The sequence below is a fragment of the Arachis hypogaea genome, chromosome 3 (assembly GCF_003086295.3).
Source record: "Arachis hypogaea cultivar Tifrunner chromosome 3, arahy.Tifrunner.gnm2.J5K5, whole genome shotgun sequence".
Taxonomy (NCBI): domain Eukaryota; kingdom Viridiplantae; phylum Streptophyta; class Magnoliopsida; order Fabales; family Fabaceae; genus Arachis; species Arachis hypogaea.
In genome coordinates this window covers 29,805,808-29,949,986 of record NC_092038.1, presented here as the reverse complement: position 1 = coordinate 29,949,986, position 144,179 = coordinate 29,805,808, and the positions used below count along the sequence as shown (strand labels likewise).

General features: G+C 35.3%; 4 protein-coding genes across 7 annotated transcripts; 1 reads left to right on the top strand and 3 right to left on the bottom strand.

Moving 5' to 3' along the window:
- Positions 1 to 45,140: 45,140 nt before the first annotated feature.
- On the bottom strand, positions 45,141 to 60,499 carry LOC112790086 (phosphatase IMPL1, chloroplastic). The gene is made up of 10 exons (XM_025832315.3): positions 60,093 to 60,499; positions 58,326 to 58,393; positions 57,937 to 58,070; positions 55,959 to 56,047; positions 53,996 to 54,053; positions 53,839 to 53,891; positions 51,218 to 51,316; positions 51,023 to 51,136; positions 50,253 to 50,354; positions 45,141 to 45,475 (listed from the first exon to the last, which is right to left on the bottom strand). The coding sequence occupies exons 1-10, from the start codon at positions 60,372 to 60,374 to the stop codon at positions 45,377 to 45,379; spliced, it is 1,098 nt and encodes a 365-aa protein (XP_025688100.1). The 5' UTR covers positions 60,375 to 60,499; the 3' UTR covers positions 45,141 to 45,376.
- A 1,575-nt stretch (positions 60,500 to 62,074) lies between these two features.
- On the top strand, positions 62,075 to 63,540 carry LOC140183363 (serine/threonine-protein phosphatase 7 long form homolog). Its single transcript, XM_072231775.1, has 4 exons — positions 62,075 to 62,080; positions 62,136 to 62,851; positions 62,926 to 63,016; positions 63,097 to 63,540. The coding sequence occupies exons 1-4, from the start codon at positions 62,075 to 62,077 to the stop codon at positions 63,538 to 63,540; spliced, it is 1,257 nt and encodes a 418-aa protein (XP_072087876.1).
- Positions 63,541 to 95,878: 32,338 nt separating this feature from the next.
- On the bottom strand, positions 95,879 to 107,752 carry LOC112790085 (DNA repair protein recA homolog 1, chloroplastic). Of its 4 annotated transcripts, none has more exons than XM_025832313.3 (14): positions 107,373 to 107,701; positions 105,750 to 105,841; positions 105,492 to 105,567; positions 104,790 to 104,852; positions 104,580 to 104,709; positions 104,373 to 104,458; positions 104,150 to 104,275; positions 103,876 to 103,980; positions 103,531 to 103,587; positions 99,920 to 99,982; positions 99,769 to 99,845; positions 99,000 to 99,072; positions 97,095 to 97,194; positions 95,879 to 96,257 (listed from the first exon to the last, which is right to left on the bottom strand). In XM_025832313.3, the coding sequence occupies exons 1-14, from the start codon at positions 107,574 to 107,576 to the stop codon at positions 96,109 to 96,111; spliced, it is 1,401 nt and encodes a 466-aa protein (XP_025688098.1). In that variant the 5' UTR covers positions 107,577 to 107,701; the 3' UTR covers positions 95,879 to 96,108. The 4 variants fall into 4 exon arrangements, with proteins under 4 accessions (XP_025688098.1, XP_072088794.1, XP_029152618.1 ...); XM_072232693.1 differs by having other exon boundaries at positions 95,879 to 96,254; XM_029296785.2 differs by having other exon boundaries at positions 95,879 to 96,230.
- Positions 107,753 to 140,735: 32,983 nt separating this feature from the next.
- LOC140183757 (uncharacterized) lies at positions 140,736 to 142,816 on the bottom strand. The gene is made up of 2 exons (XM_072232692.1): positions 141,330 to 142,816; positions 140,736 to 141,240 (listed from the first exon to the last, which is right to left on the bottom strand). Exons 1-2 carry the CDS (start codon positions 141,498 to 141,500, stop codon positions 141,070 to 141,072), a joined length of 342 nt encoding a protein of 113 aa, XP_072088793.1. The 5' UTR covers positions 141,501 to 142,816; the 3' UTR covers positions 140,736 to 141,069.
- Positions 142,817 to 144,179: the final 1,363 nt, after the last annotated feature.

The following is a 144,179-nucleotide window of genomic DNA, read 5'->3' as shown; positions in this document are numbered from 1 at the left end:
CCACTTCCGTTCTACAAGCAAACAAGGCTTGAATGTTTATCTCTTGGATTTCTTAATCAGAATCTTCGTGGTATAAGCTAGAATTGATGGCGGCATTCAAGAGAATCCGGAAGCTCTAAACCTTGTCTGTGGTATTCTGAGTAGGATTCGAGGATTGAATGACTGTGACGAGCTTCAAACTCGCAATTGTGGGGCGTTAGTGACAGACGCAAAAGAATCACTGGATTCTATTCCGACATGATCGATAACCAACAGCTGAATAGCCGTGCTGTGACAGAGCGCGTTGAACATTTTCACTGAGAGGACGGGACTGTAGCCATTGACAACGGTGATGCCCAACATACAGCTTGCCATGGAAAGGAGTAAGAAGGATTGGATGAAGACAGTAGGAAAGCAGAGAGACAGAAGGGACAAAGCATCTCCATACGCTTATCTGAAATTCTCACCAATAAATTGCGTAAGTATCTCTATCTTTACTTCATATTTTATTATTCCTCCATAACCATTTGAATCCGCCTGATTGAGATTTACAAGATGACCATAGCTTGCTTCATACCAACAATCTCCGTGGGATCGATCCTTACTCACGTAAGGTTTATTACTTGGACGACCCAATGCACTTGCTGGTTAGTTGTGCGAAGTTGTGATAAAGAGTTGAGATTGTAATTGAGCGTACCATGTTGATGGCGCCATTAATGATCACAATTTCATGCACCAAGTGCCCTACCACCTTCTCCTTTCAGAGGAGAATATTCCAACGAAGTGTACCCCACCACCTTCCTCTGGTTGTCGCATGATTCTGTGGGTTAGTGCCCTACCACCTTGCAATTAGAGAGAAACCCATGCTCAGGAGGAAAATTCTGAGGGAGAGTGCCCTACCACCTTCTCTTTTCAGAGGGGAATATTTCGAGGGAGCGTGCCCTACCACCTTCCTTTGGAGCAACTAAGAATGAATGAGAAGCTCTTCATCAAGCCTCACATCCGAGCGTAAGCGGGATACTGCCACAGACCCCACGACAGATAACAACACTTATCATAATTACATAATCAAACTCAGATGCCACTTCTCATAGCACACTTCCACGCATTCTCATTCCATCAATCGTAATCATTCATTTCCAAACTTTCCAACTCATCACAACCGTCATCCATCCATGACTTTCTATTCCGAACTCACTAGTTCGTCAGAATCTCGGATTCATACATCTTTCTCCCTTCACAGTCTACCAAACCCATCCTCAGTACACCAGAAACCTAAGCCTCCGTCCTCTAAACCTTTCAAATAATTCCAACTCAAACTCTCATAGGATCATCCCCATATTTATTACCCAAAATAAGCCCCAAAAGCCTTAAAATGGTGTTATAGAAGCTTACAACCTTGTTGGAAAGGTAAAATAGTTGAAAACAAATTTTAAATTATGAAACAGGTCGTGTGCGTCCACACAGGGGTGTGTGCGCACACAGAAAGATTTTGAAAGTGTGCGTACGCACAGGGGTGTGCATGCGCACAGGTACTAAAATTTATAGAGTCTTTTCACTCGCACAAGCTGTGCAAGCGCCCTAACAGACGTCCCTTCTCGACTTGTGCGTGCGCACAAGGCTGTGTGACCACACAGGTCGTAATTCATCATTGATGTGCGTGCGCACAACCTGTGCTAGCACTGCTACCAGAGCCCTTTCCCCTGCCTATAAGTACGCACAGGTCTATGCGTCTGCACAGAATATAATTTTTACAGGGTTGTGCGTGCGCACAAGGCTGTGCGTTTGCACATATCAGAGAATCCTGAAATTCTACAACTTTGCAGAATTTCAGATTTTTAACACCAACTATGAATGATCATAACTACCTCTACAAAATTCTAAATTTCACAAACTTTATATCGATTTAAAGGATTTTCAAAGATCTTTAATTCTAGACAAGTTTCATCAGATTTTGAAAAAACACAATTTCCTCAATTCTTTGAAAAACACAACCAAAACCAAACCAAACCATTCCAAACTCCAATTCTCATCAAAATCAACACCTTATGACCTATTACACCAAGCCTACCACATATTTCTTCAACTTTCCCCATCCACAACATCGACATCAATATTTCATATAAATCAACTCTCATCAATAATTTTCCAACTACATTACCAATTCATCAACATCAATATCATATATATATATATATATATATATATATATATATATATATATATATATATATATATATATATATATATATATATATCAACACAAATCACTTCTCAACTTCACCCATCATTCATCCTCATCATAACCTTATTAGTCATTATAATTAAACTCAATAATCATCAAATCATCAACAATTCATCACATACCATCATTCAAATACAAGCCTATCTTATGGGTCACTAGCCTAAGTGTCCATGAATATTATATACTACATAGAGGAAACCGAAACCATACCTTGGCCGATTTCCAATATGCCTTTAACCCACAAATGAGCACAACCAAGCTCTCAACTCCAAACCAAGCTTTCAATTCCACTCCAACAAGCACCAATAAGCTCCAAAAGCTCCTAATTACACAATAATCAAACTATACACATATAAATCACCACAAATCAACTTAGGGCTTAGCATAAATCAAATTTCACAAGGGTTTAGTATCTCTTACCTCTCCCAACAGATTTGATGACCAAAATTCAAGGCTAAGCAAGGATTAGAGCAAACCTAAACATCCAAAATCACAAAATCTCACTTAACCCAAAATCCTAGATTTTCGAAACTTTGAGGAGAATAACTGAGAAGGATTCAAGCTTTCCTTACTAGTTTCTTGGGTAGGTTCTGTAGAGCTCTTCACAAGGAACGCATAGCCGCTGACGGCACGCAAATCGGAGCACTGTAGCTCAAGATATGAGCTTGGGAAGAAGAAGAAGAATAGTGTTCATGGGGGTTTCTTCTCTTTCTCCCCTTTCAGCTGGTGTGGGTGTGTTTGTGATTGTGTTGTGCTGAGTTGGTTCATTAATGAACCCTTTTATATGTTGGATTTGGGCCCAACTTAGACTTGGTCCAACCCGTTAGTGTTTTTAACCTGTTTGGACCAACTTTGGGCCAAACCTTTAACACTAACGCCCGGTTTCCTATTTCTAATGTTATTATAAGGTTTTTGACTGTTTTCACTTTTTCTCATGCGATACTGGGCAGACTTGAACTGGTTCAATCGGTTCGACTACCAATTCGCAATTTTTCATGGTTTTTCAAAAAAAACACATTTTCTGACTCAGAAGGACTACTGAGTTCAAAAATCATATTTAAATCCCCAAATTCTCATCCTAACTCTCCGGAATTTAATTTGGGTATTTAAATGATTTTATTCGTAAAAACACTGGTTCTTACAGACAATCATAGGCGATTATTATGTGGGTAACGGGATGTGGCTACTGAATTCTAAAAAGGGCATAAAATGTTTAAACCTGTTACACAAAGTGAATGAAAATGTTACAAGACTGGTCAGCATATAGTTCTGATTCTGCTTAAAATATTCATCATGCTGTCATGATATGTTTAAAATCTAGTAACTTTATTCTTCAATTAGACACATATGGAATAGGATATATAATTATGCCAAGTTGATATCATTAACAAATTCAGAAACACAAGCACATAATCATTTAGGTATAGCAACATGATTTTTCAAAGTAAGCTATGAGAATACTGCCAAAAGCACATGTCATTCTAAACTGGTACTAAGCATAACAATTGCTAACACAACCTGCGTGCCTAAGTTAAATGAAATAATAAAAAATCCCTAAATACACTAAACAATCGGCTATGCACAAGACCAAGAACCCCAACACCACTACCACGAGCATAAATCAAGTCCACAACATGGGTTTAACATGATGCGACTGTGTTATGTCAACCATACAAAAAAAAGGAAGTGTACAGACAACACAGCCTCCACTAACCCAACGATTCACGATTTAAAATGAAACAAATCCAATAAGTCTAAATCTGAAACTGTTGATACCCTATAGATAGTCTCAGCAATTGAACTATGCAGACAAAAATCAATTGGATAAGAACTTGAAATGTCGGTTGACTGAAGCACAAAATTAGTTCCTATAAAATTTGAGCCTGGCCATGTGTCTGCTACAGTTTGTCAGGTCCCCCTTGACTAAAGTTGCAAAACATACATGCATAATAAGAAAATAGGAAGAAGAGTAAATAACTAGTCTAGCACAACAAGAATAAAGGATCATCAGAAATAAAAAGTTGCCACAACAATATCGGCGGCATGGGTAGCACCTTATGTAAAGTTTGACGATGTTTATCGTCAACAAGTATTACATGCTTTTATCAAAATAATCTATTAAAGAGATCTAATAATTAAAATACGTTACAGTGCCACAAATACCAACGAATCATCGTACGCGTATACATCCGCTTAGTAGCCCATCAAAATGTTCGGTTCTAAAAAACTCATCATACAATAATTGAGATTGATGCATTGAAGCACACTATGATGGCTATGTTCCCCATTTCTTGGTCGGCTATGACCGCCACGGACGACTCGAAACGATGTTGTTGTAGGGAGCACCGAATTCGCCTTGGTCAGGACCACACTGGAAAACAATTAAAGTTATCATTCAGTTACTATACTAGCCAAAACATAAAAACAACTGAGTCAGAAACTTCATTGATAACTTACCTGCTCAATGTTCATCACCGATATATTTTTTCATCGCTTCCTGACATTGTTACACCTCTGATTGTCGAAATTAGAGTCTACACGCATCTTTAGTAAATGCTTCTTGCATTTTGCATATTCACGTTCAAATGTCAAAATATTTCTATTTTTCAAAGGGCGGCCCTTCTGTTTAACCATCACGGGACTATGGATGCTTAGATTGGCGTCGGTTTCAACTCTTCCACACTCGCTTACTCCTTTTCCACCATGATTAAAGGATGCACCGCAATTGCTGCAAGAAATGTTTTGAGAAAGACTGGCACGAAACTCCTTACGCAAGTTGTGCAGGAGGCCGCTGTACTGCTCAGAGTGTACAACTGCTTCTGCAACCTTGTTGAAATGGTCTTGAAGGCGATTATAACGCTTCACGTGCAGCTGTCTATAGTCCACTGTGTAACAACTCATGATAGTGGAATGCCTTCTGAAAATCCTCTTGCTCCACCACAAAAGAAAATATTGATTAGGGACAGCCAAAACTCTCTCCCATTGAAGTATAACTAGTGAATGACAAAATATAATGCCCTTGAACTCAAATAGCAGGCAAACCGTACATACCCCCATCCCTCTCGAACTTAACTCAGGGCCTCACTTCTCGTCATCAGCCTACTATCTTCACATCATGGACCACCTCATGGACTTGGATACCATATTAATCCCGGATTAACGATACAATGCAGTTCATTTTCTCTCAAAAGTCACGATACACCTTCTAAAAGATGTCATTGGTGTATTCAAACTGAAATTGCACTTCAATTTCGTTGTTAGAGTAACATGGCACAACCTTGTTTAGAGAGTCAAAATCCTTGGCGGCCTTTTTTTTCACCCTAGACATTAGAGCATTGTTGTACATGGTTAGGAATTCGGTCAAGATTGTCTGCGGGTTCAGATACTTGTCGAACAAAAAAGGACACTCTTGCTTCTCTGAGTGGATGATATTCCAGCATAGAAGTCACCCTTCAGATACACTAGAACCCAACATCTGCGATCATTCCATAGCCCTTGCAACTATTCGTTATCCTAGAGACAGTAGGCATTCACAAAACCAGTACAATTATCTTTAAACTCTTCTATAGTCAAACTTTAAAAGATGACTTCACTCATTGTAACCTGAATATTTTTGTATCAACCATATTCTTTTAACTTCTCATGAACCTTTTTCAATTTGTGTCACAAGAACCACCTATGCCTACTATGTAGCAGGGACTTCCTAATAGCAGCTCTTGTAGAGGGATATTAGTTAGTGACAATAGTTGCTGGCGGCTGTTCGGACATACAATTCACTGAGGAATTAAATAACCACACAAATGAAGCCTCATCTTCGGAGTTAAGTAACCCACATACAACAAGTACAAATTGTCCGTGAGGGTTGACTCTGACAAAGGCAGCAAACGACATGTCGTACTTGTCTGTGCATGTCGTATCAAAACTGACAACATCCCTAAAGTACTCGTACGAGGCAATGCTCCGAGGATCATCAAAAAATATTCGAATAATTTGACATTCTTCATCGTAATCAACATCATAGTAAAAATGGTTATCTCGCTCCTTCATCAGTTCGAAATAGTCCATCACTACTTTACCATCGCCTCCTTTCCCAATTGACCTTGTATCCAAATCAATGAAATTCCTCACATCTTTTTTCCAAAACTAAGGCTATCAGGCACGCCGACATGATTAAGCAGCTTCTGAAATATTTTACATACTCGAATGCCGGGTTGAGAATCAATTTGGCAAGTCCTTTTAACTTCATAGAAATAACCTTATTTTGTCTCAATAACCTCGAATTAGTGCAGTTTAGATCGTGACAGTGTTCGAGTTCAACCACCTAATAATCCAACTACCGCTGACATTGGAAGAGGCAATCATCCTGGCTTTACACCCTGTAGGTCCTTTTGGATAGACCTTTCTCGTTTCATCAACCTTTGATTCGGCTCTGTCCTCCCAATTACAGACAAGCATAACATAGTATACAACCCCATCGGCATTCTATTTCGAATTCTTATTCCTCAATTCAAAGCCAACTCTTCTCGCGTAGGTGTTGTAAAATTAGATTACTACATCTATAGACTCAAATTCCATGCCAACAATGGAAACATCATCACTAATTTCTGATTCCATGATGACACCTCAATTGAAAACACACTTCCAAAAGTTCTTTGGAAAAAAAATCACCAAGGGGTCAACAAAGTTAATATCTAACCACAAATGCCTAAACCAACAACACAAACACGATCAAAGAAAATGTATGGAATCAAATAAATACACTTAAATGCAACCAGAAAAATTTATGTCAAATAAATACACTTAAACAACCATGTTCTGGTCTAGGTAATAATCAAAAACTCTGCCTCCAAACTAACCAATGATTAATAACTACAAAACAATTCAAAGCCATTGTATTGGTTGCAACTACCCTAAGAAATTTTGACAAGCGGTTTCTTAATTTTGTTAATTGAATACTGAAACTAAAAAACAACTCTAATCTCTCAACACAGGCCGTATGACATCAGTCTAATTTTTCACATGGGCCATGTCACAGTCCTCTCCCGTCTGATCTCTCACACGAGGTGTGTAACAGTCCTCTAACCTCTCACACGAGTCATGTGATAGCCATCTAATCTCTCGCACGGTCTGTGTTAAAGCGAGTTGCTTTATCACACGGGTCGTACGATATCCATTTGATCTCTTGCACGGAACATGTCAAAGCAAGCCGCTTTCTCACATAGGTCGTGTTACAACCATCTGACCTCTCGCACTGGCCGTGTCAAAGAAAACCACTTTCTCGCACGGGCAGTGTGAAAGCCCACGGAACCATCTGGGTGTCACGTCCAATGGAACTAACATCAAATACGAATTAAATTGATGAAACCCTAAATCAAACGCAAACTAGATGGATGAAAGTAAAAAATTGGCTGTGTAAAACTGCTCCGTGTTTTTCCTACCAAACTCCATTAAAAATTCAACTGAAACTCCAAAATCGTCAAAATCATAGGTATTGATATAATTATCTAATCAATTTTTGAATATCAAAATTGATTTCATCCAGGTAAAACAACAAGTAACATAAAATAGCAAAGTGTCAGAGATTACATACCTCAAAGGTAGTAACGTAATTGTCGAGAGAGTCAACTATTACACCCCGATTTTATTGTGGCGCCATGATTTTTTTGTGGTGTTGAGGAGGATAAACAATGTACATAGCTTTATATTTCCTAGAGAAGGAAAAAAGAAGATATATTCTTTGGGACAGATCAAACGGACGGAATTTAAGTTTTAGAAAAACGAGTTGGGAGAGAGGTGAGAGAGATCATATGTGATTATGTCAGAATGGAAAAAATCCATCAAGAATAATTCGATAAAACAGCAATTACGATCAACTATGTATTCGTAGTTCGCAGTTGCCAACTACGTTTTCTGTTGGTGAAATAGCATAGGTAAAAAAAATATGTGAAGTTACAATAATAAATTTGTTAGTCTCTAATAATTAATAAAAAGTAAATTATGTCCAGCATTGTAATTTTATATAAATTTATAAATTTAGTATTTCAAATTTTTAAAATTTGCTATTTTTTATTCTCAAAGACCTAATTCTTTTATTTTTTTTAATTTTATAAAAATTTTTAAAGACATGCTTGAGCAATTACTCTTAAATATTGTTATCAAAATTGGACAAGAACAACTGATTTGATTGAAAAATTAGTAATTCGATAATTTAGTCAATTCGATTTAAAAATCGATAAAAAACAATCAAACTTATTAAAATTGTCTGGTTCATGCAAACTACGTAAAAAAACCGAGTATTCCTCTGTGCACTTGCACATTCATGGGAGGAGAGTTGCTGCGTCAGCACTCCACACACGTGATGTATGACTTGGGACTTCAAAGAGATTTTTGGAATGGACTTGGAATATAGAATTTTTTGAATTAATTCCAAAACTTGGTTAAAAGTTTGTTTGGACCTATTATGTTAGAAAAGATTTAGTTTTTGCCATCAATCTATATTATATTAGGTTAATTTTTTTAGTTATAAAAATTCAGAATGTGTTATGCTTAATTATAAAGAAGTGGTATATTTTTTATGGATATAGAAATATTTTTTTAATTAAAATTCATAAATTGGAGACTCAGTTTTATCTTGAAAACAAAACTTAAGATCCCATTTGCAAAAATCTGAACCTCAGATTTTTGTGATTTGAAATATTTTTTAAGTGATAAGTAAATTAATGGGTCCGTTTTGTGAAAAAAAATTATAAATAAAAAATCTAACCTTCAGATTTACATGTTAAACAAAAAAGTTTAAAAACTATGGATCTAACCTTAGATTTGTGATATCCCAAAAAAAAAATCAAGAATCCATATTATTAAAAAAATACTACTTGCACCATAACACTAAAATTAAAAATCGCATTTATATGTCTTCATATGTTAGTTAATTTATATACTTATAATATTTTTAATTAAACTATTTTAGGTTTATTTTATTTATATTTTTTGTTTACTCTCAAATTATTCTTTTTTTAATGGTATATAATTATTAAATAAATATTAAATTTTATTAAAAATTTGTAAAGTAAAAAATAAAAATATCTTTTATTTATAGTATTTTTTATCAAAATCTTAAAATAATAGTTAATTTAATAAAAAAATAAAATTTAAAATATACATATTATAAAAAATAAAAGATTTAATTGTTCTATTGGTCCATATAGTTTTATGAAAATATCAATTAGATTTCTATATTTTTTTCTTTTTAATTGAGTTCTTATATTAAAAATTTTTTTCAATTAAGTCCTTCTTAGTAGTAATTGGCTTAATTATATGGGGACCAAACTAAAAAAAAAATTGGTATAAGAACCTAAATAAAAGGGAAAAAAAGTGTAGAGACCCAATTAAAAAAAAAATTGGTGCAAGGATTCAATTAAAAAGAAAAAAAAAGTATAAGAAGTGGATTGAAAATTTTGCAAAACTATAAAATTAACAGAATAATTAAACCAAAATAAATATAATTATATATAAATTATTTAATTACAAAATTACAATCGAATCGAGTCATAGCTTGCGAAGTCTGAGGCAGAAATATCGAGAAACCCGGACCAAGGTTCCATGTGGTCTACAACTAAGTCATGATAACGAACCCCCGGAACACATGCTGGCTCTAACAGTATAAACGGCACCTATACTTTATTTATTTAAACAACCCCACAAAAACTCCTTCAAAATTTCATATTATTGTTATATTTTGTTTTTTTTTTTAATTAAAGAAAAAAAACAAAAAGTGGTCGGCGCAAACACGTTGTGATCACCAAATCGGCCCATTAATAACAAGTTAAATAACGCATTAAGCGATAGCAACCAAGGAAGGAAACCAGTGCGAAAGGCAATATATTTTTTTCCTTCCTGGTTTGGGTGCTGTTTGGCATGGCCTCCGGCGCCGCAGCAGATGGTCTTTTCCGCCCGATCTTCGAGGGCAGCATCTCTGGCTATGACCACTGCGTGGAACGCCGGCCTTACCACCGCAATTGCAGCTGCGCGCTGCATAGCAAGTCCCGTAACGGAGGTGGCGCGTGCACCCACAAGCAGCCCTGGGGTAACAATATCTCGTATCCGATGAGGAGGGCGTGGAGTGAAGGGAGCTTGATCATGGTTGCTTCTTCGGTTCATTCATCTCCTTCTTCCTCTCCTGTTGCTGCTGCTTCCGCCTCCGTTGGACTCAGAAATTATCAACTGGGTGCCGTTTCCGTAGATCTAGAAACTGGGGAACAACATTACTAAGATTATTCTTATAGGTTTAATTAATCTCAGGTTTCATTTGACAACATACTATTCTTTTTGTTTCCTTTCTTGCTTTTAATTCTAACATTGTTGAATGCTAATAAAAAAATTACTCTTATTTGTTTATTTATTTGGTATCTGATCGATCTGGTTGATTATGAGACAACTCAATTGTTTGTGATATTACAATAATTTTAATTTATTTTTTTATGCATAATCATGTTCTATCTGTAACTGGTTTCCATTTTTTAATTATATTCTATTTTTTTAACTTACGAATCGCAATTTGAAGGATAACTGGATAGCTAACGATTCCGATTCCGATTCCTGTGGCAGTCATATTGTTCGATTGAAACTTATCATGGAGTTAAGAGTTTTGGTTTCAATTCTAGTTTAATAGTTGAATTGAATTTGATGCTAAAAATTTAAAATAACAATTTGGAAAAGCGGACATGAAAATTGTTCTCAAATCGATTTGAATTTCATCTACAACCTGGAAGGCTGGAACTGTGCCTGAATTCGTAACCCTAATAATTCTAGAAGGCAAGCTATTATATCTTGATCTATTTTGTTCGATTAAGATAGCAAGTCTGGTAGTAGAAAGATATCTTTTTCCGATTGTTATAATTATTTGATTTTGAAAAGAAAAAAGACTCTTTCGTAGCTTACAAAAAGGAGGGTCTGTTATTGGATGGAAGACCAAAATTAAATCCAACCAAATCGTTATAACATCTTTTATATACATGCTTGCCAGTTATACGGTAATTAATCTAAATAATTTCTCATTTTTAACGTAAATTGCGAATAATTTTTTCTTTCTTCTTTTATTGTTGATGCCCCATTTTTTTCTTTTTCTTTTTTCTTATCCTTCTCTTTCGCATAATCGTCACTCACCAACACCACCATTATCACCACTCACCAACACCGCCATTATCAGTACCACTTTCTCCTTTTCTCATTTAAATTTGTTTTTCTCATTTCTTATACATATATTATTGTCTAATTTTTATCGTACTAATATTTTTATCCATAATAATATTACGAAAATATAATTTTTTTAAAATTATGGTCTATTTTCTTAAAGTCTCTGATTAAGAAAATTAAGGTATCTGAAAATAAAAAATTAAATAATAAAACTTTTAATTAATATTTTTATATAAAAAAGTCTAATATTTTATTAATAATTAATTTTAATATTCGTTATCTAAAATTTAAAATAATTTAACGTGTATAATTTTATATTTAATTAGGTGTTAAATCTATTACACAAATAAAAATAATTAATTTTTATATTTGTTATTTTTTTTTTGGTGACTACTTGTTATTTAAAAATAATATTTTTTTCTCTCTATATATAAAAATATAATTAGATATTAGCATAAAAAATTATACTGATAATTATAAAATTAACTCAAAATTAATTTTTTTAAAACAATTGAATCTTGATTCTAACTTTTAATTATAACATTAGTATTCTTTTCAAATTATATGTAATAAATATTTGAAAGAAGAAAAATAAAAATATAAATTAAAAAGATAAGCGGTGAAAATTTAAAACTAAATAAAAAACTAAAAAACTATGTACATAATAATAATAATATTCTTTATTTAAATTATATTATTTTATTAATTTTATTTTTTGTAGAACAGAAAGATAGAAAAAATAGAGAATGAGAAAAAAGAGAAAGAAATATAAAGATAAAGATGAAGAATGAGAGTGAGAGTGAGAAATTGTTAATTTTAAAAGTAAAAATTTTACTTTAATTGTAAAAAAATATCGGATGACATATTTTGATTTGTCAAATTACTAATATAAAATATAAATTATATATAGAGTAAAAATAGTAGGAAGAAATAGAAAAATGGAGAGAGGTAGATGAGAGAATTTAAGAAGAGAGTTAATTAATTTAAAAAAATAATTTCTCTCAATTTTAATAAGAGAGTGTCATGTGACACATTTGATTATTAAATTAGATAGTAATATATGATACATAATATAGGTATATTTCAATTTTAATTTTAATTTTAATGCAATTAAAGAATATCATGTGGTACATTTTGATTGTCAAATTAGTAATTAGTCATTGATATTGATAATGATATATAAAATAGATAGAGTGGTTGAAAGAATGAAAGAAATAGAGAAATGAAGAGGGAGGAGGGAAGAATTCTTTAATTTTGGAGGGAAAGATTTGATTTCAATTGTAATGAAAGAGTGTCATGTGACACATTTTTGTTGTAAAATTAGTAGGGAAAGGGAAGAATTCTTTAATTTTGGAAGAAAATATTTGATTTCAATTACAATGAGGGAGTGACATGGGGCACATTAAAATTAGTAAGGAAGAGGGGAGAATTCTTTAATTTTGGAGGAAAAGATTTGATTTCAATTGCAATGAAAACATGACATGTGACAAGGAAATGGATCATCTCCAGATTTTTTAACACTTGAGAAAATGAAGTGTGATTTCTCACCATTAACTTTATAAGTAGGACCAAAATTAAATATGAGAGAGAGAGTAATGAAGGGTGAGAGATCACAATTGACACCATCCGGTTTTTTCTTCACTGGAGAGAATCCACTCTACATGTGACACATTTTGGTTGTAAAATTAGTAATATATGATAGATATAATAGATTTATCATATTGTTGATGTTGCACTAAAAAAAACGTTGAGTACCGTCGGATTTACCGTGATAAACAATTGGATAGTATAAACCTCGCCGGTAAATATTTACCGTCAGATTTATTCCGTCTGATGGTAATTACAAATTTTTTCAATGGTAATGTTGGTGCCAAAAACTGTGTTCTACGCTATATTATCATTATTCCAACAGTAATTTTGACGGTAATCTCATTTTTTTAAAATTCAAAATAAATTGTCTATTTTAATTTTAAATTTAATTTTTTTTCACACGATTAATGATCAGTTCATAAATAATGAAATTTTTTATTTAAACTAAATAATACAATGTTTAAATAAATTAAAAATCAAGTACATAAAATAAATATCATAAAATAATAAAACAGAAAACTAATATCTATAAATTCAGGTAGTCGTCGTCACCATCGTCGGTACCGTGGCTCTGAGTCGGCAACGCAGAAGGCAATAATGATGTTTGTATGTCACCAACAGGACCGCTATCACCAGCTGCAATGTTGCCACCAGCAGAATTGATGTCATCAGCAGCGTGCATTTTGGCGTGCATTTAGAGTTGGTACACCTCCATCTGAATTTCTATATACTGCATCCGCTCTGATGACTTCCTAAACTTTAGCCTGAACTTATCCATAGATGTCATGTGGGTAAAAATCTCCTAATACCTCTCTCGATAGCAAATTATTAGTCACTTATGATGCTAATACAACAACAACATCAATTAAAAAAGTACTTCAAAGATTTGTTAGAAACTAAATACAAAAGCCCTTCACTGGCTGAGCGGTGACTAGGATTGGATACACCACCAATTCAAGAACCTTAGATGTCCTAATGATATTCTTAGACAAGACTCAGATTGAATATTCCACCAATCTAAAAATTTAAATATTCTTTCTTTATGCCTTTTCAGATTTAGAAGTCACTATTGGATAAATTTACAAAGATATATGTGAATTACAAAAAGTCATAGTAATTACGTAAGAGTCTTGAGAAGCTTGTAAACTTAACAACTCAATTTAAAAACTTTTTTGATTCTGATTAGTTCAAAGAAGTTATTAAGTGAACACAAACTACTTAAATTTACAAGTATGTAATATGGATTAAGATATTAAATATAAATTGACAAGAGTCAAAAATAGATCCTCCTTCAGAAACAATATTGCTCTTATCTTCAAGTTTGAGCCTGTCCATATTTCTAAAGTTCTCAAGGAACAAGATTGGGTTAAAACAATGGAAGAAAAACTTGAGCTTTTTAAGAAGAATCCATTTTGGCACCTAGTTCCTAGACTGAAAGGAAAAACCATCATTAGAACGAGGTGGGTGTTCAAGAACAAGTTTGATGAAACTGGAAAAATTGTCCAAAATAAGGCAAGATAGTCCAATGATATATGAATTGAAAGAATTAAGTGATTGATTTTGAAGAAATATTTTTTGACCAGTTTCAAGGTCTAAAGCAATCAGAATCTAGCTTGCTTTTGATACTTCTCAGAAGATCATATTGTAACAAATGGATGTAAAGTCGGCTTTCTTAAATGGCTTCATATTTAAAGAGGTATATGTGAGATAGCTACTTAGATTTAAAGATAAGAAGTGATTGTATCATGTGTTAAACCTGAAAACTCATTATTATTCTATGGTCTCAAACAAGCTCCAAGGACTTGGTTTGACTGTTTGACTTCTTTCTTAACTCAAAACGACCGTCAAGAGATACATTCACAACAGAACACTGTTCACTCTTCATCAAATAAGGAGGTTCTAGTTTTTCAAATTTACGTAGATGGTATCATCTTCAAAGCAACTCATAATTCATTATGCAAGCAATTTGCTTATTTGATGTATAGTAAATTCGAGATATGCATGATAGGAAATTTGAAATTCCTTCTAAGATTTTGGATCAAGCAAAGTAAGAAAGGCATTTACATTCGTCAGTTAAAGTATGGCAAGGAGCTTTTGATGAAGTTCAATATGGAAAATGCTAAACCTATTCAATATGGAGAAAGTGCCTTTAAGGCCACATATAAATGAATGATGATATGACTTCTATACCTCACTTCTATTCAAGATTTCAATCTAATCCTAGGCAGTCCCATCTTACAGCTATAAAAAGGATTTTGAGCTACTTGGGGTACTACAATCTTGGTCTGGGGTATGAGAAAGACTCATGAACTGAAGCAGTTCATTATATTAACGCTAACTTCGTCGGAGATCAAGATGATAGAAAGAGCACAAGTAGAAGCTATTGTTTCTCTAGAAAGTGTCTTATCACTTGGTGAAGCAGCAACCAAAATCTTGTGGCTCTATCAACTACTAAAGTAGAGTACTTAGCTGCCACCAATTGTTGTAAAAAGTTTCTTAGATCAGAAATCAATTGGAGGACTATCTACTGATCTATATTTTGTGATAATACAAGTTCCACAAGCATTACTAAAAATCATGTTCATCATTATAGAACAAAACATATAGAGGCTAAGCATCACTATATTAGAGACAACGCTCAAAAAGAGAAAATAGAACTCAAATTTACAAAAACAAAACTTCAAATAGCTGATGTATTTACAAAACCTCTTATTGTGGATAGATTTGAGTTTTTTAAGCCTCTTATTAACACGAGGGAAGTTTAGGTCATGCATTTCTTTGCATATGTGCTCCTTGAGCACTTAAAAAGTAATTTTAAAAAGTCAGCGACTTGACTAGTAGTGCTTCTAAGATATTCGAGTGGGTCTGAGATTGGTGGAGATCTCAGGAAACATGTTTTCTATCTCAAGAGTCAAATAGTGTTAACCTTTCTTTTCTTGAAAAATCATGAAATAAATGTGGGTTTTCAAGAATTACTACATTTTTTCCAAATGGTTGAACGGGTCAATAGTAAAATGTGATTTATGAAAACTCCAGGGAGTACGTTGGAAAATAACGTGTGTTTTGTATAGTTTGTGCTGGTGGGAAGAATAAACAAAAAGGACCGTTTTGAAATTGAAGATTTTAATCTAGGCGTATAGCAGGTATAGTTTGTATAATGCAGATGATAAGTGTGTGGATCTTCTATTCCTTTACTATAGATTTGCAAGGAAGGTATGTTGAGAATGGCTTAAGAAGCTACAAACTGATTGAGTGATCTATTATTAAAGACCGTTTCACTAGCTAGACAGGAATAAGAAGAAAAGAGTTGAGTGTGAGATGAGCTAAAGTGTTTCTTGCTATTTGAGCTCTATGGTGTATCGTGAACAATTCAATCTTCTAACACACTAAGGTATTTCAGTGATATAATAATGGCAAAGAGTGAATATAATTTGTGCGATTGGACATAAAGGTAGATGTTCCTGTTTAGAATCGAGCTCCGAGGTATAGGTCGATCGCAGCTGGGAGAGCACTCGAGGCGTTCTTCTCCTATGTACTGCGCCTTGACTTCTTCCTCGTCGGGGCGGCGTGGAGAACCTACAAAAAGAACTTCGACACTCAAATCAGTCCACGTTCAATAATAATATTAATATTAATGATGCTTAATCCGAGCTTTTGTGTATCTTTTGTGTGCCTACCTTTAGGTTGTCTAAGCAGGGCTATTTATGTTTGAAAATTACGTCCGTTACTGATCCGAGATTCTCGCTACCTAATCCGAGGTGCGTCGCGGAATTTTCTCTTAGTACGGCGTTATCTGATTTTGACCTAGTAGTTGGTCTGCTTATATGGATATGGGCCAGCTGAGGCGTAAGTCGATTCAATTATAACGAGTATAGATCACAGTCCCCAAATTTGAATTGCTAATGTCGGAAGTAAGTTGAGCTTTTGTTTGACATTATACCTGTTTCACTTGCACTCAAGCCCCCAAGCTCAACGTGGTGCCGACCTTTCTTTTTCTTAATGTTATCCGCGTAAAACATGGCACATTTATTGGTCTTGGGGTCATTGAGGGATGCTTGTAATAAATGCTAGTGGGGTCTATTATCGAGGCAATCGTGGGTAGGAAGCTGTTTGGTAATGCAAAGAGTTTTTGTGATCCAACAGTTAGGGATTAACTTAAAATTTGGTCGTGTGATAGTGTTTATTGCATTTCAAAATCTCTTCACTTTGGGAGACTTTTTCTTTGTACTAATTCAAAAAAGGGATGACAACGAAAGGTTAGTGTCCTTCACTATTTTTTTGTTTCTCTGTTTTTCACCGTCTTAGTCATGAAAAAACCAGAGGATAAAGTAGTGGAGGTCAAAGATGACTGGTATGAATGGTCCACATGGACGTCAAGTGTCGCGTGTCGCTTTTTCAAAATCCTAAGATGTTAGCTTCGCTGAATGCTGTGAGATGGGTTCGGGAGGGTGCTGGTTGTGGGGTCGAACTGCTCTCCTGTAATGGAGAGGAGAGGATTTGTGAAAAAAGAGGGGATTGGACGTACTTCTATATGTATACTTGTATCTTTTCTGAGTTGAATGTGAGGTTTCCGTTTTCCAATTTTGAATGCAAGGTTTTGACACAGTTAAATTGTGCTCCATTCATACTCCATCCCAACTCTTGGGCTTTCCTTCGAGCCTTCGACTGTTTGATGAGTTTCCTGGAATATGAACCTTTTCTGGAAGTGTTCTTTTTGTTATTTCAAGCAAAAGGTGTCTGGAAAGGTCTCTGGATTAATTTAAGTAGTTACCCAGGTCATTCTATGTTTGTGTTGTACAAATTTTCGTTTAAAAACTTTAAGAAAATGTTCGTAAAGGTTCGCTCCTGTGAGAAGGAGTATCCTTTTTTCTTAGATAATGAATTGGGCAAGAATGTTCCCTCTCTTCTGGTGTCCTGAACCCATGCAGGTTCTAGATGCTTTTACGAGATGTGAGGAAGAGGACTTGCTTTTAGATTATCTTATCGACTACTTTTCTGTCGGGAAATTGTTGTCTATTTCTGAGGTTCTGAAATTTGAAAATGACTTTAATGGGTTGAGCAGTTATATTGGTGAGAGTTCTGTGAAGACCTGTATATATTTCTTTGTCCTGCTTCTAAATATTGATGGAGTAATGTATATATTTTGTTGTGTAAGTGGGAGAGTACCGAGTTTATCTTCGGCAAGGATGAGAAGTTTTCTTGATCAGAAAAAGAAAGGGGATAGGGATGTTTCAGCTGGGAAGGTTGAGAAGGACGCGACTGCTAACGTTGCACAATCTAGTGCACACCCATGAGGGAAAAAAGGGAAGAATTTGGAATTCGACTGATCGTTAGAGATCTTGTCAGGCGTAAACCTGGCATTTGAATCCAGGGTTAGAAGTGTAGTGAAGAAGCAATCTTGTGTTCATGGTTTCATGACTGATGGTGCTGTGGAATCGATCTAGCGCAATCGCTTCCCCTTCGGTGCTCTTGCTGACAAGGTTGCTCAGAATCCCAATGACATTGAGCTTTTGAGAGACGTGGGGAAAAAAGTGGTAGGACAGTATATGCAGGTACATGTGGTAGTATTTGTTTTTATATTATATTTGGGTTGGGTCTCTTTGCTGATGAATCGTGTATGTGTGTAAGGTCCTTGGTACAAGATTGCTGTGTGTTGGCCGAACTAAAGAATTGCTCGATGCTGAAGAAAAAATTGAAAAAGAAAAAAATTGTAAAACTGGAGAAGTCAGTTGCTGAAAGAGAAGGAGTGGTCGTTAATCTGACCAAAAAGATGAAGGAAATGGAGGTGGAAATCGGGAGTTTGCAGGATCAAATCCGTGCTCTTCAGGGTCAGCTAAAGGAGGGTGAGGTCAAGAAGGGCAAGTTGACATCTCAGATTCATGAGCTGGAAGATGAAGGACTGGAAATGTTTGCTAGTGGATTTGATCATGCTGTGAGCCAAGTTTCTGTTTTTGCTCCAGCCTCCAGGGTGTGAGATTAGTCAATTTGATTTGACTAAAATTGTTGTTGATGGTAAATTGGTGGATGATGAGCCTGGGGTAGAAGTCCAGGATGAGACTACAGACATAGGTGATAAGTAGGATTGATTGTTAGTATGAAAAAGTTTGTAATTATGACTGCTTTTGTTTGTTTTGGATATTTGGCACTTGCGCTTATGCTATATTGACACTGCAACATTTGTTGTTGCTTATTTTGATAGAATTTGATGCTTGTTTATTGCATACTGTTATGAAAATGGACTTTGATATATAATATATGCATTTGTATGTATATCGGGAGATTTTGAAGTGGCCAGCCTCGACGAAACCTCCCCGAGTAAAACCCTTTTAGGAAAAAACCTTGGTGGTAGGAAAAAGAGTACCTTCCAAGCTTCAAATCGTTACAAATAGTTAAATGTAGTATAATCGCAATAACGAGTTTGCCTTGTCCTGGAAGTCTTCAAACATCTTCAAGACGTCTCAAGATGAGGTCACCTTGTTGTTAGGGGCAAGGTCTGACTTTCTTGGTGTACTTGCGTTGAACTATGAGTTGCATTGCTTCTTGGCGTATTCGTGCATCTTGTCTTTCTTCCTCTATAGTATCCAGCTCGGCATTTCTCATTTGATCATTTGCATCTTCATCAAAATGTTCGGTTCTTATCGATCCTTAAGCTATTTCTACTGGGATCATGGCATCGGCTCCAAACACCAATTTGAAAGGTGTTTCCTTAGTCGAGCTTTGTTCGATAGTGTTGTATCCCCAGAGTATCTCTCGTATTAGCTCAGCCTACTGAGTTTTGGCTAAAGTTAACTTTTTCCTTATTGCATGCAAAATGACTTGTTAGTTGCTTCGGCGAGCCTGTTGTTTTGAGGGTGCTCGACCGATGAAAAATGGTGTTTGATGTTTAAGTTTTTTAAGAAAGATGCTATTTTTTATCAGTAAACTATCTACCATTATCAGTAACAATGTCCATAGGCAATCCATATGGACATATTATAAACTTCTAAAGGAAACTTTGTACTTTTTCAACTGTTATTCTGGCGAGTAGTTAAGCTTTTATCCATTTGGTAAAGTAGTCAATTGCTACAAGTAGAAATTTTACCTGGCCTTGTGATATTGGAAAAGGACAGTGGAATGGCTAGCCGTTCTCTGATGTGTGTAACATCTCGATTGGGTTGTGTATTACTGGGGCGCATTTTTGGTAGTTCTCACATCGTTTTACTTTTGTCATGGAATCTTTCTTTAGGGATGGCCAATAACACCCTATTCTTAGTAATTTTGCTCCCAGGCTTCGGCCTCCTATGTGTGTGCCGCATATTCCTTCGTGAGCTTCCGACATTGCTAAGGTGGCATCTTCATCCCTTAAGCATTTCAGCAAGGGCCGAGAGAACCCTCGATTATAGAGGTCGTCTCCAATGATTGTGAAGAAACTAGCTTTTTTTCTAAAGACTTTAGGATTTCCTTCAGTTGTTGGTATTATACCATTTTTCAAGAAGTTGACATATGGGGTCCTCCAATATTCTACCTGTGATATACTCAGGACAAAGTCGTTGTATATACTTGGTTATTCTAATGTTATTTGTGATAAATTTAATAGTTTTTCCGAGCTCCTTGTTGTAGCTAATTTAGTTAATATATTAGCCCTATTATTCTCATTTCAATTGACATGTGTTATTTGGAAATTTCTAAACTGTTGAATTAGATGCCTTACCTGCATTAAATATTGCTCTAACAAAGGCTCGCATTCCTGAAATATGCCATTTACCTACTGGAATACAAGCAGGGAGTCAGAATAGACCTTGATGTGTTGGATTCCGCTTTCTTTGGCCAGATGTAGACCAATGAGAAGTGCCTCATACTCGGATTGGTTGTTACTAACTAGGAACATGTATTCTATTGACTGCTCGGTAGAGACTGATGAGCGGATATTTTATACGCTTTTTGGGGGTAATTTCATGTAGTTTTTAGTATGTTTTAGTTAGTTTTTAGTATGTTTCTACTAGTTTTTAGGCAAAATTCATATTTCTGGATTTTATTATGAGTTTGTGTGTTTTTCTGTAATTTCAGGTATTTTCTAGCTGAAATTGAGGGATCTGAGCAAAAATCTTATTCAGGCTGAAAAAGGACTGCTGATGCTGTTGGATTATGACTTCCCTGCACTCGAAATGAATTTTATGGAGCTACAAGAGTTCAATTGGCGCGCACTCAATTGCGTTGAAAAGTAGACATCTAGGGCTTTCCAGAAATATATAATAGTTCATACTTTGCTCGAATATAAATGACGTAAACTGGCGTTTAACGCCAGTTCCATGTTCCATTTTGGTGTTAAACGCCATAAACAGGTTACAAGTTGGAGTTAAATGCTCAAAACAGGTTACAACCTAGCGTTTAACTCCAGAAACAGCCCAGGCACGTGAAAAGCACAAGTCTCAGCCCCAGCACACACCAAGTGGGTCCCAGAAGTGGATTTCTGCACTATCTATCTCAGTTTACTCATTTTCTGTAAACCTAGGTTACTAGTTTAGTATTTAAACAATTTTTAGAGATTTATTTTGTACCTCATGACATTTTTTAGATTTGAACTTTGTACTCTTTGACGGCATGAGTCTCTAAACTCCATTGTTGGGGTGAGGAGCTCTACTGTGTCTCGATGAATTAATACAATTATTTCTGTTTTTTATTCAAACATGCTTGTTTCTATCTAAGATATTCATTCACACTTCAATATGATGAATGTGATGATCCGTGACACTCATCACCATTCTCAACCTATGAACGCGTGCCTGACAACCACCTCCGTTCTACATTAGATTGAATGAGTATCTCTTGGATTCCTTAATCAGAGTCTTCGTGGTATAAGCTAGAATCTATTGGCAGCATTCTTGAGAATCCGAAAAGTCTAAACCTTGTCTGTGGTATTCCGAATAGGATTCAGGGATTGAATGACTGTGACGAGCTTCAAACTCACAAGGGTTGGGCGTAGTGACAGGCGCAAAAGGATCAATGGATCCTATTCCAGCATGAGTGAGAACCGACAGATGATTAGCCGTGCGGTGACAGCGCACCTGGACCATTTTCACCGAGAGGACGGATGGTAGCCATTGACAACGATATTACTTGGACGACCCAATGTACTTGCTGGTTAGTGGTACGAGTTGTGAAAAGTGTGATTAACAATTTCGTGCACCAAGTTTTTGGCACCGTTGCTGGAGATTGTTCGAGTTTGGACAACTAACGGTTTATTTTATTGCTTAGATTAGGAACAATTTATTTTGTTGTGTTTAGAGTCAATAGGTTTGAGTCTAGTTTCTTGATTTAAGTTTGGTGTCAATTGCATGCTTTTTGTGTTCCTTCAATTTTTCAAAAATAGTTTCTCTCCATTTAATTCATGCATTTTTTGAATGTGTCTATTTTCTTGTGAAAGGTTGCTCCTTTGAGTCTTTCTTTCTAAAATCTTTTCAAAAATAATTTTTCTTTGTTTAATTCTTGTTCTAATTTTTTTAGTTTAGTATTTTCTTGTTATTTTCTTTGTGAGTTTTCGAAAATTTGTTTTGGTTTTCAAAAAAAATTTTAAGTTTGGTGTTCTTTTTATGTTCTTGAGTCCTTTGAGTCTTTGAGTTTTTGTTCTTCGTGTTCTTATGAATCTTCAAAGTGTTCTTGAGTCTTTCTTGTGTTTTGATCTTAAAATTTTTAAGTTTGGTGTTTCTTGGTGTTTTCCCCCAAATTTTCGAAAATAAGGAGTATTAGATCTAAAAATTTTAAGTCTTGTGTCTTTTTATTGTTTTTCTCTTTCCTCATTAAATTCAAAAAAATAAAAAAATATCTTTTCCTCATTCCACTCATAATTTTCAAAAATTTAGCATTAAATTAGTCATCAATTTTAAAAATCACATCTTTTTCTAATCAAATCCTTTCAATCATATCTTTTTTCAAAACTTCCTAACCACTTTTTCTCTCTCTTCATTTATCGAAAATCTTCACCCATTTTTCATTTATTTTATTTTAATTTATTTTATTTTCGAAAATAAATAAATAAATAAAAATATATTTTTTAATAATACTATTTCAATCTCTATTACACAACACCTCCCTTTCTCCATCATGGACTTAAGTGGAGGTGAACAGTCCAAAAGGACTCTGGGGTCATATGCTAACCCCTCGACTGCTTCATATGGGAGTAGTATATGTATACCTCCCATAAGAGCTAGTACCTTTGAGTTGAATCCTCAGCTCATTATCATGGTGCAGCAAAATTGCCAGTATTCCGGTCTTCTACAGGAAGAACCTACTGAGTTTCTAGCACATTTCTTACAAATTACTGACACAGTACATGATAAGAAAGTAGATCAGGATATCTACAGACTGTTACTATTCCCATTTGCTGTGAGAGATCAAGCTAAGAGGTGGTTAAATAACCAACTCAAGGCCAGCATAAGGACATGGAAACAGCTGTCAGAAAAATTTCTAAATCAATATTTTCCTCCAAAAAGGATGACACAGCTGAGACTGGCTATCCAAGGCTTCAAACAAGGAGATAATGAATCCCTTTATGATGCTTGGGAGAGGTACAGAGAGATGCTAAGGAAATACCCATCTGAAATGTTTTTAGAGTGGGTGCAGTTAGACATCTACTATGGGCTTACAGAGAAAGCTCAAATGTCTTTAGACCACTCAGCTGGTGGATCTATACACATGAGAAAGACAATTGAAGAAGCTCAAGAGCTCATTGATACAGTTTCTAGAAATCAGCATCTGTACTTAAGTAGTGAGTCTTCCATGAAAGAAGAGGCTAAAACAGTAACTGTTGAACTCAGTCCTACAGAACAAGTTACTGAATTCAATCAGCAATTAGATTTTCTAACAAAATAGATAGTCGAATTCATGGAAATGCTACAAGACACAAGAATTGCTAATGTGAATATGGAAGCACAATTGAATCAAACAAAATAGCAATTATCAAAACAGATAACAGAAGAGTGCCAAGTAGTTCAATTAAGAAGTGAGAGAACATTAAATACCTCACTTCAAAGCAGCAGGAAGCTAAGAAAAGAACAACTGACAGAAGATGAACAAACTGCTACCCAAAATCCCTCTGAAGACAGTAAGAGCCCAGAGAGGAATAATTCTGGCGTTCAAACGCCAGAAAAAGGTGAAAAGCTGGCGTTAAACGCCCAATGGGAGCTCAGTTCTGGCGTTCAAACGCTAGAAACAGGTAGGAATTGGGCGTTAAATGCCAATTTAGCTTCTGATCCTGGCGTTCAAACGCCAGTGAGGGATCAGACACATACAAGTGATGATAGCAACCCCTCTAAGAAGGCTTTTCCGACCACCTCTGTAGGAAATAAACCTGCAGCAACTAAGGTTGAGGAATACAAGGCCAAGATGCCTTATCCTCAGAAACTCCACCAAGCGGAGCAGGATAAGCAATTTACCTGCTTTACAGACTATCTCATGACTCTTGAAATAAAGATTCTGTTTGCAGAGGCACTTGAGCAAATACCCTCTTATGCTAAGTTCATGAAATAGATCTTGAGTCATAAGAAGGACTGGAGAGAAATTGAAAAAGTTTTTCTCACTGAAGAATGCAGTGCAGTCATTCTAAAAAGCTTACCAGAAAAGCTTAAAGATTTCGGAAGTTTCATGATACCATGCACATTGGAGGGTACTTGTACCAAGAAAGCTCTATGTGATCTTGGAGCAAGTATCAACCTAATACCTGCATCCGCTATCAAAAAGCTTGGTTTGACTGAAGAAGTCAAACCAACCCGGATATGTCTCCAACTTGCTAATAGCTCCATTAAATACCCATCAGGCTTGATTGAAGACATGATTGTCAAGGTTGGACCATTTGCCTTTCCCACTAACTTTGTGGTGCTGAAAATGGAGGAGCACAAGAGTGCAACTCTCATTCTAGGAAGACCTTTCCTGGCAACTGGACGAATCCTCATTGACGTCTAAAAAGGGGAATTAACCCTGAGAGTCAATGAGGACAAGTTTAAGTTGAATGTTGTCAAAGCTATGCAGCATCTAGACACCCCAAACGACTGCATGAGCATTGATATTATTGACTCTCTGGTGGAAGAGGTCAATATGACTGAGAGTCTCGAATCAGAGCTAAAGAATATCTTTAAAGATGTTCAGCCTGATCTGGAGAAACCAGAGAGAATAATAGAACCTCTGAAAATCCCTCAAGAATAGGAAAAACCTCTTAAACCCAAGCTCAAACCATTACCACCATCCCTGAAATATGCATTTCTGTGAGAAGGTGACACTTTTCCTGTAATTATAAGCTCTACCTTAGAGCCACAGGAAGATGAAGCACTAATTCAAGTGCTGAGGACACACAAGACAGCTCTTGGGTGGTCCATCAGTGATCTTAAGGGCATTAGCCCAGCCAGATGCATGCACAAGATCCTATTGGAGGATGACGCTAAGCCAGTGGTTCAACTACAGAGGCGGCTGAATCCAGCCATGAAGGAGGTGGTGCAGAAGGAGGTCACTAAATTACTAGAGGTTGGGATTATTTATCCTATTTCTGATAGCCCCTAGGTGAGCCCTGTCCAAGTCGTCCCTAAGAAGGGTGGCATGACATTGGTTCATAATGAAAAAAATGAACTGGTTCCTACAAGAACAGTTACAGGGTGGCGTATGTGTATTGATTACAAAAGGCTCAATACAGCTACCAGAAAGGATCATTTTTCTTTACCATTCATAGACCAGATGCTAGAAAGACTAGCAGGTCATGATTACTACTACTTTTTGGATGGATATTTAGGTTATAATCAAATTATAGTAGATCCCCAGGATCAAGAGAAAACAACATTCACATATCCATCTGGAGTATTTGCATACAGAAGGATGTCATTTGGTCTGTGCAATGCACCTGCAACCTTTCAAAGGTGCATACTCTCTATTTTCTCTGATATGGTGAAAAAATTTCTGGACGTCTTTATGGATAACTTTTTAGTATTTGGAGACTCATTCAGCTCCTGTCTTGACCATCTAGCACTTGTTCTAAAGAGGTGCCAACAGACTAACCTGGTTTTAAACTGGAAGAAATGTCACTTTATGGTGATTGAAGGAATTGTCCTTGGGCACAAAATTTTGAACAAGGGAATAGAGGTGGATCAAGCTAAGGTAGAGGTAATTGAAAAATTATCACCACCTACCAATGTTAAGGCAATCATAAGCTTTCTGGGGCATGCAGGATTCTATAGGAGGTTTATAAAGATTTTTCAAAAATTGCAAAACCTCTGAGTAATATGCTAGCTGCTAACACGCCATTTATCTTTGATAAGGAGTGTCTGCAGGCATTTGAGACTCTGAAAGCTAAGCTGGTCACAGCACTAGTCATCTCTGCACCAGACTGGACATTACCATTTGAACTAATGTGTGATGCCAGTGACAATGCCATTAGTGCAGTGTTGGGACAAAGGCATGACAAGCTTTTGCACGTTATTTATTATGCCAGTCGTGTTTTAAATGACACACAGAAGAACTACACAACTACAGAAAAAGAGTTACTTGCAATGGTTTACGCCATTGATAAGTTCAGATCTTATTTAGTAGGATCAAAAGTGATTGTGTACACTGACCATGCTGCTCTTAAATATCTACTCACAAAGCAGGATTCAAAACCAAGGTGTTGCTTCTGCAAGAGTTTGATATAGAAATAAGAGACAGAAAAGGGACAGAGAACTAAGTAGTAGATCACCTGTCCCGAATAGAACCAATAGAAGGGACGTCCCTCCCTCTTATTGAGATCTCTAAAAACTTTTCGGATGAGCAACTCTTTGCCATCCAGGAAGTACCATGGTTTGAAGACATTGCAAACTACAAGGCTGTGAGATTCATACCCAAAGAGTATAGTAGGCAGCAATCAAAGAAGTTGATCTCTTCAAGAGATGTGCAGACGGAGTAATCCGTAGATGTGTGCCTAAAGAAGAAGCACAGAAGATCATCTGGCATTGCCATGGATCACAGTATGGAGGACATTTTGGAAGTGAGCGAACAGCCACAAGAGTCCTCCAATGTGGCTTCTACTGGCCTACTCTCTATAAAGACTCCCGAGAGTTTGTACGTAATTATGACAGTTGTCAAAGATCTAGAAATCTGTCTCACGGTTATGCCATCCCTCAACAAGGGATCTAGGAGATTGAGTTGTTTGATGTATGGGTATTGACTTCATGGGGCCTTTCCCACCATCATACTCAAACACTTATATTCTGGTGGCAGTGGATTATGTATCCAAATGGGTGGAGGCTATTGCAACACCCACTAATGATACTAAGACAGTGCTGAAATTCTTCCAGAAACATATCTTCAGCAGATTTGGTGTCCCTAGAGTACTAATCAGTGATGGGGACGCTCATTTCTGCAATAAACAGCTTTACTATGCTATGGTTCGATATGGAGTTAGCCACAGGGTGGCAACTCCATATCATCCACAGACAAATGGGCAAGCTGAAGTCTCTAATAGAGAACTTAAAAGAATCTTGGAACGGACTGTGATTAACCGTAGAAGGGATTGGGCAAGAAGCTTGGATGATGCTCTGTGGGCATGCAGAACAGCATTCAAGACTCCTATAGGGACCTTTCCATACCAGCTTGTGTATGGAAAAGCCTATCACTTGCCAGTGGAATTGGAACACAAGGCCTACTGGGCAACCAGCTTCCTAAACCTTGATGCCAAGTTAGCTGGAGAAAAACGATTGCTCCAGTTAAATGAGCTAGAGGAATTCAGACTAAATGCTTTCGAAAATGCAAAAATTTACAAAGAGAAAGCAAAACGATGGCATGATAAGAAGCTGTCATCCAGAGTCTTTGAGCCAAGGCAGAAAGTTCTGCTGTTCAACTCTAGGCTCAGATTATTCCCCAGAAAGTTGAAATCCCAGTGTAGAGGACCATATGTGATTACAGGTGTGTCACCATATGGATATGTAGAGCTTTAGGATAATGACTCTAACAAAAAATTTATTGTTAATGGACAGATAGTCAAACATTATCTTGAAAGCAATTTTGAGCAAGAATGCTCAAAACTGAGACTTGATTAAAGCTCAGTAATAGTCAAGCTAAAGACAATAAAGAAGCGCTTACTGGGAGGCAATCCAGCCATTAACAAAGATTATTTGTTAATTAAATGATAATTTTACGGGTTCATATTAATTATCTTCAAGGTAAAGTATCAATTACATGAGTTCACAGAGTTACAGAAGGATTCAGAGGATAAAACAGCAAAAAGAAGCTCACTGGTGCGAAAACGCCAGTAAAAGCTGTTTTGGACGTTAAACGCTCAAAAGAAGCATCTACTGGGCATTTAACGCCAGTAGGGATAGCCATTTGGGCGTTAAACGCCAGAATGGATACCATTCTGGGCATTTAACGCCAGATTTGTAGCATCCTGGGCGTTTAGAAAAACGCCCAGTGATAAGGGATTTTCTGGCATTTAACGCCAGCCAGAAGCTATAGCTGGGCGTTAAACGCCCAGGAGAAGCTACAGACGGGCGTTAAACGCCCAAAACATGCAGCAGTTGGGCGTTTAATGCCAGGATTGTGGGGAGAAGGTAACTTCGTTTTCACTTCAAATTTTTTCCATTTTTCATGTTTCAATTCATGATTTCTTGCATAAACATGTTACAAACTCTCATCTTTTAACTTCAATTTCGAAAAATTTTTAATCATAAACATATTTCTTAATTTTTCTTCAATTTCTTTTCAAACCTTTTTCAAAACTCATTTATCTTTTTGAATTCTTTTCAAATCTTTTTAAATTCTTCTTAAATCTTTTCACACTCATCATATCTTCTTTTCAAAATTCAGATTTATCTTTTTCAAATATCTTTCATATCTTTTCAATTTTAAATTTCATCTTTTTCCTATCATACTTATCTTTTACAAATCATATCTTCTATCCTATCTTCTTCAAAAATTTTCGAAAACCCACCCCCTTCCCTTTAAATCCGCGTTCGGCCTCCCTCCTCTACTCCATAATTCGAACTTGGCTCTCCCTGTATCCCTCTCCTTTCCTTTCTTTTGCTTGAGGACAAGCAAACCTCTAAGTTTGGTGTGTTTATCCGTGATCACTAAGTCAATACCCACTAAGATCATGGCTCCTAAGGGAAAATAAACCACTCCAAGAGGCAAGAAAGAGAATATTCCAAAACCACTTTAGAATCAAGGGAAGTTCTTAACCAAAGAACATTCAGACCATTACTACAAAATAATGGGACTAAGGTCAGTGATCCCAGAAGTTAAATTTGATCTGAAAGAAGACGAATATCCGGAGATCCAAGAGCAAATTCGAAACAGGAGCTGGGAAATCCTAGCTAATCTTGAAACAAAGGTGGGAAGAAACATGGTTCAAGAATTTTACTCTAATCTGTGGCAAACAGACAGGCAAAGAATAACTGGAACCGCCTTCTATGACTATCGAACTCTGGTCAGAAGGAAGATTGTTCACCTCCACCCTGACAAAATAAGAGAGATCTTCAAGTTGCCTCAACTGCAAGGTGACCCAGACTCCTTTAATAGGAGAATGATGAGAACAAATAAGAGTTTGGACAAAATTCTAGAGGACATATGCCTCCCTGGAACCAAGTGGACAACCAACACAAAGGGTGTCCCAAACCAACTCAAGAGAGGAGATCTCAAACCAATCGCCAGAGGCTGGCTGGACTTCATTGGGCATTCTATACTGCCCACTAGCAACCACTCTGAAGTCAGCATCAAAAGAGCAGTAATGATCCATTGCATTATGTTGGAAAAAGAAGTGGAAGTTCATCAGCTGATTTCTTGTGAACTTTACACAATTGCAAACAAGAACTCCAAAGATGCCAAATTGGCTTATCCAAGCTTAATCTCTATGCTATGTAAAGATGCTGGGGTAAAGATGGGAGTAAATGAGTATATCTCAGTTGAGCAACCAATCACCAAAAAGTCAATGGAAGGACAACAAGTGCAGGAGTTCCTCTCGAAAATCCCTCAAATTGAATACTGGGAGCGTCTTGAAGCATCTGTTACCAAGTTGCAAGAAGCTATGGACCAACTAAAGGAAGAACAGAAAAATCAAAATAGCATGCTTTGCAAACTGCTTGGGGAACAAGAAGAGCAAGGGCGTGAAATGAAGGAACTGAAGCGTCAGAAGCTATCTCTTAAAGGGCCAAGCACCCCACAGACTAAAGGAGCATCCACTTCCCAAAATAAAAGTTGTTGAGTCCTAATCTTAGCCTTAACTCTGTGATAATTGTTCTTATTAGGAATTTACCTTAGAAGTTATATATGAGTAGTAGTAATTAGTATCTTTATTTTGATTTTATCTCTAATTAAGCTATAATTTATTTTTTTCATCATCATCAAACATGAATAAAATAGCAGAATTTTAGAATAAGGAGGCAATATTTTTTCGAGTTTTTAATAAGAAAAATTCAAATTATTTATATGTGGTGGCAATACTTTTTGTCTTTTGAATGAATGCCTGAATAGTGCATAATTTTGATAGTGGAGTTTATGAATGTTAAATCTGTTGGCTCTTGAAGGAATGATGAACAAGAAAAATGTTATTGATGATCTGAAAAATCATGAAATTGATTCTTGAAGCAAGAAAAAGCAGTGAAAAATAAAGCTTGCAAAAAAAAAGAGAGAAGCAGAAAAAGCCAATAGCCCTTTAAACCAAAAGGCAAGGGCAAAAAGGATCCAAGGCTTTGAGCATCAATGGAAAGGAGGGCCTAAAAGGAATAAAATCCTGGCCTAAACGGCTAAATCAAGCTGTCCCTAACCATGTGCTTGTGTCATGAAGGTCCAGGTGAAAAGCTTGAGATTGAGTGGTTAAAGTCGTGATCCAAAGTAAAAGAGTGTGCCTAAGAATTCTGGACACCTCTAACTGGGGACTTTAGCAGAGCTGAGTCACAATCTGAAAAGGTTCACCCAGTTAGGTGTCTATGGCATTTATGTATATGGTGGTAATACTGGAAAACAAAATGCTTAGGGTCACAGCCAAGACTCATAAGTAACTGTGTTCAAGAATAAACATACTGAAATAGGAGAACCAATAACATCATCGGAATTCTGAGTTCCTATAGATGCCAATCATTCTGAATTTTAAAGGATAAAGCGAGATGCCAAAACTGTTCGGAAGCAAAAAGCTACTAGCCCCACTCATCTAATTAGAATCTGAGCTTCACTTAAAACTCTGAGATATTATTGCTTCTTTATTTCTCTTTATCCTATTTTATTTATCTAGTTGTTTGGGGACAAGCAATAGTTTAAGTTTGGTGTTGTGATGAGCGGATATTTTATATGCTTTTTGGGGGTAATTTCATGTAGTTTTTAGTATGTTTTAATTAGTTTTTAGTATGTTTATATTAATTTTTTGGCAAAATTCATATTTTTGGACTTTACGATGAGTTCGTGTGTTTTTCTGTGATTTTAGGTATTTTCTGGCTGAAATTGAGGGATTTGAGCAAAAATCTGATTCAGGCTGAAAAAGGACTGCTGATGCTGTTGGATTCTGACATCCCTGCACTCGAAATAAATTTTCTAGAGCTATAGGAGTTTAATTGGTGCGCTCTCAATTGCGTTGGAAAGTAGACATCTAGGGCTTTCCAGCAATATATAATAGTCTATACTTTGCTCGAAGATAAACAATGTAAACTGGCGTTTAACTCCAGTTCCATGTTCCATTCTGGCGTTAAACGCCAGAAACAGGTTACAAGTTGGAGTTAAACGCTCAAAACAGGTTACAACCTGGCATTTAACTCCAGAAATAGCCCAGGCACATAAAAAGCACAAGTCTCAACCCCAGCACACACTAAGTGGGCCCCAGAAGTGGATTTCTGCACTATCTATCTCAGTTACTCATTTTCTATAAACCTAGGTTACTAGTTTAGTATTTAAACAACTTTTAGAGATTTATTTTGTACCTCATGACATTTTTTAGATCTGAACTTTGTACTCTTTGATGGCATGAGTCTCTAAACTCCATTGTTGGGGGTGAGGAGCTCTGCTGTGTCTTGATGAATTAATGCAATTATTTCTGTTTTTTATTCAAACATGCTTGTTTCTATCTAAGATATTCATTCGCACTTCAATATGATGAATGTGATGATCCGTGACATTCATCACCATTCTCAACCTATGAACGCGTGCCTGACAACCACCTCCGTTCTACATTAGATTGAATGAGTATCTCTTGATTTCCTTAATCAGAGTCTTCGTGGTATAAGCTAGAATCCATTGGCAGCATTCTTGAGAATCCGAAAAGTCTAAACCTTGTCTGTGGTATTCCGAGTAGGATTCAGGGATTGAATGACTGTGACGAGCTTCAAACTCACAAGGGTTGGGCGTAGTGACAGACGCAAAAGGATCAATGGTTCCTATTCCAGCATGAGTGAGAACTGACAGATGATTAGTCGTGCAGTGACAGCGCATCTGGACCATTTTCACTGAGAGGACGGATGGTAGCCATTGACAACGGTGATCCACCAACACACAGCCTGCCATAGGAGGAACCTTGCGTGCGTGAAGAAGAAGATAGGGGAAAGCAGAGATTCAGAAGACAAAGCATCTCCAAAATTCCAACATATTCTCCATTACTGCATAACAAATATTATTTAATCCATGCTTTTTATTTACTACCAATCAAAACTGAGAATTATTATTATCCTGACTAAGAGTTACAAGATAACCATAGCTTGCTTCAAGCCAACAATCTCAGTGGGATTCAACCCTTACTCACGTAAGGTATTACTTGGACGACCCAGTGCACTTGCTGGTTAGTGGTATGAGTTGTAAAAAGTGTGATTTATAATTTCGTGCACCAGAGACTCATTCTTTATCTTTAAGGACAATTTTAGCTCCCCCGCCATCTTTGTTAGATGCACCATCCACGTATAGTTCCCACTCTGGATAAATATCGTCTGTTGAGGTAAATTCCTCTGTGAAGTTTTCCAGTACTTGGGATTTTAGGGAGCCCTAAGCTTGGTAGCTAATTTCGTACTCTAACAGTTCGATCGACCACTTTGTTAGTCTTCCTGCCAGATCCGGTCTGGCGAGTACTTATCTCAATGGATGATTAGTTCGGACTATGATCTCATAATTCTGGAAGTAGTGTCGTAGACGTTGTGCTATAACCACCAAAGCATAGGCTAGTTTCTCGATGGTTGTGTACCGAGTTTCTGCATTTTGTAGGACTTTACTGATAAAGTAGATTGGGTGTTGCTCCCGCCCTGTTTCTGTACAAGGATGGATGAAATTGAGTTAGTAGAAATTGAAAGATACAAATAGAGTGGATTACCACGTGTTGGTTTTCTCAGTATGGGAGGTGATGAAAGGATTTGCTTGAACTCGGTAAAGGCTATTTCACATTTGTCTGACCATACAAACTTGTTTGATTTCCGTAGTGTGTTAAAGAAGTGGGTTGATCTTGCTGCCATCGTTGGTAGGAATCTTGACAAGGTTGCCAGCCTTCTTGTCAGTTGTTATACTTCTTTGATTGTTGTTGGTGACTTCATCTGTATAACTGCGTTACACTTGTCGAGGTTTGTTTCGATTCTTCTATGGTTAACATAAATCCAAGAAATTTTCCCCCTTGTACTCCGAGTGTGCACTTTTCAGGTTTAGGCGCATGTTATACCTTTTCAATTGCTTGAACACCTCTTTGAGATCGAAAAGGTGAATTTCTTCATTTTCTGATTTGATGACCATGTCATCTACGTACACTTCCATATTTCTTACGATTTGGTCTCAGAAAATCTTGTCCATCAGGCGTTCGTATGTGGCTCCTGCATTTTTGAAGCCAAAAGGCATGGCTTTGTAACAGAAATTCCCATGCTCGGTTATGAAGAATGTTTTGTCTTCATCTAAAGGGTGCATTAGTATTTGGTTATATCCTAAGTACGCGTCCATAAAGCTTAATATTTTGTAACCAGAAGTGTTGTCAACCGGTTTATCAATACACGGCAATGGATAGGAATCCTTTAGGCAGGCCTTGTTCAGATCAGTAAAATCTACACACATTCGCCATTTTTCTGAGTTCTTTTTCACCATTACTACATTTGCTAGCCAGGATGTGAAACGAATTTCTCGAATGAAACCCGTGCTTAACAATTTCTGTGTTTCCTTGATGGTCGCATCTGTTTTTTCCTGTCCTAGATGTCTTTTTTTCTGCGTTTTTGGGTGAGCTTTAAGATCCAGAGCAAGTTTGTGGCTTATGAATTCTGGTTCTATTCCCGGTATGTCAGCCGAGGTCCATGCGAATAGGTCGGCATTTGCCTGAAGTCGGTCGGCATTTGCTTGGAGCAGATCGGTGATTTGTTTCAAGTACCGTGCAGACAAAGCGTTACCAACATTAGTTTCCTGATTTTGATTGCCAGAGATGCTTACCTTTTTTAGGTCATCTATTGGGATAGGTCAGTGGTCATGATCAGTCTGAGGATCGAGCTCGGCTAACGCCGTTATATCGTCGGTGTTGTATACCGAGTTTATTCTCGGTGCCAGTGTTTGTCTTATTTTGAGCCCGTCATTATAACATTGCCTTGCTTCCTTTTTGTCGGAATGCACTGTTGCTATGGTTATGTCCTGCAAACAAAACTTGACACACAAATGAATTGTGGAGACTATGGCTCCAAAAGCATTTAAAGATGGTCTTCCTAGGATGATATTATAGGGACTGAAGCAGTCGACAATTAAATATTGGATATCCAAAGTTTTTTAGTGAGGGTACTCCCCTAAGGTCGTCCTCACCCAGACATAACCTGTTACGGGGACTCTTTCCCCTGAAAATCCGACTAACTCGCCGAAGGAAGGTTGTAGCACCTTGTCGTTTAGTTGCATCTTTCCGAATCAAAAGGTCTCTTGTCGTCACATGGATTACTACCGAGTCATCGAGGTTAGGAGTTTTGGATTCAAAATCCTTTTTTGCGAATGTGATCTCCGAAATGTGGAAAGTGGATGCTTTTTTCGGTGTGTTATCTTGTAATGTCAACATAGTCTGGTAATTTATTTTCCTGGTCGAGCTTGTATCTCCACCACATGTGAATCCCCCTGATATGTAGTTGATGATCTTCTTAGGTGGGCAGGGTTGATTATGCTGCCATTGGTCCTTTCAATGTTTGTTGTCTGATGTTCTGCAACTGTTGAGGTTGATGAGTCTCGTTGTATCCTGCTGTTGATATATTTGTCCAATAGTCCTTGTCGTGCTAGTCTTTCAAGCAAGTATTTGGCCACCATGCATTTGTCAGTGGTGTGACCGTACTTCTGATGAAAAGCGTAGTGTTTGGTTTTGTCCACATATTTTTTGTCTTGGTAAGTACCTGCTTTGCTTGGCGGTTTTATGAGCTTGTTGTGGAGGATCTCCTTGATTATGTCCTCCCTTTTCATGTTAAATTTAGTGTAGGAGTCGAACTTTGGGGTTAGCTTAAAAGGCTTTTTGAGCTCCTTGTTGGTATGTGACCTCAGTTGTCTTTCTTCATCTCGGCGAGGTTGATGCTTATCCATCCGCTGAGCTTCACGGAGTTCTTCGATCTCCATTTGACTTGCAGCTTTCTCCCGAAATTCTTCTAATGTTTTCGGCTTGGTTACGGCAATGGTTTCTTGGAACTTATCAAGGCAAAGGCCGCTCTTTAGTGCATGTAGGTGCACCTCAAAACTGAGATCAGGTATTTTTTAGTTGCTTCAGCAAATCACGTCATATAATCCTTCAAGCTCTCATACGGACCTTGCTTAATAGTACTAAGGCAGTCGGATCCGTCTACGTATATTCTTTAAGCTGCGAAATAGTCGATGAAAGACCTTTCCAATTCTTCGAAACAAGATATAGAACCTACAGGGATTTTAGAAAACCAAAGTAAAACAGCACCATCTAAAAAGGTTGGAAAAGAACGACAAAGTATAGGGTCAGAGGCACTGTTAAAGAACATCATGGACTGGAATTTCTTAATATGGACACGGGGGTCTCCAAATCCTACATATGGTTTGAGTGTTGTAGGTAAAGAAAAGTTCTTTGGCATCTGGAATTTAACAATGTCCTCTGAAAAAGGATTGTCTATTGTCAGTTTTTCCATGGCGGTGTGACCTCTTGAGAACCCGAGTCTAGAGGTCAAGTGCCATTCGAGGTCGCACTCTTAGGGTCCTCCATGTTGGACTTCCCATTGTGAGAGGCTTCCAAAAGATCGGCCATCCTCTTAACCTCAGCCAGAAGGGTAGCATTCATGGCCACCAGCTCATCATTGGTGGGGGGAGTAGTCTGAGACACGCCTTTATCGGCCATGATCCTGCAAAAAAGTAAAATAAAGTCATCGTGGGGTTAATTAAATTCTGGCCCCACGGTATAGGTCGGTCGCAGCTGGGAGAGCACTGGAGGTGTTCTTCTCCTATGTTCTGCACCTTAACTTCTTCCTCATTGAGGTGGCATGGAGAACCTTGAAAAAAGACTTCAACGCTCAAGTCAATACACGTTCAATAATAATATCAATATTAATGATGCTTAATTCGAGCTTTTGTGTATCTTTTGTGTGCTTCCCTTTAGGTCGTCTAAGCAGGGCTATTTATGTTTGAAAAGTACATCCGTTACTGATCCGAGGTGCGTCGCGGAATTTTCTCTTAGTGCATCTTTATCTGATTTTGACTTAGTAGTTGGTTTGCTTATATGGATATGAGCCAACTAAGGTGTAACATCAGATCGATTATAATGGGTACGGATCAATAGATAAGGTTATCTAACATGGTGCTTGATATAGGAAAATTATGTCTGCTACAAGGATGGAAAATGTCAACTATGAATTAGAATGAAATTGCAAATGATAAATAGGTGAAGTATGAAGAGATGAATTTGGTGATGAAGGAATACCAGGAAAACAAACATGTTATTGATGCGGTAATTTACAACCTACAAACTAACTAGCAAGTGCACCAGGTCGTACCAAGTAATACCTTATGTGAGTAAGGATCGATTGATGAGCGGATAATTTATACGCTTTTTGGCATTGTTTTTATATAGTTTTTAGTATGATTTAGTTAGTTTTTAGTATATTTTTATTAGTTTTTGAGAAAAATTCACATTTCTGGACTTTACTATGAGTTTGTGTGTTTTTCTATGATTTCAGGTATTTTCTGGCTGAAATTGAGGGACCTGAGCAAAAATCTAATTCAGAGGCTGATAAAGGACTGCAGATGCTGTTGGATTCTGACCTCCCTGCACTCGAAGTAGATTTTCTGGAGCTACAGAACTTCAAATGGTGCACTCTCAATTGCGTTGGAAAGTAGACATCCAGGTCTTTCCAAAAATATATAATAGTTTATACTTTGCTCGAGTTTTAACGACGTAAAAAGGGGTCAAAACGCCAGCTCTCTGCCCTTTTCTAGTGTCAAAACGCCAAAACTGCATAAAAGTTGGAGTTAAATGCCCAAACTAGCATAAAAGCTGGCGTTTAACTCCAGGAATAGCCTATGCATGTGAAAGCTCTAATGCTCAGTCCAAGCACACACCAAGTGGGCCCCAGAAGTGGATTTCTGCACTACCTATCTTAGTTTACTCATTTTCTGTAAACCTAGGTTACTAGTTGAGTATAAAAACTACTTTTAGAGACTTATTTTGTACCTTATGACATTTTCATGTTTTACATTGTATCTCTACGGCATGAGTCTCTAAACTCCGTTGTTGGGGGTAAGGAGCTCTGCTGTGTCTCGATGGATTAATACAATTACCACTGTTTTCTATTCAATCACGTTTGCTTCCGTTCTAAGATATTCATTCGCACTCAAACATGATGAATGTGATGATCCGTGACACTCATCACCATTCTCAACTTATGAACGCGTGCCTGACAACCACCTCCGTTCTCTTAGATTGAATGTGTATCTCTTAGCCTCCATTCCGAAAGATCGGAGTCTTCGTGGTATAAGCTAGGATTATTGGCGGCCATTCCTGGGATCTGAAAAGTCTAAACCTTGTCTGTGGTATTCCGAGTAGGATCTGAGAAGGAATGACTGTGACAACCTTCAAACTCGCGAGTGTTAGGCGTAGTGACAAACGCAAAAGGATCATTGGATTCTATTCCAACATGATTGAAAACCGACAGATGATTAGCCGTGCAGTGACAGCGCACATGGACCATTTTCACTGAGAGGATGGGAAGTAGCCATTGACAACGGTGACACCCTACACACAGCTTGCCATGGAAGGAGCCTTGTGTGCATGAAGAAGAAGACAGTAGAAAAGCAGAGATTCAGATGACAGAGCATCACCAAAACTCCAACCTGTTCTCCATTATTGAATCACAAGTATCTTTTATTTCATGCTCTTTTATTTTATTGCAAACAAAACCTTTTTCATTGATAATCTCCTGACTAAGAGTTACAAGGTAACCATAGCTTGCTTCAGGCCAAAAATCTCCGTGGAATCGACCCTTACTCACGTAAGGTATTACTTGGACGATCCAGTGCACTTGCTGGTTAGTTGTGCGAAATTGCATGTGTGATTGCAATTTCGTGCACCATCGATCCCACGAGGATTGATGGACTAAGCAACAATGGTTAAGTGATTAGCTTAGTTAGAAAAACAGAAAAGAGTGTTTTGGTATCCAAAGAGCATTAAACAGTAAATTAAGAATTTCAGAAAGCAAGCAACGATGAGTTGGGAATAAAATATGGAGAAAACAATTAAGGTTTCAGAGTTATCTATTTTCTGGATTGATTTTTCTTACTAACGATTTTAATCATGCAAGATTTAATTCATGGCAAACTATATGTGACTAGACCCTAATTCCTTAGATCTTCCTAGTCTCCTCTAAAATTCATTAACTGCCAATTCCTTAGTCAATTAATTCCAATTAGAGGGTGATGATCAAATTCCAATTTATATGCCACAAGAATCCTAATTATCCAAAACTAAGGGGATTAAATGTCACGTATCCCGTTAAATACAAACAATTAGAAATTCAGGATAATATGTTTTCAAGCTGTTGTTCAAGTAAAGAGTTTTTCCAAGTTTTACAAGAACTCAATTAGAACATGGGTCATACTTCCGTTCCACCCAAATTCATAAAATAAAGAACGAAAACAATTATTGAAATATAAATCAAAACATGAATTAAATTAGAAAGAGCAAACGAATCAATCCATATAAATAGACAGAGCTCCTAACCTTAACAATGGAGGATTAGTTGCTCATGGAATGTGGAATGTAAATTTGTATAGAATTCCCTAATGGAATCCCCCTAATGAAATCTGCCTAATAGAAGAGAAGTCTCTCCTTTTTATAACTAATCCTAATTAATTTAAAATTTAATTTCTAAAATTAAAATAATATCTTTTCCTATTTTCAAATTCAAATTTGAATTTAAATCAGAATTAACTAACTACTCTGCGTCTTGTAACGTGGGGACCACTTGACTTCACTGGATGCCTAACTTGGGTGCTAAAATAGGGCCCAAAAATCAACCACAGCGTTTTCTGCATTTTCTGCACGTGGCGCATGTCACGCGTACGCGTCGATGGTCTTTTTTGCAAGTCACGTGCACATGTCGGTCACGCGCACGCGTCGCTGTGCAATTCTTCAAATCACACGTACGCGTCAGTCACGCGCACGCGTCACCATGAAAAGCTCCAAATCACGCGTACGTGTCAGTCACGCGTAAACGTTGCTCTTCGCTGCTATCTCCTTTAATTCTTGAGCTGCAGAAACTCCATCAAATCCAGTCGAATGCTACCTAAAATAAACAAAATTGCAAAAGACTCAAAGTAACATCCATATTGGCTAAAAGATAATTAATTCTTTATTAAACTCAATAAATTAGATGCAAATTTACTAGGAAAAGATAGGAAAGATGCTCACGCATCAGTTATAAAAATGGAAGTAGGTGCAAAGAACCAACACAAAATATGAATAGATTTTCTGGATTGGTGTTTGCTTGGTTTTTGCCTAAAAATTTGCATTTTGTTTAAGCCTAATGTCACGGCCTTGGACACACTCCAACGCTACTGTGCCGGCACTCGGACTTACTCAACCTCTTGAGTTAAGACCAAGTCAACCTAACCCTCAATACTTAGCAAGAAAGCTAAGAACACAAGAGAATGGAAGCTTGGTGGAAAGAACACTTTATTACTCAAGTGTTTGATACAAATGATTCACACACAATTCACACTAACTCTCACCTTCTATTTATAGCCATCCACCTCCTCAATGGATGGTTAGGATTAAATCTAATCAATGGCCTAGATTAATCATCTAGAACCTTCTTTACAAATATCCATCATACCACAACTTTCTAAATATTTCTAGATTCTTACAAACTACTCTTTATACTCCTATATACATTCATACTCTTCTAGAATACTCTATGGCCTTCCAGAGTATTCTAGAACCTCTAGAGTATTCCGGGACCTTCTAGGACATTCTAAAACGTTTCGGAACCATCTAGAACATTCTCAAATACTCTAGAAAACTCTACAAACACTATTAAATTTAACCTTCTAAAATTTACCGTGACATTCTCCCCCACCTAATTCGCAGACGTCCTCGTCACGTTCTGTTCTTGATAGCGCTCTAGGTGTTCTTGGAATTGCCCCAGATCTTCACGAGCTTCCCAACTAGCTTCAGTTATCGGGAGTCCTTTCCACTTGATCAAGTATTGGATACTTGGTGGTACCCCTCTTCGTCGCACGACGCGATTAGCTAAGATCTCTTTGATTTCTTTATCAAAGGATCTAATCACCACAGGCGGAGAACGACTAGAGTCACCTCTACTCGGTTCATCTTGGTCTTCGTGATATGGTTTAAGCATACTCACATGGAAGACTGGGTGAATCTTCATAGAGGGAGAAAATTGTACTTTGTAAGCAACCTCCCCAACACATCTAATAATCTCAAATGGCCCTTCGTATTTGCGGACTAAGCCCTTATGAACCTTGCGAAAGGCTTTAAATTGTTCTAGAAGAAGTTTAATCATAACCTTATCTCCCACTTAATAGCTTGCATGCCTCCTCTTCTTATCTGCCCATTACTTCATCCTCTTTGCAGCTTTGTCGAGGTAAGAACGAGTAACATCTTCTTGTTCTTCCGATGACTTAATCATATGATAAGCTCCAGGACTCTTTCCCGAGTAAGAATAAGAAAGAGAGTGAGGTGTAAGCGGCTGTTGTCCAGTCACAATCTCGAATGGGCTCTTCCCTGTAGACTCGCTCCTTTGCAAATTGTATGAGAACTAAGCAATGTCGAGGAATTTTGTCCAATCCTTCTGATTAGCGCTTACAAAATGCCTCAAGTAACACTCGAATAAGGCATTCACTCTCTCAGTCTGTCCATCGGTTTGAGGATGGAAGCTTGTTGAGAAATGAAGCTCCGACCTAAGGAGTTTGAACAGCTCTGTCCATAGTCGTCCTGTGAAGCGTGGATCTCGATCACTAATGATGCTCTTAGGCAATCCCCAATATTTCGCCACATTCTTGAAGAATAGTCGTGCTGCCTCCTCTGCAGTGCAGTCAGTAAGGGCGGGTATAAAGGTAGCATACTTCGAAAATCGATCCACTACCACAAGAATAGATCCAAACTCCTCAGATTTCAGTAAGGCAGAGATGAAATCTAGAGAGACACTTTCCCACAGTCGTCCTGATGGAGGCAGAGACCAACAACCCACTTGGTGTCTTGTTTTCAATCTTATCTTGTTGGCACACAAGACAAGTCTTCACATAACTCTCCACTTCATCTCTTATTTGAAGCCAATAATAAGAAGATTCAATGAGTTCTAAGGTCCTTCGCTGACCTTGGTGACCAGCTCACTTGGTGTCGTGGCATTTTCTTACCAACTTCCTTCTCAGATTTTTCCATTTAGGAACGTATAGTCTTCTCCATTTTGTGTAGAGGTCGTTTTCTAAGCAAAATCTTTTGGTCTTACCTTCTCTAGCCAACTCCACCAACTTCTTGACTAGTGGATCGTGATGCAACCCTTCCTTGATGGTATGCAAAATATCTCCTTCAACCATAGAAATGGCCACCAACTCAGCCTTGCGACTCAGCGCATCTGCTACCACATTAGTCTTGCCTGACTTGTATTCAAATTCGAAATCAAACTCAACCAAAAAATCTTGCCACCTAGCTTGTTTTGGCAACTCGGGAGGTATCACATCCTTATTTTCTTCAAAGACTTTCTTGATTTTAGGGGGAACAACTTCTCCTTTGAACGTTGACTCCTCTTGTAGCAAAGACATCATCTTCCCCTTCTTGAAATCTTTCTTGAGTTGCATGGTCGAGAGCATCGGGATTCCTCCAACTTTTGAGATTGTAGGGACCATGCATGGAGACCCTTTCTCCATGACGCATACTATGTTGTAGTATGGCATAGGTATTATATTTGCCTTTCTTTGCAAATCGAGTTCGATGACTATTTTAAAATCATACATGGGTGCTACAGAGAAATCCACAAGGCCCTTCCAAGAACCAATAGTCATCTCAACCCCTTTTGCTACTCCCTTAAGAGGTTTACCCTTGGTATTCACGGGTTTGAACCAGCCATTCTTTTCGGTGATCTTCAACCCAAGCCTCCTTACTTCATCAGACGTGATGAAGTTGTGTGTAGCACCAGTATCAATCATAGCCATGACAGGTTTTTCATTGATAAAGGTTTTGACATTCATCAAGCCTTTCTTTTCTACAGAGTTTGTCTCCTTTCCCTTCACAACATTCATGAGTTGGACATATCCAACATATTCAGTCACTTGTGATTAAGCCTTTCGTTCCTCGACGATAGATGCCAAAGTCCCTAGTTTGGGACAATCCTTCATTTGGTGTGGTCCCTTGCACACGAAGCATCCTCCTTTGGGCATGAAAGCCTTCTTCTTTTCTTCATATTCTTTCTTTGAAGAGTATTTTCCTTCCTTCTTGATTGAGAAACTCTTCCCCTTGTCTCTCCCACTTTTAGTAGAACTTGGCTTGAAGGAAGACTTGGGTTTAGAGTCTCCCTATGATACTCAATGATTGATTCGGCCACCACGATTGCCTAATCGACATCCTTAACATTCCTCATTTGTAGTTCTTGCTTTGCCCAAGGTTGGAGTCCATCAATGAAGAAGAACAACGAATCCTCTGATGCTAAGTTGGGGATTTGAAGCGTGAGAGTAGTGAACTCCTTTACGTAGTCGTTAATCGTACTCTTGTGCTTTAACTCCCTCAACTTCTTCCTTACTTCATAAACCACATTCTCAGGAAAGAATTGTCTTTTTAACTCTCTTTTGAAATCTTCCCATGTGGCTATGTTGCAAGTACCATTTTCCATATCTACGCACTTTCTCTTCCACCACAAAGTAGCATTATCAGAAAGGTAAAGAGCTATAATACGTACCTTTATTGATTCTTCTTATCACCCCTTGACCTTCAAAGTACCTCTCTATTTGCCATAGGAAGTTCTCCACTTCTCGAGCGTCCCTCACGCCCTTGAACGCCTTTGGCTTTGGGAGATCAATCTTTGTCGTCTCCCTTATAATGGTTGGTCGAGATTTTGCCTCCTCGAACCAAACTCGAACTTCCTCAAATAGCTTCAAGAAATTCTCAAACTTCTCTTCGATTTGGAGCATGCTTTCTTTGAAAGTATCTAGTTCTCCCAACACGTGAGCCTCAAAGGTCTCCTTGTCATGTTATATCCTTTGGAAGCGCTCATCCATAGAGGGTAGAATATTTTCCAACATAGAAACTCTTTCTTCTAAGAAGTTAGAGTCCTTACCTCTACGCTCACTTGAAGAACGGACCTTCTTGCCTCCCCATTGAGAAGGAATAACATTCCTTTTTCTTTGAGACTCAACATGCTCCATGGTGATATTAGAAGCCATACCCACAAACTACTTGTGCTCCCTCTCGAACCTTGCTCTAATACCAAATTGTCACGGCCTTGGACACACTCCAACACTACCGTGCCGGCACTCAAACTTACTCAACCTCTTGAGCTAAGACCAAGTCAGCCTAACCCTCAATACTTAGCAAGAAAGCTAAGAACACAAGAGAACACAAGAGAAAAGAAGCTTGGTGGAAAGAACACTTTATTACTCAAGTGTTTAATACAAATGATTCACACACAATTCACACTAACTCTCACCTTCTATTTATAGCCATCCACGTCCTCAATGGATGGTTAAGATTAAATCTAATCAATGGCCTAGATTAATCATCTAGAACCTTCTTTACAAATATCCATCATACCACAACTTTCTAAATATTTCTAGATTTTTCCATACTACTCTTTATATTCCTATATACATCCACACTCTTCTAGAATACTCTATGACCTTCCAGAGTATTCTAGAACCTTCTAAAGTATTCCAGAACCTTCTAGGACATTCTAGAACGTTCCAGAACCATCTAGAGCATTCTCAAATACTCTAGAAAACTCTACAAACACTGTTAAATTTAACCTTCTAAAATTTATCGTGACACTAAACCTAGATATGATTTACAAGTATCGTGTTTGTGCTTTTGTTTTTCTTATTTTATTCAGGTGTGTTTATTTCAAATACGGAGATGGTCTTCAGCAGCTGCTGTACTATGTTCAAGCTTCAGACCGGACCAACAATTGACCCAGTCAAAAAACCGAGTCACTAGGTCAATAATTCAACCTGTAGATCATTAATCCAACGGTTCAAATAAAAAATATATACTATTTAATATATATATATATATATATCTAATAAGAATCAATATATTCTCAAGGTCCCGTCTTCAAATTTAAGAGGACATAATCAATTTAAGAGGACATAATCGATACACATGTCAATTGGTTCAGTCGCTACACGGTTCGGTCACTGCACAGTTCACACCAATTCTAACCGGTTTTACTGGGTTTAACCAATTTAAATGCATTAATTAGAACATCAAACTAGATTAGTTCATCAATTTTTCAATCGAACCGGATAATTCGGTCTGAATTTGATAACTATGCTGATAACCATAAAATAAGATGAAAAAAAAAATAATGCTACACATCCAAGTCTTTTTATGAAACAAATCTAAATTAAATAACAAGACTTTGAGTAATGCTAAGTATAATTGATTTGTGTTGATATTGGACAAACTTAATTAAATTTGGTTAACAAAAACACTTGGATGTATAGCATTAATCTAAAAGAAAAAAAGACTCATGGCATGAAAAGATAAATAGTGATAGATCAGGTCACATGATAATTCAATTTCAGAAGATAAATCCCCCAATAAATATCACGTGGGTGTAGCCGTGTAGATATACAAACGAATCATGACTATTTTTAAACACATTTTTGAAAATTCAGCTGGCGTAAAAGTTATCCTTGCAGTTTAATGTCCAAAATGTTTGGTTTTCATAAATATCGAACTATGAGCAGAAACTAATATAACAATGGAATTTAATTTTTGTATTAGTGTCCACGAATCATCCGACCTTAGACGTCAGCCGCGTAATTCTCTGGTTTATACCACAATGAGAAATCAATTCCCTTGCTTTTCAATTTCTCTGTTGCAGGTCCAATTCGATCTAGAAGCTGTAAAGATAAATATAAATATAAATATAAAAAAGGTTAAGAGCTTGTTCCATTGAGGTCAGGTTCAGTGAACCACCAAAAAACTCCATTAGTTATATTAAATACCAGCAGAATCAAGAATATTGCTTAAGTTACAATAGTAAGCCTCAAGTTCTTAGAGCGAAATAGTAGTGTTTAGAACACAATTTATGGAAATGAACTGATTTACAATTGAAATAGGATTCCCCGTTTATTAAGTTTTCCCGCATTTCCATCACATTCAAAAAATTATATCAAGCAAGTAATAAACCAAAGTTCCGAAAACAAGCTATTCCCTTGATGGAAATGAGATCAAGAACTGGGATTTTGTTAAACCAAAGGTAGTATTTAGGTACAACAGTTCAGTGAGTGATTGATTCATAACAATGAGTTGGCAAATTATTAAACACAAGGCCAATTTAAATTTGGGAGGGTACCATGGAAACCACCTAATTTTTAATTCTAGTTTTCTGTAAGGGGAAAGAAATAGAATAAAGAAAGAATTATTAGAGGAAAATTAGAGAAGAATCAATTCAAATTAGAGGAAGAGATGGAGAAGATAATTCCATTGAAGGATTCCAAAGAAGGAAATATATCAATTCACTAATTTCATGCTTCTTTCATTCATCACAACTATCCATATTTATAGTAAATCCGACTACTAATGAGAAATACCTAATTGGACTATTGGCTCCACTTTTATTCATTACATTTTATTTTAATTTGCCTCTGCAAAGTCAAAAGTATCAAAAGAAACTACGATCATGCTCCTTGACTGGGGGTATAGAAAATAGTAACTACTCATTAATATCATGCAAAGTGCCGTGAACCTTACCCAATAAGCAAATATAGGATTATCAAACATCTAGGGGGCAGCAACACGAGACTTGACAAATCCTGTCTGGAACACAAAGGCTTGGAATGGAATTGATTTGAAATTGATTAGGATCATAGCATAGAAAACCTTTTTGGTGGGGAGACTATCCAAGAAAAGCATATTTAATAGATTGAACCGTATGTTAGGTGCAATCTGTGGGAGAAGATGTACATACAAACACATCCAAAGGTTCAGCGATTAGAATAAGTGGGTGAGTGATCAAACAACATTAAGGAAGGAAAACCATTGTTTAGTGAAGGAGAGAACTCGCAGTTAATAAAAAAGACTCCAAAAACGAGGTGCCACAAAAGATTCCAACATAAGGGTGCGCACAACATCAAAAAGATAGTTTTCTTTTTCTTTCAGCTACTCCATTTTGTTGGGATGTGGCAGAGACATGATTTTTGAAATGAGATCTCATTGGTTTGCAAGAAATCTTGTAAGAAATAAGATGTGCACTCCACTGTAACAACTGGTACCCTAGAAAATCGAAAGAAAACAATAGAACTAGAAGAGCTGAGGAAGTAATGAATTACTGTGAAATCGCCCCTTCTTCAATTATGGATTATACGGGAAATGGAGGAAATTATAGAACAGAAAATAATACTTTGGTAGTGTTTGAGAGCCTACCACTCTCCTACCTTCTCATTATTCCTTTTCTCCTCTATATAACAGAATCCCTCTCTCTTCCCTAACAGAATCAGCCTAGGATCACACACCCATCCAGGCATCCACTAATTCTGCCACGTGGCCTAAGTAGTTACACAAGTGATTCCCCACCATTTTCTCTTTTCCCTCTCCTATTCCTCCTACTGTAAATGAAGGGCAAAAGAGGAATTCTCTTAGACCCTATTGCAGCCTCAGGAAAATCATCTTTTTTGCTCCCACCTTTCTTAGTTATTTAATTTTATTATTATCCGGTCAAACAGTTTGTTTAACCAATGACCCACCGATTGAACCACTAACCTGGTGACCAATACTTAAATTGGCAGTTCAGGTTTGATAATTATGCTATAAAGACCTTATCCTTGAGAGATGTCGAACTTGTAATAGTACTTCAGCTTTTGGTCGCAAAAAATAAATCCATGTGAAACGACTATAATCGTCAATAAATTACTTATAGTGAGCATGAGATACCATAGGTGACGTCCCCCATAAATCACTGAATATTTGTTTTCAATAAAAAAAAGAATTTCATTAAAATGAGAAGGATAATACAAATTGGGGATAAGGTTTCCCTTATACAAAAGCAAAACAAAACAAAAGATTTATTTATCTATAAAGCATAGCTTTCCGATTTCTCAAAACGTAGATTTACGAGCCTTTCCTATGAGAATTTAGATTTGCCTATAGCAGTTCTCAAAGGTACACGCTCCCCCAAAAATCCTCATCCTATTTATAACTTTTTGAGTTATCATCGATTATCTTGGTCTTACTCCACCTTTGTACCTTCTATCTCTCCTATTTCAATACACAAAAGAGTTCAAGTCATGATTGATGAAATAAAAGCTTCAGAGCATAGTGGCAATTGGAGGCTGGTTCCTCTTCCTTTGGGCAAAACCACACTTGGATGTTGTTGGGTGTACGCAATCAAAGTCAGTCCAAATGGACAATTGACGCCTAAGCAAGGCTTGTTGCAAAAGGATACACTCAAATTTATGGTCTTGACTATGGGGATACCTTATCTCATGTAGCCGAAATCACTTAGGTTTGTGTTTTCTCAGCTATGACTGCTATTCGTCATTGGTAATCACATCAATTGGATATCAAGAATGCCTGCCTTCATGGTGATCTAGAGAAAGAGGTTTTACATGAAGCAACTGCCTAGCTTTGTTGCTTGAGGGGGTTGTGGATTGGTTTGCAAGCTATGACATTCAATCTATGGATTGAAACAATCCCCCATAAAAAAAAGGGCAACCCGGTGCACAAGCGTCCCGCGTTTAACGCAGGGTCCGGGAAAGGGCCGCAACCAAGGTTGTAATGTACGCAGCCTAACCTGATGGTTAAATTCAGCTCCGTTGTTGATTGGGATAAAACGGAGTGAGGCAGATCATTCAGTTTTCTACTATCATAATTCCCAAAGGAAAAGTGTTTACTTGATATTGTACGTGGATGATATTGTTATCACAGATGATAAGCATCAAGGGATTAATCGTTCGAAAGAAAATCTCTTCAGTTACTTTCAAACCAAGGATTTGGGAAAGCTACTAAATACTTTCTTGGAATTGAAGTTGCCCAATCAATTAATCGTGTTGTTATCTCTCAAAAGAGGTATGCTCTAGATATATTCAAGGGGATGATGAATTATAGATCAACTAATAGTCTGATGGATCCAAATCTTGAGTGTCTAAACAGGGGGAGCCAATTTCAGATCTTGAAAGGTATAGAAGATTAGTTGGAAAACTTCTCTATCTCACTATTACTAGACCTAACATTTGTCTTGCAGTTTCTGCAATCTCCTTGCTTGGATCCTTGGAATGCAATAATGTGAATGAGACATAGAATAAATTACCATTTGTACCCATAAAAGATACAGACGCTGACAAATATACCCATATAAGAATAAAACGACAAGTGTAACCACGGAAGATGGCCTCCATGTGCCAAGAGTACCCAGACATTGGGTACGTAATTGGTCCGTTAGGGTACTCTTGGCACACGGAAGTCATCTTCCGTGGTTACAATTGTCGTTTTATTTTTATATGGGTACATTTGTCAGCTTCTGTATCTTTTATGGGTACAAATGGTAATTTATTCATGAGATATATTAAAGGATCTCCTGAGATGAGATAATTTATGATGATAAAGGGAATTCTCAGATTATTGGTTTCAGTGATGTAGAGAGCAGGTTGTTCCACTGATAGACGATCTACTACGGGATATTGTCTTTCTCGGAGGAAATCGTGTCTCTTGGAAAAGTAAAAAGAAAAAAAAAAAGAAAAATGTTGTATCTCACTCCAATGTTGAAGCAGAATTTCGTGCTGTGGCCAAATTACTTTTTAACTCATTTAGATCAAACAGCTTTGTTGAAAGTTAAGATTAGGTGACTTCAAAGAAATGAAATTATTTTGTGATAATTAGGCAGCCCTTCATATAGCTTCTAATCTAGTATTTCGTGAAAGAACAAAACATATTGAAGTTGAGTAGTTGACTGTCATGTTTGAGAAAACATTCTCTCAGAAAATAATCATTGAATCAATAAGCTCTAGTGAACAGCTAGCAGATATTTTCAGTGTCGCAGAGGACCTCAGATTCAATATCTGTGTAGCAAGCTTGGATCATTTAACATATATGCTCCAGCTTGAGGTAGGATGTAGGAAAGAAACATTGACAACATAGAAACTAGGCAGACCTAGGAATTTAGTTGTATAGAAACTAGGCACTCCTAGAAAATTATCTCTCATATTCCTTGTAATTTCTGACTATAGTCTTTTAGGATATATGCACTAATTTCTGACCATAGTCTTTACTCAGTCTTTTCAACTGACACCGAACACACTCTTAAAGTAGCCAAGTATGAACACTTGATTACTGAGAGAGCTTTAGGCTTGCTCTAAGATAAGTGCAAAAAATTCTCATGAGCGAAAAGATTATCTTCGACTACAAACAAATTTTGCTATTAATAACATTGCAGCTACACATGAACTTGCTCCCCTATTGATTTTGTGTTAATATGCTACAGACTGACAAGGACTAGTGGTACTGTGGTAGATATAGCAAACTAAAACTACATCATAGGAAATATTCGCATTAAAAAGCATATAGAAAGCCTAAACAATTGTCAAAATTAAATGAGCTGAAAAGCTATTGACCCAATTTTACGATTCACATGACAACTAAAATTATTTCCAGATATTTGAAGCAAAATCAGAAAAGGCTAACCTTTTCATGGAGCACACCATTTGAAACCAAAACCGATCTATCAAAAACACAAAATTTCCCGCCATCCATCCGAGAAACAGCGCCCCCTGCTTCTTCCACCATCTACAAGTGAATAGAAATAAAAAAATCTATAAAAATTATTTTCATAATGAATCGACCTGCAAAAGAAAAGAAATAGGTTTCTTAGAGTACTTAGGACTATTTTCATTCCTATTTCTTTTTCTAGTTTCAGTTTGGATTACAAAGATGTCAACATATTTTCTAACTATTTTCCTGTTCCTAAAATTCATGATAAAAATATTTCAAACAGAAAACATCAGGGCTTCCCTAGTTTCTATACTTTCAAAATTAAGTCAAAAAAGGTGAAACAATAAGTAGGATTTTCCGTTTTCACTGTTTCCTCCACGACATCCTACAAATCGAAAACACAAACGACAATGAGAAGCATACAGGCGTTGAATCTCAGGGAGGACCTGTCATGACCACATTGTCTTTATTGATATGTTCTCACACTTTACATGTGTTTGTTCCATCAAAACTAAATCAGATGTGTTTTCTACTTCTTCTATTTACCTTTAAAATTAATGTTGGACTTCAAATACTTCTACTACTTAAAACTATTCAATTTGACCAGTAGGTGAGTTTAGATCCACTTTGTAATTCTTTCAATCTCATGGCATTACACATCTGTCACTCGCCTTTACACATAAAGCATATCAATGATACTGTCAGACTGTCAGAGCAAAAGTGACAATGATATAGAACTTTACCAAAACACCTGCAGCCATATCCCATGGCTTTAGACGATATTCCCAATAAGCTTCTACAATTCCCAAAGCTACATGACACATGTCCAGTGCAGCCGCACCAAGTCGTCTTACACCCTAATAATCAAAGTCAGGCAAATGAAAAGTGGAAGGCAAATAAATGAGACAAGGTTTAAATAGACTTTAGTAGATGATTACCCTGCTGACATCTGTAAACTCTCTAAATAAGTCAATGTTAGTGGCCCATGCATCATCATGATCATACCCGAAGCCAGTCACTAGAAGAGATCGTTCCACCTAAAAATGCAGATCACATACAACATACATCAGTCATCAAGTGCCATATAAATCAGATAGTTCCGTAAAATAATAATGATGACAACCAGAAAAATAAACAACAGAATTATAGCCTGCATTTGAAAGAGAGACTGAGATTGAGAGACAGAGATTGGGTGATAGACTAAATTAAGTCTCTGTATTGTGTTTAGTGTAAAGTGTACAGAACTGAGTTATGTCTCAATATCCTGTTTGGTTTAAGATAAAACTGGAGACTTAAATAAGTGAAATTACTAAACTACCCTTACTAATTAAAACCCTAACCCTACCCACTCAGCCATCCCCTAACCTTTTCCCCTTTACCCTTTCCCCTCCTCTCTGTTTTCTCGCTCTCTCATCTTTGTCCTCTTCTCTCTCCGGCGAACCAGCGGCAGCGGCGGTTTCCCTCCGTGGCGCCGCAGCAGAGACGACAGCATCCACCACCGTCGTATCTGCCATCGTGTTCATTTCGTCTTGTGTCCCTGTTTGTTGCCGTCATGTCTGCACTTAGTCGCGTCACTGCTAGTCCGTTGCGCTGCCTCTGTTCCCTGTGCTCACCGTATCGCCTCTGTTCCAGTTCTGGGCTGAAAACAGTTCGAGTTCCGGATCTGTGCTCCCTCCGATTCGGAATCTCAGATACCCAATTCAGCCCCCTGTTCTTTTCTTTTCCTTTTTGATTTTGAAATCCTCTTGTTTATGAGATTGTTGAATCTGATTTTGACATATGTTTATGAGATTGTTGTTGTTCTCGGGATTGTTGTTGTTGGTGGTGTTGGAATTCAGTGATGGCAGAGGTGTGGTGGTGGGGTTGGGTTGGGAGTGAGAGGTGAGCGCTATGAAGTGTTGGCAGTGGGGTGGCAGTAGACTGACTGTGAGGGGTAGACTTGGAATATAAAATTTTGAATGAGGGTATTTTAGGAAAGAAATATCAATAAAGTTTCAGTCTGAGTATCCACAAATTTCAATCCGTCTCTAGTTTCTGGAGATATTTAAGAGATTGAAATTTTGTGTTTCGAGGCTGAAATTTTAGTTCCAATCTTTGATCACCAAACATGACACTAAGACAGTGTTTGGTTATTGTCTCAAAAAAAAATAGAGACACAGACACAAAGACACAAATACACATGCACACAAAGATACACAAATTTTATAACATGTTTTGGTGATAATACACAAGACACATCTATTTAATTCAAAAGCAAATTTTACCCCCAAACCAAAACAACCTCAAAAATGTTAACACCACTACCACCACCTCTGATTCTCTATGGTCACCACTCTCATCATTTTTAATTTTCAATCTCATCTTAGATAATTAAAATTAACTACCTTAATTCAAATATCAGTTACAAAATTCAAATTTTAAAAAGTTGAAATAATTAAAAAAATAAACAGAAACAGATCTAACAAAAATATATCTGAGAGGATGAGGGTTTGTTGAAATTGTGGATGACAAAGAAAGAGGGCAGCAGCGACACGATGACGGGGATGACGACAGTGATGGCAAAGAGCGATGCAGTGAAGAGGGCAGCGGTGAGATGAGGGAGGCGTTGGCGCGCGCAAACAAAGGTGGAAGAGAGGCTGCCGAAGACACAACGATAATAGCGATGACAACAACGTTGGGAGGGAGACGGTGAAGGGAGAGAAAGAGAAAAGGCATAAGAGAGGAGGATAGGAAGGAGGGAGGTGGTAACGCCGGTAGTGACGGCAGCGACAATGGTGGAACTAACAAAGGGAGAAGGAGAGGCGTGTTATGAAGGTTAGGGTAAAGGACAATGATTGGAATTTTTAAAAATAATCAAGGATAGAATTAGAAAAATCTGTATCTCATGGGTTGTGTCTTAGTGTCACAACTTGAAAAAGATACACTAAACACATTGTTTATGTGCATCTGTATGTAACCGTGTCCATTAAAATTTTGTGTCTCACCAAACAAACAGTGTACACGTACCACTGTGTCCATGTCTCTAAGACTACGTTTGTTGCTGAGAACAGGACAAGACAAGACATTAACTTAAAGGACAGAGACACAGAATTTAGTGTTCTTGTATTCTGTTTGGTAATAAAGTAGAACAAATTATGAAAATCTAATTTATTCTAATTTTTTTTTCATTAAAAAAATTTGAGAAGAAAAATATAATAATAAAAAATATAATTATGAAAAATTAGCAAGAATAATTAAAGAAAAAATAGAAAATAAATTGTATCCTTGTTAGTGTCTCTGTGTCCTTCCTGTCAAGATGGACACAAAATACACTAAATCAGTGTCTCTGGACATAATGTCTATGTCCATGTCTCATCTGTCAAACACGATTTTGTGTCTCAGTATCCCGTCCCTGTAAACAAACGCAGCCTAATGGACATGGACATGAACCAAATGGGGCCTAAGTCTCAATCCCCCAGTCTCAGTACCTCAACAAACACAGCCTAAATGAAGAAAAAACAAATTGTGAAGATCACTGTTCTTTAACTTTATGTTGAGGTATTGTTTTGTTGTAAATCACCTGATTAGTTTCACTGACTCGAATCCTCTGCCCATTGCAGAAAGCTCCACCACCTAGAAGGTCAGAGAGCTAAATTTATTGTAGAAACACAAATTTATTTAAGTCAGTTTTATTTCTTCAAGACACAGATGGGAGACAAGATAGTATTTTCTTTCACCAGTAGTTGCAGAGAAAGTGCGAGTATTCCAACACATAGGACCTCCAACAAATTCAACCTGAAACATATAAAGGGCCCAGTTCATTAAGATTCTAGGAGAAGCAAAAGCAGAAATAGAAACAAAAGTAGAAAAATATTTCATCTTGTAAAATAACAAGAGAGGGATAGTGAGAACATAAGTGGAAAGAGAGAGAAATTCTTTAAAATGGTATATGCATAAAGAGCTGGAAAAAGTAGTGGTTGCAGTTTTCTATGAGCCAGTTTAGGCTTATTACCATTAAAGTTGATAATATTTGAGCCAATTAGCTGACACTAAAAACTTTTAACCCATGGACACTCCGACAGATTTTCGGGCTCAAAGGTCATTGCTGAACTGCAGATGTACACGTAGGTTCCGGAGGCTATAATGAGAAATGATGCAAATAGCACTTGCCACATAGTAAAAAGGCATTGAAAAATAAACCAGCAAAAGGAAACATAGTAGTCTGAAGGGGAAAATACTGCCGAAAAATGAGATGCTAGTGATGTACATGATTCACGAGTTAGAAAAGAAGTGAATAGGAAAGATGAAGCTGATCGAATAAATGTAGGATTCTCACAGAAATCTGTGCCTTACAAATCGAATCAAGTTCAAATTTCAGGAAGTTAGTGGCAGAATATTGATGTAGCAGGTCATAGAGAATGTAACTCCTCTCTAATCTCATGCTGAATTTTCAGATAATACTGGAGAAGGTGAAGTGAGAAAATCCTGAGCAATAAATAATTTTTTTCAAAAAATAAATAAATAAAAAATAAAAAATTCATTAAGATGATCCTCTATACAAAAGAAAAAATAGAAAAACAAAAGATTTATCTATAAAGCATAGCTTTCTAAACTCTCAACATGTTCAATAGGGAAAGTCTCTGGTAAAGATTATGAGCTTTACACCAAGTGTTGGGCATCTAATTCTATCTCATAAAACATGATTATCAAAAAATATGTCATTAAAGGTGCTTGCATTACGCTCCAAGCAAATAGTCCAAAGAGTGGCAAAAATTGCACATTGCTACAAAAATGTTACCTCTTTTCTACTGCCAAACCCAACAAACCTAGTCAATAGAAATTGGTCTAGGATTACAGCGTACACTGAACATTCATCAAAGATGCTAAACAAATTATTCCATAAGAAAACAGTCATTGGGCAATGCAAAAACAGATGTGAATTTGACTCTAAATTAGCCCCACACGTAACACACAGATCATGGGAGATAGCCTTATCTTATCTAGCCTTCAAACCTGCATAAGTCATTGGTATTAATTCTGTTAACCACAACTGTCCATAAAAAAGAGTTGACTTTAAAGGGAGCTTTGGACTTCCAATGGGTTTGTCTAGATGAAAGGATGTTGTGTTAGAGGAGTGAGTAAGGAAATGGAAGAAGGATTTACAGCTAAAACTACCAGAGGAGACAAGAGACCATATCCATTTATCAGGGTTTGAAGACAAAGAAAAATCATCAACGAGAAGTTCAGAGAACCAAAAGTTCAGAGGATTCTCTATCATGAAGGTTACGAAAGAAAACGAAGTCCCAAGAGAAAGAGGAACCTTGTCTAATTTAAAAGGACCGAAAGATGAGAAATGGCTAAGTTTAATTTAGATTCAATAATTCAATAGTTTTAGTTCTTAGATGTTATGGTATAAAAACATAACTATATGTACAAAATAGGAAATAATGCAGCATATTCTTTCAGTAACAAGAAGAAAGATTATTCATATTGGTCCAATGCAGTAACTTCATTTATTTAAAATGTCATAATCCCTCATCATTCCAATTACCATACTAATTACATGGCAAAACACATTAATCTAATGCATCAATTGTACTAGGTATATATCCTTATATTGAATTGATTAGGACTGACATACTTATTCATAAAAAGCTATGCAAACAGTAGGAAATAGAACAAAAAGATATGGCTATTCACCACTGCAGCAGCAGCTGGCCTCCCCCGATATAGAACTCCAACAGAAACAGCAAAACTGGGATAGCCATGTGCAAAGTTTGTCGTCCCATCTACACAAATATCCAAGATTTGTAATTAAGTCATCCAAATAATACCCAGCATAAAGGGGAGTTTTAGAATATGTAATTACTAATTAGAGAAATAATATATTTGTATTTACAAGAATTTATTTCATATTCGTCTATACTCTGTAGTTGAAACACAAGAAATTCCATGTCTTTCTCTCCTTTATTTTCTCTCAATAGTGCCAAACTAAAAGCACGTGCAGTTTCCAAGTGTATCAAGGACAGTATACAGGCCATGGAGTGCCAACAGAAAGCATTTTAACTGATCCTAGAAATATTGAGGCAGTGTTGATTGGCCCCAACCAAAGACCTAAAGGCTTCAAATGGATTTCTCGGTCTCTCTGGGGGTTATAGGTTTCAACATGGTCTGAAGTTGATGAGAAGCTTCTGACAAACTTATAAAAGATGAAAACTTTTTTTTAAATCTCCAAGTGCAATTTGCATTTGAGAAATTGAGTTAAGCCATTACTGCACTTCTTGCAAGGGCATTGAAGCAGTTTTATTTTAAGAAACAAAATTAGTGGCTTTTCATACCCAAGTCTTACAACCTTGGGGCATAGGCTAAATCACATTATAAAGGAGATCTCAGGGACATTGTCTTGGTGATGCAAAAGTGAAGACACGTTTCATAATGATCAATAAACCAAGTCTGAGAACAAGTAGATAAGAGGTTCAGCAAGACTCAAGAATCAAGATTGAAAAGGATCAAGAAGAAAATAGTGCCACAATGATTCAACCCACCTATGTATTTGATTCACAAGAACATGGTGTACAGAAGGTGTAGAATTTGCGGTGCTAAGAAACACAATTTTGAACCTTATATTGCCAGCAGAATTCATGATTCAACTTTGAAGACACTATAAGTCCCTCAGAACTTGTAAAAGTGTTGCTAGTATTGGAAACATAAGAAAAAGGCCGTCAAGGATTATATGACCACTTATAAAGTATTTCAAAAGGACAGATATGCGTTGGCGCCAAGGGGTTATTGCAGTTTACTCGTCCTTCAAAATGGATGTAGTTTGCTAACTGACCAAATAAGCTCATTTTGAAGCTCTCGGCCACACATTTACAGCTAAGGATTTTATTGCGTATGTTGTGCCTCGCATGGTTTCCCCACAACAATTGTGTAAAATATAGATCAAATCTTTTTGAGCCAATTCACATCTTATCTCTTCAAATATTGTACAAACTACCATCCATAAGAAAATGATCAAATAACAGAAGTGAATGTGTGGAGGCATATTTGTGATGCTTTTTGAGTCCCAAGCCAGAATATTGGGTGGTTGGGGAAAAAAGGCACACTTATGAGAGAAGAAAAACACTAATAATAGTGGACAAGCAACTAGAGAACATACCAAAACAGCTTGAAAGAAGGGTGTAATGAAAGATAAACAGTATCAGATATTCATCAGGAACTAAGCAGTTTGGTAGTGAGAGCATAGTGCCCTCTAATGCCATTTCGAAATTACGGGGTTTTTTAAACAGTAATACTGAAAAGAGAAAATAAGATGCAATGTTTCGATGTGATGAAATTTCATACAAAATACAACGCACTCATCCCTGTTTATAATGATCATAAACTAGTCATCTTAATCAAAAATAAGGTAACAATCATGAAATATAATGAAATATAGCAACCACTTATAAAAGAACATCTAAGATACTTGATCATATTTTAAGATAAAAAGGACAACAGCAGCTTTTTAACTGATATCTACCAAATTCTGTGCCTTTCTTTAAAAGAAGATGCAAATTACAAAAACAATATTTCTTGAAGGCCATGAAGTAGTATAGCTTTTCCTGATTCTGATTTATAAAAAGGTTAATGTGCTTAAATTGAGAAAATAAGATTGACGGAAATCCCAATCCCAAACCTAACGGATCAATGCACCAAAGATAATCTGATGCTGCATCCCCTATAATTCCTCCTTCTTCCCCGAGAATAAGATGGTCTTCAAAATTCTTGTTCACGATCTCTAATATGGCAGCTTCGCTCATTTTATCTGTCCTGTAAATAGTTTGAAAATTAAGTGCAACCTAAAGTTAGTTCCCTAGTTAAGCAAACAAAAAGGAAACCTTTAGTACAATATGTTGAAGAAGAAGAAGAATACAAGCTATGAATCCAATGACTACTGTAGGTCAAAGACAGCATGTAATTGAACTGGATGAGATCAAGGAAGGCACAGAGGAAAGGCCAATCTGTGTCAATTATTTGATTTGAACATTGAATAAGATAAGCATCAGAGATTCAATAAGACCTTACTCAGTCACCAAGTCAGTTAATCCTTTATATGTAATATTTCGTGGCTTATTTACAGCATCCATTACAACCTGTAAATAACAGAGAAAAGTAAACATCCATCTTTTGATAATATATGCCAAAACCTTATTTAACTAGAAAAGGACCAAATTTAAAGAGCTATAACAGGAAAAATATAGTGGGTTCACAACAATAGTAAAAGTTCCTACCTTAAAATATCACCCTGATCAACAGAAAAAGTGCAGATGACTACGCAGAGATAAAGAATTCGTTGAAGTATAATCACTAATTACCGTATTATAAGCCCATGTCATTCAGATCTAACGTGAAATGGAACTTAAAAGAGATATTACATATTAGATCCTTCTGAATTCAATTTCTCATTTTTTTTTTGGGTTACGGTGACATTTTTGCTTTCTATACTCACTAATCACTAATGGCTAGTAATTGCGGGTATTCTTTCCTCCACTAAAATGAAATCCAATTTGTAGATCTAAAGAGTTTGTTATTTAGTTACAAACAATAAATTCTGACACTTCTATCAAATTTGGTCTAACAGTACAACCACAAATTGATTATTCAAAGACCATGAAAATGCAAAAGTTCTAAAATGGTACCCAACTTGGAAATCTAAAATAGAAGATTTAGCACAATAACAATTTTTCCCTAAGCACCCAAATGCAAGATAGGACACAAACGTGCTCTGTCCCTTTCTTATAATAATGATAACTCTTCAATATACCAAATGAAGCAGCAAAACACAATATCTGTTTTACAATAGCTTGTAATCCAATAATCCATTTGTTCAGCAACTACCAACTGAAATTTGGCCAAAATGTCTACTTTGGATGTTGAAATAATAATGAGTACTTTAGAATCTCTAATGATGTAAAACAAGATCTTTTTAATCAAGTATCTTTAGACCACCTCAAAAGAAGATAGCAGCATCTTTCCCACTGGATCTTACAAAATGCTTTAACTTCACCAAATTTCTATTGAATAAAAGTTTGGCCCAATGGACCCCCCGTATTTTCAGTTTTAGCAGGCATGATACATCTCTGTTTCCCATTTCCTTCTTCCTCTCCACTTTACTAACAACAGCAAATGAAATGTCTACTATCAAAGTTCAGCTTCAGAGTTTTAAGTATCTTCCTAGAACTGTTCAGAAATGGAAGTGGCAACTCAATTATCCTAAGCCAAAATGCAAATCACACTAAGGTCAGGGATAGGAAATAAAACACAAGGTTATTTTTAGTGGAAGGACCAAAAGATGGGGCAATGCAATATGTTTGTTGACATTAAAGAAGGAGGTAACCTTCAAAAAAAATAACAAGAACAATTTTTTTCCAGCATTTTGGGGTTAAATTTAACTTCATTTTTATTGGTCACATGTGCAATTTGCCATCACCGTCTTCTTCAAAAATGATTGCACCCCATTGAACCACAATCATTGATCAACAATTTCAATCCATCACACTGAGAACTCATTCAATTTCAAGACTGCTTTTCCAGTTATAAATATTTGTTATGCCTCTAAGCATAAACTCCCTTAACCTTTTCATCCCATTTTTCTTTAAATGAGTTCGAAACTTAGTCCTCTCAAAGATATTTGGGCACTAAGTTAGTTCCACACAAAAAAAATTGAACCTTCAAAACATAAAATAGCCATCGGTACAAGTATCCCATTAATGTGTAAGAATGTTCAATAGGGCACAAAAATCAAAATTGATGTATACTTCAAAACAATTGGGAACCAGATTTATCTTTAACCTGAGCACCAGTCTGAGCAGCAGTTTTAACGACTTCGATGAGATGATCGGGCGCAACGGGACCCGTCGATCGGGCACCGACAACAGGAAACTTGTCCGATATCAGAGAGTTCCTACATGGCTGCGTAATCGGTTTGAAGCAATGATTCGGATTCGAACGGTACCCGAAGTGATGAACCCTCTTAATACGTTCAGAGAAGGTGGGAGAAAACTTATGTCTGGGAACCACAGAAAACACTGGAGAAAGGTTTGCGGCCGCGGCTGAGAAGACCATCAAGGACATGCTTGATTGTCAGCTGGATAATGTGTCGTTTAATGTTGCTCTAACTCTTCTGGCTCTATTCAGTGTCAACGGTGTCCATTGAGCAAAGGGAGAATATTTTTACGAGGAATCTTACTTGCCACCAAAATTTATTAATTTTTTCATCATTTTTTTTTTTTTGAGAGAATATTTTTTTTCGCTTTTTAATATTGATATTGGACCCATGCTGAATAATATGGGAGTGGGAGGTGTCTAACAAAAATGTGGATTCAGGGGAGTAGAAATTCGGACCGTCCGAGTTCAGCAAGCAAAACCCACGATTCGATTTCTTTGCGTTTGTATCTGCTTGAAGTGGAACTCGGACCCTCCGAGTTGGCAAGGATAACGCACCGTCCGATTTCCGCATTACCCAATCGCACGGACCGAATTGCGTGAAAGGAGGAACACACGTCGCATTCTCACTGATCCACAAACGGTGCCCCTAGAAAACACACAAAGAAGCCACTCTCTCACCTTCCGAAGACACACTCACTCACCTTTCACTCTCACAGTGTCCTTCTTCTTCCTTTCTCTGGGTTTTGTATGGTGGAGGAGCATCAACAATGCCAAAAAAAATACAAAATCAAAGATGTTGATCGATTTGAGTTTCATATTATTCATTATCTCAGTGATCCTGATTATGTAAGTATTTTTTTAAATTTTTTTAAATTTTATAATTTTCATTATATTTATATTTATTAATATTTTAAATTTTATTATTATGATTCTTATTAGAGATGCTGCTGAAGAATAGAAATAGAATGATTAAGACTAATTTATAAATTTTTTTGGTTAGATTAATTTAAAAAAATTTTTAACAGATTCTTAAAAATGTTTATGATGATTAGGAAATTTTTTATGATTATATTGTTGTTAGACATGGAGTTAAAGAACATAAATAAAAAGATTATGATTATTTTATGAATTTTTGTTGGGTTTGTTTAAATTAATATTATAGATTATTAAATATATAAATTATGATTAGAAAATTTTTTAATATTATGTTGTTGTTAGCGGTGCAGTTGAACAAAAAAAATAGAATGATTATGACGAATTTTTTAATATTAGTTATATTTTTTTAAAAAATTTTTTACTGAATATTAGTTAAAAATATCATGATAAGAAAATCTTTTATGATTATGTTGTTGTTATGTTTTGTTTTTTCGACTGTAATATGTAGTAGATTATGTAATTTTTTTAATTTTATTTTTAGTATATTATATGTAAGTCAATCTTATTTAAATGCGTTTTTAAATGGTTAATATAACTGTTATTGATTTTGGTTAAATGTTAATTTTATTGTTAGTACAATAAAGTTGTAATGCTGAATGATTAGTAGCGTTATTTTAATTAATCCATGTTATAATTATTTTATTGAGAAAATTGAAATATTTTTAATTGTAGTAATTATTATTAGGAAGCTAATTATTACCGTTATTAGAGTATGAATGATGGCATATACTCATTGTTACTATTTTTTTACACAGAGAAAATAAATGTTTAACAAAAGAGTAATTAACATTAGATTTTATTGTAGATGTTGTAATATTGTTGAGAATATCGATTAGGAATATATGTGTTTGTAATAAGTTTCATTTGCAGTTATGAATAATTTTTAGGATTAATTAAATAATTTTAGAAGTTAGAAGAATTAGTTGTATAAGGATTCAATAAATTGATTGATGATGGTAAGTTAGTAATTGTTAATTATCTGACTGGTAAGTTGTTATGTTTTTTTTGTAGAAATCAAGAATGTTGACATGTAACCATCCAGTTCCTCCGGATCGGTATAACGATAGGGTGGAGGATCATTTGCGAATTACCGGGTTCTATCATGTGTCTCAGACTGGGATAGTGCAATGTCAGAAAGCATTGGTAAATGCTCTAATCGAACGTTGGCACCCAGACACACATACGTTTCACCTTCCCATTGGTGAATGTGCTGTGACACTTGAAGATGTAGCTTTAATTCTTGGTCTTCCCACAGATGGTCATCCAGTAACAGGGATGACTATGAGTAGTTTTGAAGCCTTGGAGGCGGAGTGTTTGCTTCAGTTTGGCGTTGCACCGCGAAGGGAGGACTGTAGATGTAGCTGCATAAAACTGATGTGGCTGAGGAATCTAAAAGAGAATATAGAATTGACTGATGAAACAAATATACAGAGGTATGTTAGGTGCCACATTATGTTGCTGATCGGAACGATCCTGCTTGGGGATAAGTCAGGAGCAGGTGTTCATTGGAAATTTCTACCCTTATTATGTGACTTTGTCAATATTGGACAGTATAGTTGGGGCTCGGCATGCCTAGCACACCTTTACAGGGCGTTATGCAGGGCATCTCGTTATAACTGTAAGGAAATAGATGGTCTACTAACACTTCTGCTCGGATGGGCTTGGATCCGACTGCCATATCTATCGCCGGTTCCTAGAGAACCCCTCAGTTTTCCACTAGCAAACAGGTAATATTATGTTACAATGTACCCATTTCTTGATATTTAAGCTTCAGTTGAGCTAATTGAGAACATCATATTAGGTGGCGTAACTGGGAGCGTACTGACCGACGATTTAGATATTTGAAGCTAAATCACTTTAGGAAGGCCTTTGATGAACTTCAGGAAGGACAGGTGTGTTTTATTTTAACAAGTTTTCTACCAAAGCATAATGCATTTCAATTTTTATTTGAATTGTGGATTGTAATGATGAGTATCCCGAATTTTTCCAATTTGTCTGGGTTGCTTATGCTGTGGATCGTGTGGACCCAAACATAATTCCTGCTGAAATCTACATGCAATCGGTTGTCTGGAGCGCTACAGTTCCATTAGTGTCATTTGAATGTATCGAGTGGCATGCCACCGATAGGGTCAGGCGACAGTTCGGTTTCATTCAGGGAGTACCTAATCCAGAGCAGAATTTGGCTAAGGCGCATGGAGAGGTTCTGACTGGTCCTAAGAATCTTAACTGGGCCACGGCACCGAGTCATTCAAAATGGGTGATGCATTGGACAAACAGGTATCACTACGTTCTTGATGAGCTTCCCATGCCTTCACAGCATCCTTTGGATAGTTACATGAACTGGTACCGTACAAAATATGGAAACCGCTTATCCTTGTCGAATGTTGTGGGTGAGGAGAATGATAAAGGTAACTAGGACATGGATGTGGGTAATGATGATATGGAAGGGGGTAATCAGGATTCAGATGAGGGTAGTCAGGATATGGATGAGGACAATGAAGATCAGGAGCCACAAATATCACTTCCAAATCCGCCTCAACAAGAACAACCTCAGCCCTCAACCCAGTATCTACCTCAGACACAGTTCACCCCATCATTTCCAACGCAGCAAAAATATTGGGGTATGTCACAGTTTGATCCAGGTGAAGGAGGTTCTTTTAGCCAGTTGCTTGGGTTCATGGCTGCAGATGCAGCACGGTCACAGTATGGCCATCAACCTGATTTCATGCCAGGCAGGTATTCATTGGATGCCAGGTATCCAGGCCATACCTCATCCGTTGCTTCTGGAGGGTTCGTATCTGTTGACTCTAGTAGGAGTGATGGTGGACGGGTCGTCCTTAATAGTCAAAATCCTAGCCGTCTTAACATGGGACTTATTGAGGAAGACACTAACACACTCGAACGAGAAACCGATGAGGAGGAAGATATTGAAGAGTTTGATGAGGATGAAGAATCTCGTAACGATGGTATTATGTTAAATATTTTACTTTATGTTTTCCATATTTGAATTTATATTGTTAGCAAAATTGGCCTCTCTTTTTGGCTTTTTCTTCTTGATTTGTTGTGTATATGTTGGTTATGAATATGTAATATGCTGCAGCTAGTTGTTTATTCCTTTATTGTATACAGGTCAGGCGCTCAGTCCGGATGACAACATCAAAGGTTACAATCTACGGATTGATCCCTCACGTCGGAGCGCTAATCGTTTCACTCCTTTTGTCTTTAAAAAAGCGGCCAAGAAATGCAAGAACTTTGTGAAGGATGTAAAGTGGGAAATGAGAAAGTAGTTGTTTATTTTTTTTTTGGTATTTTGTATATGTTGGAAAGTATGTACTAATGACTTAATGTAGTTTTTAGTGGACTTTGTAATGTTTAGAGTAATTTCTTTGTGTTGGACATTATGTAATAATAAATAGCACTAATGGTCATATTATATTGTATTTTTATTGTGAATATGTTGTAGTGATATTATTAATGTTTTAATCATCTGGAGTATGTAACAATGTTTCATAAAATCTTAATATGCTCATACAGATTTTGATGTAGTGATGTATTAACCATCAAATTATATAAGGCCACAGATATGTGATAATACTAGATTGTCATAAATTATAAGGTTACAAATAGTAGGTCATGTTACATATATTTGCTCATTCAGGTTATATTATACAATCTCATCTTAAGTCTGTGAACCTATGGGGCACCTCTGTTGGTGTTTGTACCAGCTGTCTGACGGCATCTGCTACGACTATGTCCTTCAGCCCCGCATAGAGTACATCACCTAGGACGACGTAACATCCGCGTGTCCATCTCATTCAGAAAGCGCGTCATCCTTGGGCGACCTTTCGTTACCCGTCTTAGGTACGGATTCGGTATGAACCGAGGTCCGTTGTAAGCAGGCCATGTAGCCGGATTACCTAGTGGCCTAAACCTTGCTCGGTACACCGCCGCACTTGGTCCATCTTATAGACATCATGCACGTACAGTTGCCAATCCAGTCGCTGATTGGCACAACATGCGAATACATGCTTGCAGGGGATCATGTCCACCTGGAACTCACCGCAGTCACATCGTAGGCCACGTAGATCGACTGCAAACTCCAGTCTGCTTGGCATCTCACGAATCTCAAAGACCTCATTTTGGCGGTCAAAGCAAATAACCTGAATATTTCCTGATGCAAGTTGGTTTGCATGCAACTTCAAGGTCACGATATCAGAAAATACATGGCCAGCATTGATCCTTGCTTTCGCCTCCGCTCTTTTTCGGGTGAATAACTTATTTAACCTGTAGAATATTGCCTTGACAAGAGCAGTAATGGGGAGATTGCGTGCACCCTTCAACACTGAATTGATGCACTCCACAAGATTCATTGTCATGTGCCCCCATCGGTACCCACCATCAAAGGCCAATGCGTACTGCTCGCGAGGAATGCGGTTTAACCAGTTTGTGTATGCCTCACCACGTTCCCTTAACCTCTGGTAACGCACCTCATACTCCCGCACCGTCCTAGAATATCCTGGTAGATAACAACATATGCAAAGCAAAGGAATGGAGGTCAATGGATTTCCGTAAGGAAAATATATTGATAAATTGCTTAAATTTCATAAATGGTTACCGATGTTGACAACCAATTTTTGGAGGTACGGTGCCTTAAACTTTCTCAAAAAGTTTGACTCTATATGCCGGATGCAAAACATATGAAAAGCTCTTGGAGGTGACCACACTCCGTTACTGCATTCCACAGCTGCATTTATGGATTCATGCCTGTCGGATATTAGACCCACACCATCACGAGTTACAACATGTTGACGCAGGTTACTAAGGAAAAAATGCCATGCATCAGAGGTCTCTCCCTCCACAATAGCAAATACAATTGGGACGATATTGTTGTTGCCATCTTGTGAAACTGCCACAAGCAAACAACCCTTATACTTTTCGTACAAGTGAGTCCCATCTACTTGGACAATTGGCTTACAATGTCTGAATGCCCTAATACAAGGGTAATAACTCCAAAATACACGATGCATGACCCGAATATCCCCCACCAACTCATCGCATTGATATGCAGGCATAGTCTCAAAATGGACAACAGCTGATGGCTCCTTATGACGTATGGCCTCAAACCATATTGGCAACGCTTCATAAGATGCCTCCCAACCACCAAATATTTTTCCAACTGCCTTTTGCTTAACCAACCATGCTTTCCGGTAACTGACGGTGAAGTTGAACTTCGATTGGACTTCTGCTATAACCGATTTTACCTTTAAGGATGGGTCAGACTCAACCAGTGGCTTTATTGCTTCTGCAATTGTGATAGAATCCAGCTTCGAATGATCCTGTGAAATGGTGGCTCTTGTACATGTGTGACTACCATTATACCTCCTTATAACCCAACAGTACTTCCTGCTGATCAAGCTTACCCTAATAAGCCAATCACATCCTGACCCATACTGTGTACACTTGGCATAAAATGTCAACGGCTCAGACTCAAACAACCTGTAGTCTACGCTTAATCGTATGCTATAGTCCTTTATCGCCTTAATAACAGCTTCTCTTGAACTGAACTCCATACCTACGCGAAATTCACCGTCTTCTACAATAGGAATTTCTGCTGGGACAACAAGCACAACAAAAATTTCATTAACATGTACATATTTCAAAAACGATTGTAAAGGTTAATCAAATTTAACTGAATCCAGTACGCTATAACTTCAAACCTAACAACATGTTATGATGTCACTCCAGACAATTAAATAACAGCAGCAGCATATTTAAAAACCATACCGGATTTGCCAGTTCGACCGGCATACAAAAACGAACCGGACCGGTCAAGCTGGTTCAACTGGCAAACCAATCAACTGGACCGAACCGGTCTGATTCATGGTGTTTGAACCGTAACAAGGATAGAATCAGTGCAAAATATTATTACAAAGTCATGCAATTGGTAATAACCATACTATGGACAATTTAATTATTATTTTCTAATTAATACCTCTAGCATATAAAAGTAAAAAAAAATATCAAATAGAGCTAACCTTGCTTCCTCATAACTCAATCAATGTCTAACTAAAATAGGACTAACACCACGTTTACGTACCTGCAGTCATATATTCTGGAAATTCTGGAACATGCATGGCTTCCAGGTCTAAAACTCGCATGAAGGATGGCTCCTCAAACGGAACTTTGTTCACGAGTGCATTTGCCACTTCTGTCACATCTGGGGCCATGGTTCCGTCACCTTGATCTTCATCTCCATTTGGAGCAACAAATTCATAGTTGCTTTCGAACTCTTCTTCACTGTCACTATTATAATCTTCCCGTAGAATATTGCGGTCAGCCTCAGATTGTTCAAACTCAACATACAACCCGATGAACGAGATCTGAGACCGGTTTTCAATATACATTGAAAACATCTCCTGCATGCTCGCTTTGTCCGTCACATATTTGGTTTGATACTGGACGAATCCGCCAAACACCGGAATGGGATATCTGTATAGTATACACGATATCTTTCTTGCCCTCTCAGAATCAATCTTTTCACATATTATACCTTTCAGCTCTTCAAATGAGATAATAAAAAGAATGACAATATCTAGCGGATTTTCACAAATAAATTTAACTCCTTCAGTCGTTTGTAACAAAATCTGACCAAAATAGTATATTTTAAGTAATACTCTATCACTCATTTTTCCTCACTCACCACAAAAAAGACAACATTAATTCTAACTACTAGACTTCCAAAGTTAAAACTGAACCAGAAAGAAGAAAGAAGAAGCTGCTCGAAGGAGGAAGACGGCACAAGGCTCCAACCAGTTCACCTCACACTTTTATATCATCATCTTTACTGAAATCGGACCCTTCGACTAGGTTAAACAATAAAATAAAAAAAACTTGGTCCACGAACTCGGACCATCCGAGTTCCCTCAAGCTCTCACAAAAACGGAGGGTCCGAGTTCATTGTTGCCAAACTCATACCCTCACCAGCGAACTCGGACCCTGCGATATGCATGCAAAATTCTTCCTTGTGATATCGTTGGGTCCGATTTCATGCATACGAATTTTTATCTCTCACCCAAACAAATCGGACCCTTCGATTTGTTACTAAAAATTTAAAATTCAAAGAAAACGCATGGTCCGATTTTCTTCTGCCCACACTGACAAAAAAGCTGTCCCACAAATATGTCTGTTTCACCCCTAAACCATATCGGAGCAAAGCACACACATGCCCCCAATTTCCAAAAAATTGAGCCATTTTTTTCATCACTTATTAACGGCCAATTCACCTAAATAAAATAAATGGACCAAATCTATTAATATATAATAAGCAACTAGTGCATGTTTAGGTGATTGACAAGTGTCATGACCAGTTAAATGACACGTGTCGGAGCAAGTAAAATTACATTGACAACCTAAAAAGTGAAATGTAAACATTAAAACGTTAATGGGTAAAATAGACATTGCAGCTGCCAAACTATCAACTCAGTAGCTCTGAAAAAAAGTGTTTTTGACAAAAGAAAGTTGAGAAGGAGATTTTGGCTATGAGCGGGTTCTTTCTCTTTTGGGGTTGGAATTTAAATTTCAAACACAAGATTTGAATGAACATTCCAAATCAGAACTGAGTGAATAAATTTAAACTTAGGGTTTTATAATTTAAATCTTCCAAGTTCTATGCTTGATTTTCCGTCTCTCTCTCTCTCTCTCTGCTTCTTTCTTTCTACTTCGGCTCTCTCTCTCTTTAAAAGAAAAAAGAACAAGATCACCGGTGATGGAAACAGTAACTGGCATAGAAGATATAGAATGGGCGTGCTCAGTGTTGCGGGTTAGGAGAGCGTAAAAACAAGACGATGACAGAGTCTCCGAATCTGTTTCCGGCAAGTAGTAAAGATGACAAAAATAAATTAGAGGTGGCGGTGGCTGTTGATGCAGCTGGAAGGAGAAAGAATAGTGGCACGGTGACTGGTGCTACTACCGTAAGAGAAGAAGGAACAGCTGGCAACAAGTTGATGACTTCAGTCAAAAGAATGTAGAGCTTCGGTCGTCGGTGGTGCAGCAGAGGTAATTTTTCTTCTTTAAAAACAGATAGTTATTTTCTTTTTAAAAAAAGTTACAGAAAATGCCATTGGAGTTCGAGATGCAATTAGAGGAAACGCCGGAGCTCCCGTACAATGTTTTGGTAAGTGTTCCGGCACTGTATTTTTGTAGTGTGGTATTATTAGTATTTTAGTTTACTCTATCCCCTGTTAGCAAAATCTTCTAACCGATAAATATGATGGTTAAAGTCATGTATTACTTGTAGTATTTTGTGAATATGCAGCAATAATACTAATCATAGTTCATAAATTATTTGCTTTAATTTACTTTTTCTTCTGCTATATGTGCATAATGAATGTAGCTTTCCAATTTTTACTTGCTGAGCAATTTCTGTAAACTCAATATATACCATTGCTGCAGTTCTATGTTATGGTTTGTTGGCAGTTTCTTAATCATTGAACCATGCTCTTGACTATTTTCTATAACTATAACAACCTGAAAATTATATAGATTTTCTTTCCCCCATTTTGAGAAGCAAACATTTTTTAGGTAACTAATTGAAATTTGAAAAACAGGTCACTATATGTAAAACAAACATTTTTTAGTTAACTAATTGATTATTAGCATTATATTAGACAAGAGATCATAAACTTAAATTTTCAGGTGATTCTATTAGCCTGTGTACTATAGTTCAATCACATCTTTTTTGTGTATCCTGGCTATAATGAACTTGGATGTAGCTGCTTTTTTGTTTTGGTGACTTGGATGTAGCTGCTTCATTGTGGTTTAGGAGAGGAGAGAAGGCAGAGATAATAAGAGATGTATTCATCCTAATTTTGTGCTATTGCTGAAAGTTTTTAATTGCTCTCTCTTGCCTTTTGTGTTGTTCCTCTCCCTCTGATCTGAACTCTTATGTGTATTCAATTTGTATCATTTTATTTTCTGCTTAGATGATATAGCTTAAGCTGTTCACCGTTTAATTTGCACCATTATATTGATCTTTGGAGATGACGTAGTTGTTGTGCTACTAATAATCTGATTTTTAATTATTATATTATTTGTGTTATGCTATTGTTTCAGAAATTCCATGAGGTAAGTCAGAAAAAGCAAGAAGCCCCAAATAAGGCCAATCAAGTGGCACCCTCAGTTGAATTGGATAGGTAAACATCTTTTGGATAAAATATTGAACATGATGTATTTTGTTTTTATTATTAAATGTTAGAGATGTGTTATTCTCTATTCTCTATGACTTGGTGTTTCCGTTTGATAATTACTTAGTACACAATTATTATTATCGTAATTTCATAATGATATATATGCAATGGAGGGGAGAACAAACTAGGTATAGATTAAACACTAAGAATCACAGTTTTTGGGTATATATAGATGGATGATCATATCAGTTAAATAGATTCTGAAATCATATCCTATGTTCTCTGTGATGTTGATTTGTGTGATGGAATCCTCAAGAATATACCTGTTTTTAAGCTATATTCTTTGCATGTTATATGCTTGATTAAATGGCTATAAACTCTTTGAATTTTGCTTCATTTGTTCTAACTTTAGATTGGAAGATTAAGAAGTTAGTTAATGAATGGAGGGGTAGTTAATAAGAAAGAGCAGCTAGCATTAAGTTGACGATTTACATATTTTTAGTTAAGATTTTATGTTTTTCTTTATTGCATATTTGAGCATTGAAAAAGAACTTGATTAGTTTGGAGTGCAGAAAAATCCTCCCCCTTTGGCTATGTCCAGCAACTAAGAATTACATATCAACATTTGAGAATGTCACTGTTAATTTTTTTTGTGAACATATATTTACAAATATAAGACTATAATCAGTTTTGCTTTCCTGTGATGTGGTTTGCTAAAGCTATAACCAAGAATTTTATTATTATCTCAAATTGCTTGGGTTGTTTATTCATGTTGCAATTGAGGATTTAGATATATTTTTCTTTTAACAATGACAGTGATTACAAGTAGAAGATAGTTACTTGAAGTTTGCCTTAAAGCTAATCTTATTGATAGTGTCTTTAGGTGGACTGTCAAGGTTTTGGGGCTTGATTCAAAGGTGCACTGTCTTCAGTTTCATTATACGGTATCCCGATGATAAGGATGGTGAGGTTGCTGGCAGCACTGCTGGAGGCGGTGCTCCTGCTGCAGTCATGGCGGTTAAGGATAGTATGGCCATGGGATGATAAAGTCAGTTCCATATGAACATAAAAAGACGTGTTGAATTTGTTAGTTTTTTTTTGAGTTCTTGATTTTGCTATTGTGAATTGTGCAATTGATTGATTTTTATGATTGCACTTTTTGTTTGGTTTATGCTAATGATTTGAAGTATGCGTATTCAGACCTCTGAAAAACTCCTACGACAATGAAACAGAATCCGAAGATCTTCATCGAACGCTATCACAAACGTATCATACTTCACACCGGTTGGCACAACTGCGATAGGGATGTTATAAAATAACTTCTTCACCCACTTGCTCCCAAATATCCCAAGCTTCTACAATATGCTGTTCTTTAGATCTGACAACGTATTTAATGAACTGATAAATACACTCAAGGATTCTTTGTCAGTGAGCTTCACATCATATCTCTTGCTTCTATGAATTTTTCCAGAGTAATGCACTAGCACTAGTAAACTCTCTTCTTCACTTGCCATTGTAAAAATGATACTCTTCTATACAATTGATTTCACCGAGTATATATAAAGTTTTTACTCCTTATAAACTGTAGAAAGGGTAGAACGGATTATGTATGCATGCTTATTATTCATAAACCGTGGAAGGAATACCACAGTTTATGTGTTTTTTACATTGTTGATAAACTGTGGAAGGGGTACCACAGTTTACATATTTTTGTAAAAAGTGGAAGGTGGTTCGACGGTTTACATATAATAAAAATAGGACAAGTAAGTAATCAGTTTTCAATTGTTGTATTTGGGTAAATATTTAGTCCATTTGTTTTATTTAGGTGAATTGCCCCTTGTTAATATTTAAAAGCATAGATTAAAAATACATTATTAAATTAAAAAAATTGAATTAATCATTAAACTGATAAAAAAAACAATAAATTTTGTTAGTTTTCAAATTTTTAAATTTTTATTTGAAAAGCTTATATAGTGATATCAGAGAACAATGACGCCAACGAGTTATAAGTCAAATGGTATAGTTTTTCCTTCTCACCTAAAGGTTTTGGGCTCGCTTCTATTCTTTTTTTTTCTATTTTGATTTTAAAATCTTAAGATGATTGAATTTATTTTTGGTATAATAGTTGTAGGTGGTGGTTGAATTCAATAATGATAGAGATGTAATGGTTATAGTTCAGTGATAGCAGAGGAATGATGGTTATAGTTTGGTGATGGGTGGTGGCAGAGTGAAAAGTTTTAAAAATTTTAATTTTATGTGTTTTCATTTTTTGAGGTATTGAAAAGATTGAAATTTTGAAAATAGAGACTGAAATTTTAGTTATAGTCTCTAGTCACCAAATATAGTACTTATTTGGATGTCATTATCTTGATAAAAAAAAGATATTTTTTCAATGAAAAAATATCTTTTTTATTTTTTAGCGTATTTCCAAATTTCTAGTAGTAAAAGTAAAAGGACTAGAAAAATTAAAAAAATATCTTTTCTAAAAAGCTGCAATTTACATCTTTTTTCTTTAAAAGTGCTAATATATTGTTATGCCCAAACATAATTGATAGATAAGAAGATCTTTTTGCATGAGATATCCAAACATAAAATTATTTTTACTTTTCCATAAGATCACCCAAACAAATCCATAATACAGAATTTTAGTTTCTTAGTCTCAATCTCAATGTCCCTTACCAAATGCTTTCTTAGTGCCTGATTTGACTTGATATTTATAGCTAATAAAACATAATTACCAAGAATATATTGTGCTATCTTTTGTGAGCAAACTAACAAGTTATGTCGAGAGTGATTTGCAGGTAATTAAGTTTGGTAATTTTTTTGCTATGTTGGGTTGGACTATATTCAAATAATACCCCACCTCCCAACAACACACATATTTATCTATCTATTTATTTATTATTACTAGCACTTGACTCGTGCAATTGTATGGAAAGCCATAAATTATTTATCGCACAAGAGATTTTTTATTTGGGAAAATTATAATAACTTTTTCTGTTAACAAAATTAAACAAACAATTGAATCTCTTTATCTCTTCTTTTATAGGCAAAGGCTATGGTATGGATTGAAGGAAACATCCAGAGGTATAGATGCCATATGCATGTATCCATCGCACGACACGTGTGGTATTAGATGGACCTGGGCAGTCAATACGAACAAAGAATTCCTGACACAAGATGGAAAGAGAAGTGCTTTTCAGATGTGGGTCATATAAGTTGCAGAGGATTAGTTGCTAAGTGTCATTGTTAATGGAAGGAAGTGGTTAAATAATTTTTTGGAGAACATAGTTGGTGGGCCAATGGGATTTTTCGACAGTGTTGGGCTATGCAAGTTGGGCTTTATTGTTGAGTGAAGGTTTGTTTTGTGTTGACATTTGTTTAAATGACCAAGGAGCCAAAGTAAGCCTTATTGATGCGGACCCAGTAACAAAGAACAAGTTAACATGAGTAAAAATAGGATATCGGGTCGGAGGCAGAGGTTCTTGAATCTAGATTAACATAAGAAAATGTCACTGTAAATGTGGAAAGGAAACCTTGAGAGGGAAACACATTCATCAAGCACGGTTGAAGGGAAGGAGCGTGGGAACCCTAGCCATAATAATCGGACGGTGCAACAGTTGGGATATGGATGTCCTTGTCCCTGAAGGATATTGGATACAGTGGTTTTCATCAGCTGGCCAGCACTGGAGGGCATCTCATACATGTTCAGAGTCTTGCGCGATTGGTAAGTTCTGGTGCCTCTATCTATAGGAATTTGAAGGGTGATATTTAGCTGCTAGTGATTATGATTCCATTCCCAGGGGTTTATTGATGATGTATATAAATCCCTAATTTGATTTAATGTGGCTTTTGAATTGTGACCTGTATGTTCTGCGTTCTAGATTTTGACCAATACAAAATATCTTGCAATGTTAGCCCGATTTTGGCCGGCAGTGGGTATGTTAGTATGTGTTTGTGCAGATATAGATTAGGCCTGTGTTAAGACTCTGTGGTGTTGGATTTAGGTAATATCATTTAGTGGGTAGACATTGAAGTAGGTTGGGTTTAGGGATTCAGGTATGCACGAGTTTAACGATACCTATAAATGTACATAAGAGAATATCTATAGTACTTGGTTTTGGTGTGTTATGATTGTGTGTGTCACGACTTATGCAAGTGAATTTGTAGATGGCAACAATCAACTTGGAAGATGTGTTGTACACACGGAGTGACGATGGTGTTGATTATGGCGATGTTGCTTCTCTTTCTGATGACAACATATTAAGAAAGGTACTTCTAACGGAAGAAAATGCATATGATTTCTATCAGAAGTTCGGTAGGTTTCATGGTTTTGGAATTTGTAAAGGGAATATGTTTAAGGATGGAGGAGAGAACCTAATTAGGCAAAGATTTTTTTGCAATAGGAAAGGGCTTAGACATAGGAAACATTATAATCGGGTGGATAGGAAGATGCCTCACAAGCTGGAGACAATGACAAATTGTGAGGCGAGGATGTGAATATACCTTTACAGGAGCAATAACATCTGGAGGGTGAAGAAGGTTATCACGAAGCACAACCATGTGCTCACACATCATGGCATGGTCCAGCTAATTCCAAATTTTCAGTCCATGACAGAAGCGGCAAAAGCTTAAATAAATGGGATGCAAGGGTGTGGAATCTTGACATCGAAGATGATGCAGTACCTGGCTGGCATTGCCGATGGGTATTCTCTAGTTGGTTTCCTGAAGAAGAATGCTTATAACTACGTTGACAGGAGTAGGCATGCTAGAATAACCGACAGGGATAAGAATTCGGCTATAGTGTACCTGGAGGGAAAAGTTGATGCGACCCGATGTCTATGGCGCGGTATAATATTACTGTGGATGACATGCTTGCGAATGTATTCTGGGTGGACAGTGGAAGTAGGCTTGACTACTAGTACTTCGGCGATGTCTTTGCATTCGACTCAACATATAAGAAGTACAAGTATAACAGGCCGCTAGTTATTATTTCTGGCTGTAATAATCACAAGCAAACTTATATATTTGGGTTTGGGTTGGTGTTAGACACGAGCATCACATCATATACATGGCTGCTAAAGAATTTTTTGGAGGTCATGTGCAACAAAGTGCCATCGGTTGTTGTTACTGACGGAGATGATTCGATCCGGGAGGCTGTTCGAAAAGTTTTTCCAGATGCAACCCATCGACTTTGTGCATGGCACATTGAGAAGAAAGTTACATCTAACGTCAAGGACGTGGCTTTACGCCAGTTATTCAACAGGTGGTTGTATGCAGACATGGGGTCGATGACTTTGAGACCGAGTGGGCCGAAGCATCGGTTGAGTATGGATTGAATGACACCTTGTGAGGGAACCAGGTGTATAGGAAGAGGGAGATGTGGGCCAGCGCATACTTGCGTGATAAGTTTTGTGCTGGATTCAGGACAACATCGCGGCGTGAGGGCATTAACAGCGTGGTGAAGAGGTTTCTTCAATCAAAGCACACAATGCTAGAACTTGTCCAAAACCTTGAGCTCCTTCTTCGGGAGTTTAGGAATAACGAGCTACTATCTCAGTTCAGGTCGATCTATGGTGACCCCGTGTTGATGACCTCGTTGGACTCCATCGAAAAGTTTGCTGTTAGGGTGTATATATTTCCTAAAATTTTAATAATTTTCAGTAGTTATTTATTTATTTTTATTTATTTTATTTATTTTTGTGATCTTTCATCCTTTTTTCTCTAATTAACAATAGAAAAAAATATTGAAGATCACAGAAATAAAAAAATAAAAAATAATAAAAATTACTAAAATTTCGGGTGAAATGAAACTTATTAACATAAAAATATGAAAAATAAATAAAAAAATTAATTAATGATATAATTATCTCAAGAGTTGGTGCTTTTTTTAAAATATCATAAATATTAAAAAAGATTTAATCCTTCTTAATAATTTTGGTATTAAAAATCCATATTAATAATTAAATCTTTCTAACGGTCATTTAGAAAAATTTTTCCTTATATTTTGTTGATTACTCGTAGTTAATTTTTTATTTAACTTATCATTTTTAACAGGAATAAAAACACATATTATAACGCGTTAACACCAATGTTAAAGGTTTTTTCGTCCCAGTAGAGTGGCACAAAATAATTAACACTCACATTGATTGGACTACTCCCAACCAAAAAGCTGCAGCATCATGGATGATACACTAAACAAGAACCATATGTAATTTACATGCTTGGCAATACATGTAACTATCCACCCTAAACGCTCACGTAACTCATTGACTAAACATTATAGTTAAGTCACAGAAAATCTACCTTGAAACTGTCCATGTGGATACAATTTTAACCATGACACTTGAAGATGCTCTCATATTAACATGTTGAATACGGCAACCTGATCCTTCAAAGTGGCATTCTCCATCTCAAGTTGATATATGCGGTCACGATCCCTGTATGCGTGTTGATGGCGTAGGTCCTCAAGCTGCTTCTGAACACGCATCATGACGCGGTAGTTATAGTCTAGTATCTTCTTTCCTGTCGTATTTAACACCCCTTGAATCCTTCGAAACGCAGCGTCCTCCCGAGCATCCTGCTCAAACATGCTTAGCTTGTCATCAGCTGTTATGGCCAAGTCTTGAGGATTTGAAGGAAGAACCATAGCAAACCCCACCAGTGGACCCATGTCCGGCGCACTGGTATCTCGTCGATAAAACAGGAAAGGCCCAACACCAATTGAAGCACACACTCATGCTAGTAACATTTCCATATTCTCGACATAGAGGAAGTCTTCCGCCTGCCATGCACCCCTTCATACAAGGACAACGCAACACGCTCAAATTAGGAACTTCAAATTTTACACCACGCACGCAAACCATCCTCGCATAGTTAGAAATATTACCTTCGAACAACAGTATCCGACTATGACGACTCCCCAAATGAGACAGCACCTGCTTGAGGAGAGAATTGTCTCTCCCTGACGAAGTCCGTCGTCGAACTGAACACACGATCACTGTCATCAGGGGCCAATCTCTCCACAACCACCTCTTCACGGTGTGAAGCCATTTCAGTGCTTCCTCGCGTGAACGAAAACCCTTGAAAATAGCGTTGCAAACACCGTCGACCTGGGCTTTGCAATGAATCCATGAGGTGTAAATACCAGGTTGTTTGCCTACCTTAACCAAATAAAAAGGGAACCACATCCTCCCTAACCCTCAACAAGAACCAAAAAAGGACAGCAAAGACTTCTCTCCGCTATGTGACATCCAAATAATGGGTATTTGTAGTAACAACATTGGTAGGTCCAGCAATGTCGGTGGCACACTCATACAACTTAATTTAACCATGGATTTGTTTCTCTCTCAGCCTAAACTGACTAGTTAGATGCCTTATTAAGCTAGGTTACTGTCCATTTCAATTCTTCCTTGTGTATCTGTCACACTCACGTGACTCCTGCACAAGCGTGGTCCCAAAGCAACAATGGTCATGCAGAATAAAACCTTGGCAACTGCGCAATCAAATCAAATGGTCCCCATTGAAGCCAATATTCAATTTTTATTTCCTCATGAAATAAGTTTTATTTTTTCCACCCATTCAGGTATGGCAATTAGTGATTAATTCCTCGGGCGGAAATGCATTTTTAAAAGAAACTTTTAAAAATGAAGTTTTTGTTTTGGATAAATTTTTTTTGAAATGTTTTTTTAAAAGATAATTTTAAAGAAAATGTTGCATAAGCATGACTGATAATAGTTGTGTTTAAGAAATAATTTTATTTGATTTTAAAAATATTATAATCAATATAGATATTAAAAAATTAATAAATGTATATATTTATTAATATATCAAGTTATACTAAATTTTTAATCTTAATAAGGACAAATTAATAACTTGTGAAAATATTTCTATAAGAGGGAGAACTAAACATATACCATGCCAACTTTATTATAGACCGTATTCACTTGACATACTCTTTCACTACACTTTTTAAGTAGTCTCAATAATCTTGCTATTGTTTCCATGATTATTATAGATAAGCACTTTCTGGACTCACTTTGTCCCAAAAAAAATGGTTAACAATTCGTACATAATAATCTTATTACTAAGAGTACTTAAAAAGAGTACTAATATACGTTAGTTTACATGCTATTTTTAAGTTAATAAATAAATAACTATTCAAGAAGTATCGTAACTGAATATGTTGTTAGATTTTTTTTTGGAATATGTGAAATAAAATAATTTTTTGGCCTTTAAATTATTATTGATAATATAGAGTAATTTATTTTAAATTGTGGGTTTAAACATAAGTATTTACATGTATATTTGATTATTTTGTTAATTGCTCGCAAGAAATAAAATAACCTTTACATTGTTAATTATGTAGAAGAGTCTTATCTTTGAAATTTGAGTAAGTATATTTTTAATAAATTTATTTATATTTTACGCCAAGAAAGTTATTTCATTTTATGCAAAACACTTTTTAAAAAAAAGGGTTTAAAAGTTTGGTTAAATGGATTAATCCATCAAGAGTAAATGCTAAAAGTTTATTTAAAGCCATTATCATTTACAATTTAATTGAATAGCTTATTTTCAAATCATAAAATTTTATCAAACGAGCCTTAAACATTCTTCGCCATTTTCGCATTGCACAAGGATGAAACCGAATGGTGCCTAACATATTATATCGACTATAAATGACTTCGTTGTACCTAAAGGGCTACGCATCATCATACACCGAATTCAATGGATTTGATAACCCTAGTTTGCTTAAAATAGTAAGCTAACCTGATTTGGATCCGTTAGATTCGATTTATAGGGTAAGGGAATGTTTCATTTATAATTAGACTTCTCTGGTTTCGATTTACTACGTATTTGTGTTAATCGAATTTATCAGTTCGATTCGTATAGAGAACCCTATTTGGATATTCAGGGAGCCTTTTTAAGTTTGGAAAATTTGCGTAATTTTGGTAGGGATTTGATTCATTAGCGTAAATTGCCTTTATCTTCTTGTTTTCCTTTTTTAGAAATTATTAATTTATCTTGTCATTATATTTCATCAACCTTCTCGTACACCAATTTTTCCTGTTACTGTTGTTCTTGATACAAAAAACACGACATGGTATGACGATGACTGTTGCAGAAAAGATAAATGGAAAGTAAAGACATGTGGTACGAACCCTACAGAAAATTAACACAAAGAAGCACAGTTCCAACCCTTGTATCTTCGAGCCTTCTTTTATTTATAGCCACTCCTTGACCGATTGAATTGAAACTTAACGTCCACGTGTGTAAAAACAAGAATTAACTGTTCCCACTCTTTAGCTTGATCATGTCGCGGTTGAAAAATAACCTTCGATGTTAAGGTCTTTGATCTTCCTCGTTGAATAACTCTTCGACTTGCTAATTTGATCGGATTCTAACTCGATGTCCCTAAACGCAAGACTTCTTCGATATCACATTCCTTCTGAAAGCTTACTCACCAATCTTCAAATGACTCCCTTCTTCGATTTTAATTATTTTTTACCAACACCCACTATATCAACAATTCAGTTCGAATGAATACGAAGTTTTCATGGTGGGGGTGAAAACATGAAACCGACATTCCATTCCATCGCAGGCCAATCGAACTAATGCCGCTCATAAAAAACTAATGCCGCTCATAAAAATGCTTTCAACAAGAGAACTGTACCCTACATTACAGCCTCATTTGTAATATCAAAAATGCTAAACATAGACTGTGCTACATCTCGACGCAAACATCGGCAAAGACTTGTATGTAAAACGTCGTATCCAGTTTGACAAGAATTTACTAATGTGTACCTCGCTTATGTCATCTTATCCGTGTTGACATGAGAAAAAACCAGACCAGTGCAATCCACCAAAGTAGTCGTGGATTGCTGCAGCAGTTTATGCACTTGCAAAACTACAATGACAACCTGCAAATTTCGTTCTGCATCATCAAGGCCACACCTTACCCTAAACCGTACGCATCGGATGTCAAAGCGAAGTCAACATGCCAGTGCATATCAATTGTGGACAATACTGTCGTACGCCCTAACCTTACAGTCGAGCCTTAACATTCTTCATAATAGGCTGACCTGGCACAAAGCATTAACACATCAGCTAACCATGAAATTATCTAGCGTCCAAACAGAAACGGCGGTATGTAGGATGCGCATCATTACGTTGCAAACCACATATCTCTGCTTCATTACGAGTCTTCCAGCTATGTTAACACTGAACAAAAGAATTCGTGTTCAACCGTGCACACTTACAACGCAGTTTTTCCTCACAACAAACGTCCTCTAGAGAGTTCGATATCAACAACACTTGAGAGCGGATTAGATATTCCTCGCCTCAACACATGCAATTGGAATCTATTACACATATCTAATTTTACAACCAAAATGTGCCACTTGTCACTTTCTCATTGCAATTGAAATTAAGTCTTTCCGTGTCAAAATTAAAGAAGTTTATCCTCCTCCTCACTAATATTACCACCAAAATGTGCCACATGTCACTCCCTCATTGCGATTGAAATAAAATCTTTCCCTCCGAAATTAAAGAATTCTCCCCTCCTACCTCTTCCTTTCTCTAAGTCTATCATTCCTTCGACAACTCTATCTATTGTATATATCATTATCAATATCAATGACTGATAACTAATTTGACAAGCAAGATGTGCAACATAACATTCTAACAGTTGCATTAAAATTAAAATTGAAAATTTAAAATTGAAATTGAATTATACCTACATTACATATCATATATTACTGTCGGAATTTATAATCAAAGAAAAAACATGATACTTTCTTATTAAAATTGAGAGAAAATATTTTTTTTAAATTAATAAAACTTTCTTCCTAAATTCTCTCATCTACCTCTCTCCATTTTTCTATTTCTCTCTAATATTTTGACTCCATATGTAATTTGTATTTTATATCAGCAATTTAACAAATCAGACTATGTCATCCGATATTTTTTTACAATTAAAATAAAAAATTTTCTTGCTAAATTAACAAATTCTAACTCTCCTTCTCATTCTTTATCTTTATCTTTCTCTCTCTTTTCTCTCATTCTCTATTCTTTTTCATGTTTTCGTTCTACAAAAAATACGATTAACAAGATAATATAATTCAAATATAAATTATTATTATTATTATTATTATTATTATTATTATTATTATTATTATTATTATTATTATTATTATTATTATTATTATTATTATTATTACTATTACATACAAAATTTTTTAGTCTTAAATTTTCAATGCTTATCTTTCTAATTCATTTTTTTACTTCTCTTCTTTCAAATACTTATTACATATATATTGGAGAGAATACCAATATTATAATTAAAAGTTGGACTCAAGATTCAATTATTTTAAGAAAATCAATTTTCAGTTAATTTTATAACTATCGGTATAATTTTTTATGTTAATATCTAACTGTATTTTTATATATACAGAGACATAAAATTTTAGGGATAAGTATTGTTTTGGTCCCTCATGTTGAGGGTCAGAATCGAACCTGTCCCAGGTGTATATTTTGATTGAAAATCATCCTTAACGTATTTTTTTGTATTAAAATCGTCCTTTTTTAAAAAAAATTAATTTTATTCCTAAAATACCCCTACTTTAATAAAAAATTATAATTTTTTTTAAAAAAAAAAGAAAAGAACACGTTTTGGGGGTTGGGGGGAGAAAACGCGTTTTTGGGGGGTGGGGGGCCGAAAGGAAATTCGAAGGGGGGAAGGGAGGGAGAGAGGGAAGGGGAAGGGGGGAGAGGTGACAGCGCTGGTGAAGCTTGGAGCTGCTGTCGCCGCCGCCGGAAGAAAGAAGAAAGGAGAGGGCTGCGACGCGGGAGAAGATAAGAGGGGAAAGAGAGAGGGAGCGCCGGTGGAAGGGAGGACCGTCGCCAGGAAGAGGAGAACGACGCAAGGAGGGCGGTGCGCAAAGAAGAGAGAGAGAGGGATCCGAGGCTGAGCTGGTCCGCACATGCTCCATCGCCGGTCCGCGGGTGATGAGTGGCCGAGGAGAGAGAGGGATCCGAGGGTGGAGTGCGTCGTCGGTCCCTGGACGCTCCGTCGCCGCTGTTGGGGATGGGTGGCCAAGCGCCGGTGGTTTTGCATCTGCTTTATCTGCTTCTTCTTTTGCTACATCTGCTTCTTTTACTTCTTCTTCTGCTGCATCTACTTCTGCAGCTTCGACTTCTGCATCAGTATCTTCTTCTACATTTGCTTTTGCTTGAGTTTCTGTTTCTGATTCTATGACTGTCTCTGCTTCTGCATTTGTGACTGCCTCTGCTTCTGATTTTGATTTGGTTGTTGAATTTGTTGAATTTAGGTTGATTTGTTGAATTTTTTTATTTCTGGATTTGTTGAATTTGGGTTGATTTGTTGAATTTTTTATTTCTAGATTTGTTGAATTTGTGTTGATTTGTTGAATTTCTGATTTGTGGATTTGTTGAATTTGTGTTGATTTTATTGATGTTGTTTTTCTTGGTGGTGGAGGTAAAGGTGCTGGTGCTAGTGGTGGTGGTGGTGGGAGTAAAGGTACTGGTGGTGATGGAGGTAAAGGTGTTGATGGTAGTGGGGGGTATTTTTGTCCAAAAAAAATTAAAAAGGACGATTTTAATACAAAAAACACGTTAAGGATAATTTTAAATCAAAATATACACCAGGGACGGGTTCGATTCCGACCATCAACGTGAGGGACCAAAATAATACTTATCCCAAAATTTTATTTTCAAATAGCAAGTATAAAAACCTAATTATTTCTATTCGTGCAACAGACTTAACATAATTAGATGAGAAATTATATACGTTAATTTGTTTTAAATTTGAGTAAACGAATGTCAAAATCAATTATTAATAATAAATTAGATTTTTACATGTAAAAATAATAACTAACAATCTTATTATTTGATTTTTTATCTACAGATACCTTGGTCTTTTTAGGATGAGACTTTTGTCAACCTATGACTTTAGTTGTAAAAGTACTTTGATTTTATAAATATTTTATGCCATGCATAATCTATACTCCCAGGACAAAGTGGACTGTAACTTTAAAAAATTTATATTCCCGTAATATTTCGTAATATTATTACGGGTAAAAATACTCGTTGTACATACCACAATAATGACACCTTACTTTTATAAATAACACTAGACCGACGCTATTTCATACTTACCCAACATATACATTATTTTAACATCAAATTAGTATCTTATCATATAGAACATATCAGATGCAATACAAAAATAGAAACTAACATTACGTGCTTCCAAGAAATGTAATATATTTTTTATTATAAGAAAATAATTTGGCACAAAGACCAGATGAACATAAGAAGCCCAAACTAGTGAAAGTATGTCTTATTCACCAAGTTTCACTAAACACATCTACCTTCCTATCCAACATTATAGTTGTCAAGACTGAACTAGTGATCGAACCGATCTGTCTACTGGTTTACTGGTTCATTAGGTCAACCGATGAATCACTGGTGGAACTAATCTTGTGTTCATCAATAATATGAAATGTAAAAAAAAATTTGGTGACCTTTCGTTAAGCATATATTTTTTGTATTATATTTGTTATCAACCAATATTACTTTAAAAAAATCACAAAAAAAAAATTTATCCCTAGCAAAAAACACTAAATTTTAAAAATTATGACAGCTTATTTTTTCATTTATGTTTGTTTAAAAACACATCCAAATTCAATCTCGGATGTATTTTTGGAGAAATACATACTTAATGTTAGATTTTTTGCAGCATTATCTAACAGTAAAAGTGTATTTCTCAAAAAATACATTAGAGATTAAAATTTGATGTGATTTTTCGTAAACATGCATACAAAAATGGGGTATTACTATCTTTAAAATTTGGTGAATTTTCGTTCCGTATATGTTTCTTTTTTAATTTTTTGTTACTAACCAATAATACGTTTCAAAGATACAAAAGATACATACTTAGCAAAAAACTCACCAAATATTAAGAATAATAGTATCTCATTTTTCTAATCATTCTTGCAAAAACTCGCATCAAAATTCAATCTCTAACATATTTTTCGAAAATACAAATTAATTGTTACGCATTTTTTTGTCTTTAAATTATTAAAAGGCATTTTTTTCAAAAGCAAAATTCGAGTTCATCTTTGCCAACGTTTGAATAATTCAGGGGCATTTTTGGAGGTTAACCCTATGCAACTAACTACTAAGCGTGTGTTTGGATTGTTGTTTGTCAAACTAGAATTCGAATAAAAGTGATTCTATCAAATTGATTTCAAATAGAAGTAACTTTGCGTTCATATGATTCATGTTTGGTAACTCTATACCAAAATTTATTTTGATAAAATAAATATTATTTGGATAATATTAGTTAAAATTGCTTTTAGATAGATAATTATTAAAGAGGATATGATATCAAATTATAATATTATTTTTTAATACATCTTCATTTTTTTAACTATTTTTTAATAACCTTTTTATATAGTATATTTTTAGTTATTTTTTTAATATGTTAAAATTTTTTACACTTGTTATTCATGAATAATTTTTTCATTTATTTTACATTACCTAACGAGATCAATAAATCACATTATAAAAAAATAATACACAAAAATCACAATTATAAAAGTGTATAATATTAAACAAAAATGTTTCTAAAAAAATACAGATAAAAAAATTTAAAAAAGGTAATGTAAAAAGAAATAATAGGAATTATATAGATAATACAATAAGTGAAAGGAAAATAAATTTAAGCGTTAGTGGCTAAAAGTCCATTAGTTAAACACAGAAGTTAAGAAATTTTTGCTTCTTGTAAATGTGGTCTCGAATGCAAAAACACTTCTACGTTCATGAAGGAAAATTAGCCAAACAAAAAATTGAAAAATTAGGCAAACAAAAATTTAAAGTTTCCAAGAAGGAGAAACGTGCTTTTTCAATTATAACGTGTTTGCCAAACACACCCTAAAACTCTTATTCGCTTATTCCAACCATGATTTTTTTTATGCCTTCACTAATGTTAACTTCTCTGTTTGGATGCTCATGGATTTTATTTTTGGTGAACTTAGCCTTTTTTTTCGTTTGTGGTTCTGATGTTCCCAGCCTCTTTAAATTCTATTGGACATCCAAACTCAAATCAATCATAAAAAAATAGTCCATGTGCGTTTCTTCGGCCCATCACCCAAAAAAAAAAGTAAGTTACATCATTAAATTAATTACCTATCTTTACCTCGGTAATCCCACCCGAAAAGCCTTCCAAAAGGATGCACCCCACTGCTTGTGTCAGCCATTCTGCCTGCTCAGCAGCATCAACATTGCTGGTCCCCTTTGCATGCATTCATAGCATGCCAAGTCCACGTAAGATCCAGACGTATGGATGTCTTCAACTGACCATACCATAGAATTTGCCATATAATATTCATCCATTTGTTCTATGTTTTCCTTATCTTTTTGACATCCATCGAATGTAATCTAGAGTTCTTGCCTAATAGTTAATGAGTTGTGACGTACAACAATACTGTTTCACTATTAAAGGGACTGCTAAATATCTGGACATTCATTAAACATGATACTAACTATTTAACAAAGGAAAATGCTATTTGTACAATAAAATTCAGCCTTTTTTAGCCTTTACATCTAATATTTTATTATTTTAATTTTTTAATTAATCATATTTCCTATTTTTGAAGAACCACTTTTAATTTTAATACTTATCACCGTAAAATTTGTAACCACTTGCAATACATTGATTTTTTGCAAATCAAACCATAAAACTTGTAACAACTAGTGTACTAATTTTTAAAAAATCAGTGAAGTTTTCAAAATCAATTAAAGTCACTTTAATTTTTTTATTCAAAATATTCAAAACTCATGTCAAAAATATATCTAAAATTAAACAAACAACATAAACTCATTTAAAATTATATATTAACACATTTAAATTATTGTCATTGTAGTTCTAAATTACATATTGAACACAGATAAATTAAACTCAAATACACATCCAAAATTTTAAGAATGTACTCTAAATATTTTATCAACACATCCAAAACTCATGTAAAAAAACTTATATATTATGTACATAACAACATAATAAACAACATAAACATATCTAATATTATAAGAATGCACTCTAAATATTTTATCAACACATCCAAAACTCATGTAAATAAACTTATATATATACATAAGAACATAATGAACAACATAAATACATCCAAAATTAAATATTGACACATCTAAATTAAGTTAACATTACAACTCCAAAATCAGATATATGAGTGTAAAAAAAATTATAATCACAAACACATTAAAAAAAATAAAATAAAACATAGACATATTCAATATTATACATAAATTGAAAAAAATATAACCTTTTATTAAACGAAAAAAAAAAGGATAACTGATCTTCATGAATGAACTCGACCAAATTTTTTTAGATTTTTGCAAGCAGAACTACCAAAGATAGAGAAGAAGTGCGATGTGGAGTAGGAAACAGGAGAGGCACAAGAGGAGGAGGCGGTTGTGCGTGATGCGAGGGAGGAGACCATGGACGGGGAGGAGCCCATCAATGGAGGAGGTGTGGGGATGTGCGCGCATCGTGAGAGAGGTGCGCGTCGCGAGGAGGAGCACATTGCAGAAGGAGGAGATCGTCGCAGAAGAGGTGCGCAACGCGGGAGAAGACGAAAGCGGTCACAGATAAGGAGGGAGAAGCGCTACAGTTTTAGACTTTACGGAAGGAAGATTTTACTAGTGATGAAAATCTGATTTGGAATATTTAGGATCTCATTTAGGATTTGTTAGGATTTATAAGATTTAAATTTAAAATTTGAATTTGAATTTTAGTTAATCTGTTTTTGTATATTTGTATTTAAATAAAAAATAATAATAAATCTATTTTGATGTGTTTGTTTTAATTTTTTTAAATTAATGTAATAAAAAGGCTGAATGAAGGACAAATTTAAAGAATACTTAGTTGAATTGTTTAACAAATTAGAAATGGATCCCATAAAAAAAATAAGTTAACATATCACAAGCCATAACAATTAACTATAATAAGAAGTGAAATAGTATTGATATGAAATGGAAAAGATTAATCATTTTTAACAATATACCAAATTAAAGCTTTGCAATTCAAAACTGAAACTGGTGAAAAACGTGAGATATTACTAAAAACATCAATAGTAGCATGAGAATATAGATGGATAGTATTATTAACTTCCAATATGTAAGGGATTGCTGAGTTTTTTAGAAACATCTAATTTACAAAGCATTCTACATGAGCATAACAGCTTAACTTTAAAAACACCATGAAAAATATGTATCTAAGTAATCTTTTTATCAAACAGACAATCATAACAATCAATTTATAAATTCCTTAGAATCATTCTAATCTTTTCCTCATTAACATTAGTAGCATCTTAAAAAAATTGATAATACAAGTATCATCACATATTGCACGAAAATGTAGAGATAAACGTGATTCATATCCAACTGACCTAACATCAACCATAAACATTAGCTTCATGTTTATCATTTTTGGGATAAGTATTTCTAATATTGTATAATCGTAGAATGACAACATTTAATAGAACAATTACTTAAATAAGCAAACATGATTAAAAACTAATATAATCATTAGTTTATCATAAAATTTAAAGCAAGAAAAAATACGTTACAAATAACATTTGATAGCCAAACAATAAAAGTATAAAAATAATTTATAAGTTGCCTGTGAAATAGATGGATACTATTGCAAAAATTTTGAACTTTTTTTGAAGCACTTGTGTAACATCATAATCATCAAGAATGAATATATTACTCCCATTGAGTGAGAAACAACTTTTAGCCGATAATTATATTAAATAAACAAAATCACAATCACAATTACAAATATGAATAAAAAAATTCTCCCTATCTATGTATATGATTACATATAATAGAAAAATAAAAACATACATGACAAACATACCTTATAATGGTATCAACACACTTAACTCTACACATATAATAGTAAAACATGTTTCAAACACGAGAGACTGGTGTACCAACACAAACATGAATAAAACCACCACTCTTGAGTGCTCACCACTGAGGTTATTATACCAACTAATCCACATAAAATTTTCTAGAATATAATAAATAAAAATTAAATGAATCAAACAATTTCACTTTTTACAAATTTATTTGTATAAACAAAAAAAATGTTTTACACTTATAAACGGTAAAGTACATATTTTAACAAACAGGACATCAACTAACATTTGCTTAATAGTTTCAGCATCTATTGGTAAATTGAAAATGATTTTATGTTTGTAATTTGTTAATTGTAGATTTTGTAATAAATTTTTAAATATAGGAGTACAATCATTAGAATTCACCACAACGAACAAATATATGAATGACATGAATATAGTTTGCTTCTAAAATTGTTATCAGTTATACTCCGACCATGAGAGAGCAAGAAAGAGAGCGAGAGAGAATGGGTTGGGGAAGCACAGGTTGGGTAGGTCTAGGCAGTCACAATCCAAAGTCAAGCATCCAAAGATTTGGAACCGAGAAGAGTACGTCCATTTGGAGAAGGAATTCTTTAGCATTTTTATGGATGGGTTACCAGAAGAGACATGAATTGTTTAGCTTGTTTTCATGCAGATCATTGACATATATCTATCAAGGAAGATGAGAAATGGTGCGATCTACCTTTTTGCGTTTGTACGATACACCACAAAGGGAGGAGCTTTGAAAGCAATTTCAGAAATGAATCGAATGTGATTGCGAGGTCAAAAAAATTTTGCGGGAGAGGCGAGGTATAGACGGGATATTGACCAGGGGAAGAAGGCGGTGGTTGTGGACACTACGATTAAGCGGACTGATGATGGGGTTGTGGAACATCGAAAAACTAGTGCTCTGGGAGGGGATCAATCGGAAGAACGGAAAAACATGGACACTGGAAAGGATATGCATGGAAATGTGGGACAAAGAAGATAGACGTCTTGGTGGCTTGAGCTGGTTACAGAAGAATATTATCGGTACCATGAAGACAGCTATAGACTTTGGTTTGTTGAACGCGACAGCTCATAAGGAGTGGCCTGATGTGGTGGTCAAGGTTTGTGAGATGGAAGCATACAAACCCTTACTAACCTTTGATAGCATTCGTAGTATGGAAGCGGCGCTCGCACTTAACGGGAACAGCCTGTTGAAGTTTTTTCATAGGGTGTGGAGGTGGGAAGAGAATGAACGATGCGAAATTAGAAGGGTGTGGCTCGAGTGCTTTAGAGTACCGTTACATGCTTGGTTAGAAGCTACGTTTCGTACAATCAATGAACAGTGGGGTGAGATGGTAAATTGTGACGATGCAACAAAATCATGTCAGTCATTTAATGTTGGACAAATGCAGATTGACACATGCACACGGTTGGATTCGATGTGTTCGTAAAGGAAGCGGGAATTAAAGTCGATGGCTTACTGTCTTGTGTGATGAAGGATGTGTTGGGAGGCATTGATGGGTTCTCTATGGGAGGAAAATGTGCTATGGGAGATCCTGGAAATCACGAAGGTGGTAATAGCAGTAATATACGGCTGTCAAAATGGGAGGCAGCAACAGATTTGATGGTGATGACGGTTAGAGAGGAGGATCAATGACTGGTAAAGTTGTAATTCAACATGAAAATTTGAATGAGTGGAGAAACAATTTTTAAATTTGAAAATAGCAAGAACAACAGTTAGGTCAATCAATTCTGGTGTGCTAAGGGCTGATCAACCGGGTTTTGCAGCAAGTAATGAGTATGCTAATTCGGATAGAACTGAATCTTGGGATTATGGTAGGACTGGAATGGTGGTTGAGGTGGAAATTAATAGCAATAGTAGGAGGGGCGGACGTGGGGCCGTTGATGCTAATTCTCTGCGGTCAACCGGAGCTTTGGTAGAAGACAGATTGGGAGTGGGTTTACAGTTGAGTACGATGCTTATGATGCTATTGAAGGAAGGCATATGGGAGAAGGGTGTTGTGCAGGAGTTCGGGTAAGGAATAATGGGGATGAACATTCGAAGGAAGGTTGTTCAAGTTGTTGTTTAGAAAACGGTGAATTGGCTAATGAGATAAAAGATGATGGCTAAGAGATAGATGCAACACAAGAATGGCTTGATATGGTGGAGGGAGGGACTGGTGAGACTGGGAGGGTTGCAGAAGACTTGGAAGATGCAAGAATATCTGAAGGCGGCAAAGCTGAGATTGAATCTTTTGAAACCAAATGGGATGATGAAATGCAAGAAAACATGAAGGCATGGGAGTTGGCAGTGGAATCTGGAGTAGTTCAGTATAATGAGGAAGATGATATTATGGCTATACTCCAAGCACAGAATGAGGCGATTGCGCAAAAGAAAAAGCAAGCTAAATAGAAGGAAAAGGAAAGAAAAAGTCGGCCAAAAAATCGCAAAAAGGTGTGTACAATTAGTTTAAAATGATTTTTAGTTCTTGGAATGTTAGGGATTTGGGGGGAGTTGAAAAATTGAGTATGGTGAAGAGTTTTAGGAGAAAATTTCAATTAAATATGTTAGGTTTAATAGAGACAAAGAAAGAAGTAGTAACCAAATATGAGGTAGTGCAACAGTGGGAAAATAATGTGGTAGCATGGGAGTACGTGGGGTCGGAAGATGCTTCCGGTGGGCTGTTGTTGATGTGAGATAAAATGATTTTTCAGAGGAGCAACTGTTATAAAGGGGAGAGATGATTGTGCGTGGATGGCGTGGTGCTAAAAAATAATTTTAAGTGTGTTTTTTGTTTAGTGTATGGTGCACACCAAAGGGAAGAGAAGCTTGTCGTGTGGATAGTGCTAAGCTTTTTATCTGGGCTTTGTCAAGTACCTTTTTGTTATTTGGGGGACTTTAACGAGGTTGTTCAAGTGAAAGAGAGGAAATGAGCTACCACTTTGACAGTGATTGCAGCTGAGTTTAAATCTTGGATTCGGGATATGAAGCTTTTGAATCTTGCACTTGCTGATCGTATGTTCACATAGTTTAGGGGTCAGTCGTGTAGCCGCATTGATAGAGTTCTAGTTAGTTTGAAGTGGTTGGAAGAGTTTTCTGAAACAAGGCTTAGAGAAGGCCCGAGAGGTTTATCAGACCAATATCCATTGATTATGGATATCACAAGATTGGGAGGGAGCCGAGACCTTTTCGGATCTGGATGCTTGGTTTACTCATGAATGTTTCTTAAGGATGGTGAAGGAAGAGTGGAGGAATTTGGGTGACGTACAATTCATTGACAAGTTGAAGGCTTTGACGGTCCCGCTGGGTAAATGGCATAAGGAGAATATTAGGGACATGGATATGAAAATTATGAAGTTTGAAGAGATAAATAAAGTAGATGATGGTTAGCAATGGGGTTGTTGATGGAACTGTGGAAGCAGGAAGGAGGGCGTTGGTGAGCTCTTGTAAAAAATGGTATATCAGAAAAAAGTTACATTGAAAGCAAATGTCGTGATCCAGACATGCCAAAGAGATGGATAAGAACATCTGCTATTTTCACAATCTAGCTTCAGCTCGAAGGAGAAACAATCAGATTGAGTCCTTACTGATTCATGGGAGGATAGTGAGAAATCAAGCAAGGATTAAAGGTTGCTATCAGATAACTGGGCTGGTTAACCGGATAACTGAGGAGGAGGCAGCATAGTTGGAATGGATGCTGTCTAATGAGGAAATTAAGGATGCAGTTTGGGATTGTGAGTCAACTAAGGCACTAGGCAGTGATGGGTATAATATGAATTTCATTAAGAAGTGTTGGGAGGATGTTAGTGGGGAGTTCACTGCAACAGTGATGGAATTCTTTCAGTCAGCTGGTTTACCTAGGGATGCGAATATTACTTGGGTGGCTTTGGCGCCAAAGTTTGTCGGAGCTAAAGAAATCAAGGACCTTAGACCGATTAGTATGGTAGGTTATATTTATAAGGTTATATCAAAGATCTTGGTTCGGAGGATGCAGAAGATAATGCCAGGGTTGGTAGGAGAAACACATAGTGCTTTTGTGCAAGGTAGGAAGATACATGATGGGGTATTAATTGCATGTGGAACTGTACAGTGGCTGAAGTTGAGGAAAAAGAGCTCGACAATTACTAAACTAGACTTCCAAAAGGCTTATGATCGAGTCAAGTGAAGTTTTATGGATATTATTTTGCAGAAGATGAGGTTTGGCCGTAGATGGAAGGAGTGGATAAAGGAGTGTGTGTGTGTGTGTGTTATGTGTCTATGTCGGTCCTAATAAATGGCTCTCCCTCTAAGCCCTTCAAAATGGAAAGGAGTCTACGACAAAGGGATCTTCTTTCTCCCTTTCTATTTATGCTTGTTGTGGATGTTCTACATAGGATGATTAGAGAGGTGGTACGGAATAGACGCATTACTCCGTTGTTGGTTGGAAGGAATAACATTGAGTTGTCACATTTGCAGTTTGCGGATGATACTATACTTTTTTGTCCTTCTAAAGAAGAGACGATCAGAAACTATAAACATTTGCTACGATGCTTTGAGATGATGTCAGGGATGAGTATTAATTTTGAGAAGTCCACTAGCTTGATTCCGGTTAATTGTGAGCAGAGTTTGGCACGATAGATGTGTCGACTGTTGGGGTGTAAAGAGGCGTATTGACTTGTCAGATATCTTGGCATTTCTCTGGGGGCGAATCTGAGGCTGGTCAAGACATGGAAACCAGTGATTGACAAGGTAGAAGAAAAGCTAAGCCTGTGAAAAGCAAAGTCTTTGAATAAAGCGGATAAGCTGGTTCTCATTAAATCTGTTCTTAATAGCCTACCTATTTACTATCTCAGCTTGAACAAAATGTCGAAGGCAGTAGCAGAAAAAATAATATCCTTACAGAGACGCTTTTTGTGGAGTAAGGAGGATGGGAGGGACGTGATGCCTCTAGTGAAATGGGAAGTTTTACAGGCCCCCAAAAAGGCAAGAGGTTGGGAGTTGGTGATGCGGTAATTTGGAATACAGTGCTCCTATCCAAGTGGTGATGAAGATTTTCGAAAGAAGATTTTCCACTTTGGAAAATAATTGTATGTTCCTGTCATAACATGAATCCTTCTGAGATGATTTGTAACCAGCCTGTGCCTACAAGAAGGAGTCCTTGAAAGGATATTTGTCAACTACAAATTAGGGAGACATAAGTGAGAGAGAAGATAATCAGAGGCTTGGCTATGGAACTAGGAGATGGCAGGATAATCCGCTTCTGGGAGGATAGCTGGTTGCCTTGTGGTGCTCTAAAAGTTACTTTTCCAAGACTTTTTTCGGTCTCAAATCTTCAAGGATCTGTCATAGGAGATTATAGGTTCTGGGATGGGTTAGAGTGGATTTAGAATTTCCAGTGGCGACGAGAGTTATTTTAATGGGAGTTGGAACTAGTAAACCAGCTTCGTGCGGTTCTGCAATCAGTGAAACTGACAACTGAGAGAGAGGACAGAGTGGTCTGGAAATTTGATAAAAAAATGTGTTTATTCTACTAACTTCTTTGTGCAGGTATTGCAGGCAGATGTACTTCCGATGGATATCACAAGCTATAGCTTCACTAGTACTATTTGGAGAGGATTTGTCCCACCAAAGGTTGAGTTGTTTACTTGGTTTACACTGGTTGGTAGGGTGAATACAAGGAAAAGACTGTGTAGATTATGTGTTATTGGCCAGAATGATAACATGCGTGTTTTATGTCATAAGTCTATTGAAACTACTTTTCACTTGTTCATTGGTTGTGAGCTCACTTGGTAGGTGTGGTGTGCTTGGTTGTTCGCTCTTGGAAGGATATAGACTATTCCAGGTACACTCAAGCAACACTATGAAATTTGGACGGATATATCAGCGAGAAAAATGGAACGGAAGCGGTGGTTGGTTGGTTTTTTTGCGATCATCTGGAAAATTTGGCTAGAAAGAAATGATAGAATCTTCAAAAATCAAGGTTCAAGTGTGGTGGACATTATTAACAGATCCTTTACAAGTTATGATGAGTGGATTGGTGAACTCTGTGATTGTTGATGGCAATGCCAGAGATGACTAGGAGTTGTTATTTTAGCGTTATGAGTTTTTGTTTCTTTTCTTTTGCTCCACCTTATTGTGTTGAGCTTTTTTATTTCAAAAAAGAAAAATCTAAATATTTGTGATAATAATGTACATCGAAAGATACAAAAATAATTTATTTTTTTGTTTGAATAATTTTAAATATTACTTACATTATAAGAATTATGGTAGTACATATTTTGAAGAACCTAGGATCAATTAAAACATTCATAACCTTAAAAGTATCATGATAAGATTGACTACTAAGTTTTCTTGTTTGAACCTTGAAACCTTGTTCTTTACCAACAATACCATGGAATAACAGAGGATAATATCGAGCATGGATCCTCTAAGAAATCATAATAAACAATTAAAAATAATTAACTCAAATTTTAAAATTTCGAATAATATAAATTTTGAAATTGTGATATTATCATGAAAAGCAAATTACACATGTCACATCACGAACTGCAGCATACCACTCCATCACATATTGTGACATTGGCTTAACATGTACAGACATTACCCTCACATGCTGAACAACTTCGAGCCAGAATAACTTATTAGTAAATTTTCTACTCAAAAGCACTGATAAAAATTTATATGCAACTCACTCAATCTTCTTGAAACCTATTGTCTCCATGTGCTTAGTATGACTGTCTTCAACGCATACAGAAAATCAACAGGATAAGTGCGCAACATCATAGTTGAATTAGATTCAAAAATCACTATTTTCTCATAGTTTCTTATTATCCCATTAGGATAAATTACAACAAAAAGAACTTATTGTTATCCATGAGTATAAAAAAGAAGGATAAAGACAGAGAATAGAGATATAGATGTAACGTGACTAATGATTAAAACAAAAAAAATTTTTATAGAGTTTTTCTCTTAGTTATCTAGGGTGCAGAGATACCTAGATAATTAGACATGTATCTCAGGTATCCCATTTTTCACTATGAACGCATCCCGGGTACTATGACTCATTTTTTCTCTGTAAGTGTATCTTGAGTATGTTATATCTCGGGTGCTGAGTCGCCGAGATATGCTCTTTATTGCGCTTAGGTCACAATACTTGAGATGTGATACATTGCGTAAATCCGTAAATTTGTATTTTATAGATATTTGTAAATAATATGATTATTTAATTTAAATAAAAAATCCGTATATTAATTTCTTTTCAAAAGAGAAATACTTCGTTTCAAAATTCAAACAGTTAAACTTGATAAGCACGCTTGCATTTTTAAAGCCAAAATCTTTCTGTTGCATATGGCAGCCTTTTCAGGTAGGTTTTTGAGATGGCTTTCGTTGCTTCTAAAGTGTAAGGATAGTAACATCTCTGCCTATGAGGACAGCTGGTAGCTTCAGCTTACGATCTATGGTCTCTTATTTTTCAAAAAGTGCCCCTTAGGGGTCCTATACCTACTTGATTACGCTAAAATTCTTATATCAACTATACGCTTGAGCAATTAGTTAAATAGTATTTCAATAAAATCTTTAAATTATGTATGTATAATATTAATTATCAAAACTCAATTTAAAATTAACATAGAGCTAACAATTCCCTCATTTTTTATAATAACAAACCATACATATTACTAAAAAAATTGTTGATTCTTCGGATAGATGAGACAACAAGTACAGATAACTCGTAAGTCATAACAGACACATAATATATCAAAATACAATGTTATAAGATATCTCTGAGTCAAAATTAGATTAGCTTTCTGGTTTTTGCTTCGCTATGATGCAGCAGCAACTGGAGTTCAATCAACTAACACTATCATGACGGAATTGCAATGCTTTTCTATGTTGAATATTTGAGAAGACAAAATTTTGGTATTGCCAAGGATCTCGGAGTTCAGAGAGGACGAGATTCCAGAGAAGTCTAGTGAGCACAAAAGTCTCAGAACTTCTGGGAGTCAAAGAAAATAGAAAGTTCATGGCTATATGAGGTTTAGAGTTTTGGTCTTATTTTACTGTTGTATCGCTTAAGTCAATTAGTTGAACCATTCTTCAACTATTTAACTAGTTTATACTTCAAATCCTACTAATTCACAATACGTATTAATTCCCACGGACAAAAGAGAGAAACTCAACCCGCTTAAGAGAATCTATTAGGGGAAGTCTTACTTTTCTTTTTCTTGATAACCATAATCGAAAAATAAATGATCAATTTTGAGTGAACAATCAGCATGTTTAGTGGTTTGTGCAATTAGTGTAGGGTGTGTGAACGTGTTATTAAATAAAAATAAAAAAAGATAAAGAATATATTAAAAAGGATAGGGAGAGACTATTTGGAAACACTAATGCCCGTCATCAGCTTCTTCCTCCTCTCAGCTCTCATTATCTCCTAAAAGAAAATTAAAACCTATTTTGAAACAACGGGTAACAAAAAATAATCACGAAATTGATGCAATAGGGAAGAGTTATGGAAATAGATGGCAGCAGAATATAGAAATCATGAGGCCATGACTGAGCACTTATATAGCTTATAAGCAACTTGAATAGAAAGAACCATCATTCCTAGACCTTTCACATTCATTTTTTCCCTTTTTCTGTATTTCCCATGCATCTACTGGCTAATGCTCGCCTTTCACATGATTGTCATCCCATCAATTTAATCAATATCAACCAATGAAACAATTTAATCAATTTCGCAGAGTAAGACAACCCCCCGCCCCCGGCCAGTGCAAACCTTCACCAATTTATCTCCAAAACTTGTTAAAGGAATAATTCTATCTTCACTGACCTTCATCAAAGATATCATCATCTTGATGGAGAACTGGACCGCTCTTTGTGAATGCGAGGTTTGTTTGGTTTGTTCCCTCGACCAATGAAGACCGAACTACCTGCAAGTTAATTTACACATTTTTTTTGTATAACTTAAAAAGTAATCTCAGGTATTCAATACAAGAGAACTTGAGCTTAAAATATAAATATGTCCATTTTTTTACCAGTTGACCATATAATCAAACAGAACTTGTTCAACTTAAAGATCACTTATATAGTTCGTACATAGTGGGAAGGTAGGACATGCTGTACTGCCTGGGACAATGCAGGAGATTCTAACACAAACGAGATTCTAGTCTGTTACACATGAACACCTCTTTATCTTCCTAAAGGGAAGGTTAATTTCATGTTTATAAGGGTGCGAGTGTCATGTAACCTAACATTTAGAGAAGTTTTTACTTTTATAAAGGTGGTCTATGTAATTTACCCTAAATATAAAAATTATAAAGAGCTCCTCAATCTTATTCCTTCTAATTTTCATCTATTGATTATTGCAATAAACTATTTTTTTCCAATTTTAGAATGTGGCAATTGGAAAATTTCAGCAAAGTGTTTACAACTTTACATCAAAATAATAGCAAAGAATATATCAGTCCACATTTATTCAAATTTGTAATACAGCAAGGTATCTCCTGAGTATACGATGTCATAATTGAAGTAATTATTCATTAGTGCTTTACTGTTCCAGATGATGCCCCCAACTCATCATGGTGAAACAGCTTCCGTTATCATTATTGGTTATTGCCATTTGATTAATTAGACACCCCTCCCAATTTCGTTGCTGAGTGTTATTACTGCTATATTTTAGGGAATAAAGCAAATGTGCAAACTTTCAACCGGAAGAATTCTAGTGCCAAACTTCACAAAGCTTAATCTGTTTAATCCTAGCTTTCCCTTGAAACCAACCGACTAATTGACAGCTGCTGAGACCACTTCTAAATTTTATTTTAGGAATTGAAAACCATTCTTCTTCCTCGTAGGCTACAATTCTTTCTAACCATAGACAAGCTCATGACCTAAAGATTGGCTTTTCAAAAGTGGCTTATTTAGTTTTCCCAAAATTGTAACAGCTATATTTGGTAAATAAAAATGATAGTGACTTTCAAAAGCATAAGCTACAAAAATTGTGTTTGGGAAAATTGTTGTTAATATTTAAAATGAATTTAGTAGGTATAAATGTAACAAAGACAAAAATTAAATGTTCAATAATATATAAAGCTATATTAGATATTTTAACTTTGAAAAACACAAGCTATTTTTGAAAAATATATCTTTATAGGTGCTTTCAAAAAACATTCCTAGCTTTTCAATGCTAAACAAATATGCACATAATTTTTTGATAGCTATGCTGCATGACTAAAAATATATTATTTTTAGCCAACACTAAGCCCTAAATACTAAATTCAAAATCATACATCCGAATAGTATAAAAATAAGGTGTTGTCCAAAGTGTTTGGCTAATATTGATAAAAAGTATTAGACCCCTAGCAATTCTCTCTTTTTTTTTTAATTTGCAAAATACAAAATGAGATGTTTGTATCTTCACAAGCACCTCTTCAAAAAGTTTTATCAAATCAGGCGTTCAGCACCGATGAATGTAGCAACTGTTGTCTGAGACCAGAATAATGCTTCAATTTATCACTTGGTGACCAATGTATTTAGAATACTAGTACTAATATCTAATTTTCGGCTACCGAGGTAAATTCGAATTGCAGTTTTCTACCAGATGGTGGGAAAAAAGAAAGTAACAAGCTATGAATAAAGCAGAAGGCAAGCTCACATTTCATGGCAATAAAGAAAAACAAGAACCTAGTTTACCATACACTCGAGTCAAATAGCATATGGAAGGTTCAGACTGTCCAACCTTTTCGATTTCCTCTAAAATGTGTGTGTTCTCCTTCAAGTACTGTATTGCTTTCTCCCTTCCCTGTCCCAATCTGTTCCAAGACAAATTGAAAATAGAATTCATCCATGAGAATTTCTCATATTAAGACAGCCCATAATTGAAGGAAGAAAGAGAACTGGAAAGAATGTTTTATTGTTTGTAGAGTTAATTTCCTTCACTGCCAAACCATACGGAATTTGTGTTAGTAGGTACAGGACTAAAGAGAAGACAAAGTTCACATTGTAGGTTTATGCCATTTTAATGAAAATCATGTCTAATGCAATAAAATTTAGGTCATATCGGATGTCCTAGGATTGTAGGTTTATGCCATTTTAATGAAAATCATGTCTAATGCAATAAAATTTAGGTCATATGCATGCGATTGCATCTGTTAGAATCAAAACTGGCTTTCTAGAGTTGGCTATCTTCTATTAGGAGAATTTTAGAATCTGTGACAGATAAAGAAAAATTGATTGGAGAAAAGAGAAAAAGAAAAAAAAAGGGGGGGGGGGTGGTTGAAATTAGAAATATACAACATAATTAAAGCAAAATAATGCTATATATAATTTGCTCTTCCATTTACAAAATACAAATAACAAAAAGCAAATTCTCTAATTAACATTCTTATGAATCTCCCATCTACATGGAGTTGAAGTTCCATGTGAAGTCCTATTACAGAAAGTAAGAAACAATGCAAAACCATAAAAAAAATTGATACTAAGCTTCATAAGAAAGTTTGAGATAATACCGATGGTCCCCATAGCTGTACCAAGAACCTTTCTTTAGGACAATGTCCAGTATTTCTGCACAATCTAAAATGCAACCCTGACAAAAAAATAATGAGTCAAAATAGTGATATACAACTAAGGTTAACAATACTTTTCTGTTGCAACACTCACCAGCTTACTGACTCCTTCACCGAATATAATCTCGAATTCAGCTATTTTGTAAGGCCTTGATACCTAAACAATTCAGAGAGTTAATAACACCATAGTGAAGTATAAAATGTAGCATAATTACCAAGAAGAGAATTTTTAGCTCATCAAAATCTTCTAGCAACCCTATCAAGTATAGTTGTCAAGTGTCATACAAGATAGCATCGAGAATCTCAATACCTGTATTTCCGTTAATTCAGTAAGATAATCATTAGATAATAACTATCAGATGCCTGCATATTGTTATATAGTACATTATTATAAATAATAAATAATGTTTAATAGAACTTTTCAAGTTATCACTTTCCTTTTCAACACTTGATTAAGTGTAACATGAGTGTGGTTGGCCACACAATTATTTTTCTCTTCCCTTTTTGTACTACTATTCTTTTTAAACATAAGAACACCATTAAGGCTACAAGATGAGAACTTAGCGATCCTCCTTACATAACCAAAAGAAACGAAGCTACCATTGAAATGTAACTTTCTGATCTCCCTCGTCTCTTGTACTCTTTCAACCTACTTAGCATTGTAACTGAAACCAAACCTGAGGTAACTTAACGATTCTTGACCATGGGCCCACTCACCAAGTGACAAATTTTTTACTGCCAACCATGTGTTCCTTTTAAATAACCACCATACCCACTATTGTATTGGCACTCAAAAAGATTTCATCCTTCAAAGAAAATACACATCACTATTCGCAAGTTGCAATCAGCACCAAATTTGAGTATAGTCGCTTATCCACCTTAGCATCCTCGTCTCGTCCACACTAAACTTATGCTCATGTTTACAGGTTGCTGCCCAATAATATGTCTCGTACATCATAGTCAGTCTAATGACAATGCGGTAAAATTTACCCTTAAGGGTGCTTTTTGTCACATATGAAGCCCGAAACACTCCACCACTTTGACCAATTTGCTTGATCTTATTATTTACATCTTCCTCTATTACCCCATTTTCTTGAATAATACAACCAAGATGCTAAATCTCTTCACTCATGGTATGATATCTTATTAAATTTTCACTTCTATGTTTGAGTCCACCTTTTGCTTGCTAAACTTACATTTCATATACTGCGTCTTAGTCAAACTAATGCAAGCTCTATGTACCTCCAAAACTTGTAACCACAAATCCACTCATTTAAATCATCCCTCGATTTGCCTATAAGAACAATATCACTCGCAAAAAGTATGCACCATGATACAAGTTCTTGGACATGTTTAGTAAGGACCTCCAAGATAAATGTGGAAAGATAGGAGCTTAGATATGACTCTTGGTGTAATCCTGCACCAATGAAAAATTCCTAAGTTCTCAAGTTAGTTGTAACCCCCATCATATGTGTCCTTAATTATACGAATATCAATTATCTTTACTCCTTTTCTTCTCCAAGATATCCTACAGGACCTCCCAATCTACTCGGTATAAAACTGTGACAAACCCCAACAACCAAGAAGTTCAGGGGCAGCATAGAGAAATTACTCCTTTTAAATATACATATAGCAGGAGAGGAATATAAAAACTAACTAATTAGTAAGGAAGGCATCGTGAATTTAGGGAGTTAGTTACAGAAGAGAAATATAAATAGGAGTGAGGAGCTTTGGTTTAAGGTAGGAAAAGACTAAAGTGAAAATTGTGGAGAGAATTGGCCTCTCAAATGCCAAACGTCATTTCAGTACAGTCATACACACATACTCAATATACTCATTCACTGGTTTGGAGCTATCACATTGATACTCCCTCTTCAGTGATTGCACACTACTTCTATTCTTGTTATTCTTGATCATTCATACTACTTGCTTCTCTACACTTCTTGATCATTCACACACTACTTCTATTCTTGTGATATCTGAGAACCTTACAAAAACCAAACTGATTCTCCGAAAACTATGTCTCTTGTCTTATCCTCCGCTATATCATCCTCAACCATAACTTCAAGATGACTCATGAGCTTCATCCTCTCCAAAGTGCTCTTTCTCCATTTATTTGGCAATCTTCTTAGACCTTATTGTGGTGTAAAATACAAAGTAACTTGAAGCACTTAAAAGGTCTCTTCCTAGTACTAACATAGTTCAGTTATTCCTCTATCTAATCCTCCCTGTATTTAACTATCCCCGCCAAAAGTTCCTCAGTTACAATTTTGTTGGACCTTATCAAACCTAAAGGCTCTCTTCCTATGCTTATCTCACTTGAACACTATACCATGTAATGCTCCCTACCGCAGACAAACTAAAACATAATGGTTTCATTCATATTTTCCCATGGTTTTCTCCATCTTTAACCACTCCGCCTATTTTATATCTGATTTACTTTCCCTGTTGGGGCTTTTAAAGTCGTTTTCAACATGCCCACACATAATTTTAAGTCATCTTCCACCACTGTCCTAATGGATCTTTTACCGCTCAACCTTGAATTCGATACAATTTTATAATTGTTCAATACAAGTACTCCTTAAACTTGAGCAGTAAATTTTATCACAACCAACAACCAAAAGTCTTCCTCTTATTTAAATGTAATTATTCACCTCCAATTTTCATGTCTAACCTAGGATTTGTGTACCTTATATCAATTAATAACAAAGCTTAGATGAGAATGGGTGGCAAGCGGGGAAGCCCGCCCTGCCCCGCCTAGTGAGGCGGTCCTAAAATCCCACCCTGCCCCGCCTAACTGCGAGTTGGCGGGCAATCTCCTCTTTTTTTTTTTTTACTATTAACTATTAAATAATATATATAATTTCACAATCATTTTAATAAATTTATAATTTCTGAAGGCATAAAAAAATTATAATTTTTATATTCACAAACATTAAAGTCTTCGTAATTATAAATATTGTCTCCAATGCAAAATAAACATAATCCAAAACATAATTATAAATATTGTCTCCAAAACAAAATAAAACATAATCTAAAACACTCAATTTTCATCTTCATTCTCTTGAAAGTTGGGTTGGGAGAATTGGGTTTTGGCAAAAAAATTGCAAAAATATCCCCTTGCCAAAAAAACGCTAAGCCCAGCGAGGAAGCCCGCCCCGCCAAAGCCTGCGGGTTAGACAGCCTTTTGCTATTTGGCGATCCCAATTTTTTCCAGCCCGGCCCGCCTTTTGGCGGGTTACGCGGGCCGGGCCGGCGGGTTTAGCCCGTTTGCCACCCCATTGAGATGCACTTGGAAGCAATGATCAAAGATCCTTGGATGATCAGGTTCATCACCAACCCTAATATCCCAGATTGCATTTGATGCAACTCCTAATAAATATTGTGTTTGTAATGATGTTAGTGCTAAGTACTTAATGTGGGAATGGCAAGATCAGATATTGTTCTCATGGCTTTTCCTTCACTTGCATACCAAAATAAGAATGATGTGGAATTCTTATAAACGAAAGTAAACCCAAGCAAGGAATTCAAACAGTACACTAACAGATAGGTAACTATAGGAAAGAAAAAGTCAATTTTCTAACTTCAAAAGGGTACAACATAACTTAAAGAAGAAAGTAATTGGAAGTATGTATCAAGTAACTATGTTAGCTACACAGCAGAAATGAAGAGCTTTCAAATGTGCATTCAAATATTCTAGTTTACCTTGCTCTTTTGCACTCTTGCACGGACTTTAAGGCCAATTTCTTCATCTCCTTTGGCCTAAAATAAAATTAACATTAATGCTTAATACTAAAGAATTTTGAAATAATGATTAAAGATTATAAAGTAACAAGTAATTCTTTGCACGAAAGCCACTAGGATTGGTCCTAGTGGTGAGGGTTTAGGTAGTATGCATGAGGTTCTAGGTTCAAACCTCATTGCTATTGTGGGAAAAAAAATAAAAGTAAAAATAAGAAAAAGTAATTAATGATAGTATGTTAAGGAGACATGCAACTCCCATGTTTAAAATAATACATAACAATATATCAAGAAAGTTATTGTGCTTACAGACTTTATCTTCCCTATAGGACGAACTTCTAGCCGAACTGACGCAAAGAACTTCAATGCAATTCCACCACTTGTCACTTCTGGATTTCCATAATAGACGCCAATCTACAAAACAATTAAGATAAATCATAAAAATAAAACCAAAATATTTAACATATCTCAACACATCATTGAAATTATATAATTAAGTGCTGTGAATTTACAGTACCTATATGATTCAATGCATGCAGTCCTTGACAAGAAGGTTAAACTAATCAAACACAAATGCAAATACCTTATATCTTATTTGATTCAAAAATATTAGTGTACAGCCAGCTTTTGAGGCATTTCCAGACATCTTGCGTAAAGCTTGACTCATAAGGCGAGCTTGCAACCCCATTTGCTGCATTCCAATCTCACCCTATGTATTATGAAGAAGAGTTAGAAATGAAATTCAATTGCCTAAATTATAAAACAAAGCTACCTATAAATAACAAAAGTAACTGTTAGTCTGTTACCTCAATTTCTGCTCGTGGAGTGAGAGCTGAGACAGAATCCACACAAATGAGATCTACGGCACCAGATCTACACATTCGATCTGCAACTGTAATATAGAAATTTCGATCAACTCATAGATCCAATACAGCAACCTGCTATGCAGTAAGGACAATGCAAAACATTAGCTTATCCATTTCAACCCAACCACTTAAAGGCATAGATATTACTCTCAAGAGCCATCTCTCCGTGATCAGGTTGGCAGACAATCAAATTTTCTACATCCACTCCTAATGATTTAGAGTATGCTGGATCAAAGGCGTGCTCAGCATCAACGAGCATTGCATTTCCTCCTAGTTTCTAGACATCACAAATAGAACTGCACATTGGTCTCAAAACATATTTACATCAAGTACGTTATTGTCATATAAATGAATTACCTGCACTTCTGCAATAGCATGAAGTGCAATGGTAGTCTTCCCACTGCTTTCTGGTCCAAATATCTAGAAATATAGTCAGAAGATAATGTCAGTTTGACCATGACAGAACAATTCAGGCATAAAGTAATAAAAAGAATCAACAACCCTATCATGTGTAAATTAATGAACAAAAGAATCAAGGAGCAATAACGCATAAACCAGCTTTTTCGGATAGTTTAATCAGAAGCCCTCCCAAACTACAGTAACATACTCCTATACAGGTTAAGCACTACGTATGAAGATTGATAAATACAGGTCAGGGTACAGAGAGAAACAAGATGAAAATGGGGAAAAGGTAAACTAAAGTGCAGGTAAAATAAAAATAAAAAAGGTCCATAACTCCATGAGCAGTACAAATCCACCATTCAGCTAGTACGTCTTTCAAAGTAATGTACACAAAGAAACCAATGAGAAATTTCCAGCATGGTAACTGAGCAATCCCAACTTGTTGAAGATGCCATAAAACACCAAAACTAGTAACAAATACCACTTGAATAAAACCCCAATGACCCAATCCTTGCAGCTTACAAATATATCTCATTCTTCATAATTCACACCCAATTATTTTACTTACTCCTCACTCCAGAAACCTAAAAGTTGTAAATAAGATGGTGCGAAGAACTAAAAGAACAGTGAGCACAAACATATACCAGGCAACAATACCTCAACAATTCTACCTTTCGGAAGACCGCCACCTAAAGCACAGTCCAAGGTCAAACAGCCACTAGGAAATGTTTCACTGCAACATTCAGGATGATTTTTTTTTTTTGGGGGGGGGGGGGGGGATTCTATCAGCCATAAGTCTAATTTATATGACAGAAAATAGTCAGGGCACAATTTGACATTTTTTTCCCTTAAATATAATACAATAGATTAGGAAAATATGTGATTAAAAATAACTACAAATATGAAGATACATACACTAAAGCTCCCCCAGCACTGCCCAATCTTGTAACACTTCCCTTTCCAAAAGAATTGTTTATGTCATTCATTGCTGCTTCTAGTGCTTTTTGCTGGAACAAATATTTCATTGTCAGTTAAAACAAATTTAAAACTCGTTGAGCAGAAAGTTAATACGAAAATATCCATAAGCTATCCATTGATCATTCAGTAAAAATGGAACAACAACTACATTTATGGGCAATGTTCACATCATGATTTCTTTAAAACAGATAAATAAAACCACTTTAAGAAACTATACATGAATTAAAGCAGAATAGACAATGTTATAAAATGCTATTTCGAACATTAAGATATTGGGGAAGAATAGAAAAGATGATAAGGAGAAATTTTGAATATTGTAATATGACAATCTAAAAGAGCAATAATACATATATAGAAGCTATAAATTTCACATAAACATTGTGTTATTGAATATATCTCACACATCACTCTTATACAATATTGTCTATCTTCTCTTGACAGACAACTCTTGACAAGCATACAATTAAAATTTCCTTTTAAACAATTACAGATTCCCCTCTAAACAAGTGAGAAGATGAACCGTGGCAGCATCTTATGGTTTGAAAATTGAAAGATAATCAAGTAATAAGAAAACCCCCTGATATGAACTAGAAAAACAGAGTCAACTAAAATAAGCACGTCTCCTGAAATGCCTCCTATGTCCCATTTATTCTAGTGAATATGAACTTGCTCATTATAATGCCAAAGAGAATACAATTCAACAGGAACAAGTCATTGCCATTTGAATTAAAGGAGATCTTAGACAAATTCGGGAGATCCAAATTTTTCAGGGAAATGTGTAAAACATACATTCAACTCGACAACATAATCCCGACAACAGTAGCATTCATAAAAGGTGTAAGAAAGAACACAAGATTAGGAAGACATAATAAAAGTGATGCAATCCCCTAAGGAGTAAGGAGAGGAACCCCTTTCCAATATTATGGAAAAATTCAACCCAACCTTATCATAGGCCTTCTAAAATCTAGTTTAGAAACTGCACCTTTTCATCACCTTTTAAACCTAATCAACAACTTAATGAGCTTCAGAGATGCATGCCCGCAAAAGAGAACAACTAAGTGCTTAACAGCTGCTTGGAAATCAACATCTTTCTAGAGATGCTATCAATCATATGTTAGAATATCTGTACCATTTTTTTCCATTTTTGATAGCATACTTAATCAGCTGATGAAAATTCCACTAAAAAAAAAAAAAGAAAAAGACGATAAAACCGTAAAACTCTTATATAAAGGAAGCTTTCCCCAACAGTGATGCATGATGATAATTCACCGGAATACAGAAGTTGCAACAAATGTTCAAAAAATCATTTCGGTCTTGTAGGTTTTACTAGTCATCCTAAGTAACAAACATAAGTCAAATTAATCCCTTGTGGGTCTCAATCTTGAAGGACTAACCTAACTCATTGCAAAGGACTAATTTGACTAACATTTGTTAAAGGACTATTTTGACTTTTGACTTATCGGAACTTACCGGGACCAAACTTAGAGAGAGAGAGAGAGAGAGAGATAATCAGGTAATGAAACAAGAGAAAATAAACATAGAATACGGGGATATGTGTACCCTGTCAACAAAGCGGGGGTCAAAGTCACCAGAAATAGCGCCATTGACTCTGCTTTCAAGCTCGCAGTGAACCCTGAGTTTCTTGGAAGTAGCTGAGACTGGACGAAGACGAAGGGACTTGAAAGGAAGGGGGAGGAAGAGGGCTGAAGAGGAGGGTACTTTGAGAAACGCGGTTTGGGGTTTCAGAGGGAACACCAAATCCATTTAGAATGAAGGACCAATGAAAGAACACTGGTGAGTTGTTACACAAATTCAAAATAATTGTTTCAGCTGAGCGTTGAGGGAGAGACAAAGATACGAGTAAGAGACTAAAAGGACAAAAAGAAAAGAATATGCTTGAGAGTTGAGCCGAAATAAAAAATAAATAAAAAAATAAAAAAAACCAGCCTTGGGTCGGGTTGTTCACCACAAATGCCGGGTAATGTTTTAAAGACTAGAGGACTAAATTGATCCCTACACTTTTGGGCGTAATTTTATTTTACTCCTTAACGTTTAAAATGTTCTATTTAAATTTTAAAAAAATTTATTTAGCTTTAATTTAGTTTCATTAGAGGTCAAGAATAAATAATTAACGAAATATCCTACGTATAGAAACAAAATCGATAATCTGGAGAATAAATACAAGTTCCAGAGACACGAAATCAATCATAAATGTATCAATATATTTATTTATTATTTTTCTTATAATTAAAATAAAATATTTTTTATAAAACTAAAACAAATGTTAAATACATGTATTGATGCATTCACGATTGATTTTGTACCTCTAGAACTTATATTTATATCCTAAATTATCAACTTTATTCTTATACTGCTGTCATGTAGGACATTTCGTTAATTATTTATCTTTGACCTCGCGGTGGGATTAAATGAAAGTTAAATGAAACTTTTTTGAATTTAAATAAGACACTTTAAACCTTAAGGACCAAAACAGAATTACAACCAAACGTAAGGAATTAATTTAATATTTTACCTTAAAAGTAAAATATTCAAAAATTAAATTTAGTTAATTTATTAAAATTTAGGTGAAGTGAAATATGGATGAATCTAGTATAGACTCCCCAAATTTACTACAAATCCAATTTCTCTAAAAATAGTTACAATTTATGAAGTACAGTGAGTTAGCGTATTTATATATTGGATACATTTATAATATTTTTTATATCGTCTAATATATATGTGTAGTGTGTTCAAACATATTTTAATAAAAAAAATTAAATACATTTAAATATATTTAAATAATATTATTTATTAGTATCTCTCGTCCTATTCTTAATATATACTTTTAAAATAAATTTAAAAATAATATATATTATTATTTATTAAAAAAATATTTTAAATATTTTATATAATTAAAAAAAATATTAAAATCAGTTAAAAATTATTTTATATTTAAATATCAATAAAATATTATTATAATTTATCTAAAAAATAATTTATATGTTCCGCGATATAGGTTACGATTGATAGAAATTTATGACCCCAGCACGAAGCATATTTGGAACAATTGAGTTTCGAAAATTATAATTAATTACATAGGACTCAGATTGAACCAGAACGAAATCATTAAGGTGTCTACGGTCTACTGACTATCTCTACCAAAAACTAGCTTAACTAAAAGTCTTTAGAAATTTTTATGCAAACTATCGTAAACTATCAAAATGCAATGAAATAGAACAACTACAGTCTGAAAGGTTTTCACATGTATCACATTACTTTTTTGGTACATTAATATTTTAATTTTTTTTAGCATTAAGATATATAATAAAATAATTAAAAGAATAAGATTAAATAGATATATATTGAGTAGTTTTGTTTTTTTAGAGAGTACCATACAGCAGAGACAAATTATTCCCTTAACTCACAGAAAGAATGAGAAAATTACTATCTTACATTTGTATTGTGTTATTTCCTTTTGATACACTCTTTACTTTTTTTTTTCTAACCAATTTTCATTGATCATTTTATCTCTTTGTTAGCCATTTTTTCCCTCCTTTTCGTTTCTTTAAAACAAATGACTTTCTTTAGCACGATGTACTTTATTTGACTATTTATTTTACAGGATTATTATTATTATTATTATTATTATTATTATTATTATTATTATTATTATTATTATTATGAGATAATACTATTTTGTAATTTAGTTTTGTCTTTCTTGTACATATATAGTACTTACTTAATTTAATTTTCTCCATTATATTGAATACATGTTATTTTATTAAATGCATATTATTTTTCAAAATTTTAAATATTAATTGTTTTAAATAATAATCTATTTTTATTAAGTTATTTAAAAAAGAGATAAAATTAAAAAAGAATGAAAAAAAAGGTAAAAAGACCGTTTTAATATTAGTATAAGTTAAATTTAATTGCTCAAGTAAGTATTATTATAATAATATTAATAAAAATTTGTGCAAGGACAATATTACTTATATTTTAATTTTATCAACTAAACTCATTTTAAAGTATAAATATTAAATTTATTGTGCTAAATTTTTAAGGATAATATAGAATTTTACAATAAATTAATTTTATCTGATATTTGTTAATTAAAGAAATAAATTTATTAAAATATTTTTTAATTAATTAATTAATGACAAGCCTTAGAAAAAAACTAATCTCATCATTATTGTTAATTAAATTATAATATAAGATAGTGGTATGGATAGTTTTATGGGTAAAACTTGTCAAGAAATAACTTAAAAATTGACAATAAATAAATAATAAGGGATTGATAGAAAAAATAAATAATAAATTTTGTGCATCATTAATATTATTGCTGAAAAATATTTATTAAATAATTAAAATATTAAGTCATTAATAAACATCTTTAGGGAAAGACATCTATAGTCAAATTAAAAAAAAAAGCTAGAATTATAGACTCGTGAATTTTGTCAAGCTATAATGAATTAATTTTTTTGTATACAAGAAACCATTTAATAAAAAAAAATTAAAATTAATATTGTTACATGGGTAATTTGGAATAGGTGGATTAGGCTTGAAAGATTAGCCCAAACTTCAGTGGAAGGCGGTCTCCAACTTGATTCACGTCTGGGAGTCACCAAATGAGTTGTATGTTTGAAAGAATGGTGAGTGGTACCTGCAAAGACACTCCAATACTTAAGTTAGCAAGGGGATAAGCAAATTTAGAGAGTATCGGAACTTAGAGATACTTGATGGGTGTCAATGTATTTATAGTGGTGATCTAATAACCACCATTAGAGTAGTTCTACTTTTGGAGGTGTATAACCGTCCTTTTATCTTAGGGTAGTTGTGATATGCCTCCTGAAAGTGGGTTGAGAAATTCCAAGGACAATTACTTATTTGAATAATAAGTGTTATCTGTCAGCTACCCATCAAACCCGACTTTTTTAGGAAGGAGTCCGTGTCGAATCCGACCTCTTCTGAGGAGGTCGGTGGGTGGCGAAGGCCATTCTTTAGACTGGATCTTTTAACATGTGTTTGGACTTGGGTCATAGTGTTGGGTCAGAATATGAACAAATATTAAATCTATTTTTATTAAATTATATTAACTAATTGCTTACACTTGCAAGTTAAGGTTGCTACTTATAATTGATTAAATAAAAAATTTTAGAATCATAATTGTGCTAAATTAATATTATTTTGTTTAACTCTTTTTTCCTATTTTGTTTTATGATAAAATTTAGTTTAACATTTTAGAAAATAATGATAATTCTTATCAAAGAAATAAATGAGCACATAATGAACTTTTTTGTTGTGATTTTTTAGAATCTATTTAGAATAATCATCTTTTAATTTACATTTTAATAAATATTATTATTAATATTTTTTTCATACCGTATGATAATTAAGAAAAGTAAACGAAACAAAAAAATCTTAATATTAGTAAATTAAAGATGGACGAAAAAAATATGTCAACTTCACTATTAAGATGCATGTGCAATATTTTTTACTTATATTATGTGTTAGTTTTTATAGATAATAATATTTAGTTTCACCTTTAATATAGAATAAATAATATTTAGTTTCATCTTTAATATATTATAAATAAGTAGATAAACAAATGCAAAGAAAAGAAACTTTAAAAAGAATAAGAAAAAAATAAAAAGAAAAAAATATTTTAATTATAGAGATATATTTAACATTTATCACCAGTTTTTTTCTTTTATTTTTATTTTTTATTTAAAATAATATAATAAAAGACAAATTTCAATCATATATTATAAAAATATATTTAAAGCAAAATGTTCATGGTGTATTTAAATACTATTATATAAAAAAGAACTAAAAAGATTATATATAAGACAAGTAAGATTGTCTTTTTAATTCATCTATACTTATTAAAGAGAAATAATATTAATATTAAATACATTGAATAACTTAAAAAAATAATAAAATAATACTATACATCCAAATATTTTTGTTAATAAAGTATAACCAAGTTAGTATAACATAACAAAAATCAGTTATAGCTAATATATTCCAAGTCTTATAATTTAATTTGGTTAGACTTGGTTCATAAAAAGATTTGGATGTATAGTATTACTCAAAAAAGTATTTATTTGGATTAAATTTTTTTTGGATGAAAAAACACTTTTTAAAATAATAAAGTAGTTTTATTAAATTTTAAACATATTTAGATGCATTTAAAACAAAAATTTGTACTAAAAAATTAAATTATTTGATTTTTTAAAAAATCAATAATACTTTGATTATAAAAAAAGTAGAAGTAAAATAAGTTTTAATTATTTTTTTTACTAGACATATCATTTATCATAATTTATAATTACAATTTATACCTTTAAAAATAAAAAATAAGTTATTCAAATTGAATAATTTTATTTGAGCAATAAAAAAATAAATTATAACAACATAATTGTTACGGTGGGTAACCGGAGATTGTCTGAATGGATAGCGCTGACTGGCCCGTATATGTGAAGGAGGAGGTTTCCGTGTGAGTGTGCAACTCGGGAGACTCCGTCCGACTTGTGCTCGTGAGTGAATGGGGGGTGGTACCTGCAAAGACACTCCGATGTCTAAGTTAGCAAGAGTGTGAGCAGGTCTAGAGAGTATTGGGCTTAGAGATACCTGAGGGGTGTCAGTGTATTTATAGTGGTGAGCCAATAACCACCGTTGGAGTAGTGCCGTATCTTTAGGGTGTTAACCGCCCCATTATCTTGGGGAGGTTAAGATATGGCTTTATGAATCGGTTAGAGAGATTTTAGGGGCGGTTACTCATTTGAATGAGTGTTTATCTGCCAGCTAATCTCACATCCGACTTCTTCTGACCAAGTCGTGGGTGATACCGACTTCTTATGCGAAGGTCGGTACTTAGCTAGGCTTAATCCTTTAGATTAGGCCTTTTATTTGGACCCGGGCCTTCGTCGTTGGGCCAGGGTATGAACAGTGCCCCTACTTGAGCCCAAAGTCTCTTTAGAGCTTGGGTTCAAGTATTTAACTCGGGTTCGTAGCCGACTTATCTGGAGAAACATGGGTCTTATAAACCGACGTGATTTTCGCGACCTTTTGTTTCTGACAGTTACGTCAATTCAAGCGTCGTGTCCGTTGGGGAAGCATTGAGGGCTTTGGTAACGGTGCAATCTCATTAATGACTGCTCCGCTTTTACCATTATGCCCCTCAGCATGTTTATAAATGCTTTCCCTCTCTTTCATTTTTTCGTTTCTGCAATCTTTCAAACTTCTTCTTTCCTTGCTCGTGCTGTATTCTTGTGCTCGAAGATTTCTGCTATTTCCAACCTTCACTTTTCGGATAAAGGTTAGTTTTATTTCTTTCACGTCATGTCTTTTGTTTGCATGCGTTTGTTTTGTGGGTGGATAGGTTGGTCTGTAGGTTTTGGCTTCGTACCCCCTCTCTTTAGGGACCGTGTTTTTTGATTTACTTTTTCTTTTTTCTTTTTGTAGGTTTCTGTCACCTTTTATATAAAGAAAAAATGGCTTCTGTAGATGTTCTTTCTCAGTGGGTTGATGTTACGGTCCTTGGGGAGGAACCCCTGGTCGATGCTGAGTTTATCACTTATCTTCGTACTCATCACAGGCTTTGTACTTCGGAGGAGGACGAGCCAAAATATGAGTTGATAACCCCGGGTCCGGAAGACCGGGTTTGTTTTGGGAGAGTTAATGAGGCGGCCCCTCATTTTTTCTTTATGTATGAATGTATGATCACCCGCTTGGGTGTTTTTCTTCCTTTCTCGGATTTCGAAATATCTGTTTTGTACCACTGTTGAGTTGCCCCTACTCAACTTCACCCCAATTCTTGGGGTTTTTTGAAGATCTATCAGTTTATTAGCCACGCTCTGGACTTTCCGACCTCTTTGAGGATTTTCTTCTTTCTTTTCCATATGACTAAGCCCTTTAGTGGGCTAAACAATAAACAGCAATGGGTATCCTTCCGAGCCATACAAGGTCGGAGGATTTTCACTCTTTTTGATGAATCTTTCCATGACTTCAAAAATTATTTTTTCAAAGTGCAAGCTGTAGAAGGTCACCACCCCTTCTTCCTGGATGAGCACTCTTCCCCCCGCTTTCCCCTTTACTGGCTGGAGGCCTCCCCTTGTGAAAAGTATGGTCTAGATGACCTGGACGAGGTGGAGGCGGCCATTGTGGGGTTTTTCCGAGAAGCATGGGGGAGAGCCCCGTATTTAGATACGAGGAAATTTCTCCAGGGGACGCCGACCTTTGTTCGGTCACAACTAGGTAGCGCATGCATTCCTTATTTCTGACTCGTTTCTGCCGACTTGAGTGTTGCCGACTTGTAACTTTTGTTAGTTTTTCTCTTGTAGATATGGCAAGGAAGAATGCTCAGGAATCTTACCAAAGAGTTCAGGAGGCTAAGGCAAAGTCCCGGGCTAGGTCCGGTGGTGCCAGAGCGATCACCTCTCCTCCTCCTCCTCCTCCTCCTCCTAAGAATGTGGGCACTCCCTCTCAACCCATTATAATTTCTTCTTCAACCTTGACTCGGCCACTCCCTTCTGCCCAACTTCTTCCTGAGCCAGAGAAGAAGAAGCGCAAGACTTCAGAGTCTGGCTCTTCTTTGGATGGTGGGGTTAAGGCGGATGCTCTTGCATTCGTCCGAAAGAACATCTATCCTTATATAAGTATGGATGATGTTTCTGTTCGAAACCACCTCACCACTCTGGCCGAGGAGAGTTTTAGGGCGGCAGGTGTTTGTGGTAAACTTTTGGACATTTTCGAGAAGACTCCCCTCAGCTCTTTGGGGGCAACCTCGAAGGTTGAAGAGTTAAAGGGGAGGCTCCTTGCTTACCAGGATCATGAGAGGGAGTTGAGGGAGGAGGTAGCTAAATTGAGGGCGGAGAGAGATGGTCTCCGGGAGAAGGAGAGCAAGCTGCAGGCCCAATGTACTATGGAGGCGAATTTGAGGAAGACAGCACAGGACAGTTACCAAAGCTTATTTCAAGATATTGTGGCTGTGAGGAAGGATTTGCTGAATTCTCGGAACGCTTATGCCGAGTTGGAGGACTCTATTGCTGATGGTGCCGAGGAGTCTTGGAGGATTTTCCTGGAGCAAGTCAGAGTTATCGCTCCCGACTTGGATCTTTCTCCTTTACATCCTGATAAGGTCGTTATTGATGGCGCCATCGTGGATTCTCCTGTCCCCGTTTCCGAGTCAGAATTGAAGACTCGGGGACAGAGGATTATTGAGTCTCCTCCTCGTTCAAAAGATGCTCCGAGTTCTTCAGTCATTCCTCCGACTTCCTCTTCAGCTTCTCTTCCTGGTCCTGGTGGCGCTCCTCCTGACTCTGGTGGTGGTGATCTGTCTACTCCTCTGAAAAAATGACTTTATTTTTCATGGCTATATATGGGGGCTCGGCCTGTGAGTCCCCCCTTTTTTAGACTTATTTATATGTTGTTTGGTGATCGCGTGAACGATTTCTCTTGGCCTTTTTAGGCCGTAAACAAAATATTTCGGCGAGTACCCTTTTTGAATAAGGGTTTAGATTTAACAAAATAAATGCCCTTTTTTGGACAAGGGCTTTAAGTTATCTTATGCGTGCATGCTTTTCAATATCTTAACGCCCTTATGATCTTTTCTCTGAAAACCTTTCCTATTGGCTTGTCTTTGTTTTCCCAAGCCTTTTCGTTTAAGGGCTTTTATGCAGCCTTTAAACTTTTCTCAGGTTTTTCAATCTCTTTTGCTATCCTTTATACTCAACTTTGCTTTAGCGAGTTTTTATGACTTAGGTTATTTTTATGATGCGTTTTTCGTCTACTCGGAATGTTTCCGAGCTTGTTTTACTCGGGTTCTCATTTCGACTTAGGAGTCGGATTGTTCCCGAGTTTTTCACGATCAACTTATACAACCTCTTTACGCCGACTTGTACCTCGTCGTTTTATCCTGACGACCGTTTAGGTCGGTTCATGGGATTTTCACGTTTTGTCGAGCTTAAGTCGGCGCGTTTCATAGAAGGACTTAGAAAAATAAAGAAGGATATTATAAGAGATATTGTAAAATAAAAAGATCTTTATTAATTGGGGAGGTACCTTCTTGCTACTAAGGGTCTTAATACCCTATTTTCCCTTAGCCTCTACTATGATGCCTCATTAAAAACCCTTCTCCAGAAAAAACCCTTTTGGGAAAAAATCATGAAGTTGGGAAAAGAGTACATCAGGGAGTAGAGTTCGCTTTTAACTGTAGTACCTTTTCATATTACAAGCATGCCACGACCTTGGTAGCTCAGTGACGTTCAGGTCGGTTACTTTATAATAACCCTTCCCTAGCACTTCCTTGATTTTGTATGGTCCCTTCCAATTTGCGGCGAGCTTTCCCTCTCCCGATTTGTTGACTCCAATGTCGTTTCTGATTAGGACCAAGTCATCCAGGGCAAATGTTCTTCGAATGACTTTCTTGTTGTACCTGGTAGTCATCCTTTGTTTCAATGCTGCTTCTCTTATCTGGGCGTCTTCTCGGACTTCGGGGAGCAAGTCAAGCTCCTCTTTGTGTCCCCGTACATTTTCGACCTCGTCGTGGAGAATTACCCTTGGGCTTTGCTCATTGATTTCTATTGGAATCATGGCTTCTATGCCATAGACTAGTCGGAAAGGTGTTTCTCCTGTGGCGGATTGGGGGGTTGTCCTATAAGCCCATAGCACCTGAGGGAGCTCTTCAGCCCAGGCTCCCTTTGCTTCCTGTAGTCTCTTCTTTAGTCCTGCCAGTATGACTTTGTTGGCTGCCTCGGCTTGCCCATTGGCTTGTGGGTGTTCTACCGAGGTGAACTGATGTTTAATTTTCATACTGGCTACTAAGCTTCGGAAGGTAGCGTCGGTGAATTGGGTTCCATTATCCGTAGTAATGGAATAAGGTATCCCATATCTTGTGATGATATTTTTGTAAAGGAACCTGCGACTTCTTTGAGCGGTGATAGTAGCTAATGGTTCTGCTTCTATCCACTTTGTGAAGTAATCTATTCCCACGATCAAGTATTTGACTTGTCCTGGCACTTGGGGAAAAGGACCTAACAAATCCATTCCCCATTTCGCAAAAGGCCATGGAGAAGTGATACTAATGAGCTCCTCTGGGGGAGCCACGTGGAAATTTGCGTGCATCTGGCACGGTTGACACTTTTTCACAAATTCTGTGGCATCTTTTTGCAAGGTCGGCCAGTAGAATCCAGCTCGGATTACTTTTCTGGCTAGCGATCTTGCTCCGAGATGATTTTCGCAGATCCCGCTATGTACTTCCTCTAATACCTCGGTGGTTCTTGAGGTCGGTACACACTTTAATAATGGTGTTGATATCCCTCTTCTGTAGAGGACATTTCTCACCAAGGTGTAATGTTGTGCTTCCCTTCGGATCTTTTTAGCTTCTCTCTCCTCCTTGGGGAGGATGTCGAATTTCAGGTATCCGACTAAGGGATTCATCCATCCGAGGTTTAAACCGACCACCTCAAGTACTTCTTGTTTATCTTCTGTTTTTGTTACCGAGGGTTCTTGGAGGGTTTCTTGAATCAGGCTTCTGTTGTTTCCTCCTAGTTTGGTACTTGCTAATTTGGATAGGGCATCCGCTCTGCTATTTAAATCCCGAGTTATGTGTTTGATCTCGGTTTCTGCAAAGCGCCCAAGGTGTTCCAAAGTTTTTTTCCAAATACCTCTTCATATTAGGGTCCTTTGCCTGATATTCTCCGCTTATTTGGGAGGTCACCACCTGTGAGTCGCTGTATACCATCATTTTTGTAGCACCGACTTCTTCTGCCAATTTTAGTCCGGCTATCAAGGCTTCATACTCTGCCTGATTATTTGAAGCCGGAAATTCAAATTTTAAGGAAACCTCTATTTGGGTTCCCCTTTCATCTACTAATATTATGCCTGCGCCGCTTCCTGTTTTGTTGGAGGATCCGTCTACATAGAGTTCCCATGTAGTCGGTTTATTCTCTTGATCCCCTGCATATTCTACAACAAAGTCGGCGAGACATTGGGCTTTAATTGCTGTCTGAGTTTCGTATCTCAAATCGAACTCGGAAAGCTCTATTGCACATTGAACCATTCTCCCTGCAACATCCGTCTTTTGGAGGATTTGCTTCATGGGTTGGTTCGTACGGATTCTGATTGTGTGCGCTTGAAAGTAAGGTCGTAGCCTTCGTGAGGCTATCACTAAGGAGTAGGCAAACTTTTCTAGTTTGTGGTACCTTAGTTCAGGGCCTTGCAGGACCTTACTGGTGAAGTAGACTGGGTGTTGCCCGACCTCGTCTTCCTTTATCAAAGCCGACGAGACAGCCTTGTTTGCTACGGATAGGTACAGAACGAGGTCTTGTCCTGGTACTGGTCGGGTTAGGATAGGAGGTTGGCTTAAAAACCTTTTGAACTCTTGGAACGCCTCCTCGCATTCCGGAGTCCATTCGAATGGGCATCCCTTTCTTAATAAGGAAAATAGTGGAAGGGATTTTAGTGCCGATCCTGCCAAAAATCTGGAGAGGGCGGCAAGTCGGCCATTGAGCTGTTGGACCTCTCTCAAACAAGTCGGGCTTTCCATTTCTAGGATGGCTCTACATTTATCGGGATTGGCCTCAATCCCTCTTTGTGTTAGCATAAATCCTAGAAATTTTCCTGCTTCCACCGCGAAGGCGCATTTTGTAGGATTTAGTCTCATCCCATGCGACCTTATGGTGTCAAAGACTTGTGAGAGGTCGGTTAAGAAGTCGACTTCTTTCTTGGTTTTTACTAGCATGTCGTCGACGTATACTTCCATTAGGCTCCCCAGGTGGGGGGAAAACACTTTATTCATCAGCCTTTGATATGTGGCGCCTGCATTCTTTAATCCGAATGGCATGACCACGTAGCAATAGTTGGCTTTGGGTGTGATGAATGATGTTTTCTCCTGGTCTGGCTCATACATCGGGATTTGGTTATATCCCGAGTAGGCGTCCATGAATGATAAGTATTGGTACCCCGAGCTGGAGTCCACCAGGGTATCAATACTTGGTAAGGGATAAGGGTCCTTAGGACATGCCTTATTCAAGTCGGTATAGTCGACGCACATTCTCCATTTACCATTCTGTTTTTTGACCAGCACTACATTGGATAGCCATGTTGGGTACTTGACCTCTCTAATAAAGCCGGCTTCTAGGAGCGCATGTACTTGCTCTTCTACTATTAGGGCTCGCTCTGTGCCGAGCTTGCGTCTTCTTTGTTGTACAGGTCGGGACCCTGGGTAAACCGAGAGCTTGTGGGACATGAGCTTGGGATCAATCCCGGGCATGTCGGAAGCCTTCCAAGCGAAGAAGTCGGAATTAGCTCTTAGGAGTTCAGCCAACCCTTGTTTTAGGGTTTCCCCTAGGTTGGCTCCTATGTAAGTGTTTTTTCCTTCCTCTCCACCGACTTGTATCTCCTCGGTTTTTCCTCCCGGTTGGGGTCGTAGCTCTTCTCTGGCCCTTGTGCCACCGAGCTCTATAGTGTGGACTTCTTTGCCTTTTCCCCTCAGATTTAGGCTTTCATTGTAGCATTTCCTCGCCAATTTTTGGTCTCCTCTCACCGTTGCTATTCCCACTGAGGTCGGAAATTTCATGCAGAGGTGGGGAGTGGATACCATTGCTCCGAGGCGATTAAGGGTAGTCCTGCCAATTAAGGCATTATAGGCTGACCCTTCATCAATGACTATGAAGTCTATACTCAGAGTCTTTGATCTTTCCCCTTTTCCAAAAAGTGGTGTGAAGGGGCAAAAATCCCAGTGGTTTTATTGGTGTGTTCCCTAATCCATATAGGGTGTCGGGGTAGGCTCTCAATTCTTTCTCATCTAACCCAAGCTTGTCGAAAGCAGGTTTGAAGAGAATGTCCGCCGAGCTTCCTTGGTCCACTAGAGTTCGGTGGAGATGGGCATTGGCTAGGATCATAGTTATCACCACGGGATCGTCGTGCCCGGGGATTATCCCTTGCCCATCTTCTTTTGTGAACGAAATAGTGGGGAGGTCGGGTGACTCTTCTCCGACTTGATAGACTCTTTTGAGATGTCTTTTGCGAGAGGATTTAGTAAGCCCCCCTCCCGCAAATCCTCCTGAGATCATATGGATATGTCTCTCTGGAGTCTGCGGCGGTGGGTCTCTTCTATCCATATCTTCTCGCTTTCTTTTTCCGTGATTGTCCGACCTTTCCATGAGATATCTATCGAGCCGACCTTCTCTAGCCAGCTTTTCTATCACATTCTTAAGGTCGTAACAGTCGTTAGTGGAGTGACCATATATTTTATGGTACTCGCAATAATCGCTGCGGCTCCCCCCTTTTTTATTTTTAATAGGTCTAGGGGGTGGCAGCCTTTCAGTGTGGCAAATCTCTCTGTATACATCCACTATAGAGGTTTTTAGAGGAGTATAAGAGTGATATTTCCTGGGCCTCTCGAGACCGAGTTCTTCCTTTTTCTTGGCCTCCCTCTCCCTCTCTTTAATCGAGGGAGGGGGTCCAGATCGCCAACTCAGGTCTCTTAACTTGGCGTTTTCTTCCATATTGATGTACTTTTCAGCTCTTTCTTGTACATCACTTAGAGAAACGGGGTGTCTTTTAGATATGGACTGTGAGAAGGGACCTTCTCTGAGCCCATTGACTAACCCCATTATGACTGCCTCTGTGGGCAAGTCTTGGATCTCCAAACAAGCTTTATTGAACCTTTCCATATAGGCTCGTAAAGATTCTCCGACCTCCTGTTTTACTCCCAGGAGGCTCGGTGCGTGCTTCACCTTGTCTTTCTGAATTGAGAACCTCATCAAAAACTTTCTTGAGAGGTCTTCAAAGCTAGTGATCGATCTTGGGGGGAGGCTATCGAACCACTTCATCGCCGCTTTTGATAAAGTGATCGGGAAAGCTTTGCATCGAGTAGCGTCGGAAGCATCAGCTAGATACATCCGACTTTTGAAGTTGCTTAGATGATGCTTTGGGTCCGTGGTTCCATCGTAGAGGTCCATATCAGGGCTTTTGAAGTTTCTCAGAACTTTTGCCCTCATTATGTCCTCGCTGAAAGGATCGTCTCCGCCCAAGAGTTGTTCTTCTTGTTCGTCGCGGGAGTTGTGATTCTTGAGGGAAGATTCTAGCTGTAAGAGTTTTCTTTCTAACTCCTTTCGCCGCTCCATCTCCTCTTTGAGGTACTTTTCAGTTTCCTTTTGCTTCTCCCGCTCTTGCTCTAATTGTTCCAGGCGGCTGTGTACTAATCCCATTAGTTCAGCTACGTGGGATGGTCCGCCTTTTTCTGATTCGCGCCCATCTGAGGAATTTACCTTCGGGTTCTTCACTCCGGAGGTGCCTTCTCTATGTTGATTATTAACTTCCTGGTGTAGGGCTAGATCCGCATCGTTATTACTCATGTCCAGATTCTCTTGTTCGGAATCTGTTTCTACATGGCCTTCTTCGTGGGATCTGTCCGCCATCAATGGATGATCTCTCGGGTCCCCGGCAACGGCGCCAATGTTACGGTGGGTAACCGGAGATTGTCTGAATGGATAGCGCTGACTGGCCCGTATGTGTGAAGGAGGAGGTTTCCGTGTGAGTGTGCAACTCGGGAGACTCCGTCCGACTTGTGCTCGTGAGTGAATGGGGGGTGGTACCTGCAAAGACACTCCGATGTCTAAGTTAGCAAGAGTGTGAGCAGGTCTAGAGAGTATTGGGCTTAGAGATACCTGAGGGGTGTCAGTGTATTTATAGTGGTGAGCCAATAACCACCGTTGGAGTAGTGCCGTATCTTTAGGGTGTTAACCGCCCCATTATCTTGGGGAGGTTAAGATATGGCTTTATGAATCGGTTAGAGAGATTTTAGGGGCGGTTACTCATTTGAATGAGTGTTTATCTGCCAGCTAATCTCACATCCGACTTCTTCTGACCAAGTCGTGGGTGATACCGACTTCTTATGTGAAGGTCGGTACTTAGCTAGGCTTAATCCTTTAGATTAGGCCTTTTATTTGGACCCGGGCCTTCGTCGTTGGGCCAGGGTATGAACAATAATATTATCATATTTGCAAATATTAAATTTAATAATTTGTCATGTATCATGTACAAGATAAGATTAAAGTTTATGATTTTATTTTTTTTTCAATTAAAATCAATGTGCCAATTCTATAAATCATAACTTCTTAAATAAAGAAAAAATATATAAAATAGATACATAATTATTTAATTAATATAAAATAACATGATATATATAATTTTTAAAATATAAAAAAGTGTTATTTTTTAATAAATTTGTTATATTTATAAGTTTATCTCACATTATTACAAATAATTTTATTTTTAAGTATTTTTTAAACAAAATTCTATTTTTTTTTATGAGACTTCACAAACAATATAATTTATAATAAATAAAGAAATAAAATTTCTGCACATTATTTTACTGTGCAACATTGCAGGTTTCTTCAACCCACGTGTGTTATCTTTTTTTTTTATGATTAAAGGGCTATTTTTATCTTTTTATGAATAGCTACAAGACAAAAAATTAACTTACAACTTAATCGTACATAAAATATTGGGAAAGTTTTCAGGTGTTTCACTTACTTTATTGGAACTTCAATGATCCATGTACAATTAAGTTGCAGGTTGAATTTTTGTTTTATAGTTATTCATAAAAAGACGAAAATAATCCTTCAATCATAAAATAAAAACTAAAAAGACAAAAAGAGCCTTAAAGAAATTTGCACAGAGAAGCCATGTGCAGAAATTTTATTTCTTTATTTATTATGAGTTATATTATTTGTGAAATCTCATATAAAAAAAAAGAATTTTGTTTATAAGATGTTTAAAAGTAAAATTAGTTGCATTAATTTGAGCTAAATGTATAAAAATAAAAAATTTATTAAAAGAAACAATACTTTTTTATATTCCAAAAATTATATATATCATGTTATTGTATATTGATTAAATAAATTATTGTATATTGATTAAATAATTATGTATCTATTTTATATATTATTTCTTAATTTAAAAATTATAATTTATATAATTGACACATTAATTTTAATTGAAAAAAATTAAAATAATAAATTTTAATCTTATTTTATACATGACACATGACAAATTATTAAATTAATAAAGACTTAAATTTAATATTTACAAATATGATAACATTATGTTGCTATAATTCACTTCTTCATTGTTCAAATAAAATTATTCAATTTGAGTATTTTATTTTTTATTTTTAAAGGTATAAATTGTAATTATCAATTATGGTAAATGATATGCCTAGTAAAAAAAATAATTAAAACTTATTTTACTTTTATTTTTTTAAAATCAAAATAGTATTGGTTTTTAGAACAATCAAATAATATTTTTTGGTAAAAATTTTTCTTTCAAATGTATCAAATACGTTTAAAATTTAATAAAAATACTTTATTATTTAAAAAAGTGTTTTTTCACAAAAAAATTCTAATCTAAATAGAATATTTTTTTAGTAATTGTACATATTCAAATTTTTTTATGAACCAAGTCAAACCAAGTTAAATAATAAGATTTGGAATAATACTAGTTATAACTGATTTTTGTTATGTTAAATTAATTTAGTTATACTTGGTTAACAAAAATACTTAGATGTATAGCATTATTTTTTTTAGGCTATTCAATGTATTTAATATTAATATTATTTCTCTTTAATAAGTATAGATGAACTAAAAAGACAATCATATTTGCCTTGCATATAATGACTTCTTTCTTATATAATAGTATTTAAATATAGTATAAACATATCGATTTAAAATTTTTTTATAATATATTATTGAAATTTGTCTTTTACTATATTATTTCAAATAAGAAAAACAAAGATAAATAGAAAAAAAACTGGTGATAAATATTAAATAAATCTCTATAATTAAAAATGATTTTTTCATTTTTTTAAATTTTCTATTTCTTTGCTTTTGTTTATCTACTTATTTATAATATATTAAAGATGAAATTAAATATTGTTATTTTGAAAAACTAACACATAATATAAGTAAAAAATATTGCACATACATCTTAATAATAAAGTTGATATATTTTTTCTATTTAATATTTTTTTCGTCCATCTTTAGTTTACTAATATTATGATCTTTTCTCTTCGTTTACTTTTCTTAATTATCATAGGGTATGAAAAAAAATATTAACAACAATACTTATTAAAATCTAAATTAAAGATGATTATTCTAAATAAATTCTAAAAAATCACAACAAAAGAGTTTATATGTGCTAATTTATTTTTTGATAAGAATTGTCATTATTTTTTAAAATATTAAACTAAATTCTATCATAAAATAAAATAGGAGAAAAGAGTCAAACAAAAGAATATTAATTTAGGACAATTATGATTCTAAAAATTTTTATTTAATCAATTATAAGTAGCATAAATAATTATCATTAACTTACAAGTGTAAGCAAATAGTTAATAAAACTTAACGAGAATAGATTTATTATTAATTTTAAATTTATTTATTAAAATAGTTTCTTATATACAAAAAATGAATTCATTATGGCTTTACAAAATTTGTGAGTCTATAATTTTAGGTTTTTTTTTTTTAATTTGAATACGGTTTGGTTTAGTAAAGTTTTTTGAAGAGGTGTTTATACTTTTTAAAAGTACAAATTCTTTATTTTGTGTTTGAATTTACCGTTTAAATTTATGTCTTTTATAGTATTTTTAAATTTTAAAAGCAATTTTGCCAAACATAATTATTTTTGTTTATTAAAAATAATTTTTAATTTAATTTAGCAAATATAAATGATACATTTTTTAAAAAGTAGAACCGAACGGATCTGCTGGCGTCGACGTCGAGGAGCAGTAGCGAAGACTGAACAACGAAGAGCAATGACGAGATCTAGTGACCGAACGACAAAGAGCTGCGGCGTTGGCGAGGAACAGCGGCGGTGGATTCCCTTCCACTTTTCTTTCCCACATTCCCTCTCCCCTCTTATTCCATTAAAAACCTACCTCCCGAGCGTGATTAACTCTTCCCCTATTCGCCAATCTTTAACCTGTTTTTATTTTTCTCTTTTTTATATTTTTTTAATTAGGGGTAATTTAGTACTAAAAATTAAAATTTTGGTAAAAATGACAATTTTAAAACTAAGTTAAACGTTTGAGACTATTTTGTAGCCAAAAAAAGGCCAGAAATAAAATAAATTTTCAGTTTCTACTTAGAGACCAAAATCGTAAACCCTTTACCAAATTAAGCCTCCATATATCTTTCACTTAAAGATGTTAATTAATGACTTAATATTTTATTTTTTTAATAAATATTTTTCACCAATACTATTAATGATGCACAAAATTTATTATTTATTTTTTCTATCAACCCTTATTATTTATTTATTATCAATTTCTAAGTTATTCTTGATAAGTCTTACTCATGAAACTATTCATACTACTATCCTATATCGTAATTTAGTTAACAAGAATGATGAAATTAGCTTTTTTTCTAAGATTTATCATTAATTAATTTATTGAAAAAGATTTTAATAAATTTATTTCTTTAATTAATGAATATCAGATAAAATTAATTTATTGTGAAATTCTATTTTATCCTTAAAAATTTAGCACATTAAATTTAATACTTATACTTTGAAATGAATTTAGTTGATAAAATTAAAATATAAATAATATTATTTTTGTACAAATTTTTATTAATACTATTATAATGGTGCTTACTTGAGCAATTAAATTTAGCTTATACTAGTCTTAAAATTGTCCTATTTATTATTCTAGTCATTTAAAAAATATATATTTTTAACTTATTTTACATTCAATTAATTAAATTAAAAATATATTTAGTGACAATTCCAGTTAATATATCATTTTTTTTCAATAAAACAAATTAATAAACTTACCTTACTAGTAAAGTATTATCTTCTATTAAGCAACTTTTTTTTTATTAAGCAAATATGTAAGTTCATTTTTTATAAAAGAATAGAAATCTTACAAAGCCTAACTCGCCCAATGATGCAGTTTTAAATACATCTACTCAAACTAGTTTGAAGTTAATTTGGACCAAAAAGACATTTTCAAATCAATTAAACTGTCCAAAGGATGTAATGGTTTCATGCCTACCATATAATTTCTTTGTGAATGTCCACAAAATTTTCTTTTCCTAAATCTAGACCATTTGTATTTTTTTATATTAAATCTGATTGGTTACAAACAATAGAATAGTCATATTCCAAAAAGTACAGTGGAACAGGTGAAAAGCTTCCAAAACATTGAAGTTCCAATAAAATAAGGGAAAAAGACGGATAGGTTACTGACTTTTCAAACTTTTGACAAATACATCCCTGACAAAATTTAAATACAAAAAAGTCCTTGACTTTAACAAACAGAGGACAATTTAGTCCTTCCATCTATTTGCCTCTCATACACCTAACGTAACTAGCTGACATGGCTGAAACGGTGTACAGGTGTCCGTTACGGTGCCACGTTGGAAGGGGAAAAAAGTTCGAAGGACCAATAAGTCATTGACGTCATTTTACAAATAAAGTTCGAAGGACAAATAGGTCTTTGAGAATTTTTTTTTTCATTATACTTCTATTATGCTTCTATTATGAGAATTTAGTTTATAAAATTAGGCTAATTTTTTTTTTTTGTATGGAAAAAATATTGGTGTTTTTGTTGAAAATGGGAGAATGTAGTGTAATTATAGATGGGTGAATTTTTTTTGTGGGAAGTCAACACGTGGGAGGCGTGGTGCAACACGTGGGGGCGTGGTGAACACGTGGCATCATTCTGGCCAACACATGGGGGCGTGTTGAATAATTTCCACAATACTGTAATACACTTCAAATGTCAATATTCAACTAAAACACCAATTTTCTTTCCATATTAAAAATAATTTCTGATAAAATTATGCTTGTATTTTGAAATCTAGTTAACTTGTTTTATTCTATAATTTAAATTATTTGTATTAAAATTGTAGAAATTGTGCTTGTTATGTTTCTACTCTTTTTCTTAAATTGCATTAGTTTAGTTTTAGTGCATTTGTGTATTATATTAGGATTTGTTAAATTGCAATAGTTCAGTTTTCATCATACCAGTGGCATTAGTTAGCATCAGTTCATTTATACATCAAGTTAGCATTAGTTCATTTGTGCATCATTCATGTATTAAGTTAGCATTAGTGCATTTGTGTATTATATTAGAACTAGTATTTTTATGCATAATAACATTACGAGAATATATATTTTTTTAAATTATAGTTTACTTTGTTCTAACAGTATAAATTATGCATGACACAAAAGATTTATAAAATCAAACTACTTTTACAAAAAAGTCGTAAGTTGACAAACGTTTTTGACTAAGAAAACCAAGATATCTGCAGATAAAAAATTAAATAATAAGATTTTTAGTTATTATTTTTATTTGAAAAAGTCTAATTTTTTATTAGTAATTAATTTTAACATTCGTTATCTAAAATTTAAAATAATTTAATGTGTATAATTTTACATTTAAAATATTTTAATTGTAAAAAAATATCGTATGACATATTTTGATTTGTCAAATTACTAATATAAAATATAATTATATATAGAGTAAAAATAGTAGAGAGAAATATAAAAATAAAGAGAAATAGATGAGAGAATTTAGGAAATGGGTTTATTAATTTTGAAAAAAAATTCTCAAGGACCTATTTTTGAAAAAAAAAATTCTCAAGCACCTGAAATTTTCCCTACAGTCTAACTTTTATTTTTATTGTTGGAAACCAAGAAAGTTTAGACATGAATCTAATTTTTGGACAAATATACTTTTTTTAATTCTAAATTTATTCTCATCATTTAGTGTGTGTTTGGATTACAGTTTGTAAACAGGAGTTTGCATAAAATTGATTTTGTAAAATTGATTTTGATGAAAAGTAAGTTTGAGTTAACGTAATTTATATTTGGCAATCTTTATATCAAAATTGATTATAGTAAAATAAATGTTGTTTGAATTATACTACTCAAAATCATTTTTAGATGAAAAATTACTAAAAAAGACATTAATTTAAATAATTTTTTTATATATATACAAAATCAGAACACTAACAAAAATAATATAAAAAATATTTATCATATAAATAAAATAAATACAATAAAAAAATAAAAATATAAAAGAGAGTACTATAAATTTTATAATGTCAAATAAAAAAAATATTCTATAATTTTTCTAGTACTGTTAGTACTCTTTAATTTAATATTATTTTGGACTATAAATTTTCATTATTTATGACTGTATTGTTACTTATAACTAATTTTTTATTTATTTTGTTCTTTTTTATAGGATCATAGTTTATATTATACAAAATTTTGATAATAAACGTAGTATATAATAATTACAATTACAAATTTTACAAAGTCAGAATAAAAAATAATAAAATAATACAAAACAATAATAGAGTACATCAAAGAATAGAAAAAAAAATCATATAGATAAGAAATAATAAAAATTCCATAAAGTCAACAATATATATCATATGAACAAAAAAATACAATAAAAAGTAAATAAAATTTGTATAAATAAAATCAAATAAAAAAATAAAAAATTTTCATACTCAACATAAATATAATACAGTAAAAAATAGTAAAAGATAGAAAAAAAAGAATTCATATGAACAAAAAAATAATAAAAATATCATAAAAAACAACATTTGTCATATGAATAAAAGAAATACAATAAAATAAATAAAATCATCTGAACAAAGCCAAACAAAAATAAAAAAAAAAGATTTCATACAAAATATACATATAAAAAATAGTATAATAAATAATAAAAAAACTCATAAAAACATAACATAAGAAATTAGAACACTATACAAATAATATAAAAATATTTATCATATAAATAAAAAATATAAGTAAAAAATATAATAAAAAATATAAAAATTAAAATATGAAAATGAGTATTAAAAATAATAAAAAAAATTAAAATATTCAATTTGTTAGTGATTAAAACAAATCTGAACTATTTTAATGAAAAGAAAATTGGAACTATGAACTATGAAGAAGTAGAAAGAACTCCAAAGAATTATTGTGAAGATAATAGTTACTAATATCCTTTTTATAGAAGAAAATGAAGGGTATGGTTAGTAAAAAAATAAAATTTTCACCTAATTTTCTAAAGATAATAAGCAATCATAAACGTGAAACACAGAAGTTACAAATTTTAGCTTCTCCTGAACGCGTTCAGAAGCAGAATCAAACGTACTTCTCTCCTCTCCAACTTATTTGCCAAACACACCCTTAGTCTCTTCTTCTCCCACCTTCTTTTTCTCCATGGTCATCTTTCACTGCAGCCACTCCTCCTTCTCCTCTCGTGGTTAAGGGTGCGTCGCCCCATTCTGGCCACCGTTGATTATCGCTCCTCTTTCACTGCATCTCGTTGTTTCTTTTTTCTTGCAGTTACGGGTCACCACGTCGCCTCATTCTCGTCGTCGATAATACAGTAAAAGATAGTAAGAGATAGAAAAAAAAAAGAATTCATATAAACAAAAAATAATAAAAATATCATAAAAAACAACATTTGTCATATGAAGAAAAGAAATACAATAAAATAAATAAAATCATCTGAACAAAGCCAAACAAAAATAAAAAAAAAAGATTTCATAAAAAATATACATATAAAAAATAGTATAATAAATAATAAAAAAACTCATAAAAACATAACATAAGAAATTAGAACACTATACAAATAATATAAAAATATTTATCATATAAATAAAAAATATAAGTAAAAAATATAATAAAAAATATAAAAATTAAAATATGAAAATGAGTATTAAAAATAATAAAAAAATTAAAATATTCAATTTGTTAGTGATTAAAACAAATCTGAACTATTTTAATGAAAAGAAAATTGGAACTATGAACTATGAAGAAGTAGAAAGAACTCCAAAGAATTATTGTGAAGATAATAGTTACTAATATCCTTTTTATAGAAGAAAATGAAGGGTATGGTTGGTAAAAAAATAAAATTTTCACCTAATTTTCTAAAGATAATAAGCAACCATAAACGTGAAACACAGAAGTTACAAATTTTAGCTTCTCCTGAACGCGTTCAGAAGCAGAATCAAACGTACTTCTCTCCTCTCCAACTTATTTGCCAAACACACCCTTAGTCTCTTCTTCTCCCACCTTCTTTTTCTCCATGGTCATCTTTCACTGCAGCCACTCCTCCTTCTCCTCTCGTGGTTAAGGGTGCGTCGCCCCATTCTGGCCACCTTTGATTATCGCTCCTCTTTCACTGCATCTCGTTGTGTCTTTTTTCTTGCAGTTACGGGTCACCACGGCGCCTCATTCTCGTCGTCGATAATACAGTAAAAGATAGTAAAAGATAGAAAAAAAGAATTCATATAAACAAAAAAATAATAAAAATATCATAAAAAACAACATTTGTCATATGAATAAAAGAAATACAATAGAATAAATAAAATCATCTGAACAAAGCCAAACAAAAATAAAAAAAGATTTCATACAAAATATACATATAAAAAATAGTATAATAAATAATAAAAAAACTCATAAAAACATAACATAAGAAATTAGAACACTATACAAATAATATAAAAATATTTATCATATAAATAAAAAATATAATAAAAAATATAAGTAAAAAATATAATAAAAAATATAAAAATTAAAATATGAAAATGAGTATTAAAAATAATAAAAAAATTAAAATATTCAATTTGTTAGTGATTAAAACAAATCTGAACTATTTTAATGAAAAGAAAATTGGAACTATGAACTATGAAGAAGTAGAAAGAACTCCAAAGAATTATTGTGAAGATAATAGTTACTAATATCCTTTTTATAGAAGAAAATGAAGGGTATGGTTGGTAAAAAAATAAAATTTTCACCTAATTTTCTAAAGATAATAAGCAACCATAAACGTGAAACACAGAAGTTACAAATTGTAGCTTCTCCTAAACGCGTTCAGAAGCAGAATCAAACGTACTTCTCTCCTCTCCAACTTATTTGCCAAACACACCCTTAGTCTCTTCTTCTCCCACTTCTTTTTCTCCATGGTCATCTTTCACTGCAGCCACTCCTCCTTCTCCTCTCGTGGTTAAGGGTGCGTCGCCCCATTCTGGCCACCGTTGATTATCGCTCTTCTTTCACTGCATCTCGTTGTGTTTTTTTTCTTGCAGTTACAGGTCACCACGTCGCCTCATTCTCGTCGTCGCAGATTGTCGTTGTCACGGTCTCACTGTATCACTACCATCATTTTTTAGATTTATTCTTGATACCTCTATTTTTTTTAGATTTGCACTTTTTCATCACATTTTTCTTTGTCATTTTCCTCAACTCTAATCACATGCTCTCATCTTTATTTTTGTTTTTTTATTTTGGATTAGTTTTTTATTTTTAAAAAATAATTGTTGAATTTTTTATTCTATTTCAATTTTTAATTTGAATTGTTAAACTAGTGATTAAATTTTGTTGATGATATTGATTTAGATTGAAGTTGAAAAATTAGTATTGATAGTGAAAATAAATGATAATAATAGTCATGGTGATGATTATACTTGAGGTAAAATAGATATTTGAATTAAATATCTGTGTGATATGTATCATTCCAAACATGATAAAAATATTTGTGGCGATGGATATACCTGTAGTAAAATAGATATTTAAATTAGATATTTATGTCATGTGTATCATTTTAAACATGTTAAAAATATTTGTATATATCTATGTTTATGTCTATTTATATATTTGTGTATAGAGGTCACCAACAAAACACAACCTTAAAAAGCATACTTTCTTAGGTCATTTGGATATAAGCTTTTTGCGTAATTCCATTATTGATTGCTTAGGTTATGATCTTGGATTAATTTACTAGCTTAGTAGATTTGGAATTTGGATAGAGTTTGTCTTCAAGTTTGTAGATAAACCTTTAAATTTGTTTTATGAACAGAAAAAGTATAGAAAAATAATGACTATTGTGAATAATATGAATAATGGGCTAAAATAAAAAATTTAAATTATAATTAATAATTAGATTTTTTATTAATTTCAAATTTTAAATTTTAAAAAACTAGGATTAACAATTAAAACGTTTCAATACCTACAATTACTCAACATCTTATCAAAACTTCTCACCTATCGATGCTCAATATTAACGCCGCAACAACCCTTGACCGACCGTTCTGCTGTCACTGCGTGGTTTTGGCCTACCAAAATCGCACTTGGTCTCTCCGTTGGTGTATCAGATCCCTCGGCAGACCCTTCCTTTTTTCCTTGTCGTCGCGGCCACATCCGGTTACTACACAACCGGCAACCGTTCAACGTTGCACCTCCTGGATCTCACTGCAGCCGCAACCGATCACTGTTAAACCCCCCGTTGACACACTGTGGTAGCAAATCCGAGAATAGGAAGACCTTCTCTTCTCCTCACGCAAGCACGATGGGTGAAGAAAATTCTGCTACACCATCGTCAATAATCATTGATGATTATATTCTTTCAAATGGTAATTGTGCTTTACAACTCCCACAAGAGACCACCTAGGTACAAAAGTGAAAGTTTTTTTTATGTGGATGTTCATTACAATAGGTCAGCGAATGTTTATTTTTATGCCTAATGTGGATGGTTATTTATGTAAATACAATTAAAATAATCTAAATGTTCAATATAGTAGATATGCAGATGGTTGTTTTAATGAGCATTTGGATGATTATTTTATTGAATTTAGTTGAAGCATAAACTTAAACATTTTGAGGGGTGATCAGTTTTATATGTAACCGGATGGTTATTTTAATTGGGGGAGGGAGTTCATGGTGCTGTTGGAAGAGGTCACGGTACTGTGAGGGCTGCGCGCGAGGGGGGGGGGGTCACATTGTTAGAATTTAAAATTTGAAATTTGATGGTTATTTTGTTATATATTTTAGGGGTTTGGTAGTGGGTAGGAAATGATTAAAATTTGAAAGTGGGGGTAAAAAATTTTTGTTATTAGAGTTTAGGAGATTTTTTTATTTTTTAATCCACACTGGGTCAATAAATCAATCCATTGTTCACATTGTCATGATTCATCATTGTCTCCCTAGCAAAACTCTTAGAAAAAATTATGCTTGTTTGATTACTATTTACTAAAATATGTTAGTCATTACAATACTCTTTTATTGTTAGATTTTTTTATTTAAATTAAATAAATATATAAATTACGAAAATACATAAAATATGAGTTATTTACAAAAATGCATACTCTTATACATCTCGGATGCTAAGGGATAAATTAAAAATAGAACATATCTCGGTATCTGAGACCTCGTACTGTGACCGAACAACACTGTTGATATGTGTTATTATGGAGATTGGGGACTGAGCACCCGAAATATGTGGCAACTTAGTAAGGGGTCTCAGTATTTGAGATATGTACAATTTGCCTAATTTAGGTCTCAGCGTTCGAGATATGCTCGGATGCATATATAAGGTCACAACAGCCAAAATTGTTGTGCATTTGGATAGTTTTTAAGAATTTTGTTCGTTTCTAAACGCTTAAGTTCGAGTTTCTTAAGTAAATATGGCCTCCAAAAATATGTTCGCGATGGGGACATTAATAGACTGAATGATACTTGGCGCGTAGCTGGACCTTTAGATTTTGAGGTTAGTAATTTTTTCTTGTTTTATTTTCAATGAATAATTAGTTTAGATGTTTAGGCTTTAATAACTTAGTTAATGTGGTAGGACTTAGTGACTAGACAAAGTTAGGCAATTTATATATATTTAGTTAGGTATAGTATGGTTTGATATTTTGTATAACGGGAATGCTACACATCCATGTAACCATGTAACCAAGTTGGTCCAACACCAAAAAAACCCAATACCATTAAATGAAACATGAAATACACGCACCCAACACACACGAAATCGCTCTTACCCAACGCTTCTTCGCCTTCTTCTTCGCGTTCCTCCTTCTCCTCCTTTTTCACGTTCCTTCTTCTTCATGTGTTTTCTCCTTATCGTCATTTTTTTGTTGTTCTTGCTACTGCATTTTTTTGTCTTTTCCTCCTTCTCACTCTGGTGAAAAAGCAGTAGAAGGTGAGGAAGAAGAGTTTTGAATAGTGCAGAATAAACTGAACACAGTACTCATGGTGAACCGAACATAGTACTCATGGTGAACCGAAAATAATATAATTGTATAGTACTGAGTGAACGAAACATAATCCATTATACAAAATAAAATTCAAATAACTCTTCCTACAATTTACATATTATCAATTCAATTCAGTACACCTCTGTCCATTTAATTCAATTCAAATTAGCAATTGCATTCCATTCAATTCGATTCAAAATTAAATAATCCAAACTTTGTCAGTTTGATTCGTTTCAGAAGAGTAATCCAAATCGCTCTCCTGTTTACCAAAAAATTATGAACCCTTAAACACTGAACCCTAAACCCTAAACCCTAAACACTAAAACCAGAACCCTGAACCCATAAACCCTAAATCCCCAAAACCCTAAAACCTAAACCATAAACCCTAAATCCTACACCCTAAAACCTAAACCCTAAACCCTGAACCCGAACCCTAAACTCTGAACTCTAAACCCTAAACCCCAAACCCGAATCCTGAACACTAAACTCTGAACCCTTAATGCTAAATCCTAAACCCTAAACCCTACCGTAAACCCTAAACCCCTAAAACCCTAAATCCTGAACCCTAAACCCTCAACCATGAACACGGTGAACTGAAATTAATACACGAGGCGAACCAAAAGTTTGAAACACACTAAACCCCTGTACACTGAACCTTGAACCCTAAAACCTTAACCCCTGAAACCCTATCGTCATTCTTTTGTTGTTGTTGCTGCTGTATTTTTTTGTCTTTTCCTCCTTCTCTCTCTGGTGAAGAAGTAATAGAAGGTGAGGAAGAAGAGTTTTGAATAGTACAAAATGAACCGAACACAGTACTCACGGCGAACCGAAATCTTAGTTATGGTGAACCGAAATCTTAATTACGGTGAAACAATTATATAGTGCTTAGAGAAGAAAACAAAACATATTAGTCTAATTTTTGTTAGACTCCTTTATCGGACCGAACCGAAAACATGAAAGTGATGAACCACCTCTTTAGTACTTACCGAACCGAAAAGTTACTTACATTTACTCAGAGTTACTCACAATTACTGACACTCACAATTACTCACAGTTACATATTATCAATTTAATTGAATTCAACTCACATGTAGATCACCTCAGTCCATTCAATTCACTTCAAATAAAATTAGAAATTTCATTCCATTAAATTCGATTTAGAATTCAATAATCCAAACCTCATCAAATTGATGCGTTTGAGAAGAATCATCAAAATTGTACTCATTCAACTGATTTGAAGTTGATTCATTCATTGTTTCAATTCAAAAGTGCAGATCGAAGAAGAAAACGAAGAAGAAGATGAACGACAAAGATAATTGCGTTGAATCATTCTAGATCCATAATGCAGAGAAGAAAAACACGAAAGAGGAGAATATCGAATTTAATTAGGTTGAAGAAGAACGCGAAAGAGGTTTACGTTGTATGAAAAAGTTTACGTTGAGAAACGTTGATAACGCAAAATAAGGATTCATTATATAGGTTATAAGAGGTGCGTGTAAAACAAATGGGGATGTGGGAGCATGGAGTGAAAGTTACTTGGATACTATCCATGTAATTTTTACATGGATGTAGAGCTTTTATCTTATATTTATTGTTTTAGATAATCATATACACACAGTTAATGTAAAAGATTATTATTTTTGTTGACGTGGTATTACATAATTAGATGTACGTATATATATTAATAGTGTATTAAAATTAAATTCTTCTTTTCAGTTCCATGTCTTTAAAATAAAAAAGTGTAATAATGAAACTTTGGAAACAGTTATTTTAGCAAAGTTTTTAACAACTAAGCAAAAAATTATAGTTTAAGCCTCAAGGATAAACTTGATTTTCTAATTCAAGTTTACCATCAAAGCTAATTAGTTGTTATAATTTACAAGATAGCAATTTTAATTCCTATTGTATAACTGAAAAATAGATTCTCCCAATTTTTTTTAACAAATGAGTGATTAAAGTATAATTTCTTATTCTTCAATACTTTTTTTATGTTTTCTTTTGTCCTATTTATAAAATTAATTGTGGAAGATCATACTTCACTCTCTCCATTGTTAAAAAAAATTGAGAGGATTCATTTCCGATTTGCTAATGTATTCATGCATGACAATGCAAGTTAAGGTTAATTGAAATAAAAGCTTAGTTTGTTTGCTAAACTCCATTTTGCACTTTTCAAATGTTCTTTCCCATACATATTTGGATAGAAAATAATAATTCAAAGCAAAATAAAACTAAAATTTCTTGAAGCTTCTTTCCACTCAACTTGTGAATCCTGTGTTTTATTTGCAACGAAATTAGTCACTCATATATACATTGGAACACAAAATATAAAGTTATTTTTACACGGATTATTTTCTCAAAGCTAACCATGATTTTGGCTATTACCTCAGACTTTTGATTTTTAATATCTCTTTCTAACCCTACAAGCAAGAGCTGGAGAAAAGGAAAAAACTTCCTCAGGATGTAGATGTAGCTCTAGACTGTAGTATGAATAGGTATTTTGTCAATCACAATAATGCAACTTTTGCATAAATAATACATAAAACTATGTACACACATGAATCAGGATGTGCAACTTTAGGATAAAGCAAGGTAATGGAGAATGACTAAAATAATCTCCATTTATATGACTTTAGAATTTTAACATTGGCAAAAGCTTTACTATCAAGCACTGTGTTTTTTCACCTATGCTTTCTTGGTTCATTGAGTCAGAGCTCACTGGTTGAATAACTATGCTATCACAATTGTAAGATCCACTAAAAATTGGTCTCATGGCAGATCATGATGAAGAATCTTGCTCCTCATATTTTATATATGATGTTTTTCTGAGCTTTAGAGGCTTCACCCGATATGGATTCACAGATCGCCTCTATCATGCTCTGTGTGAGAGAGGAATCACCACCTTCAGAGATGATGAGAACCTTAGAGTTGGTGATACTCTTCTTGAAGCCATTGAAAGATCCAAGTATCACCTAACTGAAAACTGAAAATAACTAACTGCTTACATCATCATCACCTAACTACTAACTAGTTTAACTAACTAATTAATTTACTCGTGGATCATAATAACAGGATATCTATTGCTGTGCTGTGTAAGGACTATGCTTCTTCCACATGGTGTTTGGATGAACTAGTACAGATCATGAAGTGCTGGAATAATGGAAAAAATCAACCGGTTTTGCCAATCTTTTATCAAGTGGAACCATCAGATGTGAGGCGCCAGAGGAACCAATATGAAAAAGACATGATGAAGCATGAAGACACATCAAAGACTCCCATCATGTAAAAGCATGGAGGTTGGCTTTGCATCAAGTGGCCGATCTAAGCGGAGTGACTTGTAAAGTGAAGAGGTGAGTAACCTTTAGTTCATGAAGTCACCTTAATGTTTTAGTGTAAGCTTCTGTTTTCACAGCTTCTTCACAAGATTTCGAGCATTTATAGCAACTTTACTTCATTTTTTGATGGTGTATGTATATATTTCTTTATATAAATTTGAGTACATATTGAAGAGGTATGTATTTCTTGCAACTATGAAAGTGAGATAATAAAGAAAATTGTTGAATAGGTCTCAGAGAAGCTTCCTCCTGAACCACTATACATTAAGCATCCAATTGGTTTTGATTCTCACTTTGAAGTAGTGGAATCTCTTTGGAATATTGAATCTGACAATACCATTTGCATGCTGGTCATTTATGGAGATGGTAACAAGACCACATTTGTTGGAGAGTTGTTTAACAAGTTCAGGCATCAATTTGAAGCTGCGAGTTTTCTTGCAAAGTATCTGAAAAATCAGTGGGAAGTGCCCATGGTCTAGGAAATCTCCAAGAAACACTTTTGTATGAAATGGGTGTGCATAAAAAGCTTAAGTTGGGAAGCACATTAACAAAATATTGATTCTGATATAAAACAAAATCTTCGCAATAAAGAGTCCTTCTGATTCTCGACAATGTTGATAGTACAGAACAGTTGGATTCACTAGCAAGGGGAGGTGATTGGTTCTGTCCTGGTAGTAGAATTATTATAACAACAAGAGATGCCAATTTCCTAAATAATCAAGTGTTAAATGGATTCAAGATTGAGAAATATTGCATTAATGAAGGTGAATTTGAAGGAATGGAAGGTGCTAGATCAAATCAGAAACGAGATATGGTCGTCCAGGAAGATATGGTGGGCTTTGTGAATATCTTCAACAATATAACTAAGCAATTGAAAGAAAATGAGTCATGTCTTAATGTTATCTCTATAATAGGCATGGGTGGTTTGGGTAAGACTACCCTTGCTAAAAAAATTTTCAATGATAATGAGGTGGAGAGTTGTTCTCTTATTATGTATGGATCACTGTTTCTATGGACTACAAAGGCAGGGAATTTCTTCGAAGCCTTCTCAGTGGTTGCAACTTTTCCAAGTCTACTGAACATTTGGGCGAGGAGGGACAGAAGCAGAAGGTGCAAGAATACTTAGGAGAAGAAGTATTTGATAGTGCTTGATGACTTCTGGGAACCTAAAGTTTGGGATGAGGTACAATGTTTATTTCCGGATAACAAAAATGGCAGTTACTAATAACCAGTCGTAATGATGAGGTGGCAAATTATACAGAATCAAAGTCCCTCTCCCTTCCATTCCTAAATAAGGATGAAAGTTGGAAACTATTTTGCAAGAAGGTCTTTAGGGGAGGAGAGTACACATCTGTTCTAGAATCAATTGGTAGATCAATGGTTGAAAAATGTAGCGGCTTACCACTTGCTATTATCACCTTGGCCAGGGTGGTTGCGAAGAAGAAGCAACTGACAGTTGAGTAGATGAGAATCATGCGCAATGTCATTTGGTATCTTGCTAAAGATAACAGTAGAGTCACTGAGGTGTTGAAGCTTAGTTATAACACCTTGCCTCATTGATTAAAAACATGTTTTCTATACTTTGAGATGTTTCCCGAAGACTATGCAATTCCTGTGAAACGATTAATACTATTATGGACGGCTGAAGGGTTAATACAACCACCAAAAACAGGAATATTAGATGAACCAGAAGTAGAAGATATTGCTGAAGAGTACTTGAATGAGTTGGTGGATCGCAGCTTGGTGATGGTGCAAAAAGAAGGAGTGATAGAGGGGCCAAAAGCTGCCGGATTCATGACCTGCTTCTTGATCTTTGCCTATAAGAGAGTAGAGCTGAAAAAGGTATAGATATATGCACGGTGAAAGACATTAGATCCCTTGGCAATGTCAAATCCTGTAGATTGTCCCTTCGAGACACCGATTGGGATTCATTTAAGCAGTATGATCACTCCTGCATCCATTCTTTAATGTGCTTTAGGGAGAATTGCATTCCAAGACGGCAAAATCTTGATCGAATGGGTTTCGATTCAGCTCGCATTTCGGACTTTGGATGTAATGATTATGTAATATCATCAATGGCACAGGATTTGAGTATGTTCATCCATTTAAGATACTTGAGACTAAATCAGGGTGCACACTGCCCAACAGAGGATCATCCTGATCCAATCAGCACTCTTCCGAACCTAGAAACTCCAATTGTTGAAGAACATTTCCATTGTTATGAACTCTCTCATGGAATATGGAGGCTCAAGAAACTGTTGGAGCTTGATCAAATATTGTCGCTTGGGTGAGCTTCCAGAGCGATTGTGGTCCTTGCCTAACTTGCAAGATGTGCTTTGTGGTCCTCTCTCATCATGGCTTAGTTCACTATTTTCATTTAATTGCAATTTTTTTTTCACATTGGGTTAATCAAGTTTTTTCTCTCATTTTATTGTCTAGAATAGACTTTTCTCTTTGTTCGAAGGGTTACTTTTTTGTGTCTAATTACTAAAGAACATATTACTGGTGCATATATCAACAATAATCTTGATATTGGTTTTGATTTAACAAGAAAAGCATCCTATATTACTGTTTCTAGAGCAAGTAAAGTCATCAAAGTTATGATTACTGTCATGTCCTAACCACCAAATAAGAAACTGTGAGTTAATACTCAAAATGACCCCTGAAATTTGAAGACAGACTCAATTTGACCCTCAAAATTTCAATTGACTCAATTTGAACCCCCCTTTTAATGAATATAAAACCCGAACAAGTGCCAAATTCCCAAATTGCTATCGTTGTTTGGGTGTTGGAGAAGATGATGAGGAGCACCAGCCAAGGTTCCAGAAGCTGCAACAGATCTCATTCATATGGAAGTTTGGATAGGAATCCAAATCGAGCTAGATCTGAAAAGGTTCTACACTAGTGTGGTTGTGGAATACGTCCCGTTCTTCGTTGGTCTGGAACAGAAGCAAATCCAGACAGACCATTTTTTGGATGCCCAAACTATAATGTGAGTTCTTGAATTGCTTCCTTCTTGAATTTACATCTTTTTTTTGTAATACATGCATAATTTATTTTGTGGTTCTTGTTGTGATAGACTTCTGGAAATAGATGGTGTGGACTTTTTGTGTAGGCAAATGGCGTGGAAGAAGAAGACATGACCGACAGACATGAAACTGAAAATAACATTGAGTATTGGAAGATGAACGTGGGTTGGAAGATTAGAGCAATAGAAGCTGAAATTAAGATTTTAAAAGTATGAAATAGTATTTTGAGTTTTTTTCTTGTTTTTTTTTGTAGTTGTAACCATTGGCTATGTCTTGGGTGTGGGAAAGTGATGAATAAAATTGAATTAATGTCACTACAATTATGTTTTTTTTTTTCAATACAAATCTGTTTTGTAAATTGTAAGTTTTGACTAAACCTAAAAATTCAATAAGGATAAATAGGTATGATTCTGTAAATTAAAAGTTGTGACTAAACCTGTAAAAGTAAAATGGTAAGAATAAACAAGAGACTGATTACAAATCTGCAAATATCAATAATAAAGTAATTTGTAATTTATCTACCAAATCTCTAAATTGCAAAATAAGTTATAATAATAAACCTTGAATCTGATTTCATAGGTCAATTATAGTCATGACAATGACCATTGTAACACATGATAAACTAAGTGATGTCTAGAATGTCATCATTACAGTCACAAAACAAAAGGACTATTTAAGAGGTTCCAAAACAAAGCCCTATACAAGACATGAAAAAGGGCATAAACAACTACAGACACAAATTTCAACCACAAAATAACCTCAAAACACACAATTTTGGATTACATTTATCAATTTATCCACAAAAGACAACATAATTTAATCTCTATTTCTTCCTTGGTGCTTTGAAGCCCGGAGTGGAGACGAATTTCATAAATTCTATAAACTTTGACGCTGTCCCAGAACTAGCTCCTTGTATTGGTTCCACACCAGGAGTTGCTCTTCTTTTATGCGGCAGCTTATCCAGCCTTGTGAGTGGAGGTGGAGGTGGAGGCACCTACATGTAATTAGAAATATTTGATAGATGATGAATAAGCACATGATATTTTCATAAATGTAATTAATTAATGTGTTATATAATGGTACCTGCTCTATAATTTGTGACTGTGAAACAGTGGGTTGGGTGATGTTCATCTCCGAAGCCTGTGGAGCATCCACAGTTTGTATACCAGCAGTTGTCGCAGCATCACCGGGTGCATTTACATTAGCTCCATTTTGGGATTTGGATTTAGCTACAACAACTACTTGCAATATCATCAGCTTTTCTATGAGCACAACTTCTTTTAGTGTGTTCTTTAATACCGCAGTAAGTACAAGTAAATTCTTTGTAGATTCTCTTTAACTTCGTTGCAGTTTTAGACTTCTTACTGCTCGAAGGCTCATCATCAGCGTCCTTTCTCCTTTTCTTCTTGAAGTTTCCTGGCCTTCTCCTAGTTTTAGGTGCTTGAGGTCTGTTGTATTCAAATTTTTCCCACAATTCCTCACCCGGTATTAGATTTAGAGAATGCATGTATATTGCCCTATATGCCTCCATAGTCAACCAATGATGACAAAAGTCTTTAGGATTTTATTTATCCTTGAAATTGCTGCACATGCATAGACACACGGCATGCCTACAGATTTTCAAATTTTAATTAGTCATAATCTATAACTCTTAAATGCCATACATTAAAAATGTTAATTAAGATATGATGTTGGACCTATTATCTGCCAGAATCTACAAGTGCAGATGCTTTTGCTTAAATCAACTGCCATGTTAGTAGGCCAGCCGTGAATTTCAAACCTTTGGTAGCCATCATCTCCACACCATATAGGTGTCCATTTTTACGAGTCTTTCCTAATCTTCTGCAGCCGACTTTGTTGGATTGGGGGTAGCTTGCCAATGTGGTGAGACAATTTGACTTTATTTTTGGCAATTGACCTCATTGCAAACATCCGAACCTTCTCTAGTAGTGTTATAATTGGCTTCGCTCTGAACTCCTTAATTCTTGAGTTAAATACCTCACAGCCGTTGTTACAAATGTTGTCCATCTTTGGTCCATGACTGAAAAATGCTCTTGTCCATGACTCTTTAGGCCACTTGTTCAAGTATGCCCATGCTTCTTCATTTCTCCTCTTTAGCCTAAGCATCTTCTGTTCAAACCCGTGGCGAGTAGTTTCTCTAGCATAGTCCCACAACATTCCTCTCAACTCCAACTCCTTCCATTGTTTATTGAAATTCTTCCATAAATGCCATACGCAAAACCTATGGTAAACATCTAAATAATTTTTTGTTATCCATAATTAACAGCTCCACGTTATCACATTGATAAGCATAATCTATTTACTTATTCATGAATTTCTCATTTTATATTTTCAGAAAAAAATCTCAGCTATTGAAATCATCTATAGAAAGAAACTGGTACATAAAGAAGTGGTAGATTTCACTAATTTAGATGTCCTTTCTTCTCTGTAACACAGTTAATGTTAATCATTAGTCTTTTAAAAGAAAAAAAAAACCCTAACAGAAGGGGATCAATAACTAAAACTATCTTCTTTCACAATGGACCAATCCATTTGAGTATCAAATAGAGTGCAAATTAATGGTCTGTAAACCCCAACCAAGAGAAGATACAAAACATAACATTGAACCCAAACATAGAATGCTTGCGTTACTAACCTTTTTTGGAGAAACAGTGGTGCGCAGCTTCTTTCTCGTGCTAGCAAACAAGAAGACCTGCGACAAGCTTTGCCAGCGCCCTACACTAGCAGTGACATTGATCTTCCACAGTATGATGCATGCGAGAGAATAAAGAAGAAGAAGAAGAGTTTCTCTGTTTTGAGTGGTTTGATCGTTGGTGTTGTTGAATTTTAACCTCAGAATGGAAAACGCTGTCGTTTGAAGAGAGATTACGCGCCAAGAAAAAAAAACGACGTCGTTTAATAAGCTCACCTGTCAAGCCCACGTGTCACTTAATGTTCTAGGTAAATGTCAAGCCCACGTGTCACTTAATGTTCTAGGTAAACGTGCCGTTAACGGAGATTAACAGAAGGGCTAACATGAGTCACTTATTCAAATTTGGGAGTTCAAATTGAGTCCATTGAAATTTTGAGGGTCAAATTGAGCCTGTCTTCAAATTTCAGGGGCCATTTTGAGTATCAACTCAAGAAACTGTCGTGAACTTCTTCCATTTGGCATATACTATAACTTCAGTTCTTGGTTAATTACCAATAGTTTTTTGCCCAAGGGTTTTATGAGTCACATATTTGTCAAAGCTAACATCGAACTGAGTATACAAGTATACAATCAATGTGAAAAGTATATTTATCTATAGCAATCAGCACAATAAGGAAGCATATATAAGATTTTCATGGTAAAGGTCACAAGCTTTAGAAAGCAAGACACTGATTAATAATCCCCCAAGCATCTGATACATCAAGTTTCACCATGAATAGACAAAATTCACATCTGAATGCAACTTGATGCACATGCATCTTGCTCACCCCTTTACATTAATCACAAAACAATAAAAACTAGCAGGGATAATGTGGTGCAATGCATAGCAGAAGAGTTAAATAACATTATTGTTCTTCTTATCCTTATGCTTACTATCACTAAGGAGCAGCAAGAGACTCTCTGTATATACAAGGTAACTTTCATATTTGTAAATATCGTGTGGAAGATGAGTAGGACATGTAAAATGTTGGAGCAACTCTCCTCTGATATTATATTTGGCAAACTTTAATGGTCTAGCCAGAATAGTATCTAGTGCAATAATATCACTACCATTGGATAAGCATAGAGGCTCAAACTCTAAACAACGAATCACATACAAAGTCCAAGATGAGTGCACTCTGTATTCTTTCATCACCCATGTGTGTGTGTTACCTTCAACATAGTCCTGAAAATACAAGGCTAGGCACCCTCCTAGTATGACAAATGTGGCAGGACCACCC

Excerpts from the sequence above, each read along its gene's own strand:
- LOC112790086 (XM_025832315.3), bottom strand. The coding sequence starts at position 60,374 with ATGTCCTTGATGGTCTTCTCAGCCGCGGCCGCAAACCTTTCTCCAGTG. Across the intron at positions 54,054-55,958 it reads GGCCAGCTGCTGCTGCAGTG|GTTGAATTTGTTGGAGGTCC; the intron begins GTGAATAGCCAT and ends TATATGTTTCAG. Across the intron at positions 51,317-53,838 it reads GAGTCAGTGAAACTAATCAG|GTGGAACGATCTCTTCTAGT; the intron begins GTGATTTACAAC and ends CTGCATTTTTAG.
- LOC140183363 (XM_072231775.1), top strand. Across the intron at positions 62,852-62,925 it reads AGTTTTCCACTAGCAAACAG|GTGGCGTAACTGGGAGCGTA; the intron begins GTAATATTATGT and ends ACATCATATTAG. Across the intron at positions 63,017-63,096 it reads ATGAACTTCAGGAAGGACAG|TATCCCGAATTTTTCCAATT; the intron begins GTGTGTTTTATT and ends TGTAATGATGAG.
- LOC112790085 (XM_025832313.3), bottom strand. The coding sequence starts at position 107,576 with ATGGATTTGGTGTTCCCTCTGAAACCCCAAACCGCGTTTCTCAAAGTA. Across the intron at positions 105,568-105,749 it reads AGTGCTGGGGGAGCTTTAGT|TGAAACATTTCCTAGTGGCT; the intron begins GTATGTATCTTC and ends TGAATGTTGCAG. Across the intron at positions 99,983-103,530 it reads CAAGAGTGCAAAAGAGCAAG|GTATCAAGGCCTTACAAAAT; the intron begins GTAAACTAGAAT and ends TGAATTGTTTAG.
- LOC140183757 (XM_072232692.1), bottom strand. The coding sequence starts at position 141,500 with ATGATATTGCAAGTAGTTGTTGTAGCTAAATCCAAATCCCAAAATGGA. Across the intron at positions 141,241-141,329 it reads AGTCACAAATTATAGAGCAG|GTGCCTCCACCTCCACCTCC; the intron begins GTACCATTATAT and ends AATTACATGTAG.